The sequence below is a fragment of the Coenobita brevimanus genome, chromosome 27 (genome assembly GCF_032717465.1).
Source record: "Coenobita brevimanus isolate Jiangsu-jjx chromosome 27, ASM3271746v2, whole genome shotgun sequence".
NCBI classification, from domain to species: Eukaryota; Metazoa; Arthropoda; class Malacostraca; order Decapoda; family Coenobitidae; genus Coenobita; species Coenobita brevimanus.
Genome location: NC_136980.1, coordinates 32,713,760 through 32,857,938, shown reverse-complemented (window position 1 = coordinate 32,857,938; position 144,179 = coordinate 32,713,760). Strand labels below are relative to the sequence as shown.

Sequence of the window (144,179 nt, the reverse complement as noted above, 5' to 3'; positions counted from 1 at the left end):
GGACACAAGCCAAGAGTGAGAGCAGTGGAAATATGGGTTATTTTAAGAGGAACCTGTGGAGTCACGTGGAGAGACAGGCTGACAAATGAGGATATAAAGGAGCGTTGTGATGTTGATGTGGATGTGATAGGAAGTGTTATGAGGAACATACTGAGGTGGTTTGGCCATGTGGAGAGGATGGAGAACGAAAGACTGACGAAGAAGAGAGTGTGTGAGAGAGGTGGAGGGGGGATGAGGGAGGGGGAGGCCGAGGAGGAGAGGGAGGGAGGGGGGGGCGAGGTATATGAGAGAGGGGGGGGGGAGGTGGGAGCAGGGCAGTGAAATGGCTGGGGACAGGGCGACTTGGAGGCGATTTGTTTGTGGCCATCCCAAACGCGATTGAGGCGTCCGGCAATAGATAGATAGATAGACAGTAAGGTTCGCATGTTCAAAAATCCGCTGCCGGACATAAGTGACAGTAATTGTGATGAAAAAATGGCTAGCCGTGAATGAAAACTCCACACACAGCTTGAATTTCAGTATAATTTGTGTCTGATGGATTTTTAAAACCTACAACAAAGTTATCTATGAATTGCAACCTTGTTATTCCACTGCTGAGGACGAATGGTGCCTAACCTTTGCTAAATATAATACTGTACTACTGTTATCTTGGCACACGTTTAAATCGTTATAAAGTTTATCCCCTGCAGTTTTCTGTATTCAGACGTAGCTAGGATATTTGAAAGATGAGATAACCAAGCTTAATTCCTGAGGGAAGGGGGAATCAAGGAAAACTGTAAAGGAGTCTCCCCGCATAGTTTGTGCGGACACTGAGGTGGCTAGGAATATCAAATATTTCAGGGTAACTAGTCAGTATCTCTACTGCTCCGCTGCCTATGCCATTGTTTCTCTAAAAGCTAGGTATTTTAGCGCGATTTTGTATATGGAACACGTAACAAAAGTTCTATTGTATTAATCAACATCCTCATTCGTGTTGATTAAAGTTTCTCACTGACCAGACTTTCTTCAGCCAGATTCACCTTTTTAGCTCTAAGATTTTTCTGGGTCTCATCTTTTCACTTTTGTAACACTCTGTGCATGGTGATGCAAGGCTCCCTTTTTTTTGTCATGTCAACAAAATGTTTTAAAAAGTAATATGGTGCTTTTTCGCTGTTACCTTGCTTTTTAGCTATCATACGATGGATTTCCCAACTTTAAAAATGGTCTCCCTCAGTCATGTCTTCAAGTATTGTCATGGAGGAAGTGCAGATGTCCTAAACAGGGACATTGATGGGATTTTAAAATGTCATCATAAACATAATTATGTTGTAGCCCAAGAAATTTGAGGGGGTCCGAGGGGATTTCCTTGTACTTTACATTTGTGGTACAGCGGCATAGCAAGCAGTCTGACTATGTGGGTATGTGGGGAGGGAAGTATATATATATATATATATATATATATATATATATATATATATATATATATATATATATATATATATATATATATATATATATATATATATATATCTATGGAGTCCAGTTTCTGTGAAAAGTAGGTCTATGATGGATTATGTCCATGAGGAAAATATATTTATGAGGAATATAGGTCAATGAAAGGAAGAAAAATAAAAAAAAACAGTCAAGGAAGGAAATAAAGTCCAGGGGAGAATGTAGGTCTTCTGGGAATTGGGTGAAACTATGTATATATGCGGGAAAAACGGTCCATGGGGCTAAATACTCACGAGGGAACATTGGTCAGTGACGGGAAATAGCTTTACTGGAAATTAGGTCCACGAGGGAAAATAGGTCCATTAGAGAAAATAGGTCCATGAGGGAAAGTAGGTCCATGAGGGAAAGTAGGTCCATGAGGGAAAGTAGGTCCATGAATGAGGAAAGGGTAGATTCATGTGGGAAAACAGGTTCATGGGTGGAAAATCGGTCGACAGGTGGACAGTTGATTCATGGAAGAGAAATAGATCCTTGAGGAAAATTGGTCCTTGGTGGAAGTAGGGCCGTAATGGAAAATAGATCATAGTTAAATGGTTTAGTAGGCTGGTGGTGGATTGACCCTTCTGGACGTACCCGAAGACATGCTTATGTGCATGTTAGGTGTGTTATTACAAGACACATTGTGTAGGCCCCGATGAACAACCTGCAAGTTAACTACTGAAAAGGATCACGATGGGGCACAAATTGCCATGAAGCAGTTTTTGGCTATGAGTGCCGCTTTAACCTCATTTTTAAAAACCTGAATATTCTCCCTATCCGCACTATCAAAACTATTCCACAGTTTAGTAATTCCCAGAACAAAACATACAGAGTATTAAGATGTATCATATATACCACCAGTATTGGCATCTGAATGTAATGAATATCTGGCCTCAACGAGTGGCTGAAAAAAGGTTGTGAAAGTTTAGTATATAAACACTAAATCTCCAGTGACAGGTAATATCTACACTTTGCCGTACTGATGCATGGGGTCATAGTTTCAAAACAAATTACAACCTTTCACAGAATTTTACCCAATACAAAGATTTTCTTTCTCTTATAATAATCCAGTCTGAATATATTTTAATGGAATATTGTAAACTGCATGTTTTATGTAATGGAATGTGTCTCCCAACTGTGCTTGGCTTAGTTTGAATGCTTTCTCGACATCTTTTCCCAGTTTTTGAGTTGTGGCTTGCCCTAAAGTTCATCGTGTCGATATCCCGTACCAAACAGGCACTGTGATTAACTGGACCATATATGCAGTGTAGTCCCCTCATTAGTAATGTGTGTTAATATACTTAAGTCTTGATCATTCATTTTACCAAGGTTTTCCCCGTATGTTTTTCCCATTCATATCCGTAAGCTTGTTGATGTGAATCTTGCCCCTGGTTTTCTACCCCCACCTCTGCCTGACCCCACTCTCATCCCTCACATCCCTCACACCTCTCCACCTTCCAACACTCCAATACTGCATCATATCGCGCCATCTGTGGACAGTAAAATATACCTCTTCTACTACACCAGACTCAGGTGTTTATACACTGAGTGATGAGAGAGACAGAGAGACAGTCGAGGGGAATGGACTTTAGTACTGGATTGTACAGTACATACTGTGCCTGTCCTTGGGGTAATGAAATGTAATCTATTGGTCGTGTGTGTGTGTGTGTGTGTGTGTGTGTGTGTGTGTGTGTGTGTGTGTGTGTGTGTGTGTGTGTGTGTAGCCAAAACTGGAAAAAGGATTATGATAAAAACTTGGCAGGATGGTTGGAATGAAATTCCATATGGGCCAGTTTCAGTTTCATGCCGGTTAATATTTTCTAAAGGGGTGTTTTGGACCCTAATAATTATCCCCATTGATGTTACGTCCAGGTGGAAGACGTGGTGGGGCATTTGCATGGAGTTTCATGCATCTTTAGAGAGAGAGAGAGAGTGAGAGAGAGAGTGGGGTGGGGAGGTGCTGGACATCTACAGGTACTGTCTATTACCTCACTGGAGTAACGAACAGACACTTTGTCAGCAGAAAATGGTGGTAGCTTTGGTTGTGGTAGTGGTTGTCATGGCCATGGTGGTGGTAGTCAAAATGATGATGGCGGCAGTAGCGCTGCAGTGATGGTAGTGGTGGTAGCTGTGATGATGATGGTGGTGTGGTGGTTGCTGTAATAGCGATGGTGGCGGTGGTAGCTGTGGTAATTGTGTTGAGTGCAATGAAAATGGTAATTGTAGTAGCTTTGTATTGGTGGTGATGGTGTCAATGTAGTTGTGATGATGGTGGCTGTAGTGGTAGCTGTTAAAAATGTCTTCATTTGGGGAAGTGCTTTGCACATCCTCCAAAGCAAAGTATGGTTCAGAGAGGTCTCCCATTGGACAAATGAGTGGCCCAATTGGGCCCTGAGGCTTTGTAATAAAAAAAAAAAAATAACTGGAAGCAGTGCCAGGGCACAGCCAATCCGTCCCAAGCAGTCATTTTAGTGTTGACGTATAAACACAACAGAATATCTAGCCAAAGATGTTACACAACATATTTGGAGTAAATCGAATGAAAATGTACTATTTTATGTCCATTCCAACCGTTAACTGGGGGGTGATCCCCCTGATGTAATGAGGCATGTTATAGGATGCAGATTTGAAAGATGCATCCATAGGTTTTGGTTTCATGTCGATATGATGAATTTAGGAGTCATTGCAAAAATAACTATTTTTTTTTTTTTTTTTTTTTTATACATTTCGGGGGGCCTGCAGCCTGTGCCTTTGCCAAATTTGGCCCCAAATTTAATCAGGTGATCAGGTGGTCATGGCCCATCATCCCTGTAATTTTAGTCAATATCGCACCAGAACTTTTCGTATTAAGTTGTTAACAGACAGACAGACAGACAAACAAACGGACAGAAAAACCGAGTGAAAACAATACCTGCCCCCGAGCCCCTCAGGAGCGGGGATGGGTAATAATAATATTAATAATAATAAGAATAATACTTGCTGTCATGCACTCATAACCTTGTCTGACAGCAGTTATTTTATTGCTGTTATATACCGGAGGATTGTTTCTGCCATTTACCGTCAGTGCACAATTAAAGTCCTAGGTAATGGCGCAAATGTTTTCAGAGATTATGCCCTCTGAAAATGTGATCCTGCATGTGGTCTTTCAAGGTCACTGAAGGTCAAAGGTCACACTGCCAAATGAAAGTTTATATGAGACTTCATGCATCTTCATAATAGTAAATATCTATCTTCAAAGAGTTTCGAGTTATAGCCCCCCTGAATATCTGTGACCTTAGGTTTGACCTTTCGAGGTTACTCATGGTCAAACGGAAGGGTCACCAATTTAAAACCCATAAGGTGTTTCTTATATGTTGATAACAGTATCTCTCTATCTTCAACCAGTTTCGAGTTATAGCCCCCTAAATATCCGTGACCTTGAGTTGACCTTTCAAGGTTATTCAAGGTCAAAGGTCTTGGTGCCAACTGAAAGCCCATATTACGAGTTCCTGTATGTTCATAATAGTAAATATCTTTATCTTCAACTGTTTTCAAGTTATAGCCATCTGAAAATCCATGACCTTGATTTTGACCTTTCAGGGTCACTCAATTACCTCCAAAAGTTAATCACTTTCTTTGGGGACCAGTGCCCACGTATCCTGAGAATTTCATGTAATTTCATTCAGCCTTTTTTTGTACTATGGCAAACAAACAAACAAACAAACCCGATCAAAAACAATACCTCGTCCGACTCCGTCCGGGCAAGGTAATAATAATAACTAAAAAGCACCACAAAGAGCATACCTCCGCTAATGTAGTTGCCATTAAAAAGGATCCGGATCCGGATCCGCCCCCATATTTAATCTATTCTCTCTTGGCACACGGCCCACCCCTTCCAGAAAAATTCTTTGAAATTCAATGAGAGCTTTTGTAGATATCGTCTGGACGGACAGGCAAACACAGATGAATTTATAACCTCCTCCAACTTCTTTGGCGGAGATAATAATAATAATAATATTGTAATAATAATAATAATAATAACTATTTTTATTATTATTATTATTATTATTATTATTATAGCAGCAGTAGTAGTAGTAGTAGTAGCAGTAGCAGTAGTAGCAGTAGTAGTGGTAATAAGAATAAGAATAAGAATAATTAATTCTTCTTCTTATTATTATTATTATTATTACTATTATTATTATTATATTAGTAGTAGCCTAGTAATAATAATAATAATAATAATAATAAAGAAGAAGAAGAAGAGTGAATTATTATTATTGTTGTTGTTGTTGTTGTTATTATTATTATTATTATTATTATTATTATTAATGTTATCAAATATGCACGAGCTCAAAACGAATCAAAAGACGTTGGGGTTATGATATACTGTATACATACTGTGTAGTTGTGGAGGTTCTTGATGATGCATGTAAGGTGGGCTGTTTGTCCAGTGGGTGCGTGGACGTAAGAGTGGGCGGAGGCCTTGAGGAAGAAGGGGCCCACTAGGGTGGAGTACTGTACTGACTGCCTCTTGTGAGCAGGCACCTCGCTCGATGATCCACCGCGACCTGGATTAAATAGCAGAAGGAATATTGATTGAGTGAAGAAAAAAAATGCCGAGTACAAAGATATACGCAGAATTTTCCACGCTGACTAAAAATGTCTTCTTCATCTGGAATGCTGCACTGGACTCAGAGATTAACGCTATATTATGATGCTCATCACGAAGAAGTGCTGTGCAAAGATAATGAAGCACAGTATTTCTAAGGGTCGAAAATTTTCCAGCTCAAGGGGATGAATTATAATCTCATTAAAGCTGACTATATTGATCCGGGTGTTAGACATACCTAGAAAGCAAAATTTTTATTTTGAAAAGATTGTCAAGTTGTAAGGACGGAAGAAAGTGCAGAAACAAGAGATGGGAAAGCACAGAAACAATAGAGCATTTGGGATGGGAGAAGATTCAAGAGTCCTTGATCCCATTACTTCATTGCAAAGCGGTCTAACAGAACACTTGTAGCAAAAGGATGAGATGACCCAGTCGGTAGAGATTTTCTACTATCCCTGCTCTCCCTACTCTCCTAACATGGCTCCCTACGACTTTAGGTTGTTTCCTCAACTAAAGCTGCCACTGAAGTGTTTGAAATTTGAGGACACAAATGAGATCAAGACAAATGCGACAAACATCTTGGCAATCCAAAAAAACTTGCTTTTACAAAATGTCTCCAATAATGAATGGACTGGTGGGGTAAGTGTGCTTAGTCCCAGGCGGCATACTATTAAGGGTATATAATAAAGTCCGAACTCAGTAAGATTTTTTTTTTTTTCCACCGGCTAAAGGTCGGATACTTTTTGATCAGGCGTCATCTCTCTCTCTCTCTCTCTCTCTCTGGAATAATCTTTCCATTCACTCATTATTTTCATGACATTCCTCCAATTTCTCCTTAACCAGCACACCCACTGTACCACTTCCATCTACACTTCCCTGTCAAAATAGCTTATCCCTACATTTCCTCCTGGCAATCATTCTAGCTGATTCTCCCCTATATCTGACTTCCTGTACTCATCTGACATCCACCCACCTCCTACTCATCCTCTACACTACTTCCCCCATTCTATCCTTCAAACTACCAACATTACGCAATGCCACTATGAACCCCTTGGGTTGACACTTTTTCTCTCTTATTTTCACAACTGGGTAAAATGAAGGAGGAGACAGACTGAAGACTCTGCCCTTCCGCCCAATTCCAAGTCCAGACATGGGACCTAGGACCTGGGACCTATGGACCACCAGATGTGGCCAGTGAATGCAGTGGTAGTGGCCTTAGGGCACAAGCCAGGTCAGCTACAGGGACACCTTTAAGCAGCTTGCCTTGGCACTGTAACTGACCCACCATTGCTCATCCACTGAATAAGGGCAGCCTCCTGACTTAAAATGGTGCTATTCCCTCAATACAGTTCGGCCCTTTCACTGAATTTTCTGTGGAAGTCATGATAATGCAGGTACCTAGGAACTGCAATGCCCTGTACCCCATAACTGGCAACAAGACTCCGAGCTTCTCCTCCCTTCTTACCTAGTCCCTTGCAAGCCATAACATTTGAGCTATGCTGGTGCAGCCCATGCCAGGCCTCGCTTTGTTAATGGGGACAGAGTTTCCTGGCCTCATGTCCTTGCTGGCGTGAGCCCCTGAGACGTAGTGCGGTATGTTGCGTGATATGTAAAGCTTATGTAAAGTAGTGCATGAGATAGTTAGTGAAACGTGTTTGGGAGAGTATACTAGCCTACTCGCTGTTAGTTTTCTGAATATATATATATATATATATATATATATATATATATATATATATATATATATATATATATATATATATATATATATATATATATATATATTGCCAGACGCCTCAATCCCGTTTGGGGTGGCCACAAACAAATCGCCTCCAAGTCGCCCTGTCCCCCGCCAGTGCACTCCCCTGCTCCCAACTCACACCCCCTCTCTCATATACCTCTCCACCCCATCTCTCCATCTCATCCTCGGCCTCCCCCTCCCTCTTTCCCCCTCCACCTCACTCACATACACTCTCTTCGTCAGTCTTTCACCCTCCATCCTCTCCACATGGCCAAACCACCTCAGTGTGTTCCTCATAACGCTTCCTATCACATCCACATCAACACCACAACGCTCCTTTATATCCTCATTCGTCAGCCTGTCTCTCCATGTGACTCCACAGGCTCCTCTTAAATAACTCATTTCCACGGCTCTCACTCTTGACTTGTGTCCTTCCAACAACGTCCAAGCTTCACTTCCGTACGTTAGAGTTGGTATCACAATACTGTCATGTAGTAACTTTTTCACTTCCATGCTCACTTCCCTGTTTCTTATCACTGCTTTCAAAGAACCAGCAACCTTTCTTCCCTGCTGTACTCTTTCAAGCACTTCACCCTCCAAACCTCCATCCTTACTCATCACACTACCCAAGTACTTAAACGTACTCACATTTTCCAATTCCTCACCATCTAACCTCGCTGTACATTCACTGACTTCACCTCTCTCAAAGACCATCACTTTACTCTTCCCTACATATATATATATATATATATATATATATATATATATATATATATATATATATATTGGAGGAGTACCAGTCGAGCAGGGCAGTACTCCCAAGAGGGATGGAAAGCTGATGACAGGGAGAGCTGGATCTCCCGTTTCATCAGCCCTCGGGACTAGGTCCCGACCATCTTCCTTTGTTGAACTTTTTCAGTGTCTCAGTAACACAGAGAGTAGACCAGCATGCTCTCCAATACAAGTTTCTCCAAATATCAACATCAAACTACATGCACAGTACACACCACACTTCCTTTTCAAAATTTTGAAAATGGCGTCGAATAACAGCTTCGGAGTCCCCAGGGGGGACCATAAATGCCCTCACCTTCATCCCCTCTCCCGGTGATGACTCAAGGTGCCTGGAACCACTGTCCGACTCTCTTCTTCTTCATTTCTGCAACATTCGTGGTCTTTCCTCTAACTTTCGCTCTGTTCAGCACCACCTCTCCTTGTCTAAACCTCACCTTCTTTTCCTAACTGAGACTCAGCTGTCTGAGACAACTGACAGCAAACCCTTTTCTGTATCCTCCTACTTTCTCAATACTCATTTCAAAGCCAAAGGTGGCTGTTGTGTATATATACGCAACAACTTATCTTGCTCTCGTGTTCCTGAACCCAATTCTTCTGAATTCTCTACACTCTAGCTTCGGCTTTCCTGTCATTCTCTGACTAAATATATCTGTGCTGTTTACTTATCTCCTAATACTACTATCAAAAATTCTTTGACTATCTTACTTCTACGATGGAATACATTCTATCCATCTCTCCTTTCTCTGAAATCTCCATTCTTGGAGATTTCAATGTTCCCACCACCAGTGGCTCTCCTCACCTTTCACTAATCCACCTGGTGAACAAGCCTACACCTTTTCTCTCCTTAACCCGCGCCGTCCCGCCAACGTGAATTAACATCCACACATGATGTGCATTCATGTCCCGGCAACGTGAATTAACGCGGCAACATTGCAAGGTCCCTAATTTGCACAATTTTCAATTTTCACAAGTGATTTCGCAAGTGATTTTTGGCTTGTGTACACGGGACACCTTCCTCTATTCCTCTACAAGATGCCAAGCAGGGACAATGCCTTACACCGCATAACCTCTCCCCCCCCCCCGCACGCCATTGTCTTAGCAATTCACCTGTTACCAGCGACCTGGCCAATAAAGACATTCAGGGCCAGAGTGATTCCCCAATCGATGACAATGTGGAGGACAAAGTTTACATAGCATTAGAGGAAGAAACAGTCAGAAATGATGATCAGGTAATGTGGGAAAAAAAAGGTCATGAATGGTGATGAGTTAGTGAGTGAAACAATGCTTGTAATTCCTATACTACTGTTTGAAAACCAATAGACTCTTGTACTACATATAAATTCGTACCAAGTAAATAAATAAATACTGTTTACGAGTGGATAAAATAGTTACCCTCCCATGGGACTCGTTTTCTTTGGTGCCAGCCTGTTAGAAAACCCAGTCAGGTAAGGAAGTACTCGTACCTAAATCGGGTATTTTAAACCTCAGGTGAGCGATTTCTCTATGAATTTTCGATGTTTCTCACCAAAAGCGGATTTTGAGCCCCCCAAAAAAGGTCCAAAAATGTCGGGACTGGGGTGTACCACTGCCCAGAAAACGTTAGGATGGGGCGGGTTAATGACCTAGAGCAGCTTGTACAGCACCCTACCCGTATCCCAGTCCACCTTGGAGAGAGCTCCAACATACTTGATCTCTTCCTTACAACTAATCCTTCTGCTTACACTGTTAATCTTTTCTCTCCATTGGGCTCCTCCGATCATAACCTTATCACCTTAACCTGTCCTATCACTCCGGTATGGCATGCGGACCCTCCAAAAAAAACGTCGTCTCTGGCACTTTGGAGCTGCGGATTGGGAGGCCCTCAGGCAGTGCTTCTTTGATTCTCCCTGGAATGATTATTGCTTCTATGGCCGGGAGCCATCTGGGTGTGCCTTGGGCATTTCAGAGGTTATTCTCTCGGGCATGGAAGCAAACATTCCTTTCTCATATCCTTTGACAAACTCAAGAAAGCCTTGGTTTAATCATGCTTGTTCTAATGCTGTCCGCAACAAGGAGAGGGCCTATAAAAGGTACCAGAGCCAACCCACCCCTGAATCACATCTTTTATATGTTTCTGCCCGGAATCATGATAAGTCTGTTCTTCGCTCTGCTAAAAATAATTTCATCCGTACAAAATGCTCTCAACTCTCCAACTCGAACTCCTCCCGCTCCTTCTGGCACCTTGCCAAAAACCTTTCTAACAACTTTACCTCATCATCCTTCCCTCCTCTTTTCTACTCTGATGGTTCTGTAGCTATTTCTTCTACTGATCAAGCAGATCTCTTCGCTCAGACTTTCTCCTCCAATTCCACCTTAGACGATTCCAGTGCTGTTCCTCCATCACTTCCCCCCTCAGACTTCCTCATGGCTAACATTGAAATTTCTTCATCTGATGTATTTTCTGCCATTGCTGGCCTTAATACTAATAAGGCAAATGAGCCTGATGGAGTCCCTCCTGTTGTCCTCAAGAACTGTGCTTCTGTGCTTACACCCTGCCTAGGCAAACTCTTTCAGCTTTGTCTGTCAACTTGTACCTTTCCTTCTTGCTGGAAGTTTGCTCTCATTCAGCCAATCCCAAAGAAGGGTGACCATTCCCAACCCTCTAACTATCGCCCAATTGCTTTAACATCCTTTGTTTCAAAAGTTTTTGAGTCTATTCTTATTAGAAACGTTTTAAAGCATCTTTCCTATCACAACCTTCTTTCTGATCGTCAGTATGGGTTCCGTCAGGGACGCTCCACAGGCGACCTTCTCACCTACCTTTCAGACTCCTGGTCGTCCTCTTTCGGGACTTTGGTGAAAGCTTTGCCATTCCACTTGACATCTCTAAGGCTTTTGATTGAGTCTGGCATAAATCTTTAATTTCCAAACTGCCCTCTTACGGTTTCTATCCTTCTTTCTGTGCCTTCATCTCTAGCTTCCTTTCTGGTCGTTCTATAGCCGCTGTTGTAGACGGCTATCGTTCTTCTCCTAGATCTATTAACAGTGGTGTTCCTCAGGGCTCTCTCCTATCACCAACTCTCTTCCTTTTATTCATCAAAGACCTTCTAAGCTGTACATCTAACCCTATCCACTCATATGCTGATGACTCCACCCTTCACCTTTCCATTCGATTCCCACAACGTCCATCTCAGCAGTTACTTCAACAGGCAAGGGATGAGGCTATGGCACACCTAATGTCTGACTTGGCTCGTATCTCTGACTGGGGTAAAAATAATCTGGTTGTTTTTAATGCATCAAAGACTCAGTTTTTGCACCTATCAGCCCGACAAAATCTTCCACAAGTATACCCACTTATGTTTAATAATACTCAACTTAATCCTGCATCATCCTTGAACATGCTTGGGGTTTCATTTGCTCGGGACTTGTCTTGGAAAGATCATATTACATGTCTTGTAAAATCTGCTTCCAAGCGATTGGGTGTGATAAGCCGACTTCGTTCCTGCTTTGCCCCTGCGCAATTGTTGACTCTATACAGGGTTTTATCCGCCCTTGTGTGGAGTACAACTCTCATGTGTGGGGAGGCTCCCGACATACAGCTCTTCTCAATAAGGTGGAGTCAAAGGCTTTTCGTCTCATTAACTATCCCCCTCTTACTGACTCCCTTCAACCTCTGTCTCATCGCCGCAATGTTGCATCTTTATCTCTTTTCTATCGCTACTTCAATGGTCACTGTTCCTCTGAACTGTCTGCATGCATTCCTCCACTTCTACGACGGACGTGCAGCACCCGTCTAGGAGCAAACTCTCATCCCTTTTCTGTCCAACTCTCTCATTCAAGAGTTAACCATTACTCGCACTTCTTCATTTATGCAACAGGTCAACTCTGGAACTGTCTCCCTCTGTCTGTATTTCCTGCTTCCTATGATCTCCAGTCTTTCAAACGCAGTGTGTCCAGGCATGTTGAAATGAATGGAACTTGAATTTGGCCCTCTCTTGTATTTTGTTTTTCTCTTGGAAGGAGCAGTTTTGCGGGCTCATGGCCTTTGGTTCCTTCTTCTTCACATAATATATATATATATATATATATATATATATATATATATATATATATATATATATATATATATATATATTGTTACGGAACAGAGAGAAATAATGAACACTTCAAGTGAGAATACTAAAATCACTACTGTCTCGCAAAGTTCCAGGTTCAAAACAAAAGAGTTAGGTAAAATTACAAGTTAAAGTTTAATGCTTAAACTAACAACTAAACATTCAGGACTCATTAGGATAATGTAATGGCAAAACAGGTTACATATCTGGTTAACTGCAATAGCCTCTATTTACATGAATTTAGCAAGAGCAAATTTATCTAAGTCAGCCCTGATAAATGAGAAAACCGGATAATGCTCAGTTAAAGCAAGATATATTATTACAGATACAAAATATTATTAATAATGGCTGACATGAAAAACTCCACATGAACCACAAAGACCCCACCAGGGCCCACAAACCAACACCTCAGGCCATACAGTACAAGAAAAATGGTAACAAGACTTATACTCAAATTATACAGCAGCTAGATGGTTGGAGACTTCCTGAGCACTCACAAAGATAATACACAATACAGGGGAGGACAGAGATGTGAACAAAATGAGGAGTAGATCTATGTGGCAATTAATGCAGAGACTGAGCTCATTATACAGGGGCCGGCAGAGCTTGATTCAAGTTGTAAGAAGGACGCGCAAATGAAGCCATAGGGGCCAAAGAGTTGACACTCCTGCTCTGAACAACAGAAAGAACGACTTACTCTACTATAAGGGGGAGAAGGGGGGAGTGAGGTAGAACACGCAAGCCTGGTCACTATGGAAGCCACGAGGCGAATCGTGATCAAACATGCAGCATACTATACGTTAGAATTATACAAAGGATGTTGAAATCATAGGCTATGTAACACCTCCCAACAAAGAAAAAGAAATTTACAAAGGAAATTTCTTATTACTCTAAAACAATCTGTCTAAAGTCTAGATAAGCAATCTGCAATAACATTTTCTTTCCCCTTGACATGTTGTATGTCTAATGAATACTCCTGAAGAAGTAGACTCCATCTTGTCAATCTCTGATTTTTATCTTTAAACTTACTAAGGAATTTCAGTGGGTTATGATCGGTATAAATGACTATGGGGTCAAAACCAGAACACAAATAAAATGAAAAATGCTGTAAACCCAAAATCAAGGCCAAAAGCTCTTTCTCAATAGTGAGTAGTTCTTTAGAGGTGGAGTGAACTTCTTACTGTAATAAGATACAGGGTGTTCAATACCCTGATCATCCTCTTGCAGCAAAACAGCCCCAGCTCCTGTATCACTTGCATCAACAGCCATCTTAAAAGGCTTAGCAAAATTTGGAATAGCGAGCACTGGCTGACTTAATAGGATAGCTTTAAGTTTACTGAAACAGGATTCACAGTTATCGGTCCAGACAAATTTAACTCCCTTTTTCAGTAGGTCTGTAAGTGGTGATACAAGAATTGAAAAGTTAAGAACAAATCTCCTGTAATAACCTACCATTCCCAAAAATCTTTGTAGCTCTTTCCTACTTTTAGGTCTGGGAAGATCACTTATAACCTGAACCTTAGCTCCTGGTGGTGCAACGTGTCCATCACCAATTACGTACCCAAGGTACTGAACTTTAGCTTGACCAAACTCACACTTTGATAAATTAGCTACAAGATTAGCCTGAACCAAACGCTCAAGAAATTTACTGACATGGCATAGGTGATCTTTCCAGTTGTCACTGAAGATTAATACATCATCAATATAAACAACACACCCTGCCAAACCCTGTGTTACAACATTCATGAGCTTCTGAAAAAGTGGCTGGTGCATTCTTCATACCATATGGCATTACAGAACATGCAAAAGTCTTTCCTAGTGTTACAAAACATGAGATCTCCCTAGCATGTTCAGTCATAGGTACTTGCCAGTATCCCTTTAACAAATCAAACTTACTTATGTACCTAGCCTTTCCAATCTTGTCTATGCAATCTTCCACGTGAGGGAGAGGGTAAGTGTCTGTTTTGGTTATCTGATTAACACGTCTGTAGTCGATGCAAAGCCGCTGTGACCCACCTGGCTTAGGGACTAGAGTGACAGGAGAACTCCACTCGCTCTGACAGGGCTCAATCATCTTGTGGTCCAACAGGTAGCCAAGCTCCTTCTGGATGAGAGGAACTTTCACTGGGTTCACACGGTAAGGAGGCAGTTTAATTGGCTTTGCGTCTCCAACATCGACATCATGCATCAACACAGTGGTTCTTCCTGGAGTGGCACGGAACACTTGCGGGTACTCCTGCAGTAATGCCGAAAACTCCTGCCTTTCCTCAGGAGCTAGATGAGAAAGCTTAGTCTGGAGATCATTCATGATATCAGGATTCTTCCCCAAACTATCACTCAGGCTCATACTGCATGGGAGAACTTCACATGCAGACTCAGGTCCCGCCTGTGATATAACTTTAGCATGTTGATGTGACAAAGTTGCTTGTTCTTTCTATGATCTGGTGTGGCGATGACATAGTTGACATCACTGAGTTTCTTCTCCACGAAATAAGGACCACTAAACTTGGCTTGAAGAGGTTGCCCATGCACCGGTAGCAGAATCAAAACCTGATCTCCTGGCTGAAAGTGGCGTAACCTGGACTTCTTATCATACCAAGTCTTCATCTTCTCCTGAGCAGCTCCTAAATTCTCTCTCGCCAGCTGTAAAGCAGTGGACAGCCGTTCTTTGAACTTCATCACATACTCCAGCAGGTTGACGTCATCTTCCTCCGACAGCCAGCATTCCTTGAGTAGCTTAAGGGGTCCTCTTACTTCATGGCCAAACAGTAGTTCAAAGGGTGAGAAGCCCAGTGATTCATTTGGAGATTCTCTTGCGGCAAATACAATGAATGGAAGACCTTTATCCCAGTCTTTCTGATGTTCCAAACAGTATTTCCTGAGCATCGATTTGAGTGTTTGATGATATCTCTCCAACGCTCCTTGGGTCTGGGGATGGTAAGCTGAAGACGTGATCTGGGTGATGCCCAACTCTTTCAGAGACTGCTTGAAAACATTTGACATGAAATTACTTCCCCGGTCTGACTGTACCTCCTTGGGCAGACCAAACTTGGTGAAGAACCCTAGCATTTCCTTAACCACGTTCTTTGCTGAGATATTTCTAAGTGGAATGGCTTCAGGATAACGAGTAGCCATATCAATCAGGGTCAACACATAAGAAAATCCTGAAGAAGTCTTAGGAAGAGGGCCCACAATATCCACCAACACACGGGTAAATGGCGCCTCAAAAGGAGGAATGGGAACTAGAGGTGCAACCTTTTCAGTCTGATTACACTTCCCCACAACTTGACAGGTGTGACAAGACTTACAATACCAGGAAACATCTCTGAAGATACCTGGCCAGTAGAAGTGTTTCAAAATGCTTGCCACAGTCTTCCTCACTCCAAGGTGTCCTGCCAAACTGGAATCATGAGCCACTCTAATGATATCCTGCCTACAAACACGAGGGATGACAACTTGATGTACAACCTCCCATTCACAGTCGGCTGATGCTGTTGGGGGTCTCCACTTTCTCATAAGTACTCCTGACTTTATATAATAACAAGTAGAAGCACCAGCTGACTCTTCCTCACTGCAAGCAGAGTTAGCTAGACCTTTCAACTCAGGGTCAGCAACCTGCAACTCAACCAACTCTTGAAGAGACAAATTATCAACACTACGGGGTACTGCCTCATCTGGTGAGTGGTCCAAATTAGCAAGAAAAGTGTCAGCTAGGATAACATCATCATCATCATTATCCTCTAAGTCACCAGTAACTTTAGACTTAGCCCTAGTGACAGCACATGCAGAGAACACCTCAGGGTATAACAATCCTGGGTTGCAGTCACTGGTTCACTAGACAACTGAGGAGCTGGACACACTTGACTTCCACCAATATCATTTCCAAGTAAGAAAGTTACACCTGACATTGGGAGTGTCTCAACCAACCCAACCATAACGGAACCATTAACAAAACCAGACTCTAAATTCACTCTGCACAGAGGGACAGAGAAGTAATTATTCCCTACACCTTGTAAGATTACAGTTTCATCAGAGGAATTAACGTTAGAGCCTAGAACACTGGTCAGCATAAGGGATTGGCAAGCAACTGTATAACTATATATTTTAACTGATTTCCTGTCATTACTGTCCAGAGGACTGACAAAACCATCAGATAGGAAATTAGCACATGAACTCTTGAGAGTGTCACCCACGTTACTGCTCAAAAGAGGAGCTTCATCATGAGAATTTAATTTACCCCTCAAAGCAGGTTCAATTAAGGCCCGGCTCAACCATCATGCTCTTCAGAGTCTATTAACTTTTTACCTTATAAAGCTCGAGGATTGATTTTTTTCTCCCTCTCTGGATGCTAGACAGCTAAATTAAATTTTGTATTTAATGATTCTCAAAACCATTATAGCACAATAACACGGAGCAATGTGGAAGAAAAATAAAAACATTTTTCGAAGACTACATTTATCAGCTCCATTAAAACAATGCAGATTTAAATTATTGCAGAATAGTTCTCCACCCGTGATTTTTTTTACACGTGCTACCTGCTCTGGAGTTAAATTTTTTGTCAGCAGCAAAGACAGACCAAGTATAGCTTATACCAGATTCGAAGTCTTATTGTAAATTATATTTACTCCATACAGTTATTTTTTCTGTGACTCCTATGAAGCTACGAAAGGAAATGAAAAGCAGGAACTTAGATACCTCAAAAGAGCTCATACAAAAGGTAACCATGCTGCGTGGTTTGCTGTGCTGGCTACTTCATATCAAAGGATTAAGGGAAAACAATCACAAAATCTCGTTCGCTCGTTATGCTCGAAAACGAGCTTAAAATTAGCTTATTCTTTCTTTGTAGTTTTAATAGCAGCAGCAGTAGTAGTAGTAGTAGTAGAAGTTGTTGTTGTTGTTGTTCCAGGATCATAAAGGTCGTAAACTAGTGGGCTGTTTAAGATGAAGTTGCCCTTCAGCAGTCCACCACAATCATTTAGTGGGATAGAGAGGTAACTGAGGGAAGTTTGTACAGCCTGGCAGGTTATATCGATATAGCCACATGAAGGTGTCCCTCCTCCAGACGACTTTACTCAGCGTAGGAAACACTTTTTAAAACTAGAGTGATTAGATTTCATTGGCCTTTTACTACAAAAGGTTTTCCTTGAGTCGGATACAAGTGTAGTCAATTGTGTAAGAAAAAAAAAAAAAAAAAAAACTGACCCAGAACACGCCATCTGATTCAAGGGGTTGATTAATGTGATAGTGTGATGATTCCTCCTAATGCACCACAATATACAGGAGACACTGATATTATTTTATTCAGCTGAGAGTGGGTCATGCCAACTAGCGGTATTAATACTAACTCTTGATATAATCTTAGGACTTAACTATTTGTTTGTTCACCTTTCAGCCTGTGACCCTTTAACCTGGGCTCTGTGCTTTCAGTTTCTTATTGCCAGTTTTATCTTTTTTCACTTGCCACTGATTTCTTGTTCATTGTTGTGCATTATACATTTGCTTCTTTCATGTATTCCTAATATTCGCTCATCACTTCTTAGTTTTTCAACAACAAGTCAAAAAAGCAACTCCTTTTGCAAAGAAAATCTCATTGACTCTACTTTTGCCTCCCCACTGCGCCATTATTGCTTTTGTTTTTCCTAAAATTTTGACGTCCGTGGTCATCTGATTAATCTCTTTTTTATACATATTTTTTCGTTTGCCTTCAAAATTCTCTCTCTCTCTCTCTCTCTCTCTCTCTCTCTCTCTCTCTCTCTCTCTCTCTCAATGCCGACTCCTTTCACCTGACCTCTCCCACCTCCCTCCTCTCTCCGCCGTCCATCTTCCTTCGATTTTCCATTACGCTTATCCTGTGTCCATCCCTCCCCATCCTCCTCCTCCCCTCTATCTCTCTCCCTTCCTCTCACCCCTCTTCCTCCCCCTTCCTCAGTCTACCGCTCCTCCCTTCCACCACCCCCGTCCTCCTCTTCCACTTTTCGCTAACGTCTCTCTTATCCCAGTTTATCTCATCTCTCTCTCTCTCTCTCTCTCTTGACAATATTTTTTTTCCTCCCTGCTTCTCTCTCAGTTCATCCTTCTTTTTGTTGCATCCTTCGCCTCATTCCTCACCAGCTTATGTTTCCCTCGTATTTCTCGTTTCCTAAGTTTTACCATCATATCGTTTCTCTTTCTCTTTAAGTCCCGTACAGTCCATTTAATTTTGCTTGTCCGTTTCTAATTTTTCTTCCATATCTCCTTTTTTTTTTTTTTTCAGTTTCATCACCTGCCCTCATCGTCTGTGTCTGTTCCCCACAACTTGTTTTCGTTCCTGACCTTTCCTGCATTCGTGGAGTCTTTCTTGCTTCCCCAGTTTCTTCCTTCTTTCCTAGTTCATCAGTTGTTATATTTTCCCACTGGCGTTCAGCCTCGTTTCAAACCCTGTTTTAAATCGACGTCTTTCTCTGGGTAGGTATCGTCTTCTTCCTTCCACTTCATCAGTTTCTCTTCTCTCAGTATCCATTCTCCTTATCTGATAGCCCGCGTCAAACTTTTCTTTTGTCGGTTACTTCTTCTTTTGCTTTTGTATCTAAATGCAATATTCCATGTTAATTCATCACTTCCCCTTGCATATTTCCTTCCCATGTATCTTCCAGTTTCCTTTCAAACTCTGTCTTAATTTGGTGGCTTCTTTTTCCTCCTAATCTGCTTCCCTTGCTTCGCTTTCCATCTCTTTCTTGTCTTTATCCCTTTTCTTAGTTCAGTCACCTATTAATCACCATCTTGAATCTGTGTCTCTTTCTCTTCCTTTCTTATCTCTCTTGCCTTCAAGCTCATGACTTTTTTTTATCAGTATCCTTCTTCTTTCTCTTCCAGTCTCATCTCAATCATTTTTTCATTTCTCTACGTCTTCTTCCTTTCCGGTTTTGTTTTCTTCTTTGTTTCCACTCGACTATTTTTTTCCTTATCTATGTCTGTAAAATCCTTTTAGTTCTGCCACCTATCCAACACTGTCACTAATCCTTCTCTTCGTGTCTCTCTTACTTTTCCCATTCCATCAGTTATTGACTTTATTTCTAATCCCTCTCCTTATCGTTCCATTTTCTTCCCAACTTTTTCTTTCAACTGTAATTTCTTTCTTATCTTTCCTGGCCTCTTCTTCCGTCTGATTTCGCCAATTTCCTCTTCTTCACCATATCCGTTTATCTTTTGGTTCACTCCCAAAGTTTTTCTTGAATGATGATGATATCCTCTTTTCCTTTCTTGCGCCTTTCATTCTTTGCTGTCCATCTGCTTCTCTTTATCTATAACTATTCTCTATATCCCAGGTCCTTTTTTAATTTTATCAGTGTCTTCATCTTTTTCCTTTCGTATCTCTCGCGACTCCTATCATTATTTTTTAAACTGTGTCTTTCCATTCTCATATCTTTGTCTCTTTTCAAACCGCGTCTCTGTTAGGTGTCTCCTATCGTTCCTTTATTTATCTTGCCCATCTTTTCCGTTTCATCATTTTCTACTCAGTATTTAAGACATATACGATCCTCTTACCCTTTAGCACTTCATCCTTTCCTGTTAAATCTTTCTCACTTCCCAAATCTTCATTTCTTTTATTCCGCTTTCTATCTGTGCCCTTTGTCTTCACTTTTTGGTCTTCTTTTCAATCCCATCTGACTTTCACCGTCTCCTTCCTTTTAAAGCCATTAGTTTCTTGTCTTTAACTATTCCATAATAATTTATCCTACTTATCATTCAGTCTCCTTCCCATTCCTCTCATAAATGCGTAGTTTCTTTGTCGTTTCCATATCTTACTTCCCAGATCATCGTTTCTTCTTCTCCACACCCTTTCTCTTTTAGTTTCCTTCAAAATTCTTTTTTTATTCTTTGTCTTCTCTTTTACCCGCCAAAGTTTTCTCTTCCTTACCACTTTTCATTATCTACATCCTTTCTGCTTATCAAGACTTCTCTCTTTCCTTGCCGTTATTCAGTTTCTTAGTTCTTTTTCTTCGCTCCTTCCCCCCCCCCTTGTTTTCTAAATGATTTCTCTTGTTTTGTTATTTTGTTTACAATTTCTGAAATACATATATCACTCTTACTTTCCCTTCCTCCTTCCATTATCACTTTTTTCCTCTTCATGTAACTCTTCATTATCTTTCAGTTCATTATCAACACTGAAACTTAAATTGGCGTCTTGTCGTTCTCTTCTTATCTTTCTTATTTCACGCTTCACGAATATTTCTCATTATCTATCATTCCTTCTCATTCTTCTGTTCTCTTTCAAGTTACTGTTGTGGGGCATACAGTATCTCTCTCTCTCTCTCTCTCTCTCTCTCTCTCTCTCTCTCTCTCTCTCTCTCTCTCTCTCTCTCTCTCTCTCTCTCTCGTCCTTATTCCTTCTCCCTTCCTCTCTTCTAACCTTGACTCCACCTTCATCGCTTTCTTTCGCTGTCCCAGCTTAACCGTTCTCCTCCTCTAGCCTCTCTCGTTATTCTTCCTCTGCCTTACTTTCTATATCCCAACCCTTAACCTCCCTCCCCTGCTTCATCCCTTTTTCTCCAAGCATTGTTTTCTTCCTGCCTCTCATAGCACTAGCCTTCCTCTACATTACTTTTTTTCCTCTCCTTCCTCCCTCCTTCTCTTCTGACCCTGAATCACCCTACCTCCCTGCTAAGCCCAACCCTTCCTCCAGCCCTCTCTTCTCCCCTTCTCAGCCTGGTCCTCTTTCCTTCCCCTTGCTTCCCAGTCCATGTTTTCCTCCTTCTCTCCCTCCTAAACCCTCCTTGTCTCATTCCCTCCCTCTCGCCAAACCCTAACACTTCTTTCAGTTATTCTTGTCTCCTTCTTCCCCTTCCAGCCACCCCTCCCTTCCTGCCGCCTGAGCGAGATCAAACGCGCCCATAAACCCGATAAAAACTCGCCCCGGTTCCCCTTGATTCAGACCCCAACTTGTCCCTGATTTTTCCTTCCTGATGAACTTCCTGCATCTGACTTGACTCTTCCTCCTCCTCCTTCTATATCTCATTCTTTTACTCTTTATTCTTTCTACTACTACTACTACTGCCAGTACTACTACCACTACTACTACTACTACTATTATTATTATTATTACTACTACTACTACTACTATTACTACTACTACTACTACCAATACTACTACAACAGCTGCTACTGCTTCTACTACTACTACTACTACTTCCGCTGCTGTTGCTGGTTTAATCTTTTCCCTTAGAAATCCTGCTTCTCGTCTATTACTGCATCTGTTTCGACAATATTTTCCTATGTTCATACTAATGCTAATTCTCTTCCGTCTCCAGCTTCTGCTCCACCGACTTATCTTGTCTCTCTTTCTTCTACTTCCACCGCTTCTCCCATACCCAGATTCCTTCCTTCACCTACTGCTACTCCTCCTATTAGTATATCTGCTTTTCCTTCTCCTATTACTACCTTTCCTCCGCTTATTTTTTCTCCTTTTTTTTCCATACCCCTCCTTCTCCTCCTCCAGCTCCTTCTACCTCTTTTCGTACTACAGACCTACTTCCGTTTCGACTCATCACTGACAATACGTTCTCTATATTTTTCGGATTTTCTTTTAAGTAACTCACCCTCTGTTCTGCCTAATACACTTTTTTACCCCCTTCCCTTCCCTTTCAGTCTTATTCTCTGTCGTCTTTCCCTTCCTCATTCTCTTATTTTTTTTCCTCTGAGTACTTTTCTCACGCTCCTCCCATATATATTCTCCTTCACCAGTTCCTTAGTCTCTTCCTTCTCATCTTCCTTCACATACCCACTCTTGTCATTTCTAATTGTTTTCCTCCTTATGCCCTTTTCTCTCTTTTCATTATTCTTTCACTTTCACTCTTTTCCTTTGTATTCATTTGTCTTCTCTCTGTCTTCATCTTACCTTTCCACTCCATTACCATCTCCCGTCATCCCCTTCCATACTTTCTGCCCCTCCCAGTTTCTCTCTTGTCCTCCCTCACTCATCTTCTGTTATCTTTCTTCTCTTCTCACTGTCATGTCTCAATGTCTTTTCTCGTCATCGCATTCCCGTGTTCTCTATTCCCCCACCCTTCCTCTCTCAGTCAGTTTTTCTCTGTTCCTTTCCCCTTCCTTTCAAGATTCTTTACGTTTCTCCTCCTCCCGATCTCCCCTCCTCCTTGCTACACTTCCCTCTCCTTTTTCATTTCAGCTCCATTTCCTCAACCCATCTCCAGCCCTTCCATTTCCTCCTTTTTTTTTTCCTTCTTCACTCCTGCCTCCTATTTTTCTGCCACTCACCTAGGTTTTAACAATGACAATATGAACATGTGTGAGAAATAAATCCGTCGATGTACGGAGCAAAAAAATTAACACCCGCGCCCAACACTTGGTTCAGTGGCTAAACATCTAACTTTGCCCCATGGCCTTGAACTTGACAGTATTTGTAAAATTCGATTTACTTCATGTTTTTCAATGGCCCTCAACCCATCAAAATTAACTTTAGTCCAAATTGGGCCAAAACCATTTGAGCTGACCTTGCTCTGTGTCATAAGGCCGTACATAAGATCTTGTCCCGTGACCTTGACCACCTTTAACAGTTTGCTCTGAATAACTTGAGTACACCCACGCACCAAAATTTCTGTACCCCCCTCGGTGGAAGTGGAAGTCAGGGTTAGAGAGAGGGCAGGCGATCGGACAACCGTAAGTAGTTTGGTACTGAGCTACGAAGCAAATAGTGAGAAACCTTATGACACTGGATTCGAAACATTTCCATGCTATTCACCTGCAAAACATTATGCGTTCATAACATACACAGCATATAACATAGACTACTATGTTATCATGGAGTCTTGTGAAACGTGGTCCAGACACGACCCATCTGTTTCGGATCCTCGTCATACAAATAAAGTGACGAGCCAGTTGTATATAATCGGCGACTGGTCATTATCACTGCAGTGATAAGTTTTATGAATATGTTATTCCTGAAGTGTCTATAACTATGATATAGAATTGCTGTGGATTTAATGCTGATTCGCACAGTAGCTGTGCGGATGATTATGAATGTTAAAACTACTTTGTGTGGACGAATAAACCACATTGTGATGGGCAGTGGACAGCATTCACCAATAATCAACTATAACCAGATGAAATTAGAAGCAAAAAACACAAAATATTATGAGACAACGAAGATATAGCTGTGGTATCCTGCTCCCCCTGTGGTATCCTGCTTCCCCTCTTTATCCAGGCGTTAACTGTTGCTTCACCTCATACGTCCACTATTTTCCTTCAGTCTTTGTAGTTTCTCTTATTGTTACTTCCCAGTATCCTCTACTGCGTGCCGTCATATTTTTTAGGAGGTTTCTAGTCGTCCGGTCTTATAACCCCTACTGTACTCGTATTCGTCGCATCACTCCCACACAAACAACGTAACCTCAAGATTGCTGAATCTGTTACTACCATTATTGGCACTGCCACTACTAACCCGTTTTTTCCTCCTGACTGTTTCTAATTTCCCTCACAATATTACTACTGCCACTCCTACTACTAATCCACTATTAATCTGTATAATAATACATATGATTGTGCTTATGTCTGTGTGTAGCCTATCTGCTAACCACATTGTCCCCGTCCCACCCGGTCCAAGACAGTTCCCGCGCCCGGGAGAGTGACGTGGTTGAGATGTTGTCCAATAAAATATTGGCATCTGGTCATGTGATGAGCAAGGAGGGCTTGCTTTTGTCTCTCACCAGGGCATCGTGGACACACCGCGTGTTGCACTCAGAATTTGCTACTAGGTTCTTGCCTCTCCTTTCGTAACCATGCCTGGGATAACCATGCCTAAGAAACCGCCTGCTAACCCCTTGAAGCGCCGCCATCTACTCCACTAACTCCTCCTAGGCTATTTGATGGACGTCAGTGAAACGTCACATGTGTATTTTAGTGGATTGTAGGCATATCGTGCGCTATATTATTTTTCCCAAACAGCTGTAGTCATCCCACAAAGGACTACAATGGTTTGTAATACCATGGTACAGTGCTATAGGGAAGGTTCATTGGTAATGATAAGAATGGGCTATGGTCGGTTCTGTGGTTAATATATCAATGCTCCTTAACATAAGGCAAGTTTGGTCTACTGTTTTTATACGTAATATTAGGAACACTACACTTCTACGTTGTTACTGTTATTATAATTTTTATTATTAATGCATACCATGTACAGTATATTCACCGGTAAAAGGGTGGACAACAGGCCTGATTGCACAGGGATCAAATGAAGGGTAGTGTGGTGTCGGATTGGGGGAGTAATAGAGTCGATGGTTGCTGGGAGAGAGAGTGGGGGGTGTAACTGGGGCAGCGGTGAGGGGTAAGTGACGAGTTGTCGAGTTGTCGACGGTGAGACCGTCATTGCTGTATTCTCCTCGGATTTGGGCCGTTATGAACCGTTGATTCCGTAAATGACTTATGCAACCGTATTACAGCAATCTTTTGGATTATTATTTATGGTCTCCATCTTCAACGCGAAACTTCCTGGACAAACCCATCTTGGACGCGAGGTTACTGCATACGAGTATACATACATACACACACATATATATATATATATATATATATATATATATATATATATATATTGTTACATAGCCTATGATTTCATCATCTTTTGTGTAATTCTAACGTACAGTGTGCTGCCTGTTTGATCACGAGCGTGTTCTACCTCACTCCCCCCTTCTACCGTTATAGTAGAGTAAGTCGTCCTTTCTGTTGTTCAGAGCAGGATTGTCAGCTCTTTGTCCCCTATGGCTTCATTTGCGCGTCCTTCTTACAAGTTGTATCAAGCTCTGCTGGCCCCTATATAATGAGCTCAGTCTCTGCATTATTGCCACTTAGATCTACTCCTCATTTTGTTCACATCTCTGTCCTCCTCCCCTGTACAGTTATTCTTGTGAGTGCTCAGGAAGTCTTCAACCATCTACCCGCTGTGTAATTTGAGTATAAGTGTTATTGCATTTTGTTCTTGTACTGTATAGCATAAGTTGTTAATTTGTAGGCCTAGTGAGGTTTTTGTAATTCATGTGGGGTTCTTGTTGTTAGCCATTGTTCATAATAGTTTGTATCTGTAATAATTTATCTTGCATTAACTGAGCATTACCCAGTGTATTTTCATTTTATCAGGGCTGACTTAGATAAATTTACTCTTGCTAATTTCGTGTTAATAGAGGCTATTTGCAGTTAACCATATATTTAATTGTTTTTGCCATTACATTATCCTTATGAGTCCTGAATGTTTTGTTGTTTGTTTGAGCATTAAACTTTAACTTGTAATTTTACCTAACTCTTTTGTTTTGAACCTGGAACTTTACGGGACAGTAGTGATTTTTAGTATTCTCACTTAAAGTGTACATTATCTTTCACTGTTCCGTAACATAAATTTGGCGACCTCTTATCAGGATATTCAGGATATTATCATAAGGATATTGCTTGATATTTTGTGACTGTTACTTATTCATGATGTCTACAATTACTACACTTGATGAAGCCAAAGATTTTTTGTCAAATGTGCAAACAGTGTGTGATGTAGAAAACAGAACAAAGAATGAACTTAAGCTTGTTGCTCAACAATTGGGAATTGCAGTTCACTCTCATCATTCTAAAGATCAAATTGTTGACATGATTAATGAAAGCTTGTTTAATGTAACTCCTCCAAATGAGCAAACGCAGATTGAATTAGCTAAGTTACAGCTAGCCCTGCAGGAGGCTCGTGTGAAGGAAGCTGAATTTCAAGCACGTGCTAAGGAGGCTGAGTCTCATGCTAAGGGGGCTGAGTTTCAGGCTCATGCTAAGGAGGCTGAGTTTCAAGCTCGTGCTAAGGAGGCTGAGGTACAAGTTGAAATTGCTAGGATTCAGGTAGACCATGAGTATCGCATGAAACAAGGTGGAACTGGATCATCTAGCTCTGATGATTTTGATGTGGCTAAAAATGTTAAACTTGTCCCTCCTTTTAATGAATCTGATTTAACAAAGTATTTTCAGTTGTTTGAGAGGGTAGCTACAGGTTTTAATTGGCCCAAAAAGTATTGGCCAGTACTCCTTCAAACTGTTCTCACCGGTAAAGCTCAAGTAACTTATGCATCTTTGCCTCAGGATCAATCTGATAATTATGATGTAGTTAAGAGCTTGATTCTTAAGGCCTATGAGCTTGTTCCTGAAGCCTATAGAGTAAAATTTAGGACAACTTACAAGCAAGATAAGCAATCCCATGTTGAGTATGCAAAAATCAAAGAAGATCTGTTAGAGCAGTGGTTAAATTCTAAGATTGTGGATTCTGATTTTGGTAAATTTAAGCAGATGATTTTGCTGGAGGACTTCAAGAGGTGTATTTATAAAGATGTAAGCCTATATCTTGATGAGAAAAGAATAGATTATTTGGCTGATGCTGCAGTTTTAGCTGATGAATATGTTCTCACTCACAAGAGATATTCTAGAGAAAAATGGAAAGCTGAGAGTAAGTACGTTGCCTCTACTCAGAGTACAGGTAACAGGAAAGAGAATAAAGATGATGTTTCTCAGGAAGTAAATACCAGCTTCACCTCTAGATTTCAGAAAAGTAAATGTACTTATTGTAGTAAGCTTGGTCATACTACGGAGAAATGTTTCAGGAGACAGCGTGATGTGAACAAAAAGGAGTCTTTAAATATTCAGTCAATTGGTCTAGTGTCCACCCTTGAGAGTTCCCATAATTCTTGAACTGAGTTAACTGAACCTGCTTTGAGGGGTAACTTAAATTCTCATGATGGAGCTCCTCTTTTGAGCAGTAACGTGGGTGACACTCTCAAGAGTTCATGTGCTAATTTCCTGTCTGATGGTTTTGTCAGTCCTCTGGACAGTAATGACAGGAAATCAGTTAAAATATATCGTGATACAGGTGCTTGCCAATCCCTTATGCTGACCAGTGTTCTAGGCTCTAATGTTAATTCCTCTGATGAAACTGTAATCTTACAAGGTGTAGGGAATAATTACTTCTCTGTCCCTCTGTGTAGAGTGAATTTAGAGTCTGGTTTTGTTAATGGTTCCGTTATGGTTGGGTTGGTTGAGACACTCCCAATGTCAGGTGTAACTTTCTTACTTGGAAATGATATTGGTGGAAGTCAAGTGTGTCCAGCTCCTCAGTTGTCTAGTGAGCCAGTGGCTGCGACCCAGGATTGTGATGTCCCTGATGTGTTCCCTGCATGTGCTGTCACTAGGGCTAAGTCTAAAGTTACTGGTGATTTAGAGGATACTGATGATGATGATGTTATCCTAGCTGACACTTTTCTTGCTAATTTGGACCACTCACCAGATGAGGCAGTACCGCGTAGTGTTGATAATTTGTCTCGTCAAGAGTTGGTTGAGTTGCAGGTTGCTGACCCTGAGTTGAAAGGTCTAGCTAACTGCTTACAGTGAAGAAGAGTCAGCCGGTGCTTCTACTTGTTATTATGTAAAGTCAGGAGTACTTATGAGGAAGTGGAGACCCCCAACAGCATCAGCCGACTGTGAATGGGAGGTTGTACATCCAGTTGTCATCCCTCATGTTTGTAGGCAGGATATCATTAGAGTGGCTCATGATTCTAGTTTGGCAGGACACCTTGGAGTGAGGAAGATTGTGGCACGCATTTTGAAACACTTCTACTGGCCAGGTATCTTCAGGGATGTTTCCTGGTATTGTAAGTCTTGTCACACCTGTCAAGTTGTGGGGAAGTGTAATCAGACCGAAAAGGTTGCACGTCTAGTTCCCATTCCTCCTTTTGAGGCGCCGTTCACCCGTGTGTTGGTGGATATTGTGGGCCCTCTTCCTAAGACTTCTTCAGGATTTTCTTATGTGTTGACCCTGATTGATATGGCTACTCGTTATCCTGAAGCCATTCCACTTAGAAATATCTCAGCAAAGAACGTGGTTAAGGAAATGCTAGGGTTCTTCACAAAGTTTGGTCTGCCCAAGGAGGTACAATCAGACCGGGGAAGTAATTTCATGTCAAACGTTTTCAAGCAGTCTCTGAAAGAGTTGGGCATCACCCAGATCACGTCTTCAGCTTACCATCCCCAGACCCAAGGAGCGTTGGAGAGATATCATCAAACACTCAAATCGATGCTCAAGAAATACTGTTTGGAACATCAGAAAGACTGGGATAAAGGTCTTCCATTCGTTGTGTTTGCTGCAAGAGAATCTCCAAATGAATCACTGGGCTTCTCACCTTTTGAACTACTGTTTGGCCATGAAGTAAGAGGACCCCTTAAGCTACTCAAGGAATGCTGGCTGTTGGAGGAAGATGACGTCAACCTGCTGGAGTATGTGATGAAGTTCAAAGAACGGCTGTCCACTGCTTTACAGCTGGCGAGAGAGAATTTAGGAGCTGCTCAGGAGAAGATGAAGACTTGGTATGATAAGAAGTCCAGGTTACGCCACTTTCAGCCAGGAGATCAGGTTTTGATTCTGCTACCAGTTCATGGGCAACCTCTTCAAGCCAAGTTTAGTGGTCCTTATTTCGTGGAGAAGAAACTCAGTGATGTCAACTATGTCATCGCCACACCAGATCGTAGAAAGAACAAGCAACTATGTCACATCAACATGCTAAAGTTATATCACAGGCGGGACGAAAATAATCCAGTCTACACTGTAGCTGTTCCACCCGAGTCTGCAAGTGAAGCTCTCCCATGCAGTATGAGCCTGAGTGATAGTTTGGGGAAGAATCCTGATATCATGAATGATCTCCAGACTAAGTTTTCTCATCTACCTCCCGAGGAAAGGCAGGAGTTTTCGGCATTACTGCAGGAGTACCCGCAAGTGTTTCATGCCACTCCAGGAAGAACTACTGTGTTGATGCATGATGTCGATGTTGGAGACGCAAAGCCAATTAAACTGCCTCCTTACCGTGTGAACCCAGTGAAAGTTCCTCTCATCCAGAAGGAGCTTGGCTACCTGTTGGACCACAAGATGATTGAGCCCTGTCAGAAAGAGTGGAGTTCTCCTGTCACTCTAGTCCGTAAGCCAGGTGGGTCACAACGGCTTTGCATCGACTACAGACGTGTTAATCAGATAACCAAAACAGACACTTACCCTCTCCCTCGTGTGGAGGATTGCATAGACAAGATCGGAAAGGCTAGGTACATAAGTAATTTTGATTTGTTAAAGGGATACTGGCAAGTACCTATGACTGAACGTGCTAGGGAGATCTCATGTTTTGTAACACTAGGAAAGACTTTTGCATGTTCCGTAATGCCATATGGTATGAAGAATGCACCAGCCACATTTCAGAAGCTCATGAATGTTGTAACAGAGGGTTTGGCAGGGTGTGTTGTTTATATTGATGATGTATTAATCTTCAGTGACAACTGGAAAGATCACCTATGCCATGTCAGTAAATTTCTTGAGCGTTTGGTTCAGGCTAATCTTGTAGCTAATTTATCAAAGTGTGAGTTTGGTCAAGCTAAAGTTCAGTACCTTGGGTACGTAATTGGTGATGGACATGTTGCACCACCAGCAGCTAAGGTTCAGGTTATAAGTGATCTTCCCAGACCTAAAAGTAGGAAAGAGCTACAAAGATTTTTGGGAATGGTAGGTTATTACCGGAGATTTGTTCTTAACTTTTCAATTCTTGTATCACCACTTACAGACCTACTGAAAAAGGGAGTTAAATTTGTCTGGACCGATAACTGTGAATCCTCTTTCAACAAACTTAAAGCTATCCTATTGAGTCAGCCAGTGCTCGGTACTGCAAATTTTGCTAAGCCTTTTAAGATGGCTGTTGACGCAAGTGATACAGGAGCTGGGGCTGTTTTGCTGCAAGAGGATGATCAGGGTATTGAACACTGTATCTTATTACAGTAAGAAGTTCACTCCACCTCAAAAGAACTACTCAACTATTGAGAAAGAGCTTTTGGCCTTGATTTTGGGTTTACAGCATTTTTCATTATGTGTTCTGGTTTTGACCCCATAGTCATTTATACCGATCATAACCCACTGAAATTCCTTAGTAAGTTTAATGATAAAAATCAGAGATTGACAAGATGGAGTCTACTTCTTCAGGAGTATTCATTAGACATACAAAATTTCAAGGGGAAAGAAAATGTTATTGCAGATTGCTTATCTAGACTTTAGACAGATTGTTTTAGAGTAATAAGAAATTTCCTTTGTAAATTTCTTTTTCTTTGTGGGGAGGTGTTACATAGCCTATGATTTCATCATCCTTTGTGTAATTCTAACGTACAGTGTGCTGCCTGTTTGATCACGAGCGTGTTCTACCTCACTCCCCCCTTCTACCGTTATAGTAGAGTAAGTCGTCCTTTCTGTTGTTCAGAGCAGGATTGTCAGCTCTTTGTCCCCTATGGCTTCATTTGCGCGTCCTTCTCACAAGTTGTATCAAGCTCTGCTGGCCCCTATATAATGAGCTCAGTCTCTGCATTATTGCCACTTAGATCTACATACTCCTCATTTTGTTCACATCTCTGTCCTCCTCCCCTGTACAGTTATTCTTGTGAGTGCTCAGGAAGTCTCCAACCATCTAGCCGCTGTGTAATTTGAGTATAAGTGTTATTGCATTTTGTTCTTGTACTGTATAGCATAAGTTGTTAATTTGTAGGCCTAGTAAGGTTTTTGTAATTCATGTGGGATTCTTGGTGTTAGCCATTGTTCATAATAGTTTGTATCTGTAATAATTTATCTTGCATTAACTGAGCATTACCCAGTGTATTTTCATTTTATCAGGGCTGACTTAGATAAATTTACTCTTGCTAATTTCGTGTTAATAGAGGCTATTTGCAGTTAACCATATATTTAATTGTTTTTGCCATTACATTATCCTTATGAGTCCTGAATGTTTTGTTGTTAGTTTGAGCATTAAACTTTAACTTGTAATTTTACCTAACTCTTTTGTTTTGAACCTGGAACTTTACGGGATAGTAGTGATTTTTAGTATTCTCACTTAAAGTGTACATTATCTTTCGCTGTTCCGTAACAATATATATATATATATATATATATATATATATATATATATATATATATATATATATATATATATATATATATACTTACTGTATATCTGGACCTCCTTTCCCACCCTAGGGCAGGGTGAGGAGTAGCGATGTCCAGACAGCCTAAGTTTTCCTAGTCCAATGGGGCACGCTTCCATATCACTCATCATTCAAACCCCGGAATCCTGGCTTTATCTGACATACCAAAAATTTTCACCACATTCTGTAGCTTCACATAAACGTATCCGATAGAGTCAATCCAGACGCTGTGACGTTAAAGAGGAGTGCCAAATTACTGATCATGCACTTCTCGCAACATTTATCCAGCCAGTTAGATCTCGTCAGTTCCCTAGCCTCACCGATTTCCGTACCACTCTTTCTCACACACTCATCCACCATATCCCTCCTTCAGATTCGCTCAGATATACCTTTTCCACCACTCTATTGTTATCCATTCTCTCCACTTGCCCATGCCATCTCAGTACATTCTCTTTGATTATGGTGTCCATAGACTTCCTCACTCCGCATCTACCACGAATCACATTATTTCGTATCCTATCCACTCTCCGTGTTCCACATGCATTCCTCAGCAGTCCCATTTCCACTGCTCTCACTATTGACTTTTCATTATCATGCCACACAATAGTCTCTCATCCATATTTAAAAGTTGGCATTAACACTCCTTCATGTAAGCCTCGTGCAACGGCAACACTCAAGCCTCTGATTCATATCAAGGCTTTCATAGCACCAGCTACTTTCCTTCATTGTGTCACTCAACTTTCTACTTCTTTTGCACATTTTCCTCTCTTTTCTATCAGTGTAACCAGGTATATGGATGGGGTTATGAAAGTGATACAAGGTTTGGCAGTGGATGTTGGAGCGGCCCTAGAGAGACAGAGCAGTGTTTGAAAATTCCCTTCACTGTTGTTTGCAGATGATACTGTGTTGTTAAATGAAGAGCTGCAAGGCTTGGTGGATGAGTGTGAGAGAGTGTGTAAGAAACGGAATCTAAACGTGAATGTAGGGAACAGTAAAGTTATGGTCTTCGAGAGAAGTGAAATCAGTGAATGTACAGTGAGGCTGGGTGAGGAGGAAATAGAAAATGTGAGTGCGTTTAAGCAGTTGGGTAGTGTGATGAGTAAGGATAGAAGTTTGGAGGGTGAAGTGCTTGAAAGGGTACAACAGGGAAGAAAGGTTGCTTGTTCCTTGAAAGCCGTGATAAGAAACAGGGAAGCGAGCATGGAAGTGGAAGAACTACTACATGACAGTATTGTGATACCAACTCTAACATATAGATGTGAAGCTTGGACCTTGTTGGAGGGATAGAAGTCAAGAGTGAGAGCAGTGGAAATAAGTTATTTGAGAGGAGCATGTGGAGTCACATGGAGAGACAGTGACAAATAGGGAAGTGAAGGAGCGTTCTGATGTGGATGTGGATGTGATAGGAAGCGTTAGAAGAAACACACTGAGGTAGTCTGGCCATGTGGACAGGATGGAGGATGAGACTGACGAAAAGAGTGTATGTGAGTAAGGTGGAGGGGGGGGGGAGAAGGAGGAGGAGGCCAAGGATGAGATGGATGTATGGAGTGGTGTGGTATATGAGAGAGGGGGGTGTGAGCTGGAAGCAGGGCAATGAAATGGAGGAGGACAAGGCGACATGGAGGCTATTTCTTTGTGGCCACCCCTTACGGGATTAAGGAATCTGGCAATAGATAGATAGATGGATAGTAACCAAGTATTTGAACTCTCTCACCAGTTCCAATCTCTCTCCATTCACTGTAACATCACAAGCGAGACACCTCTTCTCCAGATTACCATCACTTTACTCTTTTCTACATTTACTCTCAAGGCACAGCGGTCACAGACAACAGCAAAACTCTGAACTAGTCTACCAAGTCATATATATATATATATATATATATATATATATATATATATATATATATATATATATATATATATATATATATATACCATCATGATCATCATCATCAGCCATTAATATATATATATATATATATATATATATATATCATCAGCCATTAAAAGTCCACTGCTGAACAAAGGCCTCACCCAACCTTTTCCACGAAAACATTGACTGAGCCAATCTTTGCCACGCTTTCCCTGCAGATTTCTCTATCTCATCTCTCCACCTTCTGTCTGGCCTTTTTCTACTACGCTTACAATCTCTTGGTGTCCAGTCAGTCAGCCTCTTGCTCCATCGGTTATCGCTTATTCTTGCTACATCCTGCCCACCTCCATTTCTGTTCTTTTATAACTTCTATAATATCTTTGACTTTAGTCTGCGCTCTCACTCAAGTTGATCTTTTCCTGTCTCTAAAGATATTCCCAACATTGGCCTTTCCATTGCGCTCTGAGAACGGATTAATTTATTTTCCATCGATTTTTTCAGTTTCCAGGTCTCACAACCATACGTCATAGCTGGAATTATACATTCGTTATTTACTTTTCGTTTCATACAAACTGACAAGCTACTTTTCGTAATGTCTCTATGTTTACCGAAAGCTTTCCATCCAATTGTAATGCGTCTTTTTATTTCGCTATCATGATCTTTCATTAATTTTAGTATTTGTCCCAAGTAGTTATACTCCTCAACATCTTCAAGAATTTCTTCGCTTATTCTGGTAACGCTCTTTGGTTTTGGTAGATTAAAAATATTAGTTTTACTCCAGTTCACATATAGCCCTACTTTCAGACTTTCTCTGTTCAGGTCATTTAACTTTTATTGCAATGCCTCTGCTGTTTCTGAGATTAGGACAATGTCATCTGCAAATCTTAAATGATTTGTCTTATATATATATATATATATATATATATATATATATATATATATATATATATATATATATATATATATATATATATATGTGTGTGTGTGTGTGTGTGTGTGTGTGTGTGTGTGTGTGTACAAGAGATTATTAAATTATACTAAGCCAGGTGAATCGCTATGGAAGAGATGTTATTAAGTCTCCCATGCGAACGCAAATACAGTTCATAGAAAGAGCCATTGTTTTTAGTTGTAATGTATTATGCTTTACTACTAAGTCATATACCTCATAGTGGTGGTAGGTGGTGACGACCATCATCCACACATCTGATGTAATGCTGCCTAATTCTTCCTTGACCTTTAACATTCTGTCTCTGTGTCTGTCCTCGTCTCTTCCCGTTTTTCCCTTTCCTTCTTGTTACTTTTTATGACTCTTCCTTTCACTTCAGGCAGCTCTACACTAAGTGACAAACCTAACTGTTTCCTGTAACTCAGGAAACCATTCACAACGCTGGGATGTAACCATATAACCAGATAATGTGGTGCCGTGGAGCCTGATTTGATGCCCCTGCTAACTGGCTGGAGTGACTAAAACTCGAAGTCACTCCAGAAATCAAACTCCCAAGTTTCCCCACGCCTCGCAATCGAGACACAATATCAACAGCAAGGGAACGTCAGTTTACTACAAGGGATGGACTTGTATGAGCTGTTGATTGTCTGTGGCTGATGGGTATGCTCCGGCCAGACAGATGAGTTGATCCACAAGAATATCTCATAGTAAGCATCAAGTGTATCCAACAGCTGCGTTCAACATAGCTTCTAATGTATAGTCCATTGTTCTAAACTTTGCCTAAAATATGATATCAACGGCGAATTGAAGCATGTGCCCCATTCCACATCACCAGTGAAGAGGAAAGCTATGTGCGGCAAAATATAATAATACTGATAAAACGAAGCATGAGTCTATTGATACTAACAGTCTCAGACCCCTATGACTCACTGTTTGCTGAACAAATTCATATATATATATATATATATATATATATATATATATATATATATATATCCACCACAGATCTTCCTCATGGGAACCTTAGTTTTGCCACGAAAAGGAGTGGCTGTAATATGTACGATAATTTAACTGTTGTATGGTGCAATACTTTCTGCTGCCAGTGTGTTATGATGATCTAGCCTTTAGCTTGAATGAGCTGACTTGGCTGACAGTTTATTGCAAAATGCAGAGTAAGGGAGAGAAGGCTGGGAAGACCTTTTTATGTGTACAGATCAGGGAATTCCTTAACTCAGCATAGCGTGATGGCATTGAGTATACTTGATGTCCCCCTTACCTCTCTCCTAAGGGAATTAGTGAGAGATATCAACTTGACTCCAAGAGAATAGGAGGAACCTCTTCTAATAAATAACCTGTTCCCGTGGAAGCTTTGTTATAATCTGAGTTCCTGGTTGTGTATCTATCGTCCAACATATCCAGCTACAATAAACTGGCAGAGATCTTCTTACATACCAATACTGAGATGAAGAGCATCTCTGTTATTTCAGACGTTTCGGAGACACAGTCACTATCATCAGTGGATCTAAGAGTTTAAACGACAATAATCAATGTCAGTAAAGAAAATGTATAAAACCTACTTTTATTTACAGATACATGAGTTAACATAAGAAAATTATATATAAAGAAAATATATAACAAGGGTGCCATATAAAAGCAACACGCTTACTCTTTGCAAAATCAGAATAACGGGATAAAGGCTGGCTAGCTATACTAGATATGAAAAGTACAAAGTAGGAGTTGGCCTGTTGAAGTAGTTGTTGCGTGAATAGTGGAGTAGCTCTAACTGAACTATTGAGACTAGGTCGAATTATACAAATATGAATTGATTCGGCAGTGATGAGCTCTAAGTGAGACTAGAACGATGTTAGTATAAGCAAATCAGCAGAAGAAAAAAGATGATCATAAGGGTGAGATTGCTCTCTGACAGAAGAATAAGAAAGCTTAGAAAGGTGCCTTCCAGTCCCTGTGGATTCATCTTGGTGCTTAAGAATTTGGTGGAGCAGCCACTATCTAGCAGGACAGCTACAACATGAAAACAAATAAAACCACAGTGGAGTGGAGGTTAATGAGAACTAAAGCGGGATGTTTATGAAAGCTGCCAATAGTATTCTTGTTGGTAATGATTATCTTAAAAATTAATTTGTGGATAACACTCAAGGAGAAGTCTTTTTTTTGTGTTCTCCAAATTCCATAGGTTAAAGATTCTAAGTATTGGAAGTATGTTTACATACACCCTTTATCGACAGTGTGAACTGGCTTGTTTGGGGAAAACTTTGAATTTAGAAACCTGCTCAAGAGTTTCTCAAAAAAATGGACGGGATATTTATTGTTGGCAAAATTTACTCAAGAACAAAATTTCGGAGTGGAAAGTGAGTCATAAGGAGCACATATTGTTCCCCCTGCTGAACAAAGTAGTTATACTGTTAATCTTAAAACGATACAGGATGTAATTGAGGAAGTTTGTTCTTAGGCCGGTGAAAATAGGTTTGCGGCAAACACTTGTAGATAAGTGAGTGGAGTGACTGGTAAACAGAATATCAACGAATGGTAAGACTTTTATGTTTTTCAACTCTAAGAGTAAAATTTATGTTGGGATATTGGGAGTCAAAATAACCCCCCCAAAACTGAATGTGAGCAAGGTTGTTCAATGTGAGAAAAGTGTCATCCATGTACCTTTGGTGGGAAAAAAAAAATGGGCTTAAAATCACTGGGATAATTATCAAGCCAGGTTTGTTCATTGTGGCAAAGAAAAGCATTTGCATGTGAAGGATCTAGTGGTGACCCCCATCACCACTCCACCCATTTGAGTAAAAAATTTATCATTATGTCTCAACGGGGATTGGTGGGGTAGCTATCTCCAACAAGCTGTACAATGATTTCCTGTTCAAGCCAACTGACACGAGAATAGAAATACTGGTCTTATGTGCGATAAGGCGAGTCGTTTCATGCAGGGGAACATTTGTAAACAGGGATTCTACATCAAAGCCAGCCAGATTGACTGGGTGATCAAATTTCAGAGAAGTGATCTCCTTCACAACCTCTGCAGAAATTCTGAACGATATATTTATTTATTTATTTATAGGAAACTGATCAGAACCAAAAATTTTGCTGTATTACACTTGAAAGTACCTATAGATGAAATGATGAGTCTTTAACGTATATTAGGCTTGTGAACTTTGGTAGACTATAAAGATAGCCAGAAACAGAACCAGAAAGATACATACTAATAAGTGTTACTATAGTGTGGATCTACCAAGACATTTACACTACAGCATGCGGTAAGGATAGAATAGGTAATGTTAGGTTAGGGTAATTTATGATAGGTCAGGTCAGGTTGGGATAGGATAGGGTATATGAGAGGTTAGGTTAGGTTAGGACAGGACAGGACAGGACAGGACAGGACAGGATATGATAGGTAAGGTTGGGTTAAGTTCTGTCTTGTCCTAGCTGAGCTTGATTTAACCTAACCTCACCTAACCTAAGCCATCCTAACCTAACTTAACTTCTTCTATCCTAAAGTGTCCCAGTACACCACAAGCTACAATGTAAATGTCCCGATAGAATGCACATTATAGAAGCACCGACTAGTAGTCGTACTATCACCAAATTCGTTATTAATACTTCGTAGTACTTTGTTTAGATTATCTTCATGCATAAGGATGGTACAAAGAATATCAGAATTGGTGATCTTAAATTCGGAGGAGTCACTAAGAATATAATTAAGTTTAAATTCATAATCATTCTTATTGTAGACAACTACACCCTTCCTTGTCGGGACGAGTAATAATTATTTCATCATTTCTGAATTATTTCAAAACCATAAGAAATATGCAGTCCCCCGTTTCTTTCCATGCGTATAGTACTGTTTAAAAGAAATTCTAGCTAAAGCAGATTCATTATACAGTACCACACACAAGTCCAGTCTTACTTGTAGATGTTGTATTTCTTTAAACCTGAACATAATCTCTCAAAAGGTAAGAAGAACTTCACATAGTTTAAGCGAAAACGAAGGACAGCAAATTCCAGGCATAACGAAAAAACATCGAACTGAAAGCAATTGTTAAGTCAGTATAGATAAAATCATTTTTTATCTCTCCACAAGGCCTTTGACTGGGGAGGAGAAAGATGTGTATGGTGATCACATGGCGTATCCTCCCGTCACCTCAACACAGGCCCCCACCATGTAGCTGCTCCGCTCACTCAGCAGAAACGCCACCACTTCAGCCACTTCTGTATTTGGCGAGAAAAAATATGGTATGAACAACTTAGAACTGAGCAAGTTTCTTAAGTTCCTTATGGCTGTCCGTTGCCTAAAAGTGAAAATAGGGACCTGGATGTAACTCGATGGTTGTGTACCATATTCTGGGGAAATGTTTGGATGTTTTCCTTCTCAGTCACACTTGTGTGTGTTTGTGATTGTGCTTTGCCTCTAAATACTGCCCGCTCATGTTGGACTGAGCCCAAATACTTGTTCCTTCCATTGAAATTCACTTCCTAACAAACTAACTCTTCCCCTGCCCCCTTCCTTTCCACCGACTTAGTGGTTTGCCACGAACATCTGTTTTTTTTCCTTTTCCGTCACACAGGCTGTATCCTCGTTAGAGCGCTGGCCTGAAAACTTAGAATGTGATGAGTATGATAATAACGGAGCTTTGCGACTGAACCCATGATTCATCAGTCTTGTAATTTGATTCTCTTTGCTTACTTATTTTTTCTCTTCCTCAGACCAACCTCCATAAGTGCCTCTCATCATACATTCAGCCATCATCCCCTACCTCCCATCAGTTATACACAAAGATGGCATCATTTCTTACTTCACTCTTGCGTTCAAAATAAGTTATGCAACCCTGGTTTTGCACAGAAAACACATCTGTTCCCACATATGAACAATAGAAAGGTTCTAGAGCAGAACTGCATTTTCAGGCATTCGATAGAACTTAATGAGATACACTGGTTATAAGTAAAAAACCAGCCTAGGAACGCACATATTTTTAAATTTTTTAGAAGGAAAAATAAGACAGACACGGTTCTTTGCTCTCCCCGCACATGCACCCACACACACACACACGGGCGCCCCAATTCAATGGGTGTTCCTAGCTGCGTCACTCATTCATTCAGTTAATGTACGATTTTGAATGATGAACTTTGGTAAGCTGCAACCACAGAATTATATGAGTGCCACAAGGGGAGTGGGGCGTTGAAGGGTAGGAGTATTAATGGTGTCTAGAGTGTATCTGAGGTGCGGGTGTTTTTCGTTTTGAGTGTGCCTGGAGTGTATCTGAGGGGTTTGTCCAAAGACAAAATGTGTTTGGATATGTCGGGGTGCTGGATACGGCCTTGGTGGGTGCAGTTTTGAAAGGTCTGATGAGGTGAATGCGCCTGATATCACCTACGTAGTGGTCTCAGATTCAGTGATTGCATTCTCTGTCCATTAATGACTAGACATTCTTCCGTAATCATAATGAGTTGTGTACCAGTCGATGCATGAAAAGTGCCATGCATGACGGAACAATTAAAAATAAAGTATTCAGAAGCAAGTAAACATTATTCACGAGATTAAGAAACAATAACAAATAAGTAAATAAATAAATAAAATAGTATGTTTTCATTCTCTGATGTGCATTGTCTAATTGTTCCCACTACAATAAACCTGATATCCACACAGTCCTCCTGTGGTGTACTGTATTACTTAACCCATCACCCGAGCACTTTCGCACCTCCGACACTCCCCAGTCCCGACCACTTTTGGAAAAAAAAAATATTGGGCAAAAACTTCCGCTTTAGTTGAGAAACAAAGGAAAATCACAAAGAAAGTGCTTACCATGGTCCGCAACTGGTCAGAACAGGTGAGGTCCCCCGCGCCAGGTATCGAATTCTATCATTGATGTGTGAGGCACTCACGTTTTCTATGGTAGGTAATTTTGGGAGAAACAACAAACAACACCTCTACATTTATTGAATTTGAACTAATAAACAATAAGAATAACAATATAATGAATTTCAATGACATATATATGAAAAATAAGCATTGTACTTTCACGCGAGCATAGCGAGTTTGGTCTGATTGGTAAAACGCTATGTGCAAAGTTTCTTGTTTCAGTCAACATATAATTTTTTCTACTTGTATAATACTATTTCAATGCCATTTTACCATTTTGTACTGTATGTAAATGTTTTCACCTGTTTTCATTCATTACGATGACATGTAGCATAAGTATAGCGCACATATGCATACTCAGCTCACTCGCTACGACTTGTATTTCAACATACAACATTGTTTTATCACTTTCATAATATTTTTTTCTTTACATTGAACCTTTCCTCCACCACTGTAAATGTTTTCAATTATTTACATTCATTACGAGGGCATTTAGCGAAATGCTAGCACATATTCTCGTAGCAAGCACACTCTCTAACACTCGTGTTTCCACTTTTACTTTATTTCTTCAATTCCAATATACTTTACCACTTACATTACACCCAATTACACCCTATTCTGCACTATACATATTTACTGGCATTATTTATTCTAGTGAGCGTCAGAATATCGCATGAAAATACCCTCGCAATGAATGTTTCGACCAACATAATACTCATACACTTACATACTAATATTCCACTTATATTACACCCGTGTTCACTTGTAGACTCCTATTTACATATTTACGGGCCTTATTTATTCCACTGAGCGTCTGAATATCGCATCAAAATACACTCGCAAGGTATGTTTCCACTTAGATAATATTCATACACTTATAATAATAATTTTCCACTTATATTACACCCGTTTCCACTTCCATACTACTATTTACAGATCTACGGGCCTTATAATTACACTGAGCGTCTGTTTGTCGCATTTATTTCAACGTATCAGCGTCCTATCGCAATCACACCTTATCAGAAGTGCAGGAACATGTGAAACTCACTGAAACATGGGTGAATACACAGACCCACGTCACACTGAACGCACTCATAGCGGGTGTCCTTTCTCTGAGTGGTGGGTCTCACCCGGGAATTGCTACACACGTGACACCTGCGCTGGGGCCTAGGTCTATTTGCTTGGGGAGGTATGGGATTGGGGAACTGGCGGGCGGATAATCTCAGGGGAGGGTGGGCACCTGGGGCTGTGCGGGTGCGGTGCTGGGGCCTTTCAACCGCATACCTTGCAACAATCTCTCGTGTCAGCTCCCTCACAAATCCTTCAAAGGTTTCCTGAACTCCTGCTGTCATGGCGTGAAGGTGGTGGCAATTCAGGGCAGTACTGTCAAGCAGGTGAAAGAATAGTTTTCTGTACCACTTCATCGTGGTCCTGGCACACTCGACATTGGATATCATGGAGTCTGACTGGTCCACCAGGCGCATGTTGATATTATAATCAAGCACACACTCAGGTTTCCATATGTGGCGCCTGTTCTCGCTCCGATAATCTACCGACTCTGTACGGTGCATCAAGAGGCAGTGAACCGTGGACAAGAGGCGGACTTCTCTATTGTGGTTCCACACTGTTGCAAGGATATTGTTGGCCTGGAAAAAGACCACCTCATTTCTGTCAAGTTTCCTCCCCACCTTGTCCCTGTGACGCCGGTTCACCTTGACGGTCTCACAGATCCCCGTGTCATGCCTGTGTAGATAACGAGCGAGAAGAGGGCTAGTGTACCAATTGTCAAGGTAAAGTACGTGACCACGATGAAGGTAGTCTTCTATCATTGTCTTTACCACTGCTCCAGACAGACCAATACTCCGATCTTCTATTATGTCTGTCTGTGCACCGGTGTACAAGAGTATGTCTTGCACATTACCAGTCCTACAGTCACACATAACAAAGATCTTGAACCCAAAACGGTGCCTTTTGCTGGGTATGTACTGCCGAAATGAAATATTGCCTCTCCACAACACGAGACTCTCGTCTATGACGAGGTCTTTATAGGGATAAAATGAGGAACGGAATGTGTGCCTTAGGTGATCAAAAACCAACCTAATTCGCCTCATCTTATCTGCGTAATTAGCATTTGCATGATCATCAGCATCATAGAAATGGAGGTGGCTTAGAATTTGCTGAAACCGATTACGGCTCATTACTTGGCCAAATATTGGTGTGAGCATAATAGGGCCCCTTGTCCAGTATGCAGGAATTCGGTTCTTTCGTACAATACCCATCAACAGTACCAGGGCCAAAAACAAAAACATTTCTGCAAGGGAGACTGGGTAATCATAGAGGATAGAATGCCTGCTCCTTGTGCCCTGTCTTTCACTCTCACGGCGCTGGCTGGTAGCGAACCGGTTTGTTTGATCCACTATTTCCTCCACAAAACCCTCACTGAAGAAAAGGTGGAAAAAATCCAGCCTGGCTGAATTAGGGTGAATACCGGGAGCAATGCAGCCAGCACGCCCCTGCTCAGTGAATGGGTGAATGAGGGGAGTAAAATCGCTCCCATCCTCCCAATTCCATGCCACAGAATCCTCGTCCCAATCGTCCCCATCCTCGCCTTCATCAGGGTGGGGAGGAGATGATGGTGGGGGAGGTTGGGGAGGAGGAGTGCGGAGGGCTTCCCAACTCGCACTCCCCTTCCCTCAGCCTTTACCCTTCCCCTTTCCCTTACCCTTTCGACCTTGGGGAACATCAGGGGGCTGTGGGGAGGAAGCCCGGGAATATTGGGGAGCATAAGACGTGCTGGGGAGTGGCTCCTCCTCACCTCCCTGCTCCATCACCACACCACGTGATTCACCACTCACCCTCACTGCCCCACGTGATACTCCCCGCCGCCTCACACCACCACGTGACTCACTCCCGCCACTCTCACTTTCCACACTCCTCCCAACACTTTCCCTTTCACTCCCCACTCCCTCAACGCCACTTCCGCCATCCCCAAACAAAACACTAGGCCCATACCTGTTAGAACGATGTGGTGTGTGCTCTGGGCCGCGATGAGTAATAACTTCACGGCCGTACCACATGGCAGCACATCCCACGGCTCTGTCCTCGTCCTCGTCCTCGTCCTCGAAATCGGGCTCCACGTCACATAGGGGCTGGCTAGAGGATCTTGTACGTTGTTTTTGTGCAGCCTGACCCTCTCCTACAGCACGATAAGTCACGTAGCGCCGCTTCCTGGAGGACGGGACTTCCTCATCACTGCTGCTGCTTTCCACATCCTCTGGTTGGACATAATCTTTGTCCATCTCCTCGTAATCGAGTGGCAAATCACTATTGCCAGTAAAGGCATCCAGGGTGGCTTGAATTTCCTCCTCTGAGAGACCTCTATGCGCTATGTCTGAGCAGGACCGTTGCTAACAGGTGAGTGACCGAGCTGCAGGTGAGCGTGGGTCATGCGGGGTAGCCGAGTGTCCCCGCCTAGTGGCAGGTAGGGGAAGGTCGTGCAACACTACGTACCAAAAATCTCACGCGAATTTTGACAATTGTGGAAATTATGCAACTTGCAATTGCAAAATGTACCAGTATGTTGACAGGACTGGCAAATGCAAAATGTTGCAACGTATCCATACGTTGACGGGACGTCTCGGGTTAACGGGGGGTGCGACAAAGTCATACATGTGCGCCTATATGCACTTTTTGTCACTAAGTCGCACCTCGCCAGGCAAATGTCAAACTGCAGACGATTTTTCTATCCAGTCGACCTTCATACAACTAAATAAAGCTTTAGAAAGAACTCTTCCCTCGGATGGATTAAGAGAGGTTATATTATTTAAACCCTCCAGTTCGAAACCTCTCCCATGATCTATTTCAAAAATATCTGGAGACAACATGAATGAAATTCTGGAAACTAATGGCTGTGATGGAGTAAATTACGATATTTCGACCCCTCCGATGCAAGTCACCATCCAGACGCTTTTATCTAATTTAGGAAGGCCTCTCATATATGGGTTAATGGGTTGATGAAGGCTGTACCTAACCCACACAGTCCAATACGTCCCCTGGAAAGAGTGAGAACATAGTGCCAAAAGAAGCGGTCACAGCGAAGGTGTTATCTGTTGTTGGAACCTTCCTTCGTTGTGTTAAATATCCTGCTTCGAATTCTCTGAACTCCTAAAGCCTCCTGCTTCTTCTTTATTCATCTCCGGTCGAAATACCTCTTCTAATATATATAAAATCGTCTAAAGATAGGAGGAATAAAAACAAAGTATTTTGTGCAGGAGGTAATGCTAATTGTTCGAACCCTTCTTCACCGAGTTCATTATCCTGTTTCAATTACACTGAACCCTTAAAGCTAGCAAGTAAATAAGAGATGTCCCATACCGTGATAGGGCTAATAGTGACCGTATTCACACTATAGCGGTATTTTAGTTCTGTTCATTGAGCGGTCATAAACAGTCGCAACACTAGACTTCCCTTGACATGACTGGTGTAGATGTTCTTCTTACAAAAATGGCAGCACGACAATATGGCTTATGTCAACTGAACGATAACGATTCTAGCTGACTGAAATAAATGATACAGAAGATGTGTCCAGGACTAGTTTTAAACTAATTAATTTATTTTGATCTCTCTCTCTCTCTCTCTCTCTCTCTCTCTCTCACACACACACACACACACACACACACACACACACACATAAGTTCTGTCCCACAGTTACCACCAAACTTACTCCCCAAGTACACACACTTAGCAAACACCTCACACTGGAGCCACATCTACAAACCTCTCATCTACATCCTCATTCGACACACAGCTGTTCAGGGGAAGGAAGGAGGAAAACATCTCAATTTCTTTTGCTCATCCATGGATAGAGGATTAACTATTTATTTACAGAGGATACAGATCTCTCATCTAACGATAAGTAATTTTCTCATAACTCTTCCTTCTTTAACCATTCAAGACAGTTTCTTTTTTTTTCTTCCCTTACACTCATGCCTCTCATTTACCCCCCCACAACCACACTTCTTACTCACACCATTATCCATCATTACACATACTCCCACACTCACACTTACATCTCTCACCCATACTCACAGTTTTACCCATCATTACACATACTCATCCACTCTCACTTACTCACACCTCTCACCCATATCAACAACTACATCTCCACCCTCATCCACACGCACACCCACACCCACCCACACCCGCCTTCACCCACACTCACTCACACCCACCTCCACCAACACTCACTCACACCCGCCTCCACCCATACTCACCCCCCACATCCGCTTCCACCCACAACCGCATCCACAATCACAACCACCAAAGCATCACACTAACGCCCACATCATCATACGCACACTCACTACACTCGCACCCACTTACACCTACATCCGTGCCTACTCGCACCCCTAATTCAGTACATTAATTTGCCTATTTTCACCATGGATCTATTTCTCTTATGTATCTAGGTTTCCTACATGGACCTGATATAGAAATGAACCTATTTTCCCCATGGACCTAGTTTTCCAAATGGACATAATTTATTCCCATGAAGAAGTACGTCATTCATACATAGACCTGTTATGCTTAATAATATTATGTAACAGCAACAGTAATGTATTATACAGGATTCATCGCCGTGGGAGTTAACAAATTTTTCAGTTACAAGCACGTGAATCCATTTCCGGCTGCATCTACAGGTAATCTCCTCTATCTATCTGTCTGTCTATTGCCAGATGCCTCAATCTCGTTTGGGATGGCCACAAACAAATTGCCTCCACGTCGTCCTGTCCCCCGCCATTTCACTGCCCTGCTCCCAACTCACACCCCCCTCTCTCATATACCTCTCCACCCCATCCCTTCATCTCATCCTCGGCCTCCCCCTCCCTCTTCCCCCCTCCACCTCACTCACATACACTCTCTTCGTCAGTCTTTCTCCCTCCATCCTCTCCACATGGCCAAAACACCTCAGTGTGTTCCTCATAACACTTCCTATCACATCCACATCCACACCACAACGCTCCTTTATATCCTCATTCGTCAGCCTGTCTCTCCATGTGACTCCACAGGCTCCTCTTAAATAACTCATTTTCACTGCTCTCACTCTTGACTTGTGGCCCTCCAACAACGTCCAAGCTTCACTTCCATACGTTAGAGTTGGTATCACAATACTGTCATGTAGTAACTTTGTCACTTCCATGCTCACTTCCCTGTTTCTTTTCACTGCTTTCAAAGAACCAGCAACCTTTCCTCCCTGCTGCACCCTTTCAAGCACTTCACCCTCCAAACCTCCATCCTTACTCATCACACTACTCAAGTACTTAAACGTACTCACATTTTCCAATTCCTCACCATCCAACCTCGCTGTACATTCACTGACTTCACCTCTCTCAAAGACCATCACTTTAATCTTCTCTGCATTCACCTTTTGATTCCGTTTCTTGCACACTCTCCCAAACTCATCCACCAAACCTTGCAGCTCCCCTTCATCTTCACTCAACAACACAGTATCATCTGCAAACAACAGTACAGGGAGTTTCCAAACACTATCCTCTCTCACCAGGGCCACTCCAACATCCACTACCCTATCTTGTACCTCTTTTATTACCCCATCCATGAACAGATTGAACAACCATGGAGACATGACACATCCCTGTTTCAACCCAACCTTCAAAGAGAAAAATTCACTTAGTTCACCATCCACACTCACTGCCTTAGCACCATCATACATACTCTTCACAGCATTCAGCAACATCCCATTTACTTCATATATTCTTAATACTTTCCACAATCCTTGTCTATCCACCCTGTCATATGCTTTCTCCAAATCCATGAAAGCCGCATACAATTTCTTTCCCTTCTCTAGAAACTTTTCCACTAAAGATCTAAGAATGAATATCTGATCTACACAACCTCTTCCTTTCCTAAAGCCTCCCTGTTCTTCTCCAACTAATTCCTCTGTTCTTTATCTAACTCTGTCAATAAGTATCCTACCATACACTTTTTCTATTATACTAAGAAGACAAATGCCCCTGTGATTACCACACACTTCTTTTTCCCCTTTTCCTTTGTACAAGGGAATAATTATACCTGACTTCCAATCCTCCGGGACTCTACCTTCTTCCCAGGCCAATCTGCACATCTTCCACATCCATTCTACTACTATCTCTCCCCCATGCTTCAGCATTTCACCACACACTCCATCAATTCCTGGGGCTTTCCCCAATTTAACTTTCTTCATTGCTTCCACAACTTCTATCCTACTGATTTCTTCCTGTCTTCTCATCTCCCTCTTTCTCCCAGCCATTCCCCAGCCACTTATACTCGCATTACTTCCATCCTGTATGTTCAACAATTCCTTAAAGTGTTCTCTCCATCTGCTCACTCTTTTTCCCTTCTCCACGAGTGATCTACCATTTTTATCTTTCACTCCCCTGTTAACCTCACTTCCACCCTGTCTTACTCTCTTCACCTCTTTCCAGAACATTTTCTTACAGTCCCTTCACTTTACACTCAAATTCCTTCCAAATTCCTCATCCACTCTCTTCTTACTCTCTCTTACTAATCTTTTCACCTCCCTCTTTCTTTCTACATATAACTCTCTCTTCCACTACTCAACTTCTTCCACGCCCCTATTTCTCATCCATTCATTGTATGCTTTCTTTTGTACCACAGCCTGTCTCACCTCTTGAGTCCACCACGCTGTTCCTTGAACCCCCCTCCGTCTTCTCTTCCTCCCACACACCACATCACATGCTGCACATATTTCTTCTGTAAATATCCTGCACACACCTTCCACGTCTCCCATCTGCTCCAATTCATATTTATCCAATCGTTCCTCCACTTCTCTCTTATATTCTACCTTTTTCTCATCCTCTTGTAACCTTTCCACTCTCCTTGCATATACTACATCCTCCCATAGGCTACTTCCTTTCTTCTGTTTCTCCATCTTACTTGGGCCTTGGTCTACTCCCCCAGCCTGTATGCTCTTGCATCCATCACACACCTTCGCATCCTTTCATCTAAACGAACATAATCAATATGTTGTAGTAATATGTTGGCAGAAATGTATATGTACAACAGATATACGCGTATATTCATACAACAGTAATATTGTTAGGTCATTCCATTAAATATGGTGTTTTGCCTATTGTAATGCCTAGTATTACAATCAACTTGGATGATCATTAAGTGAAGTACTGTACATAATTCTGGTAACAAAGAATTGTAGGAACAATGTAGTTACATTGTATGAATGTAACTGTTACATATTTTTTTATTGAAATAATATTGTAATTATTACATAATTGCATTTTTAAAAAGTATTATTGTAATTGTTACATAACTGTATTTTTTATTGAAGTAATATTGTTATTGTTAAATAACTGCAGTATTATCATTGTTAATTGTAGTAACTGTAGTAATATTGTACAAATACATTGTATGTTACATTGTAAGTTGTTACATAATTGTGTCCACATGCATATAATTGCCTACTTGTAACACAGCGGCAAGGTACAGCCATGAATCGTACTACACTGTTAAAAACATGGGGTAGGAAACGGGTAAATTTATTGGTCTAAAGGTAAAGTTGGATGTCAGGGTGGTTTTTGGTTGATTATTTACGCCTCCCCGGAAATTTACCCTCTGAAGGGTAATTAAATTGGTAAATTTACATGCATCTAACCTTACCATCTACCCTTGAAGTTTACCCCTGCTATTTCACCATTCTTATTATGTTATATTGTATATTTTTATATTCTGTTCTTTATGAATTCATCAAAATTGTATGCTTGTTTCATAATTACGCAACATACCATATATATGTGTCCCTGTAAGTCAGAAATCATTGAAAATCAAAGGATATTTCAAATTGGAGTTGCTGGTGGTGTCTGGCAAGGATGGCATACGATTGTTGTCAGATGACACTTACTGAATCATTACCATCGACTTTTATAGTGTAACAAAATATTATATTGTGGATTTCCCTTCAAAATATTATTACAGGCACTAAAATATAAGCAGGGAATGAGCAGAACTACAGTATTCTGTAAAACAAGAGCAACATTAAGAAAGGGATAATGATTCAATAAACAAAATATATCAGGTATGTAATTTGTTTTCGTCGCCTATAACTTTTAAGACAAGAAAAAAATGTGTTTGAATTGTTTCGAAATTTGAAAAATTATATAAGTAAACAAGTTTTATACTGCTCTCTCTGGATTTCTCATAACCCCTGATGCTGATGGCCCCAAGGGCCCAAACAAACCTGTGAAGGCGCCAAACCAACGCCCAGGAGAAGGGTCCGGTGTTGCCTGTTGTACCGAGCAGACGTGCTTCTCTCCTAGGTGCCCGGAGTGATTGTCAGTTAAGTGTATAGCTCTTCCTCGGCAGCTAGTGCTTCCTCTTGCTGCGAGGTGGAGTATGACCCAGCCCACTTCTATGGATACTGTGGTGTCGGCCATGGATGTAGCGGAGGCAGACCCTTTCAGGCCACCGGGAAAGCGCCCCATAGGCGAGGCTGCCCCGGAAGAGGATACGGTGACCTCTGGCAAGTCCCTTAGGGTGTCGTCACCACCCACAGCTACATCGCAGATTGTGCTGGGTGAGGATGTGGCTGCACGACGGAGTGCCGAAGGTGCCGGTGAGTCAGTGCCAGTAGCAGCTGTTACCAGAGTGGTCCCTAGTAGGGGTGAACCAACACCATCCACTGCTGTCAATATGGGTGTCCAGGATGTGGGTGAGTCTGGATTGGCCTGTTTTATCATTAGCTCTGTGCAGGGGTCCAGGATTTTTAACAATCCCCGGCGGCTGTCTGACGCCATCAACTCATCCCCCTTTGCCAAGTATTGTGTAGAGGGTGGCACTAAACCACTGGGTGATGGGTCTTCCCTCTCTTTTCATCTCCGCCATTGTGATCTGGCAAAGCTGACCAGCCCAATGGAGACCCCGACTACCTTCGGTGAGTGGGAGGTCACGTGCCGCAGGGCCCGGTCCTCTGGTGATGCAGCAGCCCTCAGCTATGGGAAGATTGGGCCAATCTCCCTGGATGTTGACATAGAGGATTTGGTAGACGGCCTCCGGCCTTTTGACAACGAGTCGTCTGTCTTTTTAGAGGCTTCTAGGATCCCTGTACGTTTTCCTGCCCCAGATGCTCCTCGGTTTTCCCAGTGGGTGCGCCTGGTGTATCGGGGCCCTCTCCCATCCAAGGTGCTGTATGGATACATCTACTACAATGTAGGTATGTATACTCCTGCTTTGTTGCGTTGCTATAACTGTCTTCAGTATGGACACACGCGGATCACTTGCCGCAACAAGACCAGGTGCTCAATGCGCAGTGGATACCACCCTTTCAGACCCAGTGAGGGGCAGCCCTGTGACCGCAGCCCCAGGTGCTACATGTGTGGTGGAGATCACAGGGTGGTGTCTAAGCTCTGCCCTGTATATCAGAAGGCCTTCAAGATCCACGAAGAACTCCGCCAGGGTGTGACGCCGGCCCAGGAGGTCAATAGACAGTTGCGTGCTCTCCAGCCCTTGGTCCGTCCCCCTTCAGCATTGCCCAAGTCGTCTCCCAAGGTCTCTCAGGTGAGGAAGGGTGTGAGTTTTGCAGACAGTGTTGTTGGCCGCAACCGCTTCGCTGTGCTGGAGGACTTGAGTGATGACTGTTCCCTCCAGGATGTATCGTCAGTGGAGGTGTCGACCAACCCTGCCTCCCCTGCTGCTGTTATAACCCATGAGGCCCGTCCTTCACGTCCGGGCCGCCTCCACCCCCGTGCCCCTCACCGCCCCCCACCTAGTGCTCCTTCTGGACTGGATGCGGTCCTTGCTGAGGGTGTCGGGGATGTTCCTGCCCTGCCTAGCTCTCCTGACCCACGTCTACGACGGTGTGATCGACCTACAGCCCCTTCAGTGCGTGCCCATCCAGTGCGAGTATCTGACCCCACCTCCAGCAATTGTTCACCCTCCTCGGACTGCCCTCCTCCCTCAGGACCTGGCCAAGGCTTTTTTGATCTTGTCTCTGAGGCCCTGCAACTTTATCGCCACGGACTACCATTCCTTGACATCTGTTCCCTCCTCTGGCCCAAGGTATTGTCCCTACTCTTGTCTTATTCATGCCAGGCCTGAAACATCTCAGCATTATGTTTTGGAATGCGAGATCCCTTGTTCGGAAGTCACAGGATTTTAAAGTACTCTTACATGATTCGAAGCCTTGTGTTGTGGGGGTATGTGAGACCTGGCTGCACCCTCACCTGCAGCTCCAACTGGGGGGGTTTTTTGACATACAGGTGTGACCGCCCTCAGGGAAGGGGCGGGGGCCTGTTGTTGGCAGTGCGGGAGGACACCCAGAGTGTGCGTCTCGCCCTCACCTCGTATCCTAGGGGACGATTGGAGGTCCTGGCTGTCAGGGTGGCCCTCACGGATGGCTGGGCTTCAACCCTCCTTTGTTACAACCCCTGCCAGGATGTGTCCAGAGAGGAGCTCCTCCAGTACTTTGACCAGTTGCCAGCCCCTGCCTTCATCATGGGGGATTTCAACGCCCGTCACCACCACTGGGACCCCACCTTGGCTGGAGCCCCCAATACCACAGGTTCCTCTCTCTTCCAGGTGCTCCTTGAGTCTCACAGGTTCAGCCTTCTTACGCCTCCAGGTCTCCATACCCGGTTTGCTCCTCACAGTGGACAGGCATCTGTACTGGATCTCGGTTTGGGTGACGCAGTATTCCATCATCCGATGGTCCATGTGGGATCGTACATGGGCAGTGACCATCTTCCCGTCTTTTGTGACTACCTGACATTGTCTCCAAGAATATCACGAGCGAGTCGTCCTCGCTGGCAGCTTCACGACGATAGATGGACGGCCTTCCAGGAGGCAGTGTCTGCTAGCTTCCCTGGTCGTTGGGGCCTCTCGGCTGAGGATTTTTCACAGATGCTAGTGCAGGCTGGGCATAGGGTGTTCGGTCAGTCAGCCCGCCGTGGTATAGGCCGATCAGGGGTGCCATGGTGGTCGGCTGCTTGTGCCTCGGCTGTGCAAGCCCGCCGCCAGGCCTGGCGTGCCTGGAGTCGTTACCCCACACGGGCCCTTGGGGATCGTTACCGACGCCTGGATGCAGTATGTAAGCGCACCATCAAGGTAGCCAAGCAGAAGACATGGTCCTCTTTTTGTTCCAACCTCTCCTTCTCCACCACATGCTCCCGCACCTGGAGGTTTTTGAAGGCCATGAAGGGTGGCCCGACAACATATTCATATCCCTTGTGTCGTGATGGAGCGGATCTCCTGGATGACCTCTCCAAGGCCGAACTCTTGGCGTCCTTCTTTGCGTCACAGCTGGGTGTTCCACCGACTTTACCTACAGCTCCCGAGTTTATTTCTGCCATCCACAGGGGCGTCTCAACTCCCCCTGCCAGTGACCTCCATTGCCCGTTCACGGCCATTGAACTCCGGGATGCCGTTGCTTCTCTACAACCGAGGAGGGCGGTTGGCCCTGACATGGTGGCTAATGACTTCCTCCTACATCTGCCGCCCAGCCTACACAGTCACTTGCTGTCAATTTACAACAACAGCTGGCAGACCGGCACATTCCCTGAGGTATGGAAGGAGTCAGTGCTGCTGCCTTTCCCAAAGCCAGGCAGGGACCCCACCATCACGTCGTCTTATCGGCCTATCGTTCTTCTGTCCTGTGTGGGAAAGCTGTTAGAGAAACTGGTGGCTCGTCGGCTCTCTTGGTGGCTGGAGTCCCGTGGCCTGCTCTCCAGGGTTCAGTGTGGTTTCCGGCCGGGCCAGGGAGCTTTGGACGTCCTATGTCAACTGGAACACATGGTACATGACACCTATAGACAGCGGCTCTACATGCTTGCCCTCTTTATAGATCTGAAGGGGGGCCTTCGATTCAGCCCCACACGATGGCATTCTGTACCACCTGTCGTGCCTGGGAATCTTGGGCCCACCCCTGGCTTGGATGTCGAATTATCTTGCTGGCCGCAGCTTTGTGGTGTCGGTGGGTGGGGCCTTGTCGGATCCCCATCCTGTTCATCGGGGGGTTCCGCAAGGGTCTGTGCTCAGCCCACTCTTATTCAACGTGTTGCTGTCCAGCCTGTCTCAGATACGTAATGCTACTCTCCTGGTTTACGCAGATGACATCACCATCGTGTCCCAGAGCCCTTCCTTTGTGGAGGCGCAGCAGTTTCTGCAGTCAGCGGCATCCACTTTTTTGGCTTGGGCACGGAACTGGGGCCTTGCCATCAATGCTGACAAGAGCGCAGTGATGCCCTTCACTCTACGCCGTTTACCATCATCTCCAGCAATTTCTCTGGACTCAACCTCAATCCCTGTTGTTCGGGAGCATGTGCTGCTTGGTCTCCGGTTGGATGGGCCCATCATCACTTGGCGCAGTCACATAGAATATTTATGGTCATCTTGTGCAAAACGACTTGACATCATGAAGAGTATTGCTGGATCCCGCTGGGGGGCAAGCAGGGACCTTTTGTTGGCTTACTATCGATCAGCCATCTTGGGGAAGATCAACTATGGCTGTTCGGTATATGGCTCAGCATCTCCTACACAACTAAAACGGCTGGACACTATTCAGACGACCGCTCTCCGGATTGCGCTGGGTGCTTTCTGCTCCTCACCCACATTGTCTCTGCAGGCTGAGGCAGGTGTTCCCCACCTCCATCATACCAGGATGAAGTTGACTTGTCGCCGCTACTTTACTATCCAGCGCTTGCCCGATGACCACCCACTCCCGGAGCTCTTTACGACGGCAGGGGTCTCGACATCTCATCCATCGTGGCCCATCAGGTCTCGACGGCCCCTCTTGGTGCGTGCTCTCCACGCTTACCACACTCTGGGACTTCCTCCACCAGCTCGCCACCCGGTCCGATCAGTATCTCCTGTGCCCCTGTGGAGGGACCTGTCCTCACCTGTGTCCTTAGACCTCCCAGAGCCCTTTTGTAAATCACAGGATAGCCACCTGGCCCCTCGCATTTTCCTGCAGATGGCTGGCTCCACCTATCTAGGGTTCATGGCTATCTTTACCGACGGCTCCCGCTCCTCCACCCCTGCAGCAACTGCAGCTGCCATCTTCGTAGAGGACTACTCCATCTGCCAGACATGGCGCTTAGGGGATGCCCATGATGTAGTCACTGCTGAACTCTTCGCAGTCTTGAGGGCCCTGCGTTTTTTGATGTCTCATTCCTCTCCTCGGCCGGTGGTCATCTACACGGACTGCAGAGCGGCCCTTCATCTCATCGCTTCTTCTAAACCCTGCTCCATACGTCATCTGGTTTATGAAATCCAAGATGACCTTGCTCAGCTGCTGCAGGGAGGCTGGAAGGTACGTCTGCAATGGATTCCCTCCCATGTGGGCATCAGGGGCAATGATGTGGTGGATGCAGCAGCTCGGATGGCCTTTACTTTTCCTGATGTGGAGCCCTACCCCTTGCCAGCCATTACTCACCGTCGCCTCTTAGCCACGAGGTGTAGTCAGGCATGGAATGCTGATCTCTACGCCTCCCTCCCCACAACAGCGCTGGGCTTATATCGCTCCGACTCATCGGACCAACCTTGGGTACACTCTGTCTCCCGGATCCTGGACGTCGCTATCACCCGCCTGCGTATTGGACATGTTGGACTGGCATCACATCTGCATCGGCTGCGACTGCACCCAGACCCCTACTGCCAGTGGTGTGTGAATCAAGAGGAAACTGTGGCCCACTTTCTGCTGCATTGCCCACGCTTCTACTCCATCCGCACCGCCCTGAGGGAGCGCCTTGCAACCCTTGGTATCCTGGACTTCACCCTCCCCATCCTCCTTGGTGGGGTGGGCCTAGATCGGCACCTACGCCACCCAGTTATACGCCATGTTTGTGTCTTCCTTCGCAGATCGGGGCAACTTCGCCGCCTGTGATTAAAGAGTTCTGCTACACCTGAACCACCGTTAGGGCTACATCTGACTACACGTCGGGTCCAGCCCTTCAATCAACACCAAGACCAAGACCAACGCCCAGGATTCCATACTACCACAACCAACGCCCTGAAGCTAGTATAATACAGCTCAGACGTATATTTGTAAGGTATGATGGCCCTGATTGCAACCAGTCAATAAGTTAAGTCTCTTATCAATCCTGTAATTTTTAATCATACACTTCCATACCAGCCCACAAGGCCTTTTTGCCAGTGCTGTCAATCCATCAGTAACCAATCTTGCTTCATGCTAGGCCTATTGTGGATGAATTAAAAACAAAGCCTTTGTAATACACTTAGGTTAAATACCTATAACGTGCTGGAATAGGTTTTCAAAACATAGGTCTAACTTTAATACATTTTTGGACTTCCCATGCAATGCAATGTTTCATTTTTTCTATATATTTTTGGGGTCAGGTTAGGTTAGGTTTGTAGGGGTTATGTGAAAGTGATTTACTGTACCCCAAAAATGTCCCTAAATTGGTCTAATAAAAAAAAAAAAAAACATTTTCCTTCAAAAATGGCTTAAGAGCCTATTTCCGCAAATTAACCAACATATTAGCTAATAGACCCAGTCTTTCTGTGTATTATTTTGTTCAGAGAAATGGTAAATTTTTATTTATTCCTACCCGGCCATTTCAGCCTCTCTGTAGCACTAAAGTAAAATAATACAAAAACTAAGTTTTTTTTTTTTTTTCTCTGTCATTCATGTTGGACCAAGTGGCTGGAAGCACCACTGATCTTCAATCCAAGATGGTGACCAAATCAGTAGCCACAATAAATATTAACTTGTTTTGCTAACTGCCCCAACACATTAACCAACCCTCATCTAACCTAACCTAAACTTACATTGCTATAGACGGCTAGTGATTCCAATGTTTATATCCTATTTCATGGTGTCATGGTGGGGTAACTTACTATATGGGACAAAATTATATCTCGGAAAGTATGTATTTGCGACGGATGCTTACTGAGAAGAAAATGATGTACTAATTGCACCTTAGATAAAGTGGTAAATCTCAATCTCCGGCCGCCTGTATGGGATTAAAGTAAAAGTTTTCCAAAAGAAATCTGGTACATGTTTACTGAATGTTTGGTAAATTTGGATACCAGTTCCACAAACTTCCTTAATTAATTTTAACCATTTATTTTGCTGATAAAACTTACACTCTATGACCTTTAATTTGATTTGAGTAAAATATAAGCTGCATATGCAGATCTTAAATGCATTAAATCTTGCTGATAACTCACCTTGGACTGTTCATCCTGGGAGGATGTTCTGTCCCGCTAACATTACATTGGCCTGTACGGACTGAAATGATGACAATACAACAAGTGTGACTTAGGCTATCTGATAGATATTTTATAGTAATTATGAAGGACTGGTGTCAACCAATATTTTCCAGTAAACCATCTGTTTCCCCATGGTTTTTTATGTATTTTTTGATGTTCTTTTCTTTTGTAAATACACTGCTAACTGGGTTGTTTCGCCCCTCAGACCCCCTATTAATCTAACCTCATATATCCTAACCAAACAGCCCCATAAATTAACCTTGTCTCATGAAACCACATTTCATAACACAAGTGGGGCCCTCCACCAATCAGAGTTTGACCGTTCATTGCGGGAACCTCCCATCCCTTCATATTTTCCATCTTGGTCGGCAATTCGTCTAGGGGAGTAAGCCTTATACAAATAATGTATTTCACTGATAATTCCAAGTGTAGTACTGTGCTGTAATTAACCTACGGGTTTCAGCACTTGTTGGCAGGCTGGCTGCATGGTGTGCGGTGAGCCGCAAGTAATTTTCAAAACTGCAATGAATCACTGTCCTTAGGAAGATGTGCCAATAAGCCATATAACTCAGAATGGGACTATTTCTTGAAACTGCCGAATAATCGGATTTGCCGAGACAGATGCCAAAAGAATGGAATTTTAGCATTTGACAGGGGCCATTTACATGTAAAAAACTGTATTTCTTATTTTTTGCCTGTGGCTACTACTGTAGTTGTTGGATTACAGGACCGACTATTCATGTATCTTTATTAGCACAGGATTAAAGATTTGAGATGTCAATGAGCCTATTTTATATTTATTTGCACATTTGATACTGTAATCTGTGTGCTTTACTGTATACAGTATGTATTAAATATACTTGTCCTGCAGATTCAAGAAAGATGTCTACAGTTTCTGACTGGGACTATAATGCTGTAGCCACTTGGCTTCAGTCTGTTGATCATGAAGATTATACAGCTAAATTTATTGGTATGTATTAACAGGTAGTATTTTTTCCCTTGCACATAGTGGTACAGTATGTCAGCCAAGGTCTGTTATAAGTTAAACTGTCCTCTCTGTCACTTGCCAAATTACAATTTTTCACAGTATGTTAAGCACTTAAAATTATTTCATGAACATGAGAAAAATTTCAGCATAGCTTGTCACATCCCAGCTTGTAATAAAATTTTTAAAAAAGTACAGAACTATCAGAAACATAACTTAAGGAATCATGGGACAGTCTCTTTCTTTAACCTTCCTCAGTTTTCCCCTCCCCCTGTGCTGGTACCTGCACAAGGAAGAGATGCTGAACTTAGTGATATTGCAGATGACAATACTGATGAAGAAATGGAAATATCCACTACCATCAAAACCAAAGATACATATGACACTGATACTTTCAGGAAACATTTTGCTACATTTATCTTGACTATAAAAGAAAAACATATGCTCCCTGATATAGTACACGATTCCCTTATTTCTGAAGTAAATTTTCTTGTAAATTACTCTGATGATTCTTATAAGTCTTCAATTGAGAAAGGGCTTGCTGCACTTGGTGCCAGTTCATCAGATTCAGAAACATTTTCTAAACTTATGGATAAGGGAACAATGTTGAATCAGAATGTTCTGAAATTTGATTCCAAATTTAAATTTAAGACTTTTGTAAAAGAGCATTTTCCATTTGTAGCAGCAACAGAATATGTTTTAGCAAGCCATGATAAAGATTCAAAATTTCATTACATTCCCATCATTGACTTAATGAAAACTATATTATCAAGAAAAGATGTGATTCAGGTACTACAATCAAATGTGCACTTAAACCATGATGTTGGTGTACTGTATGACTGTTGTGATGGTAGTCTGTTTAATCATGGTGATGATAATGCATCCATACTTCTTCAGCTTCATCTGTATCTTGATGAGTTTGAGTTATGCAATCCCATTGGAACCAAGCGAGGGAAGCATAAACTTACTGCAGTGTATCTTACAATTGGAAATCTACCAGTAAGGTACAGGATTAAAGATAATATGATATTTCTGTGTTTATTTGCAAGACACAAGTTCTTGAGGCTATATGATCCCACTTATGAAAAAGTGCTTGAGCCTTTGTTAAATGACTTGCATTCTCTACAGAAAGGAATAAATATTACTGTTAATGGATCAGAACAGGTCAAGCTTATGGCTAAACTTCAGGTCATACTGGGGGATAATTTGTCATCACATGCCCTTGCTGGGTTCCAAACCCATTTTAATTCAGGCAATATTTGCAGGTTTTGCACAGTGAAATATTCAGACTTCAAAAACATTGTTGCAGTATGTGAACTTAGAGAAAGATCTGAGGAAATTTATCATCAACAAATAAAATACATAGATGAAGATCCTGCAGATGCTGCATTGTATGGCCTAAAATCTAGATGTGCTTTCTCCAAATTAGACTATTTCAGAGTTACTGATGCTTTCCCTCCAGATGTAATGCATGATTGTTTAGAAGGAGTGATACCTGTTACAATCTTTCATGTTCTCAAATCACTTCATTCTCAAAATTTCATAAGTGTAAATGATCTAAATACATCTCTCAGTCAACTAAGAATTCCTTGTAACAAGCCCAACTTATTCCCTGATACATTTTTTACAGGAGGAAAAATCACTGGTAGTGCTGCACAAAAACTGGAGCTTTTTCTACTACTTCCTCAGCTCCTAGATCATAATATTGTCAGTGACACACCAGCTTGGGATGTGTATTTAAAATTAAGGATTTGTATGGATTTCATTCTCAGTCCTGTTATTGAAAAGGAATCTTTGCCATATTTAGCCAGTCTCATTGAGTTATATATCATGAAATTCAAAGAAACTTTTGGTGAAGAATTCCTAATTCCTAAGCACCACTATATGATGCATTATCCTTCACTTATAGGTAAATTTGGTCCTTTGAGGAATCTGTGGTGCATGAATTTTGAGGCAAAACATCAGTACTTCAAAAAGTTGGTGGTAAATACTAGAAATTTTATCAATGTCACACATACACTGGCTGAGAGACATCAGATGATACTTTCTCATGCATTAGCATCAACTAGATTTCTTTCTGTAGGAACTGAGCCACAAGCAGCCATTAAAACTATCACTTTTGATTGCCTGCCCCAGACATTAAGAATGAGTGTTCAGGAGAAGATTGGGAAACCAATAATGTGTAACACTATGATATCAACTGTAAAATCTTTGAAAGTTGATGGCATAACATTTAGCATTCACCCAAGCACCTGCTATGTATCTGATTTTATTTTAGAATGGCCATGTTTTGCCCAAGTAAAGCACATGGTGCATGTTGATGAAAAGTGGTACCTTTGTCTTAAAATATACTTTCCTGTCCAGTTTGTACACAGTGCTCATGCATATGAAGTGGAATGTCAGCCTTCCTGGATTATTGTATCTACTCATGAACTTGTAGACACCCACAAACATAGACTATATAGGGCAAATTCTAAGACATATGCCTACATGGTGTTCACTGTGACTAAATTCAACAAGGATTTTTAATTCAATATTATGTGGTACACTGTGTTTCTGAATGTGTTAACAGGTGTTAATGGTCAGAAATCTGTTTTCAGTGTAGATTTAGCATTGTACTGTTATTTGTTCAAAATTCTTTAAACAGTATGGCATATGATTTATTCCGTGTAATTCTTGTTGTGAAAATTAATCCTATCTATTTATTTTCCCTCAAAAATCCTACTCTGTTGCTTGAGCACAGCCATGCTCAGCTCACACAAAAACATTTGAGATTTCCATTGTTTCCATGTAATTCTTAACATTTATTCACTCATCACTTCCATGGCACACCTCTATAAGCCATTATGTAAACTACTGTTCCTTTTTCCATTTGGTCTTTGTTGACCAAAAAGTATCCATGATTCTTTGGTTTTGTGAGTCATATCCCTTGATAAATTGCTAACTCTGTTCACTTATTTTCTAAAGAAAACAAGATAAATGGAAGAAGATTGTTGAAGCTGACAGAAAAGATGGTTGAACAGCTTGTTCCTTTAATTGGGGACAGAATTACTTTCCTTAATGAACTTGACATTCTTCGTGCAACTGTGGGACCTGAGGCACACACTGCAAATACAAACACCATACACCCAAATGCTGCCATGCAATATGCCACAGAGCCACAGACTGCTGAGCCACGCAAGACAGAACCATGGACTACTGAGCCACACACCACAGAACCACGGACTGCTCAGCCACACACCACAGAACCATGGACTGCTGAGCCACACACCACAGAACCACAGACTGCTGAGCCAAACACCACAGAACCACGGACTGCTGAGCTACGCACCACAGAACCACGGGCTGCTGAGCCATGCAATGCAAAACAACGAACTGCTGAGACACTCGTCAGAGAAACACGGACTGCTGAGACCACCCACCAAGAACATGAGTCTGAAGGAGAGGCAAGTGGCTGTCATATTGCTTGGAATGATCTCCAAGGTTATAGGTAAGCAGGATTGTTATGTATGTAGGTACTACAGCACCTGCTGAATTGATATAAATCATATAGAATATACATGTACAGTATATTTCTTTAATTTTGCAAACAAAGGAATCATGAAATCATTATTATATAAAAACTTCAATATCTTGTAAGCATATAATTATGTTACGCAGTTATATTAATTATCAAAATTCAAAGACTTTTTCTGTCGTGTGAAGTGCTATGACAGTAAAATGTATATGTTTCAGGCTTCCAGTCCTTCCCCCTCTAGTAAGAACAGTTCTACAAACACACAAACGTCCAGAGGACTTCTTGCCTGGGCATGCCTATCGTAAGATGGTTATTGATGCCATCACTGATGACCTTCAAAAAAGGAGCATTTTGTAAGTATATGCTATGCAGTGTTGTATTGTTAAACTTTTGGGAGCTACCGGTATTTTTTTTTGCACAATTTGTACAGTACCCTGTACAATATTGCACTGCACTGTACCACTAAAGTGTCACCACTTTGTGCCTCTTGAATTTGTCACTTGTCATAAGTAAATTGACATCAAAACTTAAGATCTTAGTGGCTATCATCATATAAGCTATTTCTCCTTGCCTTTCAGTAGTGTTGGTGCTTTCCTCTTCAAGCCTTAATATCATACAGCCATATAAATTAGAAAAAAGTTGGGATGTATGGTACCATAATACCGTAGGTCATTATTCCAGACCGAGGATGAGGTGGAGGGATGGAGTTGAGAGGTATATGAGGGAGGGGGGGGTGAGTTGGGGGGAGGGGAGTCAAATGGTGGGTGACAGAGTGACTTGGAGGCGTTTTGTCTGCGGCCACCCTTTGCGGGATTAGGGCGTCGGGCTATAGATAGATAGATAGATAGATTATTCCAGTGTTCCAGTATTGTTTCCTGTAGAAAACTATAATAATTTAAAATTATTCCATATATGTATAATTTAATATACAGTTGCCATGTAGTAAAAAATATCAAATATCAAATTTCAGGACACCATCTAAGAGAGGTTACTCAAATATCCTAGCTGCTCTCTTCAAGGAATACCCTTATATTGGTCATATTGTAAGTTAATACTGTATATACTCTTTAAATGTTGTATAGTGCTACATACTATAACATATAAAATTGTACAAACTAATATCAGGTGAGCATATATGGTGCCCTGCTGAAATATGCAAGAAATACAGACATATTATAGGTTTTAAGTCATTGCAACTTGGTTCATAGCTTTTTTAAAAGGCACATGGAATTTAAATGTTTATTACTATAATATATAAAAACCAGTCCAGAATATGAGTGAATGACAACAAAATATGAATTGTTTCTATGCTCATATCATCCATCTCATCCAACATCATTGTCTTTCAACAGCCTCTCCCTCTGCATTTCACCTCTCATGCACTCCTTTAGACATTCTATCTCTCCTCAAGGTGAAATGGAGTTAATTCAGGCATCTCTCATACATAAAGAGCAAAACTTTTTGCATGTTTTTGTGTGTGTTTTTTTCTTACCTACTTATTGATGTCAAAGTGGTGTCAAACAGAAGGTTTCTACAGAGTTATGACTTAAAATACACACACACACACACACACACACACACACACACACACACACACACACACACATGCACACACACAGAGACTGATTTCTCTCTTTTATGGTATACATCCAGGATTAATTGAATAACCACATATGAAATACTGTGGCTAAACCATTCTAAAATCTGATGTCATGTTACCATTTGCAGGATTGCTGGAGAGGTTCTTTAAGAAACAAGATGAAGACTGTTAGGGGTCCACTTCAGTCTGACGCTATCGAGTATCTTAAGAATAAATTTGGAGGCCCTGGCCGAGCAAGATCAGACAAAAGAAAAGAAGCTAGCGAAGATGATAGTCAAAGTCTTAGAAAGTGCATTAAGCCTCAGGTAATACAAACAAATTTATTCTGAATCAGTCATGCCAAATACAGAACCTGTAATATCTTCATATGTCATGCACTAATTTTTAAATTATGACTCGCAATAAAAATTATATAATTGCATTTGCAGTCTTGTAGATAGTGTCATATGAGAATGGAATCCATATAATGCATGTAATTTTGTCCTTCTTCTGTAGATGCAAAGAAATACATGGACAGTACTTATCGCATCATGTTACAGTAGTATAATAAAAACTCCCTTTTTCAGATTGGTCCCAAACAACCAGAAGAGGATGAGGCAACAATACGCAGTCACTTGGACATTCTTCAAGCTGAGGCAAGAAAAACTGACCAAGATAACAACCTCATATGCAGGAAAATGGATAGAACTTTTACATACAGGCAGAAGATGGTTTACAATTCTTCTGTATCAGTAGCAGATGTTCTTGCAGTTTTTCCCGCTCTAAGGAACAGAAGATTTGTAAGTACTGTACAATATTAGTTATATACGTATCCTAAGTTTTCATCATAATCTCTAAAACAGTGTGTCCTCATGGGAAATCTATGGCCATTGCTGAAGCACATTATTATTAATGTCCACAGTTCTTTATCTTGGGTTAAAAATTGCAACTCTTTTTACAGTCTTTCTTAATTAGAGCTAGAAACATTTCATTGCTGCAACATATTTACTTCACGCTTCTTTTCTATAAACAGAGGCTATACGTCCATATTTATTCTTTAAACAATAACAGACTAAAGGTTTTGGAGCCAGGGATTTCTATGTATCTGTTGCAGTTGGGAATTCTTTCAACTACTATGTATAGTATGAATAGTATGTATGTATGCATAGTATTAGCAGTTATGAAATTATAGTTATTACAATGTTTAACAGTACTTTATTTCAGCTAGCAGATGAAGCTAAGCAGCATGGCATCATAAGTCCTGATGAATCTACATGGAACAAACTAAGCTCTTCACTCATAGATTTGATGAACATCACAAAAAACAGGTGCAAGAAGTTCAAGTTGTATTATTCCACATATCTTGAGGACATAGAGAGCACTCTCAGTGAAGACAAAAAAAGAGGTTTGTTAGTAATTTGTCTTCTTATTTTATAGTTTCTTGGTAGGAAACCCACTCAACTTACTTTCTGTCTGTGCCACTGGGTAAAATTAAGCCATGAAATAATTTAAACCAATGAACTCACATCACCAAAAGTAAGAAACAAAAACACTTGCTAGATCTTCTTGTAATCTTGTCAGCTTAGTGATTTTTTTTTTTTTTCCCCCCCCTCTAAAAAAAAAAAAAAGTGAGTTTTACGCCAGGTACCCTTTTTTTGGATAAGGGCTAAGGCGTTGCCCCTGGGTAGAGGACTTTGGTTTGGAGCGTGTAACATTTTATGACCGGATGCCCTTCCTGATGTCTACCAATGACCCTTGGGTGGATTTGATCCTCCGACCCTTCGGTCAGAGCGGAGCGCTCTAACCCACTGAGCCACGGCTGAATATTCGTTTCTTGCAAATTTATTGCAGTTTATGTTCATTTTAGTCATTACTATTACATTTCAGAAGCTGGCTTGGTATTTACAATGATGATCCTTCCTTCCCTCTTCAAAGATGATGATGAACTGCTTTTTGTCCATAGGGTTAAGGTAACATTAATTAATTATAAGTTGTTAAATATATTATTCCTTATAATTTTGCCATATGAACTATTATAAGTGTATCAGTTCATTTAGAAATAAAACATCCATAAACACAACAGTCTTGATGTTAGACTATTTGCCCATAAAGACAAGCTGCAAAATTCACACACAAACACACACGCTTCTTTTCCGATATACTAGTACTGTTTACAAAACATTTGTCATGAAGATTATAACCTCAAGTCTTCTACATATAAGAAATTGTTTCTTATCCATGTTTTCAGAGTATTAAGTCACCTGCTCCTGTACTTGTGGCTGGTGCAGATGGGTATCAGCTGCACATTGATGGGAACCCAATCCTATAAAAAAAAACTAAAAATATAACTAGTGCTATAGTAGCATTATTCCAGTCATACTGGGTGTTTGCGTTGGAATATCCATCTGAGCTTCGGAAAACATTGCTCTTTATTGAACGATTTGTGTTTAGGCATAATAATAATAAGATTCCAGGGACTGTATGCACTTGGGCAAAAAAAACTTAGCATGTATTGTTAGGTAGGCCCACATCATTTTGTTCATGATATCTGATTGTTCTGTGGCCCTCCAGTCAGGGTTTGATCTGAGGTGGCCAGTAGTTTTCAGCCACATTGACACTACCAGGGGTTGTTGTTTTTTTTTTTTTTTTTTTTTTTTTTTATATAACCTTCAACACTGTATTGATGCCTAGCCTCGGGATCCTACACTCGGGGATGGAGAAATGGGATTGGATGATGATGATGATGATATATATGTATACTGTACGTAGCTTTTTTAGACCCTTACTGAATGACCATGTGTAAGTGAGAATATTATTGTAGTGGATAAGGAGTTTGCTGAATTCGAGTTTATTTGTATGTACTAGCTCTTTACCTAATCTGTTCTCCTAGCAATGGGTATGGATGTATATTTGACACATTTAATTTCGTATATAGGTTATTTTTCTTATGCAGTAAAAGTCCAATTATCCAGCAACCTATTTTTGGTAAAACTGAAATTTTGGCAGTTTTGAGAATTTGGTTCTTCTACTTTTTTTCCTTTGTGAGGGAGACTGTCGGTAAAATAACAGATAAGTATACAGTACTTTTTCCAAACACATTAGTGATAATCTAAGTAGTGATAAAAGTGTTCACAAATATAAGGTATTACAGGGTTAAGTTGGTAGTTATTTTGATTATTTGACTATTTAGATTTTTTGGCATCTGGGCCCCATGGATGCTGGATTATTGAACATATACTGCAAAAGTATTTATTATGGTATTTATAATTAATTTTAAGTTTTGTGGATAATATTGTTATGATGACTGCAAAATGACCTAGAGATAAGGGACTGAGCAGAGATGCTGAACATGACTGACGAGCCTGGAGAACCACCATCAGGTGAATAGGGCCGACACATGCTTGCATGTATGAGGTCTTTCAAAGTGAAAAAATGAACAAATATGAGCATTATTACTAATAAAATTACAAATTACTAATGCTATTCTTTGGTATCATGTCATACGGTATTATGGAATTTAAGATATTTATCTTCAGATACGAATTATAACAGTTTTGTGGATAGTATTATTCATATGAGCATTGTTACTAATATTATTACAAATTATATCATATAAGTCATGTGGAATTAGTCATGTGGAATTATATCATATAAATCATGTGGAATTATTGTAGAAATTAAGATATTTATCTTTATATATGAATCATGACAGTTTTGTGCATAGTATTCAGTATATTATGAGGATTACTACTCTGTTATTACAAGTCATGTGGCATTATTATAGAATTTAAAATATTTACAGTGTATTTATGGTTTACCAAATTAAATATGTATGTAGTGACTAAATTTCATTCCAATTATTATTTTGACTTATTCCATGTTTGAAGAGTGATAATACATTTTTTATGAATTATATTGTACTATTATTACCCTGATCAAATGGCATGTATTTTGTGGGGAATATGCGGGGTAGTGGTGGGTTATATGGGAGGTGGGGGTAAAGTAAACCATAAATTTACCCATTATGGGGTAAACTAACAATAAAATTTCACTATAAGAGGGTAATTTTGTGCAATGTTTTACCTTTCTGAAAGGGTAATTAAAGGGTAAACTTCATTCTAGTTTACCTTTAAAGGGTAGCACTGAATGGACACTAAGATTACCCTTGTTTTATCCTTTTTTTACCCATAATTTCTGAGAGTGTATGAATCACACATATATAACACTTGCTGTAATAATATTACACAATATCAATGGGCTTAGTTAGGTTGCACAGTTATTATTGAAAATGATATATGTCACCTCATATTTTGTTATTTTATATAAAAATATATGTACAATATGTACAATGTAATATACAGTACTATAGCACTAGCCGTGTGTGTGTGTGTGTGTGTGTGTATTTTGGGCACCCAAAACTACATATTCAGATCACACCAAAACTGGCACAAAAATCACAAAACAATTGCTGATATAAAAAAAACTTGGTCCCATCACGATTGAAAAATTTTACTGTATTTAATGAGCGATCACATTTTGACCAAAGAACGCTGCTCCCAGAGCCCGGCATAGTATCTCTGTAGAATTTTTTGCCCAGAGGTAGAGCTAAAATAACTGTAGCAGTAGCCGTGTGTCTGTGTGTGTACTTCGGACTTGTGTTCGGACAACTTGGGTTCCATTCCCGAAGCTGCAAATAACACGATCAATTGGTTAGCTGCAAAAAATCCAAGTGACAACATAACACTAGAACAGTACATAAATGCAAGAGCCCTTCACAGGAGCAAGTGCGAGGGACCCGAAGAACCCACGAGCACTTGTCTAATATACTAAAGCACTAGCCGTCTGTGTGTGTGTGTGTGTGTGTGTGTGTGCGCGTGTGTGTGTGTGTGTGTGTGTGTGTGTGTGTGTGTGTGTGTGTTTTGGGCAGCCGACTCTACATATTCAAATCACACCAAACTGTCACAAAAATCGCAAAAAATTCGCTGATGTGAAAAAACTTGGTCACATTATGATTGAAAAACTTTTACTATATTTAATGAGCGATCACATTTTGACCAAAAAACGCAGCTCCAGGCGCCCAGCATAGGATCTCCGTAGAATTTTTTGCCCATAGGTTCAGCTAAAATAAACTATACCAGCAAGAAAGTCCTCCGCAGGAGCAAGTGCCAGGGGCCCGAAGGGCCCACAAGCATTTGTATTAACTATAAACACTCACTTGGTGTTCGTTTGTACCTATGGTGGACAATGTATGTATCTGCACTGTGTGGAAATCTTTGTCTAAGATATGTGTGAAAGAGGTTGTTCATTCTTGCTAACGTCATTTGTGTTGGCCATTTTTTTATCTCTTCCTGAAATTAGCTTTAATTAATGACTGTTATTACTTTTCTTTTAATTGCCCACTGGGCTAATGTGATAGCAATTTTACTTATCACTTTGAAGATAGAATGTTGCGTAGTTGTACGCATGAAGCACTTATTTTCTGTATGAATAAGAGAGTAAATGAATGAATATATACAGTATAGAAATGTTGTTGGTGGTGCAAGTACTTAGTGATTGACTAAATGTAGATAACTGAAGTAGGTATATGTAAGGAAGTACGTTTTATATGTTTGTGCAGAATGTTTGTCTATCACTGTATCTATCACTCTGTATTGTATATATATGAAGTAAATATTCAACTTAATGATTTTTACCATGGTAGGAATGGTCTGTGTGGTGATAGCGGTGTCAGACACGGGTTGATTGACGTGTTATGGTGTTTTCGGCAAATTCTGGCACAGTGCATCACCTTTTCACTCTGGTAGCTGTGGTGGTGAAGGAGTAACGGTGAGTGGGTAAAGGTGAGTGATTAACCGTGAATAACGGTGGGTGGTGAGTGGGTCTGGGCTGTGCGGTAGTTGTTGCGTCGTCTGTCCCATCAACCCTGCATCAGCGTAGTGGTTGTGGTGATGGAGGGTGCTTGGGGAGAAGGGTGGGGTCAGGTGGGGGTTGATGTGGTTGTGGGTTGTGAGTCAGTGCTCCCCTTACAGCACTGTTTCTTAACTTGTATTGTAGTGCTTCTGGTTAGGCTACTTGGTCATAGATTTGTAGGCTTCTCGAGATGCTTATGATTTCTTGTACAATGTTTAATTGTAGTTTCTTGTTGTATGGTGTGAACTTGAAGATGATGCTGGTTACCGTCTCACCTGCTTGTAGATGTGGCTTGTTTCGTGGCAATCATATATACTTGTAGTTTATCATGAATCGCAGAACTGAAGCTCGTAGCTGAAGAGAACTGTCGTAGCTGAATGTTGAATGTAGATAAAATTGTGAGGTGTAAGTAGATTGTATCGTAGTTCGTTGGTTCGCTGATTGTAGACTGAGGTAGAAATTGGAAGGCTGGTTGTAATTATTGATCGTCAAACCACTGCCAGTATAAAGTTGAGAGGCGCCGTGTGGCTCGACCTTGTAGTAGTTTTTGTTTTCTATATTGATAATGTAGACTCAACTGTAGACTCGAAGACGTGGTTCGTACGCTTGCTGCCACCATATACAATATATCGTAATTGTAGTTATAATGAATTGTAGTCATCGGCGAGCTATTGCAACCGTATGTTGATTTGTAGGGATTTTACGAAAGGAGAGAATGTTTGTTGTACTTGTCGTAAATGGCAGGAGAAAGATAAAGATGAGTCTGGGATTAGACTGCAGTTTATTTTCTTCAAAGGGAATATCACAACAGTAATACTGAGTATGCCTCGTGTACTGAGGTGAGAGAGGTTACTGTCTAACTCACGTGCTCCTTCCTACTCTCCTTACCGTTTCTATTCTCTCTTCAAACCCTTTCTGCTCTGTCTCTCCCAGTTCCCCTGTATATGACTGGCTGTGTCATGTGTAAGGCACAGTTGCGTGGAACCTTCCTGAGCCTTGGGACTTTCCGATTTTGTGTCACACTTTGCTGTGTGTGGCATTCCTAACTGAGAATGTGCGAATGCCACTTCCTCTAGCCCTAGGCATGACTTTCATCTAACCTCTATATGACGTATATACGTTACTAGCTATTACGTAGTGTTATGGAAGTTTAGAATCCTGACACTTTCCCCATGGGCCTATTTTCCAACAACGACTTTTACTGCACACTGATACGTGTGCATTTCAAACACGGACCTCTTAACCAATGGAAGCATTTCACTATGAGCCTATATACCTACTCCAGTATCTTTCCGAGTAATAGTCCTTATGGACCTATTTTCCATGTACTGACCTATTCCCAGCTTGGAACTATTCACTCTAATGACCTACTCCCATGGGCCTATTATTTCACTACCTGCCAGTCCACCTACACACCCACCCATCAATGCACAGAACCACAGCTTCACTCACTATAGTCTGTCTCAAAATTAGGATGACATAAACCCGTCTCCTGCCTTTGTCCTGGAAATAGGCCCCCACCCACCCCACTTACACAACTAGGCAACCACACCGCTCGCTGGCTCAGTGGTAGCGTTCTCGCTTGCCATCTGGCAGACGGGAGTTCGCGCCTCGCTCAGGTTGCGAAAAGTTTCACTGATGAAGTGGGCGGTTACTGTCCCCCTTGAGCAAGGGGACGGGTGTGTGCGTGTGTGAAGGTCACAGCCTTGCCCTTAGATCGGACTATATGAGCTCTCAGCTCCCTTCCGGGAGGGTAAAAGCTGACGATCACGACCATCAAGTGATCCTGACCGACCCGGTGAATTACATCCCACCCACCTCACTTAACCACCCCTACAACCCCACTTATCCAGTCCAATGACCTCACCCCAACCATACCCACTCAATCCATTCCGCCAGTGCAACCACCATCCTACTTCGAACTACCCACCCACCCGGCTGCATACTTCCGTTCTGTATACTCTTTCGTCTCACCACTGGGAACCTTCAGCCAGGAATTATGCTCGGGCTGTTGTTTCAAAACTAATGATAGTTTTTGCTCAAAAATATGCTCAATGTGTTTCCCAGGCAAAATTACTACAATTCACCTGACCTAAACCAACTGAACCTACCCTATCCCAGTATGGCTGCTTGGCTGAGGTGGCTGGCTGTAGTATTGAGACGAATACCCATACAGAACGGAAATATACCACCCAGCCATCAACCTACCACTTGTCTTACCATGTTGCAACAGCTGGATGACTCAATTTTACACACACACACACACACACACACACACACACACACATGAAAACACAGGACAAATATGCCATTTCCAGTGGAGTTCAGTTTGGTAGGAATGGTTTGTTGTTGTCATTGCCGATTAAGTCGCACCCAGTTGAGTCTAAATTGGTAGGTGTAACTGGTCATTGTAACTGAGAGAAATGGTTTGTTGTTGTTATGGTCGATTGAGCAGGATCCAGTTGAGTCCAAATTGGTAGGTATAATTGTTTTTTCCTGTAGTCGTTCTTAATCTGCTACAGAGCCAGGGGGGGATCCTGTGAAAACTCTCTGCCTGTTGACGGCCCTGAGATACTATTGTATCCGTACCAGTATCAAATATTTCTCTTGTAAGACTATGTATGTTTCCTTTCAGGTGTTTGAAGGAGTTATAGTGACGATGATACTTTTTCTTTCATGTCTTACGTAATTGTTTTTTAAAAATCCTTGACTGAGGAATTTTCTTGTGGACCATTGGATTCTTGTAGTAATGTTTTCCAAATCTGTACTTGCCTTTGTGACCCGTAGCAAATGAGACATGTATACACCGTATGCTGGAACTCAGGGTATGTTTTGCGACAAATTTGGGTATGATACAATTTCAAAATTATAATAATCTCTTTTATCATAGAATTTGGTGATATAACTTCCTTTTCTATTTTGATATTAATTTCCAAAAAGCTTGCTTGGCAGTTGTCAGTGCTTCCGGATATATTTCTCTTATCTTTTCAATCATCTCTCCATCACTGTTTAAGGATATTAGATCGTCAATGAATCGTCTAGTTTTGTTAAATTTCTTCGCTACTGAATACTGAACTTTCGACATTCGTTCCATCCACTTGAATTCATAACTATATAAGTATAGATTTGCCATGAATGGGGCTGGGCCTATTCCCATGGGTATACCTATGCACTGTTTGAAAACCATATTTCCACAAGTAAAAAGGCAGTTTTCTAACAGGTAATTTGATATATCTATTATCTGATCCTCTGAGAATGTCAAGTTTTTGCCATCTCTACTATTTACCCAGAATCCTTCGTGTTCGCCTACTGTGATCAAATTCTTAATCAGACCTTTAAAAACAACTTGCACTGTCCATTCCTACTTATTTTTATATCTTCGTGTTCGATCTTCGTGTAAAACGTTTAAAAATTGTATGTTGCTACGTTTCTTGCACTTCTTTTGTGAGTGATGGCATCAGTATCCTTTCTGCACATTTCTGAGTTATCACATATCCATATACGGTTGATTTTTGTATAAATTTAGTTTATAAGAGCTGCTTACACTTTAGTTTATAACAGCTGCTTACAGTATAGATGGCAACTTCACGGCCTATCAGTCTAACAGCAAATACTGTAGTACACAGTACAGGCCGACAAAGTGTTAGATACTGGTTTTATTCCGACTACCAACACAGGATGTTGCGTGTTAAGGGTGAACATTGTGCTCAACACTTGCACAGATATTCCCTTGTTGACAATAGACGAGTTTATTCATCAGAGAAGAAAGTCTCTTCTAAAAGTGAAACATGGATTTTTTTTTTTTTTCTGGGTAACGCCATCTGATTTTTCGTGTCATTTCTCCAGCCATGTAGTGTAATATCTGGTAAATGACCTATGTTTTAATGTATTTCTTTCTCCTCTAGTTAACACCTGCTTTCTTTTGGCTAACACCAGGTTATTTTACTCACTAATTGGATATCCTTGAGTCGAAAATGGGTCAAATTACTTTCTTATGCAATGCTCTCTGCTAAATCAAAAGTATTTCTCTCCTAATTTATTTTCTCACCGACAGTAGTCCTTATAAAAATAACCCCTGCATCATAAAGCAAGACAAGTTCAAGTAGTTGATGGAAGGAACATTCATATCTTCAGTATGCATGTTTTTTTTTTTTTTTTGAAGCACTGAAGAATCCAACAACCCTTACCTCCTCTACTTCCCTCCGCCCGTCTGCCTCCATCCCGCAAACCCAGCCCATTTCTTCAAAACATGCAGGCACCCACCACGCACCCTCTCGCTCTTGGTAACAAATGAATGCTTCAAATTTGTTCACTTATTGTGTTTGCATGGTCAGATCTACAGGAAGTCAAAAAATGGAACCAAATACATACTTTTATGCCGGCTGCCTTTCTTTGTAATACAAGACAAACAATACATTTATTAACCCACAGGCGTCGGGTGCTTTTTGTACTTTCCTCCCACAGCCTAGAGGCAAACTTCACAAAATAACTCTATTTCACACTGTCATAGTGTAGTGCCACACATTTGATATTCATGTATGTGTTTAGTAGTACTGTAATTTTAAGTTAGATAGGGTGTAACCTGAATATTAGTTTATAAGTTCCTACCCTAAGTAGTAATTCATATGTTAATGATTAATGTAGGGTTAACTTTATTTTTTATATGTATGTATCTCTGTATCTATGCAGTGGGTGATGTAATTGCGGATGTTGAGCTATGGGAATTCCCCGTCTAGTGGAGTAACGAATAACATGCACACAACTTTTCTTGTTGTTGGGCGCCGAGTTTAAACCTTAAACAGAATAATGATGAATATACAATTCTTTCCGTAACCTAGTTGTGAAATGTTTGCTAGTGAAGCTGCTAGAACCCAAATATGTAAGATTAACAGTCCAAAAGGCCTAAATAATGTCATTTGTGAGGATTTAGAGTCCCGTTTATCTTGACCGTCACTAGATGGCATGAGCTGCTCTCAGATTCAAATTGAGATAGTGATAGAATCAGTATCTAAATTAAGTAAGGAATAAATCCCAAATTTTCCCCAATTCAATCAAAAGTCTTGGCGTCATGGGTACACTGCTAAATGAATTGTGAAGAGAATTGAAACCCACTATATTTCAAAAACACCATCTCATTTGACTAAGGAGTGGCTGCCCAACGTAGTCACTTGAGCCCCAGACGTAATGGACGTTTGTTCAGGTGAGCCGTCCACATTTCTTCTTCCTCCCCCTCTTTTTCTTTGTTTAATCCTTACTTGTTATGGACTATATGAAGTAATATTGTTGAGAGTTTAACGTAGTCACTCGAGCCCCAGACGTCGTATCTAATGGACGTTTGTTCAGTCCACAGACACCGGCGACGTCAGTGTGAGCACGACGTTTTTCCCATAGTATTGTCCAAAAACTCGAGCATACACACATTACACTACCCATGAATTACTATATAAACCAAATGTATTAGTATTATTGATCTATCAAGTGAATTTTATTTTGTAAATAAGAAATAGAAATTTGAAAGTGATGTAATCTGGTAACGGAAGAGCGTAATTCAAACCATTAACCGTTTTCTTTCTTGTAACTAAGGAAGTTAGGAGTGTGGAAGGGAACTTAGTGACTGTGAACAATGATGTAATTTTGAAATGAACCTCAAGGCTAAACAAGCCCGAGTGATTGTGTATTCTTGGTGATTGTACAATGTTTGAGTAGTGCCTCGAGGCTAGATAAGCCCGAGTGATTACGTATTCTTAGTGATTATATTTCTTTTCTGAATTATTCCTCGAGGCTAGACAAGCCCGAGTGATTATGTATTTCTAGTGACTATTTAGCAATGATGATTATGAACTGTAAATAGTACTGAATTGATATTGGATTCTAGAAAATTACATGAGGAGAATATATAATATGGATGAAAAAATGAACACAAGTAATCATTCAAATTGGTTCGAGGCTATGTCAGCCCGAATAGAGAACCCATGCTCGTAAAAGGTCCCTGTCTTGAGGCTATTGTCGAGCCCAAGAGTAACTGACAAAAGAAAGTGTGATACAATGACTTCATATATCGCTTGAATGTATCAAATTGTTTCGTCTGGTAATAATGTTAGAGGAATGATCATCCAAAACCTTGGTATCATGTACTATCTTCTCTCATACTAAAAAGGGTCATGTAATTAAAAATGTTTTGTGGAATTAGCATAGAATTATTAAAGTAGAGTAAAGTATATATCATTTTCTTTTCTTTATTGGTGTACCTCATCAAGGAAATTATGTCAAGCCAAATTCACTCCCCTTCCAATTCAAGATTCCTTCGCTGAGGGAACGACGACCACCTGTGGTACTGACTAAATCTAAGCTCGGCCAAAAACTACAAACGCTACCACAATTCTTTCTTTTTAATATTTACCATCTACTATACTAAGTCGAGTACCACTTATATTATCCATGGATGAGTTGATCAGTGCCAACAACAGGTAAGAATATAAATATCTAGCATTACACTGGATGAACAATAACGGTGGGGATAGTAAATTCTTACCGTTACACTGGTGAATACCGGTGGGATAAACAATTACCAGCTTTACAATAGCTCAACAACCATACAAGAAAGGAAGATCATAAACAGCTTATATTACTCCTAAACTCTTCTTTTTTCCCAGTGCAAGTGTCTGCAGGTCACTAGGTGGTTGCGGTTTGAGTGATGCGTTGATTGGAGGTAGCATAAGTATACATTGAAAAAAGAAAATGATTATTGTATATGATTTTTATGTATTTTTGGGAGCTGAATTAAAAACTGAAAACCATTTTTTCCATCATGTACCATTTTTTCATATAACACTTTTTTCAATAACTTTTTCAATCATTTCACACTGTATATATATTTACATATACTGTATTTTATTAGAATGATAATATGTTTGAATTAATTATTTTGTAAAATTAAAATCCATATTTAAAACAGCAGTTATTCTATTTGATAATAAGCCAGAATATAGCTGTAACACAACACAGTGATGAGTCATATCATTACTGGAGTGCAGCAAACATCGCACTGTGACTCAGTTGACTAGTGGGCTTGTAAATTACAGTACTATCGGTGTTCCTTTTTTTTTTTTTTTTTTTTAATCAGTGATATTTACTGAAAACAGCGGTTTATTGCACTGATCCTTGGTTTATTGCACTGACGTACGAGGCCTAGTGCAGAAACTTGGTAGTGATTATAATGCAGAAGAACTGAGACTTTATATATTCATCTAAAAGAAGCTTGAAAAGCGTACTTCTTCATAATGATAATAAATATGTGTCAATACCTGCTGCTCATTGATTCAAAAGAAATGTAAAAAAATTTGGCAAATCTTCTCGAGAAAATCAACTACAATGAACACCTGAAATGAACACATGCAAAATCTGTGTATCTTGCTGGGTCAGCAGTCAGAGTACTCAATATTCCCACGTTTTCTCAGTAAGTGGGACAGCAGAGCTAAGTATTTACACTGGGTTCAGAAACAATGGCCAGATAGAACAAAATCTACAGCTTGGTGCCAAAAACATCATCAGATGAAGCGTTGCTACTACTGCTCCATATTAGGTTTGGATTAATGAAAGTTTGTAAAAGCTCTATCTAAAGACGAAGCCTGTTTTTCTGTATTTGTGCAAAAAGCTTCCTGATCTGTCCGAAGATAAACTGAAAAAATGGCATATTTACCTGACCTGATAATAGAAAACTTATTTCTGATACAATATTTGACGGTGCAATGAACGATCTGTAATGAGAGACTTGGGTATCATTCAAAGAAGTAATTTATTAGTTTTTATGTAACAATATGGTTCGAAATTACAAAGAAATTGTGAGAAGTTTGTTGGTCAAGTTTAAGGAGTTTGGGCTGCAACATGACTCTCAAAGTTCATTTTATGGGTTCGCATTTGGAATTTTCCCTCGAAAATCTTGGAAAGGTAAGTAAGAACATGGTGAAAGATTCCATCAGAATATTAAGGACATGGAAAGAAGGTATCAGGGACGTTGGGATGTCATTATGATGGCGAACTACTGCTGGATGATTCATAGGGACACACCAAAAAGAGTGTACAAATGAATGGCCACCAAACGAAGTTTGGGAGCAGAAAATAAAAATTACAAAGACTAGGTAGTTATATGTGAGTCATGGAATATATAGTGTTGTTTCCTCTATGTATGGAATATATTTAAAAAATACACTAAATATTTTTATTTTAATTTAATTTAGAGAAATATTGCAATGATAGAAAATAATTTATAACTTACTATACTTTTATTAAATTTCTTTTACTTTTTTTGTTTAAATGTGATGTAATGGAAACATTCTAAATGTATTTTTTATTGTCTTCATAAGTGCAATAAAAAATAACTACTCAGAATTAAAACAATAATAAAGACTAATTTTGCAGATCCCTGTAGTTACTGGCTTTCAGTGGGCCTATACTCAAATAGTTGCACCCAGCCAGTCTAAGTGTGCATGCTGTGAGGCGGGCAGCCCATGCTCTGCTCACTGGCCTACACATTCAAAGCCCTGGTCTTTCTTAAGACTCCCTGCCTCCTCCAGCTGCTGTCTTGGGCCATGTCTCATCAACCTGGTGCCTTAGATCACGACTGTGCCCCTTTTTTCCGGTCGTTCCATGCTGCTATGCAGTCTGTGCACTGAGATGTGTATGGCTGCAGATAAACTACGCGATGATGCGTATTACTAGGGAAAATGTTCCCCCACCAGGTTTTCTGCAGAAGCTTCTCATTCTCTTCCTTATCAAACAATGGCACACTAAACTTATTTCATACTTCACAAACACCTGTTTTACTTCCTGTCACTTACGACCAAATCACTTATCTTCTGTGTAGTTATCATATATAGCCACTTGTACATACTATTTAAAACTTCATGGACAACCGTCACTGTCGTATGATTTGCGAAGGCGGCACTTCCGCACGTTTCTCCGTTGTCATACTCTACGTTGCTGCTGAGATGATGCAGTAACCAGCAGACTATTTTCCAAGTTTTCGCTATCGGGATAAATATTGCACAAATCACTTTGTCTTTCGTTAAAACACATCACTCTCGTCACTGTGGTAAATATTTCATAAACGTCAATATCATATATATAACACAAACGATACTATCGTAATTGTCTCAGTAATCACTTTCTCTTTCATGAAAACACATCACTTTCGTCACTATCGTATTTATATGAAATAAATACGATCGTCACCATCGTCAATAGTACACAAACGTTACAATCGTAAATATTTCACAAACGTCACTATCGTCAATACAAAGCAAACTTAACTATCGTGTTTATTTCACAAACGTCACTGTCGTAAATATAGCCCCTTCCTTGTAGGATGCGTGGGACAATCAGCACTGTCACTTTTAGGGAATTATCCACTGATCTGGGACTTTTAAGGAACTTGGGGAATAATCTGGGGATTTCGAAACGTTTAGGGATTCTAGGGATTTTTAACACCAGGTAATATTTAGGGAATATGTTCATATGCATTTAAACCACACCGGCGCCAGTATAAAATACTTCACTCAAACTGTAACTTTTCAAATATCTTACCAAACCAGTCAACCGTCCAGCGCCAAGTAGAAGGTACTCACTGGCTGACAGAACCCCACTTCTCGATTTGAAATCTCAGCCAATGAAAACGCAGAAGTCATGTTGGATCTGTTGTCAATGGTGATTTGCCATCGGCTCACTTGCACTGATTGAGTGTCCTCAGCTGAACAGCTCGGCCTCCTCGTGAGTGTTGTATAACTTGTGTGTGGGTCATATGGTAAGTGAGCTTAGTATCTTTTCATTTTTTCATGATGTTTTAAGATCTAAGTAATAATGTAGTGCTGTCTTAGTTATGTAGCAGTCATGAATGATGAAAATGCAAATATTGACAATATGAATAATGACATATTATATACACGGTGGAGAAGACTGATATGGATTAGGCTTAGAAGTTGGAACCTCTTCTAACTTTCAGACAGCAGAGTAAGGAGTTTGGGCTCCCGTGTTTTATACTATTATTAGTAAGTTAACAGTCAAGCTAAGAACCGTGTGGAACAATCGTTTTGTTCATCAAAGCAGCTTAAGATTTATTCTTTCATGACAGTGGGCATGGAAAAGAGAATTAGCCTAATATAATTTTTTGCAAACGGGTGAACGAAAACTAGAAATTTTCAGTAGGCTGCTGAAACTGAACGCCACTCGACAACCACAATCACCGAGTACTTGGCCTAGATACGGTGTGCAGAAGCGATATGAAACTGAAACCTTTTCTAGCATAACTCAATGAAAAATCTGGTGAAAATTATTTGGGGAATATTGACCCAATCCAGGGAAATCTAAGAAGTTATCTGGGGAAATATGATAACGGTAAAATGGGAGCCCTGGCATGGGTGGAGGTTGTTTTGCGAGCATACCGGTCGCTTGGCCTGGCGGTTGGGGGAGGAAATGGACGATTCATCAGACTGCTCCATGACAACAATCATTCGTGATGGCGAGACAATGACTGACAAGTTCAAGTGATGGACTCTGCTGTGTCAGATCATCATAGGGGAAGGAAAGGTTGGGAAAAATAATGGACAAGCGTTCAAACAACTGTCCAATTTATACAACACGCCATGGACAACGTTTGTAAAGCATATACGGTGTGTATCGTAGTACTACCTTAATATTAATCACATCAGTGACACGTAAATGTAGAAGTGAATGGATTTTGAAAGAGACCAGTGTATCACCTGTTTGACGATGCTAACAGCAGCGCACACGGGGGTGATCCGTATACATATTCGTTTATTTTACGATAGGCTTTTACCTCAGACGGTTCTCGATATGCATATATTATGAAGAGTGTGTTGCCTGCGGAACTGCTTCAGCTTGGGCAACTTGAGCTTCGACTTTGCAGTAGGAGCTTTAATGCTGATTCTGTTCTGATGTACAGTCGTCAGGATAAATTCACTGCAAGTCAACTCGTGTGATGTGAGACCTTTTTTCTGGCAACAGTGTAAGGGAACTAGTTGCCACGTACACTTTTATACAGTTTAAAGACGTGTTTTTAAGAAGTGGTACTAGAGACCGCATAGAGTACAATTTTCTTCTTACCGTATCTGATTAGTATAAGAAGGTGCAAGAGATGACAGAAAAATGTTATGAAATGATGTATGAGCGTAATACTGTGGTATTCCTCATTATAACCGTGTCTAAGCTCCCTTCCCCTCTCTCCTCCTTACCCTTCCTGATGTCCCCAGCATCCCTTCCTCTCCCTTCTACTCCCCACTCACTTTCATGCCTCTCCACTGTCTCCTCTCTCCACCCTCCCTACCTTCATTCATTTATCCATGGCACTAACTCGACAGGCGCAACGCAATTCCCTCTTGACTGTTTACTAAACCTAACCTGCCCTATTCGCAACTGCTCCCACTACTTTCATAAAACCAGCTACATCCAAGGTTTATTATCAATATCCCTTCCTGTTCGAGTCACATTCTCACCCTCCCCGTCTCCTTGCCACTTCTTTTATTCCAGTTATCTTTGATTTCTCCAACCCTTGTCATTACCAACAGCCGGGAGATTATAGGAACATTGAGGTCTCGTTCTTGTGATGCATTCCTTACTGGTGTTTGTTTGAGTCTGACAGTCGGTGGCTATTATTTCAGTACGTGAAATTAAACAAAATTTGTGCCCATTCCTCCTACTTCTCGCCTTCTCTCATCCCTAGGGAAATGTTACCATTCTCCTCATTCTGTTCACTGATCCATGAAGCAGGATCAGAACCAATAATGTTTCGAACTGCTGCGTCATGTTTGGAGTAAAGAGTGTGAGAAAAAGACTGTGGTATGGCAAGAAACTCTCGAATGTTGAGGAACAAAAAGGTTGCAGGAATAGACAAGAAAAAGAGAAGAGTGCTGTTCATTCCGTAAATTAACGCCGTGAATAATATTAGGCAGACAGGGTGGGGAGAGAGAGAGAGAGAAGTGGAGATGATGGAGAGCGGGAGAGGGAAGGAGAAAGGGAGGGTGGGGAGGGACATGGGGTGGGTACGAGGGAAAGAGCAGAATTTTCAGCATTCCACAAGATTCTTCTGTCCTCTTTTGCGCATTTTTTTGCTAATCAGATATAAAGAATATTGCATTCTGGGTTTTCAGTACTAATTCTTACAAACACGTCTTTAACCCCTACACCATGGGCATGTTTACCAATGTTTTGCGTGTGCCGCGGGGTTATTCGGGCTCCGACAGACTCTCAAAAAATATTTGCCAAAAATCAGTTATTAGTCCTAGAATATTAAAATTACATATGCTTATGGCACATACCTTCAGCTTTCTCCTGGAATGTTTGTTGAGCCTTCGTCGTTACCGTAGGACTTGTGGAGACCTCTGAAGTTGGGTAACGAAGTCTCCACTTTACACTTCCCGACAACCCGTAATATGATTACCACAGCCAGATATTAACACAATAAACACTACTCTATGATTTTCAAGTAGTTTGGGATCCATACTCCAAAAAAAAAAAACACTGTGAAAGCAATGAAAATTACGAGCGCGTCTGACCGTCGCACTTGCGCTAGTTCTCTTGGTACTCTGTCATTTATTATTCATAAAACCCCTCACACTTTATATTTCTATTACTATATAACACTTATATATATCTACAGTCTTTATCCATAAGTTTCCTTCAATAGTATTAGTTTATTGTCACTGTAGGGATTCAATTTCTTTCAGTAAAATATGTAGCATTCACTTTCTCGTCCTGTATACTAGCATTGAGAGTGAATCTGTCTCTTTCAGTTTCACTCTCATAACTCATAGTATTCAGACATGCTAGAGTGAAACTTTCACTTTCATTACTCCTAGGGTATATACTTGTATTCTTATAATACTACTCATTTACATTTCTATTTATGTTCTCTATTTTATTTACGTTATTTACATTTCTATTTATTTACACTGTGTTATGCACTGTCACTTGAAGTAACTTATAAAACTATTTTCCACTGTTCACGTATATTCACATTCATTACTTTCACCTGCTGTTTACACATTATTTACACATTATTTACAATTCCACTTGCACTGTTTTCCTTAATAGAAAGATCGTAGTCACTCTTTTATCAATTGTCAGCCCTTTACCTCTTTCCACACGAGGTTTACTAGGGGGTAAACGTCACAGGGCCTTTTGCATGGGGGTGAAAAGTCCCTGAAGCTAGCAAGAGCGAACAGACGTACCTCCACACTGGAAGATGAGAGTGAACTGATAAGGGTGGGCTGGGGTGGTGGCCTACCTAGGGAAATCAGTACTCCCAACGTTAGCCTCTTGACACAGCTAATTTATAGCAGTGAAATGATTGGCAGGAAATCTAGACAATACATTATAAATTAGGTAGTTCCAGGTGAATGTAAATATCACTTAGGCTTCTCCCTTCCCTCCTTATATGTATATTACGAAAATAGATTATACGGCATATTTCAAGGGGAAATAAACAGCGAAAATTAGCGAACGAGTGCACGTGAGGTGTTGTCAGGTGATAATTAGCCAATTCCAGGTGCATGGCACTCTCACTTACCTTATTTCTTTCTTGTATATATTATTTGGTATAAGAATAGGGCATAGGGCTTATTTCAATGGATGAAATCAGTGAAATATTCCAGGGAAGATTTATTTAGCGTAGCACGGCCAGGCAGGCGAGAGGATAGAGTAATGGAGGGGAGGTAGGGAGGGGAGTCAAGAACGGGGAGAAATGGCTAAATTGTCAACAATGGATGGGAATACAGATGAGATTAGGAGTGCTGACTAGTGTTGGACATTGGTAGTACTGATAGATGATACAAGCCCCCACTTGGAAGCCCGGGTGAATTCAAAATAACACAGAATCACAAAAGCGACGCCCCGCGGTATGATCCCTTGCTCCCAAGCATCACGAAAGTGACGCCCCACTGTTAAGGGGTTAAAGCGTATAAAAGCCTATGTGGCAACTGGCTCCCATACACCGTTGGCAGACAAAACAACCGCATCACGCGAGCAGGCTTGCAGCGAATTTGTGCTGACGACGGTACATTACACATCAACATCCTCGTTTATAATTCTTAAGGAAACCGTGCTGATACCCAAACTCTCTAAGTAACATAAAAAGCAATGATATTTAATCAGCAAAACAAATTGAATAGTAAGAGGTGCTACGAAGCCTCTGATGCCACTATGAATACGGACCTAAGGCTTAGAAGATCAGGAATACTAACCAGGTACATTAACTCGGTTTAATTCCAGATCTCTCATCGAGTGTGTCAAATTTTATCACGCTAAAAGAGTGACGAAGATTTTTTTTTTTTTTGGGTGTACATTCGCCTCCACTTCCATAACAGCAATATGTGTACACCTCAGAACTCCTAGACACATTTGCAAACATTTCTTCTGCAACACATCCAACCTCCTCAGTGTGGCATCAAACGCCGACCCATACACCTACGAGCCATAATCCAGCTTAGATCTAATAAGGAACTTTTACACCTTTTATAAAAATTTTCTATCGGCTCCCCAAGTAGTACCTGCTGGGTACATAAGGACATTCAATGGTTTATCACAACCAGCAAGTAAATTATCAACATGAAATTTAAAGTTTAATTTATTATAAAATGCAGGCACAAAAACTTGAAAGAAGTTTGAAACTGTACCAGATGATTATTCAAATTCAAATTCAAAATCAGGGACGTTAAGAGCAGGGAAAACTACTGCGGCTCATTTAGGGATGTAAAACTTAAATCCCCACTGCAAGGCCCACTGGTTGACGAAATCAAGGGCTGCTTGAATCCGTCCAGCCAAAAATTACGCATTACCGAAAGAGTGCCATACTGCACAGTCATCAACACAGGATGAGTACAGTATTTACGATTTCTCAGGATGGGAGCTGAAGACAGAATATCATTGATCATTATACTAAACAAAGTATGAATAAACATAAGGTACCCTGTTTCCTGGATAAAAAAAAAAATCCAATGTTATATTATCTTCTAGGGCAGTTTGACAGAGAAAATTTTTTCACTTAAAAAATTGGAAATAAAAATAAGCAGTTACCTCTTAAACCATAAGAACTGAGTCTTTATCAATATGCTGTGTCGCCATGTGTCACTTTATGAAAATCCAAGGGCATCCCTACCATGAATTCTTTATTGGCAAATGCCTCCAAAATGCAGTGTTACAAATTCATTAAACGGTCTGGTGAACTTCTCTATTTACAGAAGCCACATTGTCGGTCATGTGACAAATTCTTCACTCTACAACAAAATGAGGCCTATTATCAACCATGCATTCCAGACCTTACATAGACACGAAAACAACACTATAAGACGAAATGAATTGGGGTTCATAAGACGACCAGCCTGTTTGGGTATCGGTATGACGTGCACAAAGTGCCATGAGGTTGGGAACATTCAGGACGCCTAAAGCTGATTGTACAATGCTAACAGCTTAATCAAGTTGTCTTGACTGAGATGCTGGATTATGCCATACGTGATGGTATCCGGCTCAGGACTGGTGGCTTTATAGGATTCTAGGGCAGGGAGAAATTCATTCACCATAAATTTTTGGTTGTATGGGGTGTTTACATCTTCTGTGGCAAGGTATCTTACTCGTAGCTCAGCCAGGTGTTTATGGTCTTGAAAACGCTGGTCATAACTGGCTAAGCTACTTATATGAGGAAAAACTCCTGGCAAGGATGTCAGCAATGTCCTCGGGATTATCATTGGTGTTGTTGGCCACCTGCAGAGTGGTCATGGGGTTATAAAGGCGTTTATTAATTAGTAGGTTAATAGTAGACTAGACTTTAGTCAGTGGAGTTAAGCAATTCACCGTGGACACAAATCAGCACCAGCTGCGTGTAATCTAGAATTAGTTAAATTTTGGGCTTTTACATCTATGGTCTCTTCAGATATATCTAACTTGGTGATCCTTGAGAAAGATCCCTTAAGGATTTATTTAATTTTGGAAGTGGAGGATCCAAAAATGGTCGATTAAATAAGAAAGTCAGATGGGTAAAGGATCACTTCCCCAGGAGTTGTCATGAAGATCCCATTAGAAATCTTGCATATCTGGGGAGGCCAGGGATAAGTCTATGGCCGAAAAAATTCCAGTACGATCATCTACACAAGTCACTTTACCATCACTCAGAAGAGAGTGGCTGGACTGTATTATTAGGTCAGCTATTTGTTCTCCATGACTATCCATCTTTAAGCAACCTGAGTGATAGAGATGGGCATTAAAATCTCCCAACACTACTTAATTTCCAGGAAGGTGGTCAAAAGTGAATTTCAAGCAACACTATCAATGTGGAGGACAGGAGAGACAGCAAATAGACAGGCATGTGAAGAATTTATAACCACTTCTGTTCGTCGGTGTGATGTGCATTAGCGTATGACAATGTCTTGACCATCATGTCTTCTATACGATTGGTAGCGTTTGAATTGCAGAAGATCAGGGTGACCTTCCAAGCGCAACCCCTGTAAACAAATAACGTCTGGCCTATGTATGGATAGCAAGAGTTTTTTAGTGTGTAATTTATTCCTGAGAATCCAACAATTTCACTCTAATACAGTGAATGCGAGAGTTTAAGATTTACGAGGTGGGCCATTGTGCTCCGTCTTTTATGCCGCCTGCCAACAGGTGAGAGACTACAGAGGGGCGTATCTCAGTGATTGCTGACGGAAACCTCCATATTATCATCTATAACAAGGCTCCGAGACTCCTCTAAGAGAGCTAACCTTTATCTCCCTTGCTGCAGCAGGAGCAGGAGGTACATAAGGACGTGACTGCTTAGTATGGGTGATCAGATCAATCTTATAAGTCTTGTCAGACTTCGATTTAGGCCGTACTGACTGAGAAGTATCAGCAGCCTGAGAGTAACAAGCTGCAACAGGAATAACAGTATTAGCTGGAACTCACAGGATTATCAGACCAAGAGGCAGAACGAGTGACAAGAGTGCTGGGGACAGGGTCGGTTTGTGTTTCCACTCTGCACAATAAAGGACGGGACACAACTGCCGATGCAGAGGAGACATTAGGTTTGGGAGTCGCATGCAACTCCCTCACCTTCCTAGCAGGATAACAGGATATGCCCTCCATTGCCTTCACTGTGCAGACTTTCTTCTCCTCCTTATAGTTGTGACATTTCCTCGAGGAAGTGAAGTGATGACGCTTGCAATGAAAGCAACTTACAGACTCACAGTGCTGTGTTCAGCATCATGACCCTGAGCTGCACACCTGCCACACACTGGCTGAGAAGCCGGACAAAATTTGTCTTTAAGTACATACAGTTGAGATCTTGAACAATGAAGAGGGTTATGGATATATGGCCTGACGTTAACAATTTTGCAACCAACTTTGACTTGCACAGGGAGAGAAACTTTGCAAAAAGTCAAGATACTGGTGGCAGTCTTAGTCCTCTTACGTTTCGAGAATCTAGTTATAAATCTAGCATCAATTTCATCCTGATGAGCAAATTCACGTATGTTGTCGTCCTCTTCCATAGACATGAGGTCCATATAAGTGATAACACCCTTGCAGGAATTCATGGAACCAGAATCCTCGGTTCAGCATCATAACAATGAAACTAATGCAGCGTGACAAGTCCTTTACCTGAGAGGAAGTAACAGCCTTAACCAGAATGTCTCCACTAGCAAGTGTTTTCACTTCCTTCACCCATCAGCACAGTTGTCTCTCAATAATTACAGGATTAAGATTAATCAAGGAAGTGGAACCGACAGCATGTAGGAAGCAATATTTACAGAAATGTAAATGTATTTATAGAAACTAGTCTGGGGCCTGTCAGTATGTGGTACAGTCATGGGTCCATGAGGACAATCTTTCCCCCTGAAAGTGGGAGTGGCAGCAGCGATGTCCGCCATAGTAGCCACCACTCCCTCACGGGGGGAAGTAGGAGGAAAATGAAAAAGAAACGAGCAAGGGACAAAATACCCAGAATAAGACAACTAAGACTGATCAGTGAAGGGGTCACTCCAGAGGTGAGTAAGGAAAGGCAATCTCATGAAACAGATAGAATCGCCTACTGGATCTTTAGATGAGAAAGGGAGGAGAATAACTACTAGCTAACCTAAGTTAACAACAAGTTCATGGTGAATAAAATGCTAATGCCTGTGGGGCTGCCCTGAAGCTAAAGTAGAGCAAGGCACGCACGTCCGTACCATCCATAACTATGCTTCAAAGTCCCTCTAAACAAGAGGTCATAGAGCCGTGACATTTATATCCCTGAATATTTCCTCCCACTTTTCGTGCCGCAACCTGATTGGCTACTTATACTCCTAGGAAAATTCCGTCATCCTACTCCATCCCTGATTAGGACACCAGTGCTATCCTTGCTGTACATCTACTTAGGCTGAAAATCCTTCATTATGGATAGTTACATTTTTCACACAAGTGTGTGCTGCTGCCAACATTTTTATAATTTTTCTTATTCAGATCTTCCTCGATGTTGGTAGTTTCTACCCACTTGAGCAAATGATTGTGCTGATCTATGTGCAACACTAAGGGGTTGTATAATGTGTGACATCGCACATGTGCTTTGTATTCTACTATCCTTGTATCCATTCCACGTTCTGTTTTTCCTATGTACGTTTTTGAGCATCCACTGCAAAGTTTTCTGTAAACTACACTGCTGTCATTTCTACTTCCTTTCACTTTTGTTTTGACTATTTCTCCTGTTTTACGTTCTAGGGATGTTGCGATCCGGAGGCCTGCTTTCTGTAAGTTCTCGTTGATGCCCGAAACTTTAGCTGAGTTGGGGACAGATGCATGTCTTGTATTGTCATCGTTTGACTGAACACTGGCATTTTCTCTTTTCTTTTTAATTGAATCGACAGCCTTCCTTTTTAGTTCTAACAACATGCCTACCGTATAGCAGAGCTTCTTAAAGGTTTCTGTTATGTATTAAGAATCTATGCTATCCAGTTGGCATATTGTTATAACTAAAAAGGAAGGGCAATAGCGGGTCCCATTTTACTAGTAAAAAAGATAACTACATGTATTTACCACACTTACTTTAAGCAAGGATGATATACAGTTGCAGTGCTTGTACAGCGGTATATTTACGAAATAGTGTGCGCAAAAATGCAAAAGAGTGAGAGGGTTAAAGTCTCCTGTCCCACGACACGCAGATTAATATTATCAGTGCGTTATGGCCGTGTAATAAGCTGGTGATACCAGTCAATATATCATAGCCGCCTCTGTATTCTGTCTTAGGGGGACTGTTGTATTTCTGTGAAAGAAGATAACTAGAAATATTTTATGCGCAGTTCGTACATTTGTGTCACTCAAGAATGGTTAGGTTCAACGTTTGTGTCATTCCAGAATGGTAAGGTTATTTATCGTGGTTTGATGACTTCCCTTTAACTATATAAATTAGTTAAAATTAAAGATTTGGGTGTGGCACAGCACTTAATTGCTGTTTGGGGTGAACTTATTAAGTGTTGCAGACGAAATCTGCCACAGCTTGATACAATGAATAACAACACCAACATCAAATTATCAACAGTTCAAGTGGAGATAAAAGTAAAATATACTATACCCCAAGTTATGTTACAATGCAGAAAAGTGAGCTAGTGACAGTTTATCTTCCTAGTCTACTGTGCAGAAGGCGTGAAATGAGATACAGAGATCTATTACATCCTCTGGAAGTCAATGATGAATACCTCTTACCATACTATTAATTTCTACGCCATGACAATCTTCCTTTCTGTGTGGTACTGGCCCCACATAATGCGCGACATACAGGGCGAGAAAGGACGGCCAATACACATTCTGTTATTAGTGCATCTGTAGTTCTGGTAGTTTTAACTGTGTGATTGAGAACTCAACAACGGTCCTGTGATACAATACTAATTTGGTACACCTTATTTGGTCGCAATACGTTTATTATTCACGGATTTCTTTATGAAAGATCCGAGGAGAGACACGTCTGTTGCAGGTAAATATATTTTAACTCAGCTACGGCAGCCAAACACACTGTTTTATGTTTGAACTGTCATCATCTTGTAAGTGGCTGCTGATCCTCAACGGTCGGTTCTGACAGCGCTTGCGATTGGCTAACGGGAGACATGGTGTCAACTGCTGCCAAAGGAAATTTGCAAGGCCAAAGGTTATGGACATGGTGATGTGTCGGAAAAAAAAAAAAATACTGGGGTTTGAGAAATTATGCTAGAGATCCGACGTCTCAACATCACGGTAAGCAGAATTCAGATATGGCATTCTGAGCACCGCAAGTACGTGTTGTATGTATAACACCCAGGAAACCACTTAACACACTGGGTGATAACCATACAGCAAAATGGACGCGTGGTGGTCTAGTAGGTTAAGGCATTCCAGTGTGATGGGTCTCATAAAGAGTTCCATCTGAGGGATGGTTGAGGTACATTGCATACATGACGACCCTTGCCTTACATGACGGGAATGATCATTCTGGGCCCGAACCTCTATGATCCAGTGAAACACAGAAGGATTGGATGATAAAAATATATTTTATAAGATTATTGCATTAGAGATTTTTACACCTGCAAGGGCGACAGTTCAGTAGATTTAATGCTTTTCCTGGCACGTATGTGCATGTGTGTGTGCGTCTGTGTTTGTCTGTGTAAAGATACTACAGTAACTCAGTTTAGATCTGATTTTAGACAAAGCTATGGAAGGGTTGAGAATCAGTCAAACGGTAGGCCAATTCATCTGGAGTCCAACAAGTCAAAAATCAAGGTCACATGGCAAAGTTAACCTCAACACATTATGTTTTTAGAAAAAACGTGGTGGAAGGGTTAAGGGTAAGACAAGATTGGAGGAATAAGTTTTTTTTTAGAAGGATAATTCAAAGGTCAAAGTCACAGAGGATTGTCAAGGTTCTACCCGTGTGTGTCTGTGTGAGAAAAAAAAAATAACTAAACAAATTTCATCTGATTTAGACCAAACTTAGAACAACGGTTGAGGATCAACCTGTAGGTTGATCTTGTTTTATAACAGTAAACTTGCCTAGCCCCGGGCTCCTACGCTCCTCACGGGGCACCTTAGGATTGGATGATGGATGGATGGATGAAAGATAAAGGTCCATGTCTCACAGAAAGATGTACTTACGAGGTATTTGTCCAGATTACACCAAACTTTCTACAATGGTTCAGGGAAAGAAAGTATGAAGGAATTAGATTTTGAGAACAATCAGCCAAAGGCAAAGGCCACAGAGAAAGACCAAAGGTCAAGGTCAGATAGCAAGGTCAGCCAAAACTGTTTAAATCCAATTTAGAGCAAATCTGCCGGAAAAGTTGTAGATAAGGCAAGGACGAAAATATTAGGTTTTAAGAGCAGCCAAACGTCAAGGCCAAAGGGCAAGGTAAAATGTTCCACCCAACGACTCCGACAGTTAAGATTATGGTTTGGACCAAAGTTAGTGGAAGAACTGAGGAGTAAACCAACGATGAGGAGATTTGATTATAAGAAAAACATAAAAGGTCAATGAAACTGAAAAGAACAAAGCAAACAATTCTGATTCAGCTAGGACTACACTTGATGAAAGGGTAGAGTTAGGCATAAATGATGTAATTCGATGTTGAGATCAATCAGTGAAAGGCTTACATCATTAGACCAAAGCAAATATTTTTCCCTTAGACCATTTATAAGACACGGGTATATTGCACCCTCTCTTGGTGTTCATTTATGTTAACGCTGTCACCACAGAATATGGAAGGTCATACTGTCTGTTTTGTTAACCTATCGCCAAGCCGGCCGCAGTCTTCTCAGTAATTTAGGAGTAAGCCTTACCAGGATACAGACCTTCCTATTTTTTTGTTACTCCATTTTGCATATTTTATTCTAAGTCTCATAACAATTTTCCTCATGAGGACTTACCGCATAAGATTTCATATTTTGTTGTTGTTTGGCATAACCCCAGTCTGCCTGACCAAGCAGGCCCGTCAGTTACAGGCAAGTAACTGCCCCATTGGGTTCGTTCCACAGATTCTCTACCCCTGTGATGCTGTGTCTGCGCCTTAGTGTGTTATATGCTGTACAGTGCTCCATTATATGTGTTATATTGTGTGGGTCCATTCTAGAAGATCGTTATAGTCTTCAGTTCCACCCAACCTGAATCAAAGCTGGTAACTGAAAAGGATTAGGTTTTGTCCTGATCTAAGTCTAGCAAGTTGTACTCGATCAGTTCTACTTTAGGACGACTCTGTGTGTGGTGAATTTTGAGGGGACGGTTTGTAATACAGCGTTGTTACTGAGGTTATCGTCCTGCACGGGAAATGAGTATGTAATTGTTTCTTCATGGCTAGTGCTGGGATATCTGAAGGTGGGATATTGTTGAACAGGGTCTGGTAATGTTTGTGCATAATAATTTTATATGCCTAATTGTTTTCTGTGTCCCTGTTAAATAATGACAGGGGTACTGTGTGTTAGCGTAGGCTGCTGTGTGGAACTGTATGCTTCTCATATGAAGATATTCTTTAACAGCGAGGACTTCAATTTCGAAGAGTAAGTGAACTGTGGGAGTGATTTTAGTGCAGCCAGTAATGAAGTGTGGGATGTTGTTATGTTTGGCCTGCAAGGTGCTGCAGTGTGTGATAAATAGGATTGGGTCCTATGCCGGTGAGGCATGGGACGTCACTGCCTAGTAAACAGGTTGTTGAGCAATGAGAGATGTCATACTGAGTGTAATTAATGTACAACTTAGAGCATGGGGAATGGAAATTGTCATGGTTAATTATTCTCATAATTGTAGTTTCTTGTTTACGGATACTGTGTTTGATGGTGCTATGCACGGCAAACACTGTTTTTATTAGTATCCAACGAAAAAAAATTGCAGATGAAATATCGATCACATACTGTACATGAAACAATTATCAGATTCCTCACAACTGACTTGGTGCCATCACACTCCTTCAACTTTGTAGAGAGAGGGGAGAAAAAAAAAAAAAATAGAGGTACCAAATTTCATGTATATCTTAGTTTACCTTAAATAATAAAACTGTTGGATTCGCGTGAATTCTTTACAACACTTATAATAATCAGATTTAATATTCGCAACAAAAGTAGAAGAAAAATAGTTGTATAAGAAAATCGTCTTTCATCTTTATTCGCTTTATATCATTTAGTTCTGGTTAGATATAATATATGAAAATGCACTTCTATTCTCCAACTATTTATGTGACCATTTGTACAGTATAATGTGAAATTATTCAATATATGTAACTGCAGAACTATGTAGAAAAGAATCTGTACATATAGCCTAGCGAAGCCTGAGGCAAAAATGACACCTTGCCCTGCCAACCACTCGTCTGACTGGTCTACATCCGGCTAATTAAGTATTATCAACTCACAAATCCAGCCACAAGCCATCTCACGACATCTCCCTACCAACCAACTCATTGCCTCCACTAACCTTCAGGGCGGCCACTTCTACTCAAAGGTATGAGGGGCATGATGTTCTTAAGTTCCTCCTCACTTATGCCTGCTGACATTGGTGTATCAATCAATCCAGGTAGCACACAGTTTACACGTATGGCTCTCCTGAAAGGGTAAGGAGTTTCAGCAACTTGAACTTCAGTTCGGATTAATTATATTACAAAATATCGTTCTTTATCTATGGGTAAAATATTTACCAGCATTAAAGCAAATACTGTGCATGGAAACCAAGATCAGGCCATTGTCTGGATGCCACAATGTTTAGCTACCTCGCGAATTCCGCAGCACACGTCTTGGTGAGTGAAATAACTCCTCCTTTGCTGGCAGTATAGGCGCTCATAGTGGTACAGCCAGTTTTCCCCATAATGCTTGCAATATTCACTACTGCACCCTTGGAATCTCTCCCAGTTTCCAGCAGTGATGTTGCAAAAGCCTGGGTTACCAAGAAAATTCCCTGTGGAGTAAAAGAAGATAATAATACTTTGTTGCCTAAGTATCATTACTAATCTCATTCTAGTTTGACCATATTCTGCTGCTTTTTATGTCATGTACTATTATTCAGTGCAATGATGTAAAAACTTGGAACTGACCGTCAGGTTGACACCAATATTTTTCTCCCAGGAGTCATCATCGGTCTCTAAGAGGGGAGCGGCGATGGCCACGCCGGCACAGTTGACTAACAATGAGGGCAGGGCGCCACACCGATCCTGGGCTGACTTCATGGCGTCCTCTACACTCCTCCTGTCACTCACGTCCATGGCCACAACCACGTGCTGCTGTCCCCCTGCCGGAGACAAGAGAATAATACATATGTTCATTGGTAGGATATATTACAATTTTTTTGTAAATAATAACACCAAAATTCCGCCAACCAGAAAATTCTCACGTGCAAAGAGCAATTAAAAGAAAAGTTTTGTGCAGCGTCTAGCCAGAAAAATATATTTGTGTTGCGAGGTACTTAATAATGACATTTAAATCTAATCAGAAAGTTAATGTATGTCACCCAAACGGACCTAAACGCAAAATTAGTAAGTTTTACCTTAGGACTGTGGGAATAGGGCACACTAAGAACTTCAAAATATTGCATATTGTTAAATACATCAGGGAAAATGACAATCTTCTTCAGGCAGTAAGTAACTGTGCCATTCTGCCTTTCAAGTGGAAGTGTGGATGCGCTAACACCAAAGAAAGCAGAAAGTGAGTATGTTCCACCACTTCTGAGACGCTATTTTTATATTCTGATTGAGCTACAGATTAATCAGCCTGAGCCACAGCCCTGAGAGAGAGAGAGAGAGAGAGAGAGAGAGAGAGAGAGAGAGAGAGAGAGAGAGAGAGAGAGAGAGAGAGAGAGAGAGAGAGAGAGAGAGAGAGAGAATTATTCACTTATTCTGAGCACTTCTGATACAGAAACAACGTTCCTGGGTTTCAAATACACTCCATGAAAAAAAAAAAATCGTCGAGTCAGCAAAGTAAACATTGTCAACTTAACCTGTTCAGTGCCTCAAGCAACACATGCAATATATAATTTACAGTAGACGAGTGAAGCAGAGGCATTTCAAATTAACTTGTTTCTGCTCATTAGTACTTGGTCTTCCCATTCATAGCCTTCAGTACAACTATTCAGCGGTTTGGCCTGCTGCCAGAGATTATATTGTGTATCTGTCTATGTATGTATCTATCTATCTACCGTGTGTGTGTGTGTGTGTGTGTGTGTGTGTGTGTGTGTGTGTGTGTTCTTACCTGATTATTCTTACCTAATTGTATCTTTACAGGAATGAGTCAAGCTCGTACTGTCCCGTGTCTTAAACCATATTTATCGTACATATCCTTAAATTTGTGAATTGTTTTGGCATACACTATTTCATTCGGTAGTGCATTCCACTGATCAATTGCTCTATTTGGGAAACTAAAATTCATTACGTCTTTATCACCTCTCTTTATCTCATTACGTCTCTCTCTCTCTCTCTCTCGCTGCCATGTCTTCTTGCTGATGCTTCCCCATAGGTTAAGTAATCATTTATGTCTATTTTCTCCTTCCCTGATATGCATTTATATAGCATAATCATGTCACCTCTTTTCCTTCTCTCCTGTAGTGTTGGTAGATTCAGTTTCTTCATAGCTTAGATCCCTTAACCTTGGTACCCATCTTGTAGCGGCCCTTTGAACATTTTCAATCTTGTTTATGTGTTTTTTGAAATGAGGACTCCAGACTACTGATGCATACTCCAGGGTTGGTCTGATGATATATTTTATTATCTTTCTTAGCATGTCTTCATTTATGTATGTGAACACTATTCTCATATTGGCAAGCAGTGTATACATGTTCCGTACCTTCTCACTGATGTGGTCAGCCGGAGATAGTCTGTTATTGATAATCACACCTAGGTCCTTCTCTCTTTCTGATGTGTGTAGGGTTTTATTTCCTAATGTATAATCCCAGTCAGGTCTTTTTCCACTTTTACCAAACTTGATTACATGACACTTGTCCACATTGAATTCCATTTGCCATGTATTACTCCATTCATGAAGTTTATTTAATTCTTCTTGTAGCTCTTTACAAGAGTCTGTGTTAGTAATTCTCCTTTGTATTTTTGCATCACCTGCAAACATATTTAGATAGCTTTCATTTCCAGTGTTACTGTTTATATCATTTATATACACTAAAAACATGATTGGTGCCAGCACTGAGCCCTGTGGTACTCCACTTACCACTTGTTTCCATGATGAGTAATTTCCCCTTAGTACTGTTCTCATTTCTATTTTTATGAGAAAATCTTGCATCCAACAATACAGTTTGCCTCGAATTCCTCCTTGATGATACAGTTTCCATAAAAGTCTTTGGTGTGGTACTGTGTCAAATGCTTTCTTGAAATCTAAATAGATACTGTCCACCCATCCTTCTCTTTCCTGTAATGTGCCTGTTACTCTGTCATAGAAGCTCAACAGATTAGTAACACATGATTTTCCTTTTCTGAAACCAAACTGTCTTTCTGTTATCATACTGTGTTCTTCTATGTGATTTACCCAAGCTTTTCTTATTAACTGTGTGTGTGTGTGTGTGTGTGTGTGTGTGTGTGTGTGTGTGTGTGTGTGTGTGTGTACAAAATATGCAGTGATGGAATGTTACTCATCTAACGGCCACCTGTGATCTTCAAAGATTCTTCTTTCATTTTCACATTTATTGAACCATTCACTGACGAAGGTAATTACATCGCTCTTATTCCAAATGTCGCCTAGTATAGCAGACTATGATAAGGACGGTGGGAAATAAAAGCTCGCAATAACAAATCGTCTATCATAGCAATATATATATATATATATATATATATATATATATATATATATATATGGAGCCTCTGTGGTTCAGTGGTAGAGTGTGCATTTCGTACACGGGTGAGCCAGGGTTCATGCCCCACCAAGGTAAGATACTTTAGAAGTGTTCACCCAGCCACGTACTACTTTGGCGGACACAAAGGGTGCTGTGGTTGAACCAGTGTCGCTTACTATAAAATATGCTTGCACCCAGTCGGCCTGCGCAGGCACTTGGTTCACAGACTACACACACATTCAAAACCACTACAACATTGCCAGTACACTTACAAGCACTTCTCACCATACATACAATCTCTACCAGACAGCCTAAGCCACTTGGTAGAGATACAATGGCTGTATCATCCCGACTTCGGTTGGGATAGGCCGGTCCTGCAATGGATACTCAAACGGCTGAAAACGATGATGATGATGATGTTTTATATATATATATATATATATATATATATATATATATATATATATATATATATATATATATACACACACACACACACACACACACGAGTCCCTGTGGTACAGTGGTAGTGTGCGTTTTCGTACACGGATGAACCAAGGTTCGCACCCCGCCAGGGAATTAAACTTTGGGAGTGTTCACCCAGCCACATACTACTTTGGCAGAAACAAGTGGTGCTGTGGTTGGACCAGTGTCGCTGACTATAAAGTATACATGCACCCAATTGGGTTGCACGGGCCAATTACACTTGCTTCACAGACTACACAAACATCCAAACCCACTCCAAAACTACAGTTACAAGCACTTCTAACCCTACATACAATCTTTACCAGACAGCCTAAGCCACTTGGTAGAGATACATTGGCTGTATCGTCCCGACTTCGGTTGGGATAGGCTGGTCCTGCAGTGGATACTGAAATGGCTGATGATGATGATGATGATATACAGTCGACCCTCGAATCAACAGACTAACAAGGGGGGACGAATGTCTGTTATTTGAAAAAGTCCGCTGCTTGAAAATGAAGGGAAAAATAGCCTAAATCTCGAAAAATAGCAAAAGAAATACGATGGTATCGAAGATGAGGTGCAGCAATGCTATCACGGACTAGTTTACCTCACAGTACCCCGTTTTCTATGGACCTGTTATACAGGGTGACCCCCCCCCCAAAAAAAAAAAAAAACATTTCGAAAGGCTGTAGCACTGGCACTAGTGAGGCAGGAGGGGCGGTGCTAAGGTCTGTTGGTAGCCCAACCCCAACCGTCCTTAGTTGCCAATATGGCGTGGTCGGGAACACACCGTGCGTTCACTGTCGAAGCATTCTTCACAAACAACTGTTTGTGATCGCCGTGCAGAGGGCCTTTCGAAGATGTTTCACCATTCCATGGAACCTAAACATTCCAGATCGGAAAACCATCTTGCAGTGGGTTGAGAATTTCAGGGCAACAGGCTTAGCTTTAAAAAGGAAATCACTTGGTCAATCTAGGAGCGCTCGTATGCCTGAGAATATTGAAGCATTGAGGCAATTTGTTGTACAGTCTCCGAGATGTTCTGCATGGAAGCATGCTTTAGCTGTAGGGATATCCCGGGAAACTGCAAGGAGAATCTTTCACAGAGACCTTCACTTCCATCCATTCAAAATGATGGTTGTGCAAGAACTCAATGTGAGAGACTGGATAAGCTGCAGGGAATTATGCGAGAACATTCTGCAAGGTGCTGTTCTCTTGTGCAGTGAAGAATCTCATTTTCATTTGAGTGGCTCTGTAAACAAACAAAATTTTCACTATTGGTCTGAAGACAACCCTCACATGCTACACAAAAGACCGTTGCACTCCAATCGAGTGTCTGTGTGGCGTGCTGTTGCCGATGTTGGCATCGTGGGTCCTTACTTTTTTGAAGAGTGTGGTGTAACTGATACTGTAACTTCTGACCGTTACAATGATATGCTCGCAAATTTTCTAAGGCCACAACTCGAACACCTTGAGCTTGAAGAACTCGATGTGTGGTTTCAGCAAGATGGAGCTACAGCATACACAGCTCGAAGATCATTGCAAATGCTGAGGGAAATGTTTCTGGATCGGGTGATTTCGTTGCATGGCGATATTGGGTGGCCGGCCAGTTCCCCTGACCTCGCCCTTTGTGATTTGTTTCTGTGGGGCTACCTTAAATCATGAGTGTTTACTCATCGACCCAAAACTCTTGAAGCCCTTAAGGTTGCTATTCAGCTGGAGATAGCCGCTGTTCCACCCGACATGACCCATCGAGCCATGGAAGCCTTCAGAAATTGCCTCCAAGCGTGTATAGACAATGATGGCCACCATTTGGAGGATATCATCTTTAAAACATGATGAATAAAGAGTGTATTGAATGAAGTTTCATGTGTGCAAATAATATTTTGATTATCTTTAACCCTTTTTTTTTCATTTACCTTTGAAACTTGGGAGGTTTTTCTGGGTCATCCTGTATTATGACTTGCTTCATGGTGTACAGTAGTCTTCATAGAACATGAGACAGGTTTTGCTGAACCTCGTGCAAAATCAATTTCACGCTGAAACGTGACATATACAGTATTTACATGTAAAATAGGAGGTTAGGTTCTGGAAGCCCTATATTTTTTGTTGAAAATATATTTAAAGATAGGTTATTACAAATGTCTGCCATTAGACATCCAAGACATGTGTTTACATTACGATCACGCCGACTTGACACATCGGTGCATGCTAACCTAACCTAACCGACTAGTTATGCTCCCTAATACTCCCCATAAAAAATTTTAACCACCATGGATTGCTACGAAGCCTCTTGAAAGTCCTCATTACCATTCAGGCAAAAACTTTTGACCTAATCAACACGTGAATAATGGCCGCCCAGAATCGTGCATATTTTGCCAAGAATTGGTTTGGGCTCACTCATTTCAAAAAGAAAAAAAACAGTGTGAAACTATTTTTGAGTCATTAGTCATCAACAATAAAGGAAAAAAACAAACATACTGAAGTCGTCAGCATGGAGTGATTGCATACTTCTTATTCTCAGATACACATGAATGCAGTAATTATGAATAATAAACAAGTCAGCCAAGCAGTATAATTTGTATGATAGTACAGTATACAGTAATTCACAAGAACTGAACTCACATAATGATCTTACCTAATTATTTACGTCAACACGTAGTATCTTCACACACCATAAGAGCCGAATTTTTTCTACCAACGACCATCAGTTCATAGCAAAGGTCAGGCACAAAACCTTTCCTTTCTTTTTTTTCTTTTTTCACACGTTGCACCCAAGGCAAAAACGTGAATTTTATTGTTCCTTCATCATTAACTTTTTGTTTTCCAACAAAGAAACTATCCACATCGTAAACACACCAGAGTCATTTCATGTCTGATCGTTTCCATATAAGCTCCCACACCACATGCCACTTCGTCCAACAATTTTACGTTTTACTTTGGGGTAAATGCTTTTCTTGTGTTCATAGTACTTTCAGGGTACTTAGGCATAACTAAAGTTAGTTTGGAACCATGTGTTCAAAGCTGTGAGAGGAAATGAGGAGCAAGGAAATAAGCAAAATAAATGCTTCTCATCACAGAGACGATACACAACACTGAGGCAGGCAGTGGCAGGTGGTATGGGACATTGGTCATGTGGGTCAGGTACAGTACTGTGTTATGGTAATTTTTTTATGTTCAACTAAAGTATCATTTACTTTTGTACCTGTAAAGAGAAATACTGTATGTAGTTAGAAATGACAAACTTTCAATCAACAGACAAATAACCGGTGTACAGAGCGATTCTCTGCTAGCAGATATTATCCGTTGCTTCCGAAATCCGTTTATTCGAGGTCCGTAGAATCGAGGGTCGACTGTATATATATATATATATATATATATATATATATATATATATATATATATATATATATATATACTGTATATATGAGGCCCCAAATGCAAGAGTATACCCATGCGCCACCTTGTCGAAAATTGAGATAATGCTATCCCACAGTCTCTCAGTGTATGTACTTTCATGTTGACTTAGTGAATGCGATGGATGACCCAAGACATAAGGGCGAAAACCCATAGAAATAACATTGGGTTTACATTACCACCTTTTATCAAGCGCTTTTTGCCCTTATGTTAGAACAGAGTATACCCATGCGCCATCCTTATGGAGAATGGCTTCTCAGTGCGCCCTTTTACGCGTGCAGTAGTGTTACCAATCACCAAGGCGATGAGAATATTCTCGTCCCAAGCCTCTTTGCTGCGCTGTAGTAATATTAATGCTCTCGTCCCCAGCTTCTTCTGGCAGACCAAGCGGTGTGCAAGCTTTATTGTGTGTGTCATAACCTACGTAATTTCGGTGGTTATAACACCACTGCAAGACACAGTGTGAGTTTTGACTTTTTTTTTTCAATAAAAAGAAATGATAACCTTTCGTAACTGCCTATGGCTTTGTGTTCATTGACTCTTTCAGTGAAGTTAGCTTTTTTATTGAACCATTGTATTTTTTATTGGAGCAATCACTGTATTCATAAATAAGATTATTAATGTTCAACATCGTTATTCCTAGTATTATTGGTGTTATTTTGTTTGTTATTGCATTTAATAGATATAAAGTGCCTATTGTTCACATAAAAACACAGAACGAGGACCAAGTAAAAAAAAAAATGCTGCTATTGATAATTTTTTTGAAAAATTTATAAAACTTACTTTTTATGACAATAACCAGGCAAATTCATAACCAACCACTCTACAGACATTCATCTTACAACATAAAGGAACTCACTAGCTATTGGCCAGCGGTACTAGTTTATGCATAAAAGTAGGATCATTGTATAATAATATGTAAATTTTTTGTTTTTATGTTTTTTTTTTAGTAAAAACAATAGTACCTTTACTAAAGCGTTTTTTGATAAAGTAGAGACAATCAGCTTTAAAATGACATAAATGCCATTATCCTAGGTATAATAGTTTTTGCGGTATCATTCTTCAAAGTTGTAAAAACTTGAAAAGCGATTTCTGCCACTTTTAAAAAATGGCACGCGGGGCCTCATATATATATATATATATATATATATATATATATATATATATATATATATATATATATATATATATATATATATATATCAGTCATGGCTCAGTGGGTTAGAGCACTCCGCTCTGACCGAAGGGTCGGAAGATCGAATCCACCCAAGGGTCATTGGTAGACATCAAGAAGGGCATCCGGTCATAAAATGCTACACGCTCCAAACCAAAGTCCTCTACCCAGGGGCAACGCCTTAGCCCTTATCCAAAAAGGGGTTCCTGGCGTAAAAATCACTTTATATATATATATATATATATATATATATATATATATATATATATATATATATATATATATATATATATATCCGTATTGTTTCTCGCTTCCCCAATGTTTTTTCAGAATCCAGCATATTGGACTCTATATCCACACTGTTGACATGCTTTAACCTCACTCCTACCACTGAAATTTCCGTTTTGGGTGATTGTAACGTCCATAATGTAGAATGGTTATTGCATTCTGCCAGGACTGACGATAATGGGAATGCGAACTGTTTGCAAAATCGTTTCATACAATTGGTAAAACAGCCAACGAGAATACCAGATAATCCTGACCATGGCGTCTGTCTCTTGGACTATTCCTGACAAATAACCCTGATCAGTACAGGATAGAAGTACTGTCACCGGTTGGATCCTCCAACCTCAGTCTCATCAAAGTCTCACTAGGCAATTGAGCCAAACCTCCCCGTCCTGAACCAGTCAGCGTGACCAGACGGCACTTTGATAGGGAAGACTGGGGTGGATTTATAAATGATCTTGTTGATATTCCATGGCAGTCCTTCTTCTCCACTGACATCATTTCTACCCAGTCCCGTAGTATTGACTTAATACATGCATGTATGGGATTGTTCACAGATTGTACTCCCCAAAATGGTCTGACAGCAATTGTGCCAGAGCAACAATCAAAAAGTCCTTAGCATATAACTTTTTCTTAATATATAAAACACCTGAATCCCTCAGTCAATTCAAAATTGCTAGAAACCATGAAAAAGCAGTAACAAATCCCGTTAAATCAAACTTTCTTCACATCCAAGCATCAAAACTATTAAATAATCCTAATGACAATAGAATATTCAGGTCAACTCTCAGTTCTTTCAGTAATAAGTTTTATAAGTCATCTCCCATTCCCCTGCTAAAATCTTCAGATGGAAACATGACTGACCCACGTTGAAAAGAGAACATCCTTGCAAATACGTTTACCAGAAATACTACCTTAGAGTAAGTCATTCAGAACGTCCCTGTACAAGAATTTGACTCTTCCGATATTGCTCCACTTAAGATACAGATTAGATACTTAAAATCCATCCTGGACAATATACCATTTGACAACTCCAGGTCCAGATGGAGTTCCTCCAATCATTTTGAAAAAAAAAAAAAAAAAAAAGGTTCCCTTGAACTTGCTCCTGTTGTAGCTAAGTTATTCAGATTATGCATAAGAACTTTTCATTCCCTACTTCGTGGAAAGAAGCCAATACCCAGCCATTTCCGAAGAAAGGAAGTTCCTCTGACTCCTTTGATTACACTGATTTACAAAAAATTTGAGGCAAGCATGAAATTAGGCGTTCTAACCTAATTTTGGGGTGCTGATTTCAGAATCGAAATCTGTTTTCACTCATCACCTCTAGTTTTTGAGTTATACATGTATACATATAGGCCTAGACCCAAAATATTCGCCAAATATCCATTTACTGTCCTATATATTGGAACTTGGTTTAAAACGCGCGCCACAACAAGCTCAAACATGTCAAGCACTACACGCAGAAGGACTGGGGGTCTAGGAGCACTTTCGTGCCTGGGAATCACAGTGCCCAAGAAAACCCTCTGGTGGACATGAACAAGATGCTTCTTCCCCCTCTTCATATCAAGCTTGGCCTTATGAAGAATTTCATGATGGCCATGGACAAAGGATGACGCAGCATTCCAACACCTGTGCACTCTGTTCCCAGCTCTCAATTCTGCTAGGCTCAAGGAGGTCATCTTCATCGGACCTCAGATCCGGGAGGTGCTGAAGGATGAGGTATTCGAGGGGATGCTCACCTTGAAGGAATTAAGAGCATGGGAAGCATTTAAGGTAGTCTGCCATGGCTTCCTTGGTAATACACGGGAACTAGATTACCAAGAGCGTGTCGAGAAGTTGTTGCAGGGTTATCAGGATATGGGGTGCCGAATGTCTCTCAAAATTCACTTTCTCCACTCCCACCTCAACTTCTCCCCCCAGAACCTCGAAGCAGTAAGTGACGAACATGGGGAAAGGTTCCACAAGATATTACTAAGATGGAGAGCAACTACCAAGGCAAGTGGAGCCCCAGCATGATGGGGGACGTCTGCTGGAGGCTCCTGTGCGACATCCCGGAGGCAAAGTACACCAGATCGTCCAAAAAAACTCACTTATGACTGTCTGTAGTACTATGGTGTGTATATATGCATATATCCAAGTAATGGTAATATTTAGTTCTGTCAGTGTTCTGTGTCTGTTTTGTTTCGTTCTGTAATATGCCATTTTAATATATGAAATAAACTCATTAGATTATAAATATATGCATTATATAAAAAAAGGTATATGTGAAAGCAAAAAAACTAGAGGTGTTAGAGCAAAACTGTTTAGAAATTTGAATTAAGCATATCGCATGCTTGCCTCAGATTTTTTTTTTTTTTTTTTTTTGTAAACCAGTGTTACAGGTCAGTAGCTATCACATCATCTCTTGGTAAAGTATCTGAGACTGTATTAACCCCTTAACCACAGGGATATCGGAAGCAGTCCCTGCACGTCCTGCAGGGATAATCGCGCTCCGACTGACTTTTTAAAAATATTTTCCAAAAATCAGTTATTAGTCCTAGAATATTATAATTAAATATGCTTGTGGCACATACCTTCAGCTTTCTCCTGGGATGTTTGTTGAGCCTTCGTCGACTACCGTAGGACTTGTGCAGACTTGTGAAGTTGGGTAATGAAGTCTCCACTTTACACTTCGCGACACCCCAATATGATTACAACAGCCTGAAATTATCACTAGAAACACTATTCTGTGATTTTCAAGTAGTTTGCAATCAATACTCCAAAAATAAAAAAAACTGTGAAAGCAATGTAAATTATGAGCACGTACCAGCTTCCCACCCGCACTCGTTCCACGTTGGTATTTTGTCATTTATTATTCATAAACACACTCACACTTTATATTCCTAGTACTTTATTACACTTATATATATCTACAGTACTTATCCATAAGTTTCCTTCAGTAATAATAGTTTATTTTCACTCCAGACATTCACTTTGTCGTTCAGTAAACTACTTAAGAGCGAAGCTTTCACTTTCACTGTCATTACCCCAAGTATTTGTACTCATATTCTTATATTACTGATAATTTGCATTTCTATTTACATTTTCTATTGTATTTACATTATTTACATTTCTATTTTATTTACACTATGTTATGCACCGTCACTTGCAGTAACTTATAAAACTATTTTCCACTGTTCAATCATATTTACAGCCATTGCTTTCACTTGCTATTTACACATTATTTACACATTTCTTACACATTACAGTGGCTCCTCGTTTTTCGTTGCTTGGATGTTCCGCCAAAACCTCGCGTTCTGGTGGGACATGTACCTACCCTATCAAAAAGTACAATAACACCAAACAGGCCCTACCCTCCCGTGACGCCGCCAACCCCACACCAGGCGCTAAGGGATCTGCACACACACACACACGTAAGAGAGAGAGAGAGAGAGAGGTAAAGATGATCTGCACACAGACACATGACAGAGAGAGAGAGAGAGAGAGAGAGAGAGAGAGAGAGAGAAAGGAAATTTGCACACACACACACACACACACACACACACACACACAGAGAGAGAGAGAGAGAGAGAGAGAGAGAGAAAGGGAATCTGCACAAACACACACACACGCGAGAGAGAGAGAGAGAGAGAGAGAGAGAGAGAGAGGGGGGGAGGGGAATCTGCACTCACACACACACACGAGAGAAAGAGAGAGAGAGAGAGAGAGAGAGAGAGAGAGAAAGAGAGAGTAAATAATGAAATGGCAGAAAATGCATCCCTTGAACGAATAAGGGGATAAGGCGTGACAGCCGTCCCTCTTTTCTTTCTCACTGTCCATTCCCTCCCTCCTCTCTCGGAGAGAGAGAGAGAGAGAGAGAGAGAGGAGTGGCACAGCGTCCTTTCCTCCCTTGGAGTGAATGATTGACGTCCCTACTGTCTTTCATTCTCCATTCCCTCAATCCTCTGGCCCCATCACCTAGGCTGAAGCCCTCGAAGTCGAACTCAGGCACCAGTACCTCCAATTCCTCTCTGTTCACTTCTCCTCCTTCATCCAGCCATGCTGGGATGTCCAAGTCTTGCAGAATAGCAGCGACATTCTGTATCTCCTGAAAATATCGTGTGATCTGTGTGATCAGGGCTTGTCTCTGCTCCTGTATGTTTCTGTTGTAGACGGCCATCACTTGAGCCTTCAGATCACTCAAGGTCGATAGGATGTTGGTAGCCTCAGGCATACATTGTTGGCTGCCGGCTTGGAGCATCGAAATGTAGGGCAATTCGCGAAGTGTGAGACAACTCGGAAACTTTTTTCTCGTGCAAAGAACAAGGCGTCGAAGTAAAATGCGTCGAAAAACGAGGATCCATTGTATGTATATTTCCACTTGCACTGTTTTAGAAATGCTTCAGGCTGTGGTAATAAAAAAAAAAAAAAAAGGTTACGCAAACGGGAACCTGGCACTTAGCGCACTGCCAAGAGGTGTGTTTGTGCTCAGGTGTGCACCTGGCACCTGCTAATCGTAGCCTTCCTCTTCATTGTGACAGGCATTTGCACCAGTGCCGATCCATGTATGCCCTCTGCTCAAGTCTGTCAGGAAGTCTAACGGAATGACACCTTGGAGCTGTTGCTGTCACCTTACCATACCTCTCAAGTAGCTGCTGAACACAATTCCTGGCGAACAACCTCAGGGAGAAGGACTTGGGTGGCTTTACCTTCATCTTGTACAGGATGAAGGAGTTCAGCATTGTCATGTCAATGAGATGCAGAAACACTTTCCTGTATCACCTAGTATTCTTCCTGAGGCAGTCGATCTCTCCAATCATCATGTCGGTCTTGTCCACCAGGTGCATATTGATATTGTAGTCAGTGGCAGCATCAGGTTTCATCACAGGTTCACCTGTCCTACGATCGACCTTCCCACTGTCTTTCAGTTCCCCTTTGTGTACGGTGGTGAGCATGTGCACGACCCTCTTGTCATGCCACAGTATTGACAGCATCTTCTCAGACTTGCATAGGTGCACGTCTCCTCACTGTGAATTTCCTGCCTCGGGGAATTTTAGGAAATTGGCTCGATTACTCTTGGCAATGCTGCCGCAGGAGCTGATGCCGTGCTCTGAAAGGTATTTAGCAAGTTTCGGTGCTGTATAATAGTTGTCAGTATACAGCACATGATTCCCACCAAAATACCTTTCAAGCAGCACTTTCACTACACAGCCTGAGAAGCCAAGGGGGTGTGTTTTGTCGAGATCGACAGTGCTGGCTGAACAGATGATGAAGTCAAGGATGTACCCCGTTTTACAGTCGCACAGTACAAAGAACTTGATTCCAATCCGTTTGCTTGGAATGTACTGTACGAACCTCAGACGTCCATTGAACAGAACCAAGGATTCATCTATGACAACCTTCTGAAATGGGTGGAAGAATGACATAAATTCATCCTTCATTAGGTTCCGGATCTTCCAGAGTGGGTCAGGCTGGGAAGGTACATCGTTGTTGGTGAAGTTCAGGTTTCCCATGATGTTATGGAAGCGATCTCTGGCCATGTACTTATTGAAGGTGGGTGAGGGTAGTAAGGGGTCCATGGACCAGTAATCTTCCAACTCATTTTTCCTTGAATGGAGCATGAGAAGCATGAGAGCAAAGAACACATACAGTTCCTGCACTCCAAGCACGGTCCACTGTTGCATTTTTGCTGCACCTGCACCCCTTGCAGCACGTTGTGACTCGTACCTGTTGGTTTCATCACATATGTGCTGCGTGACTTCGTCGTCAAGGAAGGCCAAAAGGTACTCCACACACTCAGCATCCTCTTCAAGAGTGAAGCAAGGCTGTATCCCAGAGGAACTCTCATCGAAGTGGAGTTGTTCCAGGATGAAATCGGAACCTTCTGTCCACACGAGGGCATCCAGGGTTCCCTTTCATGGCAGTGTAGGCTGGGTGAGGGTGGATGAGGGTGGCTATGAGGCAGACTGGGCCATTTTAAGGTCACTATGACTGACCCTAATTTGCCGTGAACCACTAGCAGCCCTTACTCTAGAAGCTAGTCTATTTTTACAATGAGTAAGGGATTTACCTCATCCCCTACGGCCTGCCATCACTGTAAATGCTGGTGGAGACTCTGACGACAAAGACTCAGGAGAAATTTCTGTTAAAGAGGTGGAAGATATTAGTGAAGTGGGGCTACGAGAGTGGGGAGGTGATTCACATCGGGACTCATGGGGAGCTGGGTCATGCGGGGCCATTGTTCCAGGGCTAACCCGCCTTCTCTTCACTCCCTTCCAAAATTCCTTCCCTTGCTGCATCAAGGGCTCCTTTCCCTTGGAGGCAGGACGAACTTGGGACATTGAAGCACTTGTACTGGCAGTTTCTGTCACCATTTCCTCCTCAGGCTCATCACATGATTCGCCCAAAAGATCAAAGCCACTATCCATCATTATCAAAGATAAATCAGCCAGTTCACGTTCCACAGCAGAGTCACTTAGTCCTTTATCCCTTCTCACATGAGGTTTAGTAGGGGTAGAGGTCACAGGGCCCTTTGCAATGGGTGCAGAAGCGGCAGAAATGGAGGGGTGCGAGTCCAACATGGTTTCATCTAGAAAGACGACACTAAACTGAATGACATAACGTATATGGGCAGGCAAGGGTTCACAATGTCATTGTGGTGACAGCTGCTAATTTATATGCTATTAAATGATTGGCAGGAAATCTAGACAATACATGATAAATTAGGTAGTTCCAGGTGAATGTAAATATCACTTTGGCTTCTCCCTTCCTTTCTTATATATATTTTTATTACGATACTAGGTCATATGGCATATTTCATAGGGAAATAAGCAGGGAAAATTAGCGAACGAGTGCACGTGGAGTGTTGCCAGGTGATAATTAGCCAATTCCAGGTGTATGGCAGTAACAATTACCTTTTTTCTTTTTTATATATTATTTTGTATAAGAACAGGGCATTGGGCTCATGTCAATGGATGAAATCAGAGGAAAAATCTGGGCAAGATTTCAGTAGCGTGGCGCAGCCGGGCAGATGAGGGGAAAGGGTAATGGAGCGGAGGTAGGGAGGGGAGTCAAGAATGTGGAAAATGGCTAAATTGTCAACAATGGATGGAAGTGCAGGTGACATTAGCAGCACTGACTATTGTTGGACACTGGCAGTACTGACAGATGATACAAGTCACCACTTGAAAGCCCGGGCGAATTCAAAAACACAGAATCACAAAAGTGATGCCTTGAGGTGTGATCCATTGTGCCAGAGCGTCACAAAAGTGATGCCCCGCGGTTAAGGGGTTAAGCATATAGTTAAATATCTTGAATCGAACAGATTAATTAGCAGCAGACAGTACTTTTTTTTTTTTTGCTACGAATGATCCACTGCTGATGTTCTCAATCTCTTGACTCATACCATCCGTCAGTCTGTTGACCAACATGGTGAAAGCCATGCAGTAGCCCTTGTTATTTCTAAAACTTTTGACAGTGTGGCACCGATCTCTGCTATCCAAACTCCCCTGCTAAGGCCGATCATCTTTTGTTCCACTGAATTCCTCATATCTGAGCAACAGAAAGGTAAAAGTAAAATTAGATGATGCATATTCCAATTTCTACTCTATTAATGCTGGCGTGTCACAAGGACCAGTCCTGGTTCCAACCCTACTCCTAATTCATGTTATTGATCTCTTATCTATCACTCTTAATCCCATTCACTCATATGCAGATGACACAACACTACACAGTTCTTTCACACTTAAACACCCATTCACAAAGTTTAGTATCTCAAACTCGCGACACAGTACAACAATCTCCATAAATCAACACTTATCTATGATCACTGAGTAGGGACACAACAACACTGTCTCATTTAATGCCAGGAAAACCAAAATATACAGTTTACTAAGAAACAATGTCACTTTAAAAAATCCACATCAAAGAAAGTTGAATTATTGTACAGAATCCATGACTTCATCTCTGATGAGTGGTCAGCTATAATTTACACAAGTCATATGCATTCTCAATTGGATTATTGGTCACCCCAGTTCTACCGGACCCAGGCTCAAATCCCTGCTGGGGCAGGGAACAGTTTAAGGATTTGAATTTCATTAAATCAGACTTTACTGATCTACCAGAAGACCCGCCGACATGTCGTAAAAATACCCCCGCTAATACCAATACACTAGTCCTGTATGAGACAGCCCTAGCATGTATTCAATATGGATGGTGGGTGTTAGCACCGAAGTGGTGACATGTAGAGGTGTATGGTATGTAGGAGGACTACTGGGCCTTGAGAGCAGGCTGCGAAGCCTATGGCCAGAGTCGGACAAAAAAAAAAAAAAAAAAAAAGTGGTGTGGATGCAGAGAGGTTGCCCTAAAACAACTGGACAAAATTCAAAACAGTGCTATAGGAATTACTAGTAGCCCTGCAATTACAAATGATCTACCTTCTCTACAAGTAAGAAGGAATGCTGCCTCACTTGTATTATCTTACAGATACTTTTAAGGCAGATACCCCCTGTGGCAGGGGGGACATAATCTGACCGCTCTATAGGGTGGTACTACTACTCTGCGGCCAGGTTATGTTAGGAAGAATTCTGCTACTGTATTCCCTGTGTCTTGTAAAAGGCGACTAAAAGGGGCGGGGTGAGGGGACTAGGGACCCCCTCCTCTGTTTTTTTGTTAGTTCCAAGAAGAGACAGGCCAGAGAAAGGGATGGGGGACTGAGTTATCCCCGTAACCTGAAGATTGGGTCAAGAATGTGCGTGGATGTAGTACAATTGAGGCTAAAAGGGAGGAGATTGGGAGAATGTTTGTGAGAAGAAAGTTGGAAGTGTTAGCTTTGAGTGAAACGAAGATGAAAGGGAAGGGTGAGTCTATGTTTGGAAGTGTGAATGGAAGATCGTCAGGTGTTGACAGAGGAAGGGCAAGAGAAGATGTGCCCTTGTTAGTGAGTCCAGAAGTACTGCAGTGTGTGATTGAATGGAAGCAGGTGTCATCGAGACTGATGTGGGTGAAAGCGAAATGTGAATGTGAGTTGTTGGTGTTTATGAGTGCATATGGGCCTGGTAGTGAAAGGGATGAAGAAGAGAGGGAGTCTTTCTGGAATGATGTTGATGAGTGTCTGCAGAGTTTTGGAGCGAATGCGAATGTGGTAATGATGGGAGATCTGAATGCTAGAGTGGGAAATGTAGCAGTTGAAGGTGTAGTTGGTATGCATGGTGTGCCTGGAAGAAGTGAAAATGGGGAACGAATGATATGGATGTGCATTGAGCGAGAGATGGTGACTGGAAATACCCTGTTTGAGATGAAAGATATTTATAAGTATACATGGGTGAGATAGGAGGGTGGGAGGGTTGTTGATAGAGCATTGATGGACTATATGGTTCTGTACAGGAATTTAATAGGAAGATTGTTGGATGTGAGAGTTCTGCAAGGGGAGGGTTCAGGTGTGTCTGACCACTACCTGGTGGAGGGGAAGCTAAGAGTAGGTAATAGATGGGTACGAGCTAGGAGAGTTAGGTGTGGCAGGGAGGTTTGAAAGTGAGTGAGTTGAATAAAAGAGAGAAAATTATAGAGTATCAGGAGAAATTGAAAGATGAGTGGAACTCAGTGAAAGATCAGGAAAATGGCAGTGTGGAGGAGGAATGGCAGTTATTTAAGAGTGCTGTGGTGAGGCATGCGGAAGAGGTGTGTGGTGTACAACGTGTGGGTGGTGGTGTAAGAAAGGGAAGTGAATGGTAGTGTGAGGAAGTAAGTATGGCTGTGGCTGATAAGAGATGTGTACATGAAGTGTGGTTGCAGAGAATGGATGAGGTGTCATATGAGAGGTATAAGGAAAAGAGGAATAGGGCGAGAAGGGCTGTGCGTGATGCTAAAGTGGCAGCAGATGAGAGGTGGGGTAGGCGGTTGACTGAGAATTTTCAACAAAGTAAGAAAATGTTTTGGAAGGAGGTGAAAAGGGTGCAAAAGGGAGAGTCTGGGAAGGAAGAGCGAGTAAAAGCAGAGAATGGAAGGATGTTAACTGAGATGGATGCAGTAAGGAAGAGATGGGCAGAGTATTTTGAAAGATTGTTAAATGTAGAGGAGGAAAGGGTGGCTGAGATTGTGGCAGATGGAGGGGTGCAAGGAATAAATGTCATGGAAGAGTTGAATGATTCTTTGATCACGATGGAGGAAGTGCAGAAGGCAGTAAAGGAGATGAAAAAAGGGAAAGCTGCAGGTATGGATGGTTTTTTTTTTTTTTTTTTTTTTTTTAATGCGAGGAAGAAGGAACCAAAGGCCATGAGCCCGCAGTAACAGTTCCCTCCAAGAGAAAAACAAAATACAATAGAGAGCCAAATTCAAGATCCGATCATTTTGAGATGCCTGGACACACTGCGTTTGAAAGACTGGAGATCATAGGCAGGAGGAAATACAGACAGAGGGAGACAGTTCCAGAGCTGACCTGTTGCATGAATGAAAGACTGGGAGTAACGGTTAACTCTTGCATTAGAGAGTTGGACAGAAAAGGGATGAGAGTTTGCTGCCAGACAGGTGCTACGCGCCCGTCGTAGAGGTGGAGGAATGCAAGCAGACAGTTCAGAGGAGCAGTGACCATTAAAGTAGCGATAGAAAAGAGATAAAGATGCAACAGTGCGGCGAAGAGACAGAGGTTGAAGGGAGTCAGTAAGAGGAGGAGAGTTAATGAGACGAAAAGCCTTTGACTCCACCCTATTGAGAAGAGCTGTATGTGGGGAGCCTCCCCACACATGAGAGTTGTACTCCACACAGGGGCGGATAAAACCCCTGTATAGAGTCAACAATTGTGCAGGGGTAAAGAAAGAGCGGAGTCGGCTTAGCACACCCAATCTCTTGGAAGCAGATTTTACAAGAGATGTAATATGATCTTTCCAAGATAAGTCCCGAGTAAATGAAACCCCAAGCATGTTCAAGGATGATGCAGGATTAATCTGAATATTATTAAACATTAGTGGGTATACCTGTGGAAGATTTTGTCGGGTTGATAGGTGTAAGAACTGAGTCTTAGAAGCATTAAAGACAACCATATTATTTTTACCCCAGTCAGAGATATGAGCCAAGTCAGACATTAGGTGTGCCATAGCCTCATCCCTTGTTTCTTGAAGTAACTGTTGAGATGGGCGTTGCGGGAACCGAATGGAAAGGTGAAGGGTGGAGTCATCAGCATATGAGTGGATAGGGTTAGATGTACAGCTTAGAAGATCATTGATGAATAAAAGGAAGAGAGTTGGTGATAGGACAGAGCCCTGAGGAACACCACTGTTGATAGATCTAGGAGAAGAACGATGGCCGTCTACGACAGCAGCTATAGAACGACCAGAAAGGAAGCTAGCGATGAAGGTACAGATAGAAGGATAGAAACCGTAGGAGGGCAGTTTGGAAATTAAAGATTTATGCCAGACTCGATCGAAAGCCTTTGAGATGTCAAGTGCAATGGCAAAGCTTTCGCCAAAGTCCCGAAAGGAGGATGACCAGGAGTCTGAAAGGTAGGTGAGAAGATCGCCAGTGGAGCGTCCCTGACGGAACCCATACTGACGATCGGAAAGAAGGTTGTGATAGGAAAGATGCCTTAAAATTTTTTTTATTGAGAATTGACTCGAAAACTTTTGAAATACAGGACGTTAAAGCAATTGGACGATAGTTGGAGGGTTGGGAGTGGTCACCCTTCTTTGGGACTGGATGAATGAGAGCAAACTTCCAGCAAAAAGGAAAGGTACAAGTTGACAGACAAAGGCGAAAGAGTTTGCCTAGGCAGGGTGTAAGCACAGAAGCACAGTTCTTGAGAACAACAGGAGGGACCCCATCAGGCCCATATGCCTTGTTAGTACTGAGGCCAGTAATGGCAGAAAATACATCAACTGAAGAAATTTTAATGTCAGCCATGAGGAAGTCAGAGGGGGGAAGTGATGGAGGAACAGCACCGGAATCGTCTAAGGTGGAATTGGAGGAGAAAGTCTGTGCGAAGAGATCTGCTTTATCAGTAGAAGAAATAGCTACAGAACCATCAGAGTAGAAAAGAGGAGGGAAGGATGATGAGGTAAAGTTGTTAGAAAGATTTTTGGCAAGGTGCCAGAAGGAGCGGGAAGAATTCGAGTTGGAGAGTTGAGAGCATTTAGTATGGATGAAATTATTTTTAGTAGAGCGAAGAACAGACTTAGCACGATTCCGGGCAGAAACGTAAAGATTATGTGATTCAGGGGTGGGTTGGCTCCGGTACCTTTTGTAGGCCTTCTCCTTGTTGCGGACAGCATTAGAACAAGCGTGATTAAACCAAGGCTTTCTTGCGTTAGTCAAAGGATATGAGAAAGGAATGTATGCTTCCATGCCCGAGAGAATAACCTCCGTAATGCGCAAGGCACACTCAGATGGCTCACGGCCATGGAAGCAATAATCATTCCAGGGAAAATCAAAGAAGTACTGCCTGAGGGCCTCCCAGTCCGCAGCTCCAAAATGCCAGAGACGACGTTTCCCTGGAGGGTCCGCAGGCCGTACTGGAGCGATAGGACAGGTTAAGGTAATAAGGTTGTGATCGGAGGAGCCCAACGGAGAGAAAAGATTAACAGAGTAAGCAGAAGGATTAGTTGTGAGGAAGAGGTCAAGTATGTTGGAGCTCTCTCCAAGGCGGTCAGGGATACGGGTAGGGTGCTGTACAAGCTGCTCTAGGTCATTAAGGATAGAAAAGATGTAGGCTTGTTCACCAGGTGGATCCGTGAAAGGAGAGGAGAGCCAAAGGTGGTGGTGAACATTGAAATCTCCAAGAATGGAGATTTCAGAGAAAGGAGAAATGGACAGAATGTGTTCCATCGTAGAAGTAAGATAGTCGAAGAATTTTTGATAGTCAGTAGAATTAGGGGATAAGTAAACAGCACAGATATATTTAGTCAGAGAATGACAGGAAAGCCGAAGCCAGAGAGTGGAGAATTCAGAAGAATCAAGTTCAGGAACACGAGAGCAAGATAAGTCGTTGCGTATGTATACACAACAGCCACCTTTGGCTTTGAAATGAGTATAGAGAAAGTAGGAGGATACAGAAAAGGGTTTGCTGTCAGTTGCCTCAGACAGCTGAGTCTCCGTTAGAAAAAGAAGGTGAGGTTTAGAGGAGGAGAGGTGGTGCTCAACAGAGCGAAAGTTTGCTGTGGAATGCCTGATGGGTGGTGGAGCAACTATTGTTGACTGGTTAGTAAGATTGTTGAATGTGTGCTTTGTGAAAAGTATGGTGTCAGTTCACCGGGCAAGTGCTTTTGTGGTCCCGTTGTATAAAGGTAAGGGTGATACGTATGAATGTACTAGCTTTAGAGGTATAAGTCTGTTGAGAGTTGTAGGTAAGGTGTATAGTGGAGTGTTAATCCATCATGTCCCAACAAATTTCCCCCCTCCGATACCCCCCAATCCCAAGCTATTTTGGAAAAAATAATTCTTGGCTAAAACATCTGCTTTTGTTAAGAAAGGAAAATCACAAAGAAATGGCTTACCGGGGTCCATAAGTGGTCAGAACAGGTGAGCCTCCCCACTTCAGGTATCGTATTCTGTCACTGATGTGTCAGGCTCTCACGTTTTCTATGATAGGTAATTTGGGAAGAAACAACAAAGAACACGTCTACATTTATTGATTTGGAACTAATAAACAATCACAACAACAATATAATGGTTTTCAATCCGATATATAGGAAAAATAAGCACTGTTCCATTGCACGGGCATAGCGAGTTTGGTCACATTGGTTACACGGTGGTTGCTAAGTTTCTTGTTTCAGGAAACAAATAATTTTTCCACTTGCATAATACTGTTTCAATGACATTTTACCATTTTCGACTTTATGTAAATGTTTTCAGCTGTTTACATTCATTACGATGATATTTAGCATAATGATTGCGCATATTTGCCTACTGAGCGAACTCACTATGACTCTTCTCTCAACATACATTACATTTTTTTTACTTTCATATTATTGTTTCCATGACATTATACCATTTTTCAACCACTGTAAATGTTTTCATCTATTTACATTCCTTACAAGGATATTTAGCAAAATGCTAGTGCATATTCATGTAGCAAGCACACTCGCTACCACTTATGTTTCAACTTATATTTCTTCACTTCCAATATACTTCCCCACATACATTACACCTGTTTCCACTTTATACTACTATTTACATATTTATGGGCCTTATTTATTACACTGAGCATCTAAAAATCACATCTTTATACACTTGCTAGGAATGTTTTGACTTAGAATATATTTATGCACTTACATAATAATTTTCCACTTACATTACACCTGTTTCCACTTTATACTACTAATTACATATTTACGGGCCTTATAATTACACTAAGCGTTGGGGTGGGGAGATGCTGGTGGGGGAGGTTGGGGAGGAGTGTGGAGGGCTTCCCCATTTGCACTCCTCTTCCCTCGGCCTTTACCCTCCCCCTTCCCCTTACTCTTATGGCCTTGAGGAACATCAGGGGGCTATGGGGAGGAAGTCCTGGAATACTGGGGAGCATAAGACGTGCTGGGGAGAGGCTCCTCATCACCTCCCCACTCCAACATCACACCACATGATTCACCACGCACGCTTACCACCCCACGTGATACGCTCTGCTCCCTCGCACCACTATGTGAGAGCGATGACTCACTCCCGCCACTCTCCCTTTCATTTACCGCCCCTACACTTTAAATTTCACTCCCCGCTCCCTCCACACCACTTCTGCCCTCCCCCAAATAAAACGCTAGGCCCATACCTGATAGAACGATGTGCTGTCCGCTCGGGGCCACGACGAGTGATGATCTCGCAGCAGTACCATGTGGTAGCACATGGCTCTATCCTCGTCCTCGGTTTTGGGCTCCACATCACGTAGGGGCTGCAGAGATGTGATTGCAAGATGTTTTGGTGCAGGCTGGCCCTCTCTAGTGGCACGATATGTGACGTAGAGCTGCTTCCTCAGGGATGGGACCTCCTCATCACTGCTGCTACTTTCCTCCTCTTCTGGTTGTACATAATCCTTGTCTACCACCTCGTCATCAAGGGGTGAATCACTGTTGCCTGTGAAGGCATCCAGGGCGCTTGAATTTGCTCTTCTGAGAGACCTCTGCACACCATGTCTGACCCAGGTCACTGCTAATGGGTGAGTGACCGAGACGAGGGTGAGCGCGGGTAGCGCGGGGTCACAGAGTGTCCCCGCCTCGTGGCAGGTAGGGGAAGGTCTCTCGACCGTATGTACCAAAAATCAAGCGCGAGATTTGAAAATTGTGCAAATTATGAACCTTGCAATTGTGTGACGTACAGGTACGTCGATGGGTCTAGCTAAGACAAAACGTTGCGATGTACCCATACGTTGATGGGACACCTCAGGTTAATTAAGAGAGTTAGAGAGGGTACAAACGGAGTGATTGGCGATGAGCAATGTGGCTTTAGGAGAGGTATGGGACGCGTGGATCAGGTGTTTGCTGTGAGACAAGTGTGTGAAAAGTATTTACCAAAAGCCAAGGATGTGTTTTGGGCATTCATGGATTTAAAGAAAGCGTATGATAGAATTGATAGGGAAGCTTTGTGGACTGTTTTAAGATTGTATGGACTTGATAGTAGGTTACTAAAAGGGGTGAAAATAATAGAGCGTGTGTAAGAGTGGGAAATACTGTGTGATTGGTTTCCCGTGAGAGTGAGGCTGCAGCAGGGATGTGTGATGTCACCTTGGTTGTTTAATATTTAAATGGATGGTGTTGTAAGGGAGGTGAATGCAAGAGTTTTAGGTGGAGGTCTGAGTCTGGTGAATGTTGATGGTAAAGAGTGGAATCTGATGCAGCTGCTGTTTGCAGATGATACTGCACTGGTGGCTGATTCAGAGGAGAGATTGAGATAGTTGGTAGAGGAGTCTGGAAGGGTGTGTGAAAGGAGGAAATTGAAAGTAAATGAGAATAAGAGTAAAGTGATGATATGTACGAGGTCGGTAGATGGTAGGAGGATGAATATAGTTTTGAATGGTGAGTTGCTTGAGGAGGAAGAGTGTTTTAAGTATTTAGGGTCACATGTCACTGTGGATGGAAGAATAGATGCAGAAGTGAAGTTTAGAATGAATGAAGTAGCAAAGGTGCTGGGAGGAATGAAAAAAGTGTTTAGATGTCGTTTGCTTAGAATGGATGTAAATAGAAGGCTGTATGAGGGTGTTGTGGTACCGACTGCATTATATGGGGCTGATACATGGAATATGGGTGTAGGAGAGAGAAAAAGTTTGAATGTAATTGAGATGAGGTGTCTGAGGAGTATGTGTGGAGTGACGTGAATGGATCGAGTGAGAAATGATGAAGTGCAAAGGTGAACTGGAGTTGTTCGGGAGATGGCTGATCGAGTTGAGCAGAGGGTGTTGCGATGGTTTGGGCATATGGAGAGAATGGATAATGAGCGATTGGTGAAAAAGATAACTAGATCTGATGTGAGAGGTATAATGCTGTGAGGGAGACCATGAATAGGATGGATGGACAGCGTGAAGAGAGCGTTGGATGAGAGGGGGATGTCTGTTGAGCAAGGAAGAATGGCTGTGCGTGACAGAAATAAATGGAGAAAATTGTGAATGAATAAATGATGACAGCCCTGAAGGGATATTCTCCCGCATTTGGTCTGATTAGCCAAGCAGGTCAGGTGCGGGTAAGGGGATGGGTCTATTATGAAGTGGCAGGGGTAAACCAGCTCTGCTGTTGGGCCCTGCTGCGGATGTCACTGATTGCACTGCGCAGTTGACCTCGTGCGGTGTGGTGCGGTGAGGATCTGTCCCTTCTCCCCTTTGGGGGTAAGATGCGAATGAATGTGTTTGAGTGGATGAGTAAATTGGGAGTGTGTCGTCCTGTCTCGGCTACTTCCCTTTCCTTGGGGGAAGCAGCGTAGGTATATGGATAGACAGATATATGCTCGGACCAAGTTGCATCCATTGTGCCCCATCTCCACGCTTTCCCCTGTGCTAAACGGGCATCTGGTAGCGCTCATGATTGGACTGTCACACTGCCATATTGCAGAACTTCTGCTGATCGGAATTTTTTTTTCTCCAAACTGCATCTCTTTGGAACTCACTTCCCCAGAATAGTTTCCCCCCAAACTTCAACCTACAGCAGTTCAAGTCCAACTCATACAGATTTTTTTATGAATGGAGGTCACCTGTAATTTGGTGTATGAACTAATTTGTTTTTTATTTAATTTCTGTTTCCTTCTTCAATTCATGCTCAGTAAAAAAAAATCTTCCAGGTTTTATCTCCTTCCCCCACCCCTCATGTCATATTAGGATCTTCCTGGGCTCCAGATGGAAGAAAAGCTTGGTATGTTAACCTTCGTCTGTCAATGTCTGAAAAACTGAGGAAATGCAAGAGAAACTGTAAGCTGATAAACGGTCGTTAAACAAGAACACAACCAATGCACACTTTACGTATATATGTTGGGGAGAAGGGAAAACGCTAGCTGGTGCCATGCACAACAATTCCATAATTGTACTAGAAGCCATGGGTCGGAATACTAGGTATAAGTATACATTATAAATCATAATGCAATGGAATTTGTTTTATTCTCTGTCTGTGAATACTGCATGTATTGTTTCATGCAATGAACAGGCTGGCTATGTTCACTTTTTTTTTTTTTAGACGATTTTAGTATTCTATCTATCTATTGCCAGACGCCTGAATCCCGTTTGGGGTGGCCACAAACAAATCGCCTCCAAGTCGCCCTGTCCCCCGCCATTTCACTCCCCCGCTCCCAGCTCACACCCCCCTCTCTCATATACCTCTCCACCCCATCCCTCCATCTCATCCTCGGCCTCCCCCTCCCTCTTTCCCCCTCCACCTCACTCACATATACTCTCTTCGTCAGTCTTTCACCCTCCATCCCCTCCACATGGCCAAACCACCTCAGTGTGTTCCTCATAACGCTTCCTATCACAGCCACATCAACACCACAACGCTCCTTTATATCCTCATTCGTCAGCCTGTCTCTCCATGTGACTCCACAGGCTCCTCTTAAATAACTCATTTCCACTGCTCTCACTCTTGACTTGTGTCCTTCCAACAACGTCCAAGCTTCACTTCCGTACGTTAGAGTTGGTATCACAATACTGTCATGTAGTAACTTTTTCACTTCCATGCTCACTTCCCTGTTTCTTATCACTGCTTTCAAGGAACCAGCAACCTTTCTTCCCTGCTGTACCCTTTCAAGCACTTCACCCTCCAAACCTCCATCCTTACTCATCACACTACCCAAGTACTTAAATGTACTCACATTTTCCAATTCCTCACCATCCAACCTCGCTGTACATTCACTGACTTCACCTCTCTCAAAGACCATCACTTTACTCGATTTTAGTATTACTGTTGTAAATGCAGAGGGTGTGCCACAATTCAAAGATTTAAATTTCAAGTGCTTTGTAAAATCTGAAACAGTTGTTGATTTGTGACAAATGGCTGATTGTCCAATGAACCCATTAACTTAAATAATACTGCACCTAACACTGTGCTGTTGGTTATAAGACTAAATATTTTGTAAGTTGTTTCATACGATTGTGAAGGATTAATCGATATTGTTATATTTCTCATTCTGTGGTGTTGGAAAGCATTAATTTTAAGAACTTCATGATCTGGCAACCCACATTATGAAATAATAAGAAGCAGTTCTTGACATGGGATGTGGGGCTAAAACTGAATAATATAGTATATAGCAGCTTTACATTATTTATCAAACTTTTGAAAATAAAAAAAATAACATACCTATGTCTACAAATGTGATCATTTAAAGAACTTTCATTTAAATTAGTGGTAGGCATCTCTAGCCATGAGTTAGGGAAAGAGATATTGCTGGGGAAACTAGACTCTTTCTGCTCTAACTTGGCCTATAATTGTTGCTGTCCCAATTGAATGCAGAGCTGTAACAATACAGTAGATTAACAGTAGAAACTGTTGCTAGTCACGTGGAATTTCTGTGGAAAGCACATGGAGATGCAGGACTGTCTTTAAGTGCCACTGAGCTACATAAAAAAAGTTGCAAAAGGTCGAAAATCTGGACCAAGGTGAAGGAACTATGGAGGACATTTAACCCAAGGCATCCCATTGACGTATGGGTACGTCACAACGTTTTGTAACAGCTAGTCCCATCACCGTACTGATACGTTGCGCAATTGCAAGGTTCATAATTCGCACAATTTTCAATTTTCGCGAATGATTTTTGGTACGTATACTCGGGACACCTTCCTCTATTCCTTTACAAGGTGCCAGGCAGGGACAACGTCTTACACCACATAACCTCCCCCCACCCCAGCATGCCATTGTCTCAGCAATTCACCTGCTACCAGTGACCTGGCCAATAAAGATATTCAGGCCCAGAGTGATTCCCCAATCGATGACAATGTGAAGGACAAAGTTTCATAGCATTAGAGGAAGAAACAGTCAGAAATGATGATCAAGTAATGTCACCAAAAAAGTTCAGGTATGTTGATGAGTTAGTGAGTGAAACAATGATTATAATGCTTACATTACTGTGTGAAAACCAATATACTCTCATAATGCATATAAATTCGTACCAAATAAATAAATAAGTACCATTTATGAGTGGTGTGGAATAGTTACCCTCCCACAGAACTCGTTTTCTTTGGAGCCAGCCTGATAGAAAACCCAGTAAGGTAAGGAGGTACTGCTACCTGTATCGAGTATTTTAAACCTCAGGTGAGCGATTTCTCTATGGATTTTCAATGCTTCTTACCAAAAGCGGAGGTTTTAGCCAAAAAAAAAAAAAAAAAAAAAAAATAGCTCTGGATTGGGAGGTGCCGGAGGTGCGAAATAGCTCGGGACGTGATGGGTTAAAGATCGCCCATGAAAGTAACAGACTACTTCCTGGTGCTGAATAACTGCCATGTTATCCCACTTCAGGAAGCAGTAAGGTGGTAAACAGATATTTATTATCATATTATTAGAGGGTCCTTAGTTAAAGAATGTGAAGTGACGTTGTACAGTAAGGTGAGACCTTTGTACTGTATTTATTAAAGTTTGTTAGGTTAGCATAATTCAGAGAGGATTTGTTGGAGAGAGAGAGAGAGAGAGAGAGAGAGAGAGAGAGAGAGAGAGGGAGAGAGAGAGAGAGATGCGTGGAGGGCAGCAGGGAAGTAGAGAGACATGTGGAGGGGTGCACTGATGTCCAAATAACGTGGCCTGATGTCTGAGAATCTCCAACATGGTACCTTCATGTATGTGTTATAAACCAATTTCCAAATACTTAATGAGGTAAAGTTACATCTTGTCCAACAGGGGACGGAGAAGAGTGTATACAAATGTTCACCTTGACACCCTTTCACAAATTATGGGGAACGTAAATTTACATCTTGACCAACTGGGGACGGAGTAGGGAGAATATAAATTTACACCTTGACCAGCCTTAGACGTAACAAGGGAAAAGATCTTGACAAACCTTAAATAAAATAAGGGGAATGTAAATTTACATCTTGACCAACAGGCGACAAACTGGAGAGGATGTAAGTTCATGTGTCAACCAGAAATGGGCTAAACAACTTCGAACCAGTTGCATAATGCGTTACCCTGTAAAGGACGACCTCTACAGTATGTTCTCCTGGCATAGTTCTCCATACACAGGAAAGACAGTTCTTCCCCCAGCACATCACGGTCCCATGCAGCTCCCCCTTCAGGCATTTTCCTTTGTACTTATCTGTACCCAATAACGACTGCATTCTTCTAATGCACCAGAGTCCCTTGCATCTCCCCTCACCAAAAGTACCACATTCCTGTATACCTGCAGGTACTGGACTGGGAACTCCTCCAGGGAAGACCCCCACAGCATAACTGGTTGGATACTCAGTACAGTTTCACCCCCATAGTTGCGTAAATCATTTTTTTTTTTTTTTGCCAATGTCACTTCCATAAACCCTAAAACTAATGATGATAAACCAAGCAAATATGAGATTCGAGCAAGTGTTCATACTGTATTTAAATCCATGCACACCAAGAGAATGACCGGATTCATGTTGCTATTTTGGTGGACAGAGAGAGAGACAGACAGACAGACAGAGACAGAGACAGAGACAGAGACAGAGACAGACAGACAGACTTATGTTGAACATTTTTTCCTTAGTATTTCACAGGACACAATGGAGCATCGTGCAAACATAACGTTACCTGTGGCTAGTCTGTGATGCAATGGACATGACAGTGACTCACCAGGCAGGAGAGTGAGGGTGTGTTTTGCCGCCTGAAGGTTGATATCAGTGACCACCACTCGGGCGCCCTCCCTGGCCAGCACCTGACAGCATGCACGCCCAATGCCGCTCCCGCCACCTGAAGCGACAGGCAGTAATTAATTCACAGTAAACTTTACTCTTTGAATATAAACCCCTGTCTGTAGTGAGTGCTCTGCTATCTGCCTGAACATTTTTCTCTGTCAGTACTTAGTGCTTTCTTCTCTAACTCCTTAAAATACTGTCAGCCAGTCAGTGCTCAGTACCATCCACTTGCTGCACAGTACTGCCACTCAGTACTCAGTGCTCCTTCTTCAGAAGTATAGTTTTCCTTTTGATACTACAGTTTTTATGTATAGTTGCGGACAGTAATACCAATGTTCTTTTACTGAACAAATATCAAATTCTCACACAATTCTCTGAGAAGAATATTGGCTTCCACCGATCGCACCACTGGTTTTTGAAAATCATTGCTCACAGTCCCAGAATTATCCATAATGAAGTGAATCTTTTTTTTTTTACTTCTGCAACTGTACAAGCATCCATATATCACTGCTCTTTATACAAGCTCCATGACATGGTACCGCAGGACCAGACACTAGTAGAACACAATTCAATCCATTCAGTCTGAGTATTCATTATTTTTCTTGCTGTTTCTTCTTTTGTATCAAGGAATTAACCAATGCTGTATCAAACCTTTCCAGTTCGTGTAAGCTGAATGATGTCACCTGGAGGTAGCAAATAAAAACTTATAGATACCTCACCGGACTGAAGGGATTATTGATAATATAAAACCGGTGAGAACTCCTGCAGTGTGATCACAACAGGGAAACTAATAGTATGGCAATGAGGTCTTGAGAAATCTTACTGACCAGCATTATTTTACACTACGACGCACTGCTTGGTTACCAAAGACTTAGGCTGCCGTGCAGTCTGCAAAGGCGGTGCCGTCTCCCCAAACTCTTTCTGTACCGTGAGATTTAACGCCATATTCTAAGTGACGTGGCATGTTTCGTAGCACAACTTCCATAGCGATTTATTTTGCATGATGGCCATTTACTTTCTCTTGTGTGTTAATTATAACCTTTTAATATTCACATATTATCAGTAACAAGCAAGAGGATACAGAGGTACGATGAGCAAAATGAATCACGAAGGAAGACGTCTTGTGAATTCTCCCCAGCCACATTGCCTATGACCTTCATATACCAGTCATGTAGGTGGTGACGGAGTGTTATCACCACGCAGTAAGTGTCACCTTGGACTAGACGGTTTTCTGCCGTCATCACTGTGACTGACTGCCTGTTGTATCTCAAGTATTTGTTCAGCGCCCAGTAACCGTCATTGCAATACATTGGCTTCATCAAAAGTTTCATAAGAAAATCTGACCAGTAATAAAAATGGTTACCAGACTGTATAGAAATATATACGAGTCCTATTCGTTGGTGGCATACAGTCGCTAGTCAGTTATGGCGGAATAACCTGGGTGGTTCAGTAATAATTATGTTGTTCAGATAACTTTTTACGTTTTCCCGAGATTAGTGAGTAGATAAGGTACATCATCCATTAGCTTTGCTGACTTCATCGGGTTTAGATATTCTCAAGGAATTTAACACCATTGCCTCAAGATTGTACACCATATGGAAAGTGTGTGTGTGTGTGTGTGTGTGTGTGTGTGTGTGTGTGGGGCTAAGGAGGGAGGACAGAGCAGTATGAACTTTGGAATAGTGAAGTGGTTAAGCACTGTAATATGTGAGCGCTCTTTGCAGCATCGCTTTATTTTCCCGGTAACAAATTATCTCAGTGTTATCTTTTTTATGCAAGGAAGAAGGAACCAAAGGCCATGAGCCCGCAATAACAGTTCCCTCCAAGAGAAAAACAAAACACAAGAGAGCCAAATTCAAGATCCGATCATTTCGAGATGCCTGGACACACTGAGTTTGATAGACTAAAGATCATAGGAAGCAGGAAATACAGACAGAGGGAGACAGCTCCAGAGTTGGCCTGTTGCATAAATGAAGGACTGGGAGTAACGGTTAACTCTTGCATTAGACAGTTGGACAGAAAAGGGATGAGAGTTTGCTGCTAGACAGGTGCTATGCACCCGTCATAGAGGTGGAGGAATGCATGCAGACAGTTCAGTGGAGCAGTGACCATTGAAGTAGCGATAGAAAAGAGATAAAGATGCAACAGTGCGGCAAAGAGACAGAGGTTGATGGGGGTCAGTAAGGGGAGGGGAGTTTATGAGACAAAACCCCTTGGACTCCACCCTATTGAGAAGAGCGGTATATGGGAAGCCTCCCCACACATGAGAGTTGTACTCCACACAGGGGCAGATAAAACCCCTGTATAGAGTCAACAATTGTGCAGGGATAATGAAGGAATGGAGTCGGCTTAGCACACCTAATCTCTTGGAAGCAGATTTTACAAGAGATGTAATATGATCTTTCTAAGATAAGTCCCGAGTAAATGAAACCCCAAGCATGGTCAAGGATGATGCAGGGTTAAGCTGAATATTATTAAATATTAGTGGGTATACCTGTGGAAGATTTTGTCAGGTTGATAGGTGTAAGAACTGCGTCTTTGATGCATTAAAAACAACCAGATTAATTTTACTCCAGTCAGAGATACAAGCCAAGTCAGACATTAGGTGTGCCATAATCTCATCCCTTGTTTGTTGAGGTAACTGCTGAGATGGACGTTGTGGGAACCGAATGGAAAGGTGAAAGGTGGAGTCATCAGCGTACGAGTGGATAGGGTTAGATGTACAGCTTAGAAGGTCATTGATGAATAAAAGGAAGAGAGTTGGTGATAGGACAGAGCCCTGAGGAACACCACTGTTGATAGATCTAAGAGAAGAACGATGGCCGTCTACAACAGAAGGAAGCTAGTGACGAAAGCACAGATAGAAGGATAGAAACCGTAAGAGGGCAGTTTGGAAATTAAAGATTTATGCCAGACTTGATCGATCCCATTTGAGATGTCAAGTGCAATGGCAGAGCTTTTACCAAAGTCTTGAAAGGAGGATGACCAGGAGTCTGAAAGGTAGGTGAGAATATCGCCAGTGGAGCATCCCTGACGGAACCCCTACTGACGATCAGAAAGAAGGTCGTGATAGGAAAGATGCCTTAAAAATTTTCTATTAAGAATTGACTCGAAAACTTTTGAAATACACGATGTTAAAGCAATTGGACTATACAGTAGTTAGAGGTTGGGAATGGTCACCCTTCTTTGGAACTGGCTGAATGAGAGCAAACGCCCAGCAAGAAGGAAAGATACAACTTGACAGACAAAGGCAAAAGAGTTTACCTAGGCAGGGTGTAAGCACATAAGCACAGTTCTTGAGAACAACAGGAGGAACCCCATCAGGCCCATATGCCTTGTTAGTATTGAGGCCAGTGATGGCAGAAAATACATCAGCTGAAGAAATTTTAATGTCAGCCATGAGGAAGCCAGAGGGGGGAAGTGATGGAAGAACAGCACCGGATCATCTAAGATGGAATTGGAGGAAAAAGTCTGAGCAAAGAGATTTGCTTTATCAGTAGAATAAATAGCTACAGAACCATCAGAGTAGAAAAGAGGAGGGAAGGATGATGAGGTAAAGTTGTTGGAAAGGTTTTTGGCAAGCTGCCAGCAGGAGCAGAAAGAATTCGAGTTGGAGAGTTGAGAGCATTTAGTACAGATGAAATTATTTTTAGCAGAACGAAGAACAGACTTAGCACGATTCCGGGAGGAAATGTAAAGATGATGTGATTCAGGGGTGGGTTGGCTCCGGTACCTTTTGTAGGCCCTCTCCTTGTTGCGGACAACATTAGAACAAGCGTGATTAAACAAAGGCTTTCTTGTGTTAAACAAAAGTTATGAGAAAGGAATGTATGCTTCCATGCCCGAAAGAATAACCTCCGTAATGCGTAAGGCACACTCAGCTGTCTCCCGGCCATGGAAGCAATAATCATTCCAGGGAAAATCAAAGAAGTACTGCCTGAGGGACTCCCAATCCGCAGCACCAAAGTGCCACAGACGATGATTCTTTGGAGGGTCCACATTATGTATCGGAGTAATAGGACAGGTTAAAGTGATAAGGTTGTGATCGGAGGAGCCCAATGGAGAGAAAAGATTACAGTGTAACAGAAGGATTAGTTGTAAGGAAGAGGTCAAGTATGTTGGAGCTCTCTCCAAGGCGGTCTGGGATACGGGTAGGGTGCTGTACAAACTGCTCTTGGTCATTAAGGACAGAGAAGATGTAGGCTTGTTCACCAGGTGGATCAATGAAAGGAGAGGCGAACCAAAGGTGGTGGTGAACATTGAAATCTCCTAAAATGGAGATTTCAGAGAAAGGAGAAATGGATAGAATGTGTTCCATCGTAGAAGTAAGATAGTCAAAGAATTTTTGATAGTCAGTAGAATTAGAGAATAAGTAAACAGCACAGATATATTTAGTTAGAGAATGACAGGATAGCCGAAGCCAGAGTGTAGAGAATTCAGAAGAATCGAGTTCTGGAACACGAGAGCAAGATAAGTCGTTGAGTATATATACACAACATCCATCTTTGGCTTTGAAATGAGTATTGAGAAAGTAGGAGGATACAGAAAAGGGTTTGCTGTCAGTTGCCTCAGACAGCTGAGTCTCAGTTAGAAAGAGGTGAGGTTTAGAGGAGGAGAGGTGGTGCTCAACAGAGCGAAAGTTAGAGGAAAGGCCGTGAATGTTGCAGAAATGCCACTTACAACTCTGCAGTTACGGTTTGACTATTTGCAATGTGTTTGCCAATCACATGGTAAATCAAATTATTCGTATACTCGAGGAAAACACGATCCAGTCTACAGTATACCTTGTGTGTGTGTGTGTGTGTGTATGTATGTGTTCTATCTTTACAGGAATGAGTCAAGCTCGTACTGTCCCTTGTCTTAAACCATATTTATCATACATATCCTTAAATTTGTGAATTGTTTTGGCACACACTATTTCATTCGGTAGTGCATTCCATTGATCAATTGCTCTGTTTGGGAAACAGAACTTCCTTACGTCTTTATCACCTCTCTTCTTATGCAGTTTTTTACAGTGTCCTCTTGCTGATGCTTCCCCATACGTTAAGTAATCATTTATGTCTATTTTCTTCTTCCCTGATATGCATTTATATAACATTATCATGTCACTTCTTTTCCTTCTCTCCTGTAGTGTTTGTAGATTCAGTTTACTTAGTCTTTCTTCGTAGCTTAGATCCCTTAAGCTTGGTATCCATCTTGTAGCGGCCCTTTGAACTTTTTCAATCTTGTCTATGTGTTTTTTGAGATGACACCAGACTACTGATGCATACTCCAAGGTTGGTCTGATGAATGATGTTATTATCCTTCTTAGCATGTCTTCATTTATGTATGTGAATGCTATTCTCATATTTGCAAGAAGTGTATACATGTTCCGTACCTTCTCACTGATGTGGTCAGCCGGAGATAGTCTGTTATTGAAAATCATACCTAGGTCCTTCTCTCTTTCTGATGTGTGTAGGGTTTTATTTCCTAATTTGTAATCCCAATCAGGTCTTTTTCCACTTTTACCAAACTTGATTACATGACACTTGTCCACATTGAATTCCATTTGCCATGTATTACTCCATTCATGAAGTTTATTTAATTCTTCTTGTAGCTCTTTACAAGAGTCTGTGTTAGTAATTCTCCTTTGTATTTTTGCATCATCTGCAAACATATTAAGATAGCTTTCATTTCCAGTGATAATGTTTATATCATTTATATACACTAAAAAACATGATTGGTGCCAGCACTGAACCCTGTGGTACTCCACAAGTCACTTTCTTCCATGATGAGTAGTTTCCCCTAAAAACATGATTGGTGCCAGCACTGAACCTTGTGGTACTCCACAAGTCACTTTTCCATGATGAGTAGTTTGCCCTGAATACTGTTCTCATTTCTCTTTTTATGAGAAAATCTTGCATCCAACAAAACAGTTTGCCTCGAATTCCTTCTTGATGGTACAGTTTCCATAAAAGTCTTTGGTGTGGTACTGTGTCAAATGCTTTCTTGAAATGTAAATAGATGCTGTCCACCCATCGTTCTCTTTCCTGTATTGTGTCTGTTTCTCTGTCATAGTAGCTCAACAGATTAGTAACACATGAGTTTCCTTTTCTGAAACCAAATTGTCTTTCTGTTATATTGTGTTCTTCTAGATGATTTATCTAAGCTTTTCTTATAAGCTTTTCCTAATACCTTGCTTACAACACTGCTCAGTGATACTGGTCGGTAGTTGAGTGGATTTTGTCTATTCCCTTTCCTGAATAAGGGGACAATATTTGCTTTCTTCCAAATATCAGGTAATTTACCTTGACTCAAGGATTTCTTGAAAAAAAAAAAAACAATAATAATGGTTTACTTAACTTCCTTGCACATTCTCGTAGTACCCAACATGAAATTTCATCAGGACCACTTGCTTTTCCTTTGTCTAATTTACTTAACTCCTCCTGTATTACTTTTTCTGCTACTTATATATCTGGTAGTATGTGTGGACATGCATGTTCCACATAGTCCCTCTCAAAATTTTTTTCTTCTGTAAAAACTAATTGGAAATTCTTATTTAGCGCTTCACAAATATCTTTCTCTTATGTATAGGTGATTCCCTCATCCGTAATGGATTGTATTATATCTTGTACTTTGGTTTTGCTTCTGATGTAGCTGTAAAATAGCTTTGGTTTATCATTACTTTTATTTATTATATCCTCCTCAAACTGTTTTTAGGCTTCCCTCCTTATTCTTGTATAATAGTTTCTTGCCTGTTTGTAATTATTATATGCCTTTTCACTATTGTGTCTTCTGTATCTATTCCACAACAAATCTCTTCTTTCGTTTGATATTTTACATTCTTTATTGAACCATTTCTGTATTTTCTTATCTGCTTCTTTGTGCTGTGGAATGTACTTCTGGACTCCTATTTCATAAAATTCAGAGAATTTTTAATATACAGCAATTAAATCTTGTCCTCTAAGCTCATTTTCCCAATCAACTTCTAAGAAATACATCTTTAGGTCTTGATAATTTCCCTTTTTATAGATTTGGCTCTTTTTGTAACTTTCATTGCTGTTAACTATGTCATATGCTATCCTGAAGTTGTAATTTAGTACTGCATGATCGCTTTTGCCGAGTGGAGGGTGATATATTAAACTGTCAATATCATTTTCTTGCCTAGTATATATGAGATCTAGCATTGAAGGTACATCGAGTCCTCTTTTTATGGTGGCTTCCCTCACATGTTGCGTTAGGAAAAACTCTTGCACGAGATCCAGGAGCTTTTGGTCCCAACAGCTTTCTTGGCTAATTATATCTAGAGTATTCCAATTTATATTTGTATTAAAATCTCCAGTTAGTATAATTCATTTCGATATCTCTTCCATTTTATGTAGTAATGCTCTTAAGCTCTGAATTGTACTCTCTGGCAGGTCCTCATATTCATCTCTTTCCCATGTGTTTGATCTGGGTGGCATGTTCAAATTGGCTCCAATTACTTTCCCTTCAGATGTGTTGATTTCTACTGCAATCAGTTCTACTTGTGAGGGTAAATCTAGTTTTATTTCTTTGACATTTAGATTTTTCTTAGTTAATATAATTCCTCCTCCTTTTTTTAAGTTTCTGTCTCTTCTCCATATATTGTATTCCTCTAAGTTTAGTATGTCATTGGATATCCTTGGTGTTAATTTTGTTTCAGTTAAGCATATTATATGTGGTTCATTTTCTCTGACATAATCATTCATCTCTAGTAATTTAGATACCATTCCATCCACAATTGAGTACATCAACTTTATCATCTTGTTTATATACTTGTCATGGCATGGTTCTACTACCTTCCTCCTTTTTATTCCCTCCTGTTTGTGTACCACTTTCGTACCTGCAATCCTTTTACTTTGAAAAAAAATGTGTTCTTCTCCTCTTCTGATCTTCCCTCATTATTTGTTTTTGATTCCTCCCTCTTCTCTTTCAGTAATTCCAGTTCCTCTTGTGTTAGGCATCTTTTTATCCATACATTTTTGAACTCCTCTTTTTCCATAAGATTCTTTGCATTTTTTAGTATCTCTTCCACAGTGTTTACACTCTGGAAAGTTACCTTTAGAGGTCTTGTCTTGCTTTTCTCGTATTTCCCTAACCTTTTGTGTTCCTCTATGTCTTTACTGCAGATTTCCTCTTATACTTCTTTCAATAAGCTCATTACATTGGCATCTCCTTTTTGTCTCTTGTGATTTTGTTTTTTACTTCTTCCTCTTCTATACCAGTGATTACTCTAGATTTGTTGATATCTACTGAATCTCTGACTAACTTTGGATTGTTTTGGATTATTCTTGTCACTTCCTTTTTAATGCTTTTTTTCCTCCACCCTTGTTTCTAAGTCTTTCTTTACTTTCACCATTTCAGTATACGTGGTGTGTGTGTGTGTGTGTGTGTGTGTGTCCCATCTTTCTACACACTACAAATGTCTTTGCGAGGGCGAAAGTGGCATGGGCTACGAATTCAGAGTTTTTATTGGTCGGCCATCTTCCCTCCTTTAGCACTTATGAGAAACTCTTAAGTCCTCGTGACAGCTGCCACCATTCTTAACTGGGCCCTGAGATGTGAGAAGTTACAGCGCTTACGTGTATTTAAAAGAGCTCTTAGGATTTCAGTGTTTGGGGGCACTCTCTAATGAATTACAAGTCATCCCAAGGACGTAAGAGCTTTAATAAATACCGGGCCAGAGTTCTAATAACACTGTTCCTCAGCGAAACTGCTTCTGAGGTTAAAGCATTCAATTCTAAGTATTACTGGTCTGCTGATTACGAAAATGATAATTAAAATGCTCATTTAGTTGCGGTTTTTGATATGGTATGTTGCTACATAGTGAGGTAGGTACTCCAACAAGTAATACACCAACGTCAGTTTCCATACAATTCATACATATTTCTTTTTCTATATCAACAAGTTTAGGTTTATATTGACTCTACTTATTATTTACAGTACACCTACTTCAGAAAACTCATCTGTGTATGATTCAACTGGGCTGGATATGTGGAAGATAACTTTTGCTACATATGTGGCAATGTCACATTGAAATCACAGAAGTGGATAATCAAGCAGTATATTGTCTGTGCAGTAGGAAACCACTACAAGAACTGGAAACTGCATGTTTGTTGCAATGCATGTGCTTCAAATCTCCAACAATGGCTAAACATATAAAGGAAGTCGATGCCTTTTGCTATTCAAATGGTATGCAGGGAGCCAACTGACCACTCAAGTAATTGTTACTTTTGTTTCGTGCCTCGAGTGGATCAGTGTTCAGATGTGAGGAAAAAATGGATAAACAGTTTTACTAACCGAAAATTCCGTCGGCAACAGGACCAGCTTCCCATGAAGATCAATTTCCTGTTCCACAGCCACCGGATACCTACAGTTTGAATCTGAAGATAAGCAAGATGAACGTAATGATCTTGAGCCTTCTACATTTGGGGATTCCAATTTTGCAACTGATTGTACAACTGAACCCCATATGATCGCACAGGGTGAATTGAATTCTCTGGTTCGAGACCTACAGCTTCCTATAAGCAAAGCGGAGATTCTTGGATCATGACTACAAGACTGAAACCTGTTTGTTACAAACACTCGTGTGTCTATATTTAGAAATCGGCACAAAGAATTTGCTCCATTTTACACAAGAGTTGGAAATCTTGATACACGTAACGATGTAGATGGGCGGACAGAAGCTATGTGCATTGATCACAAATCCGACTATTGAAGATTTATTATTGATTCTTCAAAATACAGCCTGAAAGCTGCTCCTCTGCCCAATGGAAATTAGCTACTGTTAATTCCAGCAGGTCACGCAGTCAGCATGAAAGAAACATAAGAAAACTTTAAAGAGTTGTTGCATTATATTAATATGGACAGCATAACTTACTGCAGTGTTGTGATTTGAAGGTTTCTCAGTTTTACTTGGATTGCAACCTGGCTTCACTAAATATTGCTGCTTCCTCTGTTAATGGGATATATACAGTAGTTGGGCCAGGGGGTCTCACTGGAACAAGAAGGATTGCCCACTCTGCAATACTTTGAATTCTGGAACAAAAAACGTGCTGAATCTTCCTCTAGTAGATCCTAATAAGATACTTCTACCCCATTTGCTTATCAAGCTGGGATTAACGAAGACTTTCTTCACAGCTTTGTATAAAATTAGTGCTGATTGCCGAACGAAATTCCCAACACTCAGAGAGACAGAACTCTAGGAATGAGTGTTTGTATGACCATAAATAAGGAAACTTCTCAGAGATGAAAGATATGATGAAATATTGGGAGATGTGCAAAAACAAGCATGGGAAAACTTTCGATTAGTTATTAAAGATTTCTTGGGAAACAAAAGCCAATGAAAACTATCAGCACCTCATCAAAAACACATTGCAGGCATACAGGTAATTGGGTTGCAACAGGTCCTTAAAAATATTCTTGCATTCGCACCTCAACTTTTTCCAAGAAAATTGTGTTACAATAAGTGACGAGCATGGGGAAGAATACACCAGGACATGTCTAGAATGGAATATATATATATATATATATATATATATATATATATATATATATATATATATATATCAAGGAAAGTGGAATCCACCACTTCATGCAGATTTTTGTTGGACCACACGCAGAGATGCAACTGACACCATATTCAAGAGGCTGGCTGGAAAGTGCTCTTTGGAAGCGTGATAAACATGCTTGATTGTTGGTATTAATATTCCCTATAGTTTTTTGACTAATTTTGGGCCTGAAATTAAAACATTGAAATTTTTAAGCTATTTTCAATACCATATATTTCCGTCATATATATACATACTGTACATGAGTCACATGTAATGTACGATCATTACATTTACATGAAGACGTTAACCAATAATAAGTTTTCTTTGGTAGATTATTGTTTAGCATTCAGTGTTATTGTAAAAATATATAATTTTGTTTAAAAAGCAAACAAATTCTCATACTCTATAGAACAGTGTATATAATTGAAGACATTAAGTGGTAAGCTACGTTCTCACCTGATTACTTCTTGTGTTGGTATTTTCATCATGCAATTATTTGAAGTTTTACAATAAATAATATCAGCTACAAGAAAACTGAGACTATCAGCACACTGTTCGAATATTTATTACCTTCAGTCACCCAAAGTAATATTATATCGTCTGGCGGTAGCTAGAATAAAATATCAAACGGATATCATCATTATCCCTTCAGTCCGAGTAAGGAATTTGTTATACTGTGGCTGTCTCATAACTGTAATCAGCTTAAGAGAGAGTATTCGATTCGAAGAGTGCGTCAGATCATTCATTAACTCCTTGAGTATTAGGGCTCTCTCCCAGATGGAATGCAATCGTGTGGCAACGGCAAGAATAGACAACAAACAACTCGTCATGCAGTGGGGGGTAAGAGACTTGTTGGGTGTTATCTGTACGCCGACTGACCTTCGCTCGTATTCTCGTCGGCTAAGGATGATCCATAACACCTCCTCCTTTTGCGATTTATTTCTGAATATAGATGGTTAATGTCTATTTGTACGTTATTTATGGATAGTATGGCGATATTGGAAGGATTTGTATAAGAAAGAGGAGGACAGTAAGGTATTATAAACAAAATAAGTCGCTTAGGAGAAGATGATAAGTTTCCCCAACCGACGAGCCGTCTGCCGTAAGGTAAGCCACTCAGTCGACCCAGCGGCCAAGCAGCGATAAGCCATCATGGTGACTTGCAAGGACTGAGAGAATTGCTTGTATTATCGTCAGCTGCGAAGGATCTCCAACGGTGTTGCCAATCACGCATTTTCATTCTAGATCTAAAGATATTAACGAAATCTAGCTATGAGACATTTCTGGAAGATGTTATCCATATTCCAGTGATTATAGGCACTTTAACGATTTCCTGGGTTTATTTTTTATTCAGTCATTCTTGTTCATTGTTTCTCAAACGTTTTAACTTCATTCCCCACTTGTGGGGATCTTAACATCCTTGTGGCCCCCCTTCAGTTTTCTCTCAAGCCCCTCACAAAAAACAAACAAACAAACGTATGGTGCTCTCCATTTATCATAAATCTAACACCTATCAATTGCAATGCATATTTTCTTACATATCAGTGGGATGGATGACACTGTTTTCAGTCAGTCGACTGATTCGTGGTTGTCACTGACATCTATCTATCTATCTATTGCCAGACGCCTCAGTCCCGTTTGGGGTGGCCACAAACAAATCGCCTCCAAGTCGCCCTGTCCCCCGCCATTTCACTGCCCTGCTCCCAACTCACACCCCCCTTCTCTCTCATATACCTCTCCATCCCATCCCTCCATCTCATCCTCGGCCTCCCCCTGCCCCTTCTCCCATCCACCTCACTCACATACACTCTCTTCGTCAGTCTTTCACCCTCCATCCTCTCCAAATGGCCAAACCACCTCAGTGTGTTCCTCATAACGCTTTCTATCACATCCACATCAACACCACAACGCTCCTTTATATCCTCATTCGTCAGCCTGTCTCTCCACGTGACTCCACAGGCTCCTCTTAAATAACTCATTTCTACTGCACTCACTCTTGACTTGTGTCCTTCCAACAATGTCCAAGCTTCACTTCCGTACGTTAGAGTTGGTATCACAATACTGTCATGTAGTAACTTTTTCACTTCCATGCTCACTTCCCTGTTTCTTATCACTGCTTTCAAAGAACCAGCAACCTTTCTTCCCTGCTGTACCCTTTCAAGCACTTCACCCTCCAAACCTCCATCCTTACTCATCACACTACCCAAGTACTTAAACATACACACATTTTCCAATTCCTCACCATCCAACCTCGCTGTATATTCACTAACTTCACCTCTCTCAAAGACCATCACTTTACTCTTCCCTACATTCACCTTTAGATTCCGTTTCTTACACACTCTCCCAAACTCATCCACCAAGCCTTGCAGCTCCCCTTCGTCTTCACTCAACAACACAGTATCATCTGCAAACAACAGTACAGGGAGTTTCCAAACACTATCCTCTCTCACCAGGGCCACTCCAACATCCACTACCCTACCTTGTACCTCTTTTATTACCCCATCCATGTACAGATTGAACAACCATGGAGACATGACACATCCCTATTTCAAACCAACTTTCAAAGAGAAAAATTCACTTAGTTCACCATCCACACGCACTGCAGCCTTCGCACTATGTCACTGACATCGAACATCTAATATCTGGGCCCACCTCCAACCGGTTTCGGCTTTTACTATTTATATGTAGAAAGGTAGAGAAACCAGGATCACATAAAAATGTTATGGAAAATGGCAAGGACTCAAGTGCGATTTCACAGACACACTCTGGTTTACAATTCACACCAGTCTGCTATGGCCCCCCTAAAATCCTACCATGCCCCCCTTGGAATCTAGCTTTTTGTGAATACATGTTTTGCTCTGGATCCGGCAACACCACTCACTGCCTCATCTTCCTTACTAATTTATTTTACTTGTTACACAGTAACATACTTTTTACTCATTTTTCAATTTATTGTTATTGCTATAAGAGTTTCCAACTCGAGGTCTTTAGCACTATAAGACTGAAATAATGCCTTTATGTCAAAAGGTCTTTCCTAAATGCATTAAACTATCTAGAGATGGCAAGAATAAATTTACTGACACGTTATAATAGTAAAATATTGACACTGCTTGCAAAAATAAGTATGCAAATGAAAAAATCAGTCATTAACCCTTTATATCCGCTGGCGTTTTTGCACACTATTCTTGCAGTTGACGGACGATTTTATTCACTTATGTCTTAAGAGAAGACTTTTCGTACTGAAGAACTTTCCTTAAATTTTGCACCAGTTTCAGCACAAGGTATTTGTTAAAATATCTTATTCAAATATATTGTTGTTTAAGCCAGAGGAATTACCCCGTCCACGCCGATAACGTATCTTTCCCTGATATGCTCACTACTTAGAAACTTTCCTATGTATTATAGAACATTTTTCGACATGGTGAAGATGTAACCTTCATTATCCATCACTATAGGGAGGCTCTGCCATATTAAAAATAATCATCTTGAGGCAGCAGCAGCAGTAGTAATCCTTCTAGGCTAGACCCAGGTTTATCTGAACGGGTGAACTTAAGGCTGAATTTGTCCTTCTCTGACAGTCCACCATTCGATTTTGGAGGGATAATGATGTAGCTGAGGGACGTTTGTATTACCAGACTATTCAGCCGATCGGTTATATAAGTGTCACCACATGAAGGCATACTCTCCAGTGCCTTGGAAAAATAGAAAAAAAATTAACAACACTTCATTCCACAGATGAAGACAAGCTGCTGTACTTGATAAAGTGGATACAGTGTTACCTGTGACGAGAGCTATTCTGCCAATGAGTGTGCATGACGATATGGTGGTGGTGTCTCCTGACGCTGCCATAACGACTTCTCACACTTGCGCCAAGCTAGTAGCTACCTCACTGAGACACTGATAGCAGTGTTGCCACACATTTAGATTGGAATTATCGTACCGTCCCCTCAAAATTATCGATTTTTCGTTGGAATTATCGTACATCATTTTTTTTTTTAAGTTTAAGAATATGATGTAGTCTATTTTAAAACGGTCGCCGATGCCTTGGTTATTTACTGAAAACTTACCCATTACAATTATCTTCATAAGAAACGTCGTTTTGTAAGGTACTGACGAATACTCAAGGTGCATATTTATCACTTTATTTTGTATTAGAATTAGAGCTTACCATGAAAATCTCATAATGATAATATTACGATAGTATAATCATATCTTTTATTACAAGAATAATACTTCAAGGAAAAGAAATAGCCTTAGTGCCAATCTAGAAAATCACTCTGACTAGCAACAGAATGCAGTCCATAGAGCTTAGATAATTCATAGAAATGAGCTTACTCTTGCAGGTAATAACTCAGTAAGACCATAAAAAAAATATTTTCAGTGATGACCATCACATTAGCCCTTAAGATCCTCATCTGTCCAATTGTGCAACAACTGTACATGATTAGCTATGCGTGCCTCAAAATTTACTGCCACGCTAGCTGTCAACCCAAAATTATCGTACAAACTGTACGATAATAGAAAACGGTACGTACATCGTACCAGAGGCAATATTATCGTAGGTATACGATAATTATCGTACGTGTGGCACACTGACATCTTGCATTGGCACAATGTTGCCAAACTTTTAGATAGGAATTATCGAACCGGCTCTTCAAAAATATCGTTTTTTCGTTGGAATTATCGTACACTATTACATTCATTTGTATAGTTTTTAATAATCTGATGTATTTTAAAACTGTCGTCGATACCTTGGTGTACTTACTGAAAACTTACCCATAACAACTACCTTCATCAGTACCATGATTTTGTGAGGTAATGATGTTTACTTTGGTGTATATTTGTCACTTAATTTGTATCAGAAGTAGGGCATATCATGAAAATCTCATAATAATACTATAATAATAAAATCATATCCTTCGTTACAAAATTAATGTTACAAGAAATACCCTTTGTGCCACTCTAGAAAATCAATCTGACCAGCAGCGGAATGCAGTTCATGGAACTTAATTGATAACTCGTAGTAATATGCTTCCTCTTGCAGGTGATAACTCAGTAAGACCATAAAAGAAGTAGGTTCAGTGATCACCATTACATTAGTCCTGAAGATCACTAATCTGTCAAATTGTGGAATAACTGTGCATGATTAGCTATGTGTGCCACAAAATTTACTGCTATGCTAGCTTTCAACCCAGTATTGTCGTACCATCTGTACGATAATAGAAAATGGTATCGTACATCGTACCAGAGGCAATATTGGAGTACGTATACGATAATTATCGTACGTGTGGCACACTGCATTGGCACAGGGTTGCCAGACTTTTGGGCATAAAATATGACATAGACTATCGGTGAAAAAATGACAATTTCAGGGTATGGACATACATATGTATTTATATTTATGCTTATACACATTATATATATATATATATATATATATATATATATATATATATATATATATATATATATATATATATATATATATATATATATATATATATATATACACGCAGAATGTTGATGACTGGCTGGTTTATTGATTGGAAGGTTTAGTTGTAAAATTACACAAAGCACGTATACAAGAAAAGGGGGTGGCAGGTCTTGCAACACACTTTGAGCAAATATATTTTCATATGGTTGGAAAATGAGGAAGAATGCATAAGGTATTATAATGAAAACAGTAGATAAAAGTGGCAATAAACTGTTTCAAAAGTATATGTTGAGCTGCACTTCCCTAGCGTGGGACTGAGGACATCATATATCCTTGTCCCCAGATCGTATGGCTTAACAGGTCGTTGGCAAAACATGCCCTCCCAACACCCATTCAACACTTCCACTCCCGCCTCTCTCACTTCCTGTCAACTCCGTCACTCTGTTAATTGTACAAGTTATTCCTGGCTACACACTGATGTGTCAAGTACGACTCGCTAGTTCAGCATGTCAACACTGGCTGCATAAATGTATACTAAACTTTTTACTGTCGATCCGTAAATACCAGGAAATGAATAAAAAGAACAGTTTTACACTGTCCATTTTCTTAGAACAAAAAGGCAGGCCGGTCTTCAAAGGGACACTGTCCTTAAAAGGACAAACCAGGCAACCCTGCGTGACTGGCACAAGGCCAGTCTGTGTGTGTGTGTGTGTGTGTGTGTGTGTGTGTGTGTGTGTTTGCACTCATGCATACATGTGCTTGTGTGTGTCTGTATGTGTGTAGGTCAGAGCAAACTTGTGATACTGTATGAATGATATTAGTCATTATATATATTTTAGGTGATAATGAGAGAGAGAGAGAGAGAGAGAGAGAGAGAGAGAGAGAGAGAGAATGTTGGCATCTGTTGTAATATGGCAGCGAATACTGTACAGAACAACGACATAAACATTGTGCAATAATGTGAAGCAATGGGCAGTAAAGTACAATGGTGGTCAAACCCTCTGTTTTTCCCTGGGCCATGGCATCTTACTGGGCCAAGTGATAATGAGAACTCTGCCATGATGACTAAAACATCAACCACTTCATACAGAGGACGTTGTTTTGAGGTCATTGCTACTGCTTCCTGACGATTTCCTTAGCTTAGGAAAGTCCCGTGGTAATGAATGGAATACTGCAGAATATATTGTTTAGAAGCAGGATTTGCTAGCTAGGTAGTGCTGGAGAATTCCCGATGTTTCTCGAGGTTCCGTTACACGTCAGAGTTGCCAGTTAGCCACGTATTTGTAAGTGTAGGTGTTTTGTAAGGTATATATTAATTTTGTGCTCTTTTTCTCTATAACGTTTTATTTATGTAATTGTTATATTTTGTAAGTTTATATCAGTTTGTATGCTACTGAATTTAGAGTGTTATGCAATGTAAGTAAACTCTGGCATTTTTTGGATGTCGCCAGATTGGTAACGGTTGTGACTGTTGCTCCCTCAAGAATGCACGAGAACTGTGAGGAAGTAGTAAATGATTCTAGTATATAGGGAGCTTATAATTATGAGGATGGGGAAGAGACTTGAGCAGTTTCAGTCAGTTTTCAGTTCAGTTTGAGTGTAGTTCAGTGTCAATGCAGTGCAGTTAGTGAAGTCTGTATATCTTCGGTACTTGTGAAAATAGTGAAGTGTTGCTGGCAAGCATTAAGTGTCAGTGCAGTTAGTGAAGTTTGTATATCTTCAGTACTTGTGAAAACAGTGAAGTGTTGTTGGGAAGTATTAAGTGTAATTATTTGGAAAATAAATACAGTGAACTTAAGAAGCCAATGTTAATTTTCAGTGCCAGTGCTGCTGCATTGTTGTACACTGAAAGGCTGCGTCCAGGAAGAACAACTCACTGGGGAACGTCCTTCCTATACTGATCTACTGCTGTTGGAACCTGTGGCAGTGTGGGACAGGGACGTAACAGTGTTGTCAGGAATGTGGATCATAAAGTGCTGCAGTGAGTCAAATCTTCGACATGGAGGCAGAAGGTGTACAGATGAGAAGCCAGGCTAGGCAGCACGAGGTGTCATTGGCTGCAATCATGAAGCTATTGCAACCACAGAGTGTACAATTACAGGCACCAAATGAAAAAAGAAGTAAAAGAATTAAAGCACAGAGTGAACAACTAGATACTCAAAGTGAAGAACAAAAAGAACGATATGAACAGCTTCAAGAGGCATTATAGGAGCAACAGAGAGAATTGCAACTGAGGATACAAGGACAGATAGATGCTTTCATGAAGGAAATGAAGGAAAAACAGCAACATCTCAACCCCTCCATGGCTGTGGGTCCAGAAGGAAAAACAGCAACAGCTCAACCCCTCCATGGCTGTAGGTCCAGAATTTTTGTCTGCACTCCAGGCCGACACCGGGGCCATTTTCTGAAGTTTTGAAAATTGATTTTTTTTCCTTGCCGTATTGAAGAAAAAGTTCAGACACACTAACAGTGCAAATCACAGCTTTCTAGACCCATTCTATGGCTTGTAATGGAGCGCAAAAGTTGCAGAAATATCGGCAACCAATATCCACCACCGAGAGATGCTACCACACTGTAACATCACACGTTATCATTTTTTTAACCCCCCAAAACAATGTGAATGGTGCTGAAATGTTGCGCATATATTAGATATGATGATATCGAATTATTTCAATACATAATATGTTAGTATTGGCTAATGTATATATATATATATATATATATATATATATATATATATATATATATATATATATATTATGAATATTTTTTCATCTTTTTCGTATGAAATATGTTTTCGGTAGTGTCAAGTTATTTTTTACATTATCGTTGTGCCCATGCTTGGGAAAGGGATTGAAAGGGTTGAATTTTCAGTCCTAAGTGAGAAAATTGCTTCTTCCTCAGGGCTAGGCTCTTCCATGGGAGATGAAAGTGGAGGGTCAGATCTGATTAGCAATAGGGAAGTTGAGTCGCAACTTGCCGCTCCCACACCATGTCCATGGCTAAAAACAGAATCGCAATGCAGTTTCAAAAGTACGAATAAGTCTAATTATTATGAATATAGAGACAAAGCAGAAAAAATATGTTTACAGATGGGGAAAACGTATTTTTTCCGTAAAAAGACATTCACCTTTCTTTGTCATTTTACCTTGTTATTTTTGCAATATACAGTATGTTACTGTCTGTCTGTCATGAGTGTGGAAAAGTATGATATTTTCTGCCTGGGTATGAAAAAGGGTACAGCTGGATGTTTCCCAACACTTTACACGGTCAGAATTGTGAGACAACCTGCCATTCACACCTTGCACAAGCTGATTAGCAGGAAGGGAAGGAAGTTCTTTTCACCCACGAAAGCATCATGTGAACACAGAAAACTATCCTGTTATGCTTGTAAAAGGCAAAGAATATGTAAAATGATTCAAAACAGTGCAACAAACCTAAGTGAATAAGTAAAGATACCAAACAAAAATTAATTTTCCTTTTATTTTCATGTCTTTTTTTTGTTTATGCCTGCGTTTATTTATAATCGTAAACAGGGGAGTTGTGTGTGTTTTGCAAGGGAGGAAAAAGATGATATTTTCTGTCTGGGTCGAGATAATGGGCGCAACAATGTGTGTTTAGGCACGGCCACGAGTGAAAAAATCGTACTTCCGCTCGTCACGGCAGCAGGCAGTGAACCGACAGATGAGGTGTGAGACAGTGAGAGTGTGAAGTGAAGGTCAGCCTCATGTCCCAGATGTACGTTCACTTTCCGAAAGTTTTCACAGTTTTCTACAAGTCGCACTGCATCGAATGATCCAAACCAGTACAACAAACCTGAGCAAATAGGTAGAGATACCAAGACAAAATGTATTTTTCACTTATTATCATGTCTCTTGTTCGTACCTGTATTAATTCAAAATTGTAAACAGGTGGTTGTGTGTGTTTTGCAAGAGAGGACAAAAATGATATTTTCTGTCTGGGTCGAGATAATGGGTGTAGGTGTGGTTGTTTAGGCATGGCCGAGAAAAAAAAATCGAAAATCCACTCATCACAGCAGCAGGATCTGAACTGCTTGATTAGGTGTATAGGATTGTGGTGTAGGTCAGTCTGAAGATGTTCAGAACGTTCGTTCACTTGCCATAATTTTTTTTTTTTTTTTTTTTTTTTTTTTTTTTTTTTTAGTCCACACTTAAACGACGCCTGAGGCCATTTATTGGCTAAACGTCATTCGACGCCGGCGGCCATTGAGGGGTTAAGGAGGAAGCAGATGGCAAGCTAGAGCAGCAGGAGTATGAGGTAAGCAGAGATGAAGTGCAGACAGCATGTAGATGACCAGCTGAAAAATGTAGATTACCATTTGAAGATAATTTCCCTGAGAATTGAGGCCGTAGAGAATTATTGCACTGTTGAACACAGTGCACAGGGAGCATATGAAAAGAATAGACAGTGTATGGTGGATCTTGATGGATCTCAAGTATCTAAAGGTAGCATTACAGGGCTGAATAATCAGAGTGCAGAAGTTTTAAGTCCTGGACTAAATTATGATGCCCCAGTTATTAGGCCACAAACCAGTGAAGTCTATCTATCTATCTATTGCCTGACACCTTAATCCCTTACACAGGATGGCCACAAACAAATCGCCTCCACGTCACCCTGTCCCCTGCCATTTCACTGCCCTGCTCCCAATTCACACACCCCTCTCTCATATACCTCTCCTCTCCATTCCTCCATCTCATCCTTGGCCTTCCCCTCCCTCTCTCCCCCTCCACCTCACTCACATACACACTCCTTATGAGTCACTCACTCCCCATCCTCTCCACATGCCCAAACCACCTCAGTGTGTTTCTGCTAACGCTTCCTATCACATTCACATCCACACCACAATGCTCCTTCACATCCTTATTTGTCAGTCTGTCTCTCCATGTGACTCCACAGGCTTCTCTCAAATAACTAATTTCCACTGCTCTCACTCTTGACTTATGTCCCTGCAACAAGCTTCACTTCCATACATTAGAGTTGGTATCACAATACTGTCATATAATAACTTTTTCACTTTCATGCTCACTTCCCTGTTTGTTATCACTGCCCTCAAGGCACCAGCAACCTTTCTTCCTTGGTGTACCCTTACAAGCACTTCATCCTCCAAACTTCCATCCTTACTCTTCATACTACCCAAGTCCTTAAATGTACTCACATTTTCCATTTCCTCACGATGCACCATTACTGTACATTCACTGACTTCACCTCTCTTGAAAAACATAACTTTACTCTTCCCTAGATTCATCTTTAGATTCCATTTCTTACACACACACCCAAACTCATCCACCAAACCATGCAGCTCCCCTTTGTCTTCACTTAACAACACAGTATCATCTGCAAACAACAATACAAGGAGTTTCCAAACACTGCCCTCTCTCATTAGGGCCACTCCAACATCCACTGCCCTACCTTGTATCTTTTTTATAACTCCATCCATATACAGATTGAATAACCATGGAGATATGACACATCCCTGCTTCAACCCAACCTTCAAATAGAAAAACTCACTCAGTTCACTATCCACACGCATTGCAGCTTTAGCACCCTCATACTTACTCTTCGCAGCATTCACAAACTTTCCATGTACTTCATATATTCTTAATACTTTCCACAATCCTTGTCTATGCCACCCTGTCATATACTTTCTCCAAATCTATGAAGGCCACATACAACTTTTTTCCCTTCTCTAGAAACTTTTTCACTAAAGATCTCAGAATGAATATCTGATCTACACACTCTCTTCCCTTCCTGAAACCTCCCTGTTCTTCTCCAACTAATTCCTCTGTTATTTCCCTAACTCTGTCAGTAAGTATCCTAACCACATACTTTTCCTATTACACTAAGAAGACAAATGCCCTTATGATTACAACACACTTCTTTTTCCCCTTTCCTTTTATACAAGGGAATAATTATACCTGACTTCCAATCCTCCGGGACTCTACCGTCCTCCCAGGCCAATCTGCACATCTTCCACATCCATTTTTCTACTATCTCTCCCCCATGCTTCAGCATTTCACCACACTCTCCATCAATTCCTAGGGCTTTTCCATTTTGACTTTCTTCATTGCTTCCACAACTTCCATCCGCCTGATTTCTTCTTTTCTTCTCACCTCCCTCATTCTCCCAGCCATTCCCCAGCCACTTATACTCTTATACTCGCATTACTTTGATTCTCTAT

General features: G+C 41.1%; 1 protein-coding gene across 1 annotated transcript; it reads right to left on the bottom strand.

Annotated features, from left to right (window-relative positions):
• Positions 1–38,641: 38,641 nt before the first annotated feature.
• On the bottom strand, positions 38,642–136,396 carry LOC145394528 ((3R)-3-hydroxyacyl-CoA dehydrogenase-like). Its single transcript, XM_080268366.1, has 6 exons — positions 136,326–136,396; positions 121,932–122,048; positions 92,677–92,870; positions 92,356–92,540; positions 92,064–92,191; positions 38,642–38,733 (listed from the first exon to the last, which is right to left on the bottom strand). The coding sequence occupies exons 1-6, from the start codon at positions 136,393–136,395 to the stop codon at positions 38,642–38,644; spliced, it is 786 nt and encodes a 261-aa protein (XP_080124492.1). The 5' UTR covers position 136,396.
• Between the last annotated feature and the right edge of the window lie 7,783 nt (positions 136,397–144,179).

Coding starts and splice junctions, on each gene's coding strand:
- LOC145394528 (XM_080268366.1), bottom strand. CDS start 136,395: ATGGCAGCGTCAGGAGACACCACCACCATATCGTCATGCACACTCATT. Junction 92,871..121,931: donor CACCCTCACTCTCCTGCCTG/GTGAGTCACTGT, acceptor TGTCTCCGGCAG/GGGGACAGCAGCACGTGGTT. Junction 92,541..92,676: donor ATATTGGTGTCAACCTGACG/GTCAGTTCCAAG, acceptor TTTACTCCACAG/GGAATTTTCTTGGTAACCCA.